The 140776-nt window shown below is 46.2% G+C and overlaps 4 protein-coding genes across 4 annotated transcripts; 3 read left to right on the forward strand and 1 right to left on the reverse strand.

Annotated features, from left to right (window-relative positions):
- Positions 1–23336: 23336 nt before the first annotated feature.
- Positions 23337–25364, reverse strand: LOC120836711 (the record flags this gene model as incomplete). The annotated part of the gene is made up of 1 exon (XM_040205741.1): positions 23337–25364. A coding segment is annotated over exon 1 (2028 nt), but the record flags the coding sequence as incomplete, so codon positions are not given.
- Positions 25365–46815: 21451 nt separating this feature from the next.
- On the forward strand, positions 46816–87792 carry LOC121832922 (aminopeptidase NAALADL1-like). Its single transcript, XM_042288587.1, has 15 exons — positions 46816–46929; positions 51824–51980; positions 56427–56552; positions 60593–60715; positions 62451–62631; positions 64101–64188; positions 71549–71647; positions 71924–72009; positions 72154–72359; positions 75229–75292; positions 77286–77350; positions 80499–80572; positions 82252–82342; positions 85618–85867; positions 87707–87792. Exons 1-15 carry the CDS (start codon positions 46838–46840, stop codon positions 87790–87792), a joined length of 1788 nt encoding a protein of 595 aa, XP_042144521.1. The 5' UTR covers positions 46816–46837.
- On the forward strand, positions 87713–102350 carry LOC8039265 (putative N-acetylated-alpha-linked acidic dipeptidase). The gene is made up of 3 exons (XM_040499229.2): positions 87713–87788; positions 88888–88980; positions 101828–102350. Exons 2-3 carry the CDS (start codon positions 88889–88891, stop codon positions 102033–102035), a joined length of 300 nt encoding a protein of 99 aa, XP_040355163.2. The 5' UTR covers positions 87713–87788; position 88888; the 3' UTR covers positions 102036–102350.
- Positions 102351–105926: 3576 nt separating this feature from the next.
- On the forward strand, positions 105927–109311 carry LOC120836712 (protein ALP1-like). Its single transcript, XM_040205743.3, has 3 exons — positions 105927–106406; positions 106485–106692; positions 108920–109311. Exons 1-3 carry the CDS (start codon positions 105939–105941, stop codon positions 109309–109311), a joined length of 1068 nt encoding a protein of 355 aa, XP_040061677.2. The 5' UTR covers positions 105927–105938.
- The last annotated feature ends 31465 nt before the right edge of the window (positions 109312–140776 follow it).

The following is a 140776-nucleotide window of genomic DNA, read 5'->3' on the forward strand; positions in this document are numbered from 1 at the left end:
ATCAAACCTCATGAGTGCTTCGAAGAAACAAAATTTTGAAAGATGATAAATCTCTAAGTTATTGGAATTGAGAGGTCAGCATCCCTGTATCCCCACCGAATGTGGCCTGGGATCTACAGACGAATCTCCGGGTACTCACGCGATCCCCGCCCTTTACACGCAGACAGTTTTCACGACGAAGGACCCGACCGAATTGTTGGGAGAACTCAGTGTCACTGAAAATGGGAGCAGGCGGATGATCTTCCCCAAAGGTGTAAGCCATTCGCAGGGGGTACCGCGATCTTCACCGCTGTCTTGGGGCTGCTCACCTACTCCGTTTCCTGTTGTAAGAAAGTAATGCGCATAGATATGAGGTTATGATGCAATATGGTAACAAACAAAACGGACAGGATGTCGCATCGGCTTCTTTGATATGCTCCCCAAACGTTAAACACGATGTGGTACTTTCACTGGTCTTGATGACAATTTGGTGGATCTCGCATCCCCAGTGCAAGCGCGGCCACAAGGAGTTCGGACTTCTGGTGGGGATTCAAAGTTTGGCCCGAGGGCGCGTTCCTCGGAAGGGTCTTGACTGCTCCATGCCAAGGCTCCGCCGAGGCCCGACCGCACAAGGGCAGGCCTGTCCAACAGCAAAACACCACCACCGCTTTCACCTTTCATCGGTGGTGGGATGAGCTATGGACAGTTTCAGGTAACGATGGTGGCCAAAGTCAGAGCCTGGACGCGTGATTTGTTGCCTCTAGAGAGCGAATTAAGGACTAATACATGTCAGTTCTCTTCGCCTGGCAGCGCGTCGTAGAGGACCGTTAAAATCTCCTGGAGATATGATAATCGTATGTTCAGGAGATGTGTCAGTGATTCTTTTACTGTGCACTGCGCGTGGCAGTTCAAGACGATATGTTGCCCATCTTCGATTGTGTCGTACTAATTGCAACGTGGTGACTTGAGTGTTCCGATAAGATGGTGTCGCTTGTTAGTAGAGTGGCTTTGACGCATCTGACGCTATTCGCAAGGAAAGCCGAAACTAAGAGTTTTAGGTTTATCACGCCTGCTACCTTATCTACTTAGTTGTTGTGCGAAGTCGGCACGTCACACGCCAGCTGAGCTATCTGCATGTGTGCGTTATCGGAACGGCCCCGTAAGGTCGTGAGATCACGTGGCGAGCGTGTGCTTAGTCGTTCGAAGCCACTTGCGCATGGGGACGGTCACCTTCTAGCGATTCCTGCTGAGCCATGGGGGACAAACCTCGCTTGTTACAATAGGTGAGCGGCGTTTGGCAACTTCCGGTTCCTTAGGAAATTTTGTTTAGCTGTTGACAAACGACGACGATGATCTGCAAACGTGTCTAAGCATGGTTTTTTGAAGCTACAGTCTGGAGGTTTCAGAATTTTGCTTGCACAAGCTTGCAGCTCATTGTCGTCATTTGTAAACAGTAAAATCAAATTTCCTAAGGAACCGGAAGCTGCCAAACGCCGCTCACCTATTCATTACGCCTGATTAAGGTTGGGAATAGGGAACTATTACTCAACGTGCCACCTCTTCCGATGCTTTTGCATTGCCTGTTTTGAATTAAATAAGCTTTGCATGGTCCAAGACTGCATGTAACACCTTTTCGTCGCACTCGAGCGTGACACGTTTCGCATGAAGTCCAGTCCCCAAAAGCATTCTGCTTTTAAACGAGCACACGTGTGCTGTTATTTTGGAGGCAGAAAAAATGGGCCATACTTTGACAAGTTTAACGGTGATTACTAAAGTTGCTGATAAGACAAGATGCCTATACAGCGACTCTTTCTGATGTCCACTCTACGGCACGAGCTGGCTGCCTTTCGTCGTGTTTTGACAGCGCCTGTAAGCTCTCAGCTCACAAAATGATGGATGGTGAGATGGTCGCAGCTCACAAGACGATGGTCGGAACGTAGCTTAGAAGTTGATGTATCAAAGAAAAACAAAGTACTCCTTACCAGTCTCCCTGGACTTCTCGGCTTCATCGTTCGACGCATATGGAGTTGCACCTTGATTTACTTCTGCAACGGTGGGAACCATAACAAGATTGAGAATTGCGGGTGAGAACTTTTTATAAAGTGAGTGGACATTTTCAATGTGTCAAGCATCTGCTTTGCTACAGTTGCAACACCGGGAACCGCCAGGCACGCACGAAGACCGGTCGGCCTCAGGGTATATGGTTTCTGCCTTGTATATCGCCTGTATCCCACGCACAAATATAACAGTGGATGCCACCATTCTGGCTGGTGACCTTCATGACACAGACGAAACGTTGCGTCGCTTAAGAAATCTACTGAAGAACCCTCTGTGGAAAACTGCAACAAAATTATTTTGCACATAACAACATACGAAGAAGTAACTTGCTACAATTACAAATCACCTAGGAAGAAATTATATTATATTGAAATTACTTTATCCCAGTAAAACGAAATTAACAAGTAATGTTTTATTGCTCCAGATTATTTTATTTACCTTATAATTGCTTTATGTTAACCACTCCAGGCCCAAAACTTCACGAAGCTTACCGCGAGGAAAGATGGGCGTGAATCCACGAAATGCAAATGGAATTCCAAGAATTGAGATGATTCGCCTGTTCACTGTGTCGGATGTTTTAGCGAGGCCAAAATGGATAAGCTTGCTTTCTTAAGACCAGTAGCTGCCCAGCCGCGTTGTTACTTAAAAAGTAAAAAAAAAAAAAGAGAACAAGGTGGTACGGAATTTTTTTTTGTTTTTTACAAAGGACGAGCAAAAGAAGTGCAGAGCGAGAGAGCGAGAAAAAAAAGAAAGAAAAGAACCTTTTACTGAAATAATTGATGACATGTCTGCTTGGAGGTTGCTCTAGCCTCAAATCCTTCGTTTGGAGTCGAGACCCCTGCATTTTACTGATCGTATTTTGAACTGTAGGTTCTCCCCTGTAGAGATAATGCCCAGCCTGCTGATCCTGGTCCGGAGACCAGCCTCATGAGAGAACCGTCCTATTTGCTTTGGGAATAAAGATCACCCCTCTAAATTCCGTTTTCCACCCGCATGTCTTTTAAATTTTTTTTTTACCAGTAATATTGTTTGTTGGAGTGATCGTCCTCTGACCCTTTCCGGCTTCTGACTACCTGCAGACCATCTATTGTTCGAGGTGTCCATGAGTCGCAAATTGCATTTATTTTCTTTTATCTTTTTCCTTTCCACACCAGTCTTTTCAGAGTATTGTTTTTCTTTTTGTAGCAACGAATCGCCCTTGGGTTTGGTGCAGGCACAAACATATTACCCGAAAGCAAAAAACTTAATTTAATACATTCATTACCGTCTCCTCTCTAGGGTAAATAATTACATTGCTGAATTACCAACACCAAAGGCAATGAATGACATCACCCATGACAGTAAAAAGTAATTTAATTACTGGAATTTCAATGAAGTAACTTATTTACTGCCGCGTCTGGTCTAGCTGTAGGTGTAAAAGGAAAACAGACGTGCGCTGCGCTATGAAGACTGCAAAATAGTTAATAGATTTGTAAAGAATGGGACTGTAATTACTAAGGTCACTGATAAGACAAGAAGAGTGCGGCGACTCTTTGGGATGCCCAGTCTGCAGCACCGACTTGTGACCTTTCGTCGTGCTTTCGCTTCGCCCGTACGCTTGCAGCTCACAAGACGATGGACGGAGGAAACATCTGCCTCTACAATCCTTGGGCGTCAGGGGCAGAGAGTAAAAAAGTACTCCTTACCAGCAATTCTTGGTCCTTCTCAGCTTCATAGAACGGCGCGCCATGTATAACTTCATCTAGTTCTCTTGGAGCTGAGGAAACAATAACAGGATTCTTAGAAATATCCAAAGGAACGGTTATTCTAGAGGTCTGACTCATCTGCGTTGCTACAACAGCGACACCAGAGACCGCCTATCCGCAAAGACCAGTACCTCATCGACAAGGTATCTGGTCTCCGCCATGTATGTGGTGTACAAGACGGGACGTCGTCATACTACCTCCAGGACGCATCAGGAGAATTCCGTGAATCAGAAAGCGACCGAAGAACGCTCCATGCGCGTGAACATTGATAATGACACCTATCGGGAGCTCCCTAGGTAGTTTTCAGAGCATGCTTAGCTGGCTATACGTATAAAGCGAACCTATTTGTATATGACGATAATAATCTCTGGAGAAGGGAAGAATTGACGAGCACAACCGTCTCAAACTATCGTCACTGAAAAAGAGAGAACGGCGGGGCATGTCTTTCGAGCGCGCGGCCTTCACCACGCGGTCCATGCCTTTCGTCATGCTTTGGCAGGCCGCGCTCTCGAGATGCACGACTCGGCGAAGCATTGCCGAAAATGGCGAAGCTCAAGGCGCTGGAGTCGCGATAGCTGATGCTCCTATCTGCCTTTCGCACCCTGTCAGTGAAGATAACAGTTAACTTCCTAATCAGTCATACATATATATTCGTAATATGAAAAGAGACAGCTTTGTTATGAAAGAAGAAAATCTGCAATGGAAGGTCAAGCATTTTCTTAACGATTCGAAAGCTTTGTAGAACTATTTCTTTATTTTGTTTACACTCTCTTGAGATAAAAAGGAAGCCAGCAAACCATTGCTTTTGCCCGCGATTAGATACCGACGTCATAAATTGAAAACAAAAATATTTGTGTTCACGATTGTTGTCTTAACACTTGTTCTTGAGAAGAAGGACAAAGCATTAAATAATCGACGACTACGTACCTCGGGGTATTCCTGGGCCGCATGTCACACCTTTGGAGAAGCAATCAAAGCGATAGTGTCATATCATACTTAAATTCCACTCCTAAACTGCACCACTTCTAGAGTATAAAAATGCCATTGCCTCTTAAGACTCTGGTCCTATAACGGCCATCTTGAATGGATACTGCACGGATTTTAGTTTATTAAAAGAAATCGAAAAATAATTACGCCCTGTAAATTTATGACTCTTTTAACACTATTATTAGAAGAAAAAAGCATAGGAGCACGTGACAATATTTAGTCGTCATGCATTCCATAAAATACCTAACCACTGACTATAATACATCGTCCTAATATCTCCAAGAAAACAAGTAATTTGTATTCAAGGCTGTTTTTAAACATGTACATTTACATAGTTTTCATGAAATAAAACTGTTTTGTACCCACTAAATTTTGCCGCCATGGGACCGGCGCCCGGCAAATCACACCGCGAGCCAGTCAATGCAATCAATGGAAAAACTAAAAAAGGCCATGCTAACAATTAAAAAAAGTTCAATACAGAACATGATTTGTGATAAGGCCAAAAGAGATGCGTTTACATGGTGCTTGATGCCCCAGTGCAGATGTCAGCCACGCTAAATTAAGATATTTGTTCTGCTTTTCTTATCTGCGAGTTAGTACTCAAAGATTGTTTTGATGGGCGGGAAAGCAGAATTAATCCTAGCACACCAGTAAGTTTCAACCGACAACCAGCTTTTTAATGAAGTCTTTGTTTTTATACAGCATATTATGAGCTTGTCAAAGCGATCTGCAAAACGGGTGACCTTTAAAGGTCACCCGTTTTGAGGTCGTCTCAATAGGGCTATAACTCACTCTGCTGTCTCTAAGCAACCTAGAAATCCCTAAATCATGACGATACGCGGCCAATTTTTCTATTAAAAAAAAAGCAATCAAAGATCGCAACACATCGATTCCATTTCCGGCGATGGGAGGAACATGTTCCGAAACCAAAGCCAGTGTCAGTCAATAGCGAACGAGGGATCCTCGTGTCTCCAACCGGTGGAACCGCGGAGTGATAACTGACGATCGGGCACATTACCGCCGCGAAAGACAAAAAAAGAACAACAACATATATTTGCTGTTCTTGAGACGATGATTGCAGTATTATGTTCCCTCTCCGCGAACAATTAACGTATTTTGACTTGCTTACTTGCTTCTCGCATCCACAAAAGCACGCACATTTCGTGATAACCACGTTTGCAATCTAAACGAAATGTTGCATTTTCACTGGTCACATGCCGTCCTGGCTGCCGGCACAATGTGCCTCCAATTGGCGGAGATAATTTTGATCTTTGATTGCTTTTTTAATAGGGAAGTCGGCCACCCATCGTTATGATTTATGAATTTCTAGGACGCTTAGAGCCCGCAGAGTGTGTTAAAGCCATATTTAGGCAATCTGAGAAACTTTCTCAGTGCACCTTTAAGGGAAGCTGCGATGCACTCACAACAATGCTCGTAGTAAGGCGAGTGGTGATGAATTAAACATAAAGCAGTACTGTGTCAGTTTAGCTCGTCTTGTCCATGTGTGTTTTGTCCTCTTCAATTTTTTTTTTCTCTTTTGAAAATTAACATCTTCTTTGACCATGCAGACGGACGTGCTGCAAAGACTGCACACAAACATCGCAAGTGCTCGAGGAAAGCACGAAAACTGTAATCTTTTCCGTTGTTACAGAGCAGCTCCGACGCCCTTTTTGAGGCTGACAAAACTTTCACAACCTTCATAATTCTCTCTCTCTCTCTCTCTTTCTCTCTCTTTAAGTTTCTTCGGTAGTTATTGAAAAGAAGAAAATCTAAATGGCAATCTTAGTTTTTAATTTGTCGTAGCTTAAGTTTAGCGAATCCTCAGTAGTTGCTGGAGTGCCACGTTTCCCTCGCTATACACAAACACCGTGTTTCGCAAAGACGCTCGCCTCGCCCAAATCAGGTGTGGGCACTGCGCTTGCGCAGGAACCAAAATTGGGAGGAGTGAAGCGCTTGCGCACGCGCAGTACCGACAGCAGCGCCACGTGAGTGGCGCAACGTCAGTGGGTTGAGTTGGTCTATATTCTCCGTTTTACTTTAAGTACGGCCGGAGCCGACGCTATACGATCTGAAAGAGTCAATCACGTGGTGCCAAATGCCCATCATCACGTCGCTCGTTGTCTGTTGGTTTCCAATCAATGGCTAAACCAATCACGCGCAGAATGAAAAACAACTTTCAGCCTTTCCACTCTGGCGAAGAAGGAAGACCAGCGGAGCTGTACAATGGAAAGTAATGGCCAGCCGCAAGCTGGCAAGCCAGAGTGGAAAGGCTGCCGCCATCTATGAGTCACGGCGGCAACCAGACACGTGGCTTGCCGCCGTCGCTCATAGATGGCAGTAGGTGTCCAGAGTTCGGTGTCTTCATTTTTTTGCGGGGGACACGATCGTGGGGAAACTAGCCCTTAACAGCTCCGCTGTAATAAAGTAGAGGATCGCGGCGTGTTCACAGAGCCTGATAGGTTTAGTCGGTGAACGAAAACGCACAAATGCGAGAAGCGCCGTGACAATGCACTTTTAGCACCGCTTGTTTGACTCGGTCGGATCGCCAGTGTACGCTGCGGTCGGACGAGGAGTTAAACGGACTGCAGCGTGCCTTCCCGCGCTTGGACCATGCAGGCGAACTAAAGTCCACGATTTTCGGGGAAAAGCGACACTTCTAAACTGATTATTCGAGCATCGTCGCTCGTTCGCAGATGCTCACTTTTTGGTCACTAATAGGTGGTTATAGAGCAAAAGGAAGGGTTCCGCCAAAATGTGCTTTTGGGGCGTTTCGATAAGGTTTCTCTCGGAAATTATTGCTCGTATAACCCTAAGGCAGTGCCGCGACTCGTCACCGAAAATAGGTAACCAAATGTAGCGTTACTGGTTACTACGTAAATAGGTAACGCGTTAATGAGAATCCTTACCGTCCTACGAAACAGTAACGCGGTACCCTGGGAGTTGCTTCTTGAATGTGTAGCTAATGTTACTTTCTTTGCGTTCGGTTTGCGTTAGCTTGTGTTTCCCTCTTATTATTTGGCAGCGTTGACAGCGTGTGAGGCGGGTTCCTTCCCCGAATGATGATCTTGTCACATTACTGGGTTACACAAGAACTGTCTTGCAGACATGTTGGGAGCTTGCACATGTGTGACGCTAGCATGCTTCGATCACGTTTGAGGTCTCCCCGCAGGTAACGCTGTCGTCATGTCTGTAGATAAACTCCGTCTCTTTTCGTATCACGTATGAACAGTGGGACTTCTGTTAATCCGTTATCAGCAACGTCGTTACTTGTAACGCGTTACCTCCATCACTCCTGTATGAGTGTGCTATGATACGAGTGCGATTCCAGATACTTACAGCTTGCAGCGAGAAGAACCAGGAGGCCGATTGCTAAGACATTCATGTTGTATCAAACTCTGGAAAGAGAAGGAAAATATGAGGTGTCTATTTATTCATTTCTCTAGAGGAAATTAAAAAAAAAGAAGGAGATTGCTCCAGATACGGCATCTTTATTGTTTATTATTATTTTTTTTTTAACGAGCCTCAATGTAAAATACTTTTCTACTTTATAGTTGTTAATTTAGCTTTCCTTCCGTCGCCCAAAAAATATTAAATGAGACTACAGAAATATATATAGATTATATAAAGTTTTTTTTCTAAAGTAATATATTAGGTTTTATATGAATGAACACCTGAATAAAAGTGACCATTCGAAATTAAAAAAAAAAAACTATGTTCAGTAATGTGCTACTCTAAACACAAGTATTTACCCTAAAGAAAGTTTAAAATATTACAACGATTAAAAAATGTATTTATTTGAAACAACGCGAGTTAGATAATACTTTGTATCTTAGATGGAGATATACGAAAGAAAAAAAACAGCTCTATAAAACCATTAGTTTTGTCGTTGATACATTTTGAAGAGTTGATAATCGTCAGTTTTCTATTTACACTAAAAGTCGGCAAGCTGTATGCGCAATTCGTAATCTGAAAACGTTTCTTCATTTATTACGATCTTTCCAGTTACGCTCTGACTGATAGGCAAAATGCATAAATATTACCGACAAAGCAACGAATTTTATTAACCAACTTTATTGCGCCAACGTTTGGTGAAACTAATATTTATCGCCACCCGATCATATCCTAGCATGGAACAAAAATAAGGCACTCGAGACGTTGAAAGTAAGCGAGAACAATCGTGTGACAGGTATGCATATTTACACTCAGACACGGAAGGAATGAATGAGAACATGCATTTATTGAATGAAAGGTTCTGGTCGCCCATGGGACGGTATAACAAAGATGTTACATAAAACCTCTGATGATCGCTTTTTATTGTTTTCTAAAAACGTTTGCAGTACTATCTGGAGATCAATTTTAATATTTTATGACTATTTCTACTCTGTCACTACGCATGACTAATGATGAGGAAACACGGTCTCATTATCGGCAATTGAATTCGAATGCGGTTTTACTGAGACCATGAGGCGGTGACAACATACATCAAATAAGTATTTAAAACATATATTTGTTCCACGGTAATTGGTCTCAGAGTGTGTTAAAAAGCTTGTGATATCTCAAATATTCTTACTATTGTTAACTTTAGCTTAGTTACGTATACAGCATAACCTGTATGGTTTAGTAACTTCACCAAAATCTCAACATTAGCATACACGTGGAATGGTATGAATATGCGCCTGCTGCTTTATCATTAATTTACCACAAACAAATATCTGAAGCTTCGATAATAAATATATATATATATATTTCATCAGTATAGCTTCTGAGGTGAATGTTGTGTATTGATATCACTAGTTTTAAAAGCATCTCGAGCCTTGAGTTTGACGAAAATAGTGCAACTCCGATTTCTTTCGTAAACAGGATCATCTATGTTGTACACAGTACATCGTCCGGTCGGCAAAAAAGCATCTATTGCAAGCACGTTATGCGACATTTTATGAGTAATCGGATCGTATCTTAGTTTATTTTCGTAAACAAGAGTAATTTTACATAAACTTGTTTGGAGCATAGAGTGCATTGTCCTAGTATAATTACAGTTCAGCACTAGTAATTGTAACGAAGGCGTTCTTCGAGGTAAAAGATTGCAACCCTGGGTTGCATAGACGTTTGCAAGCAGCCGCGCTTCGACATCTCGGCACGACACCGTGGATGGAAAACACTTTGTTTGGGCGCCAGTCTGGGAACATCGGGTACGTCCCAGCAATGCATTCTCTAACAGACGATATACACGCGTCAACAGCAAGATGGAGGCGCCCAGAGTCCGTACTTGCAAACTTCTATAGATATGCTATGTTTCCTTCTAAGTTCGACTGAAGCTTAACGCTACGACTCAATAAAGCCAATCAAGCAGAGACAGAAGTTTGTCGTCACGGCGTTCGTTGGTTGGCTTCATCGGACCATTTAGTAAACGCTGGAGTCGGATTTAGCGTGAAACAAGTTTATCAGCAGTATCTCTGCGAGCACAACTCACCCACAGTCAGCAACTTGAAGATGCCGGGAGGTGTAATTTTGGCGCTAAGTGACTCCTCCATTTATACACCCTCGTCAGGTACGAGACACGTCCCGATATCGCCGTGTGACGCAAGATCTGTGCGTGTCCTCACAGGTGGCGCGGTCCACGCAATGTCCAAATAAGGAATTTCGAAGCTTTGACAGTTCGCGTTGTAAAACTTTGTAACAGGAGGGCGGCGGCGGTTGCTGCAAGAAGGAATGGGATCACTCGGAAAAATAAAGACAGAAAATATTAACTGCGCAGAACGTTGAAACGCCACTAGCGTGTGAATTCAGAACAGCAAATTAGCGAGGGAGAGTTTTCGCGCAGCTTCCTTGTTGATTGCCGAAGCGGTGCAGTGCTTCACTTTGGGTTTTATTGTTGACTCAGTATTGGGGAATTATCGTCCGGGATGGAAGTGCGCCTATATTTTATGATCGTAGCAATTATATTTTGTGACGTAGGTTACAAGCTTGTACATGTTCATCATCTGCGTTGCCGCGTCAAACGTCTGTAGGCTTACACCAACGTTACTACATTAACTCGGTTCCGAAATGACTCAAAGACGTCGCTTCCTCAAGAAGTACCCCCCTCTCCCTTCAACATCCGCCTCCCTGAGTTCGACACGCCACCGTTTTGAGAACGGCTTTTATGGTAACTGCAGTGCACTCTATGGAAACATATACTTTGAAGCAGCGTCTCGATGACTCCTTATCGTTGTCAATGGAATACACATGTTGAAACATAGCCTCTATTTGGCATTTCAAACGACTGGTGGCGGACTTGAGTTGGAGGGGGTGTATGTACCGCCCTCTGCGGATGTGGTGGTACTGAGCTGACTCAGAATATGTTGGCTTACATTAGGCTTTACTTCAACTCACGAGTTTCTTAACATAGCCCTGATGGAGGAGTTAATTTACTTATTGATTGTAAAAAAGTGGTGTTTTATCAAGTGAATACCTTCGTTCAAACAGTATTGTATGGATTTGTACGAGAAGCCAATCGAAAACTAATGAAAATATTTTTTATTAAAAATAGATTAAATCTGCAGGCTCCGATCATATGATTTTTTTTTTTTAATATATCATCCTTCGCATGCATTATATTGTTTAGAATGTTTAGAAAAAGAAATAAAGGAAATACAAATTAATGTTTTTCGACATCAATTTTCGCGTTGCAGACGGGACTTCACAGTCTAAAGAAACTTATTGTGTGTGTGTGTGTGTGTTTTTTCGGTATTGAAAATATTTGAATTTACACGGCGATAAGGACGGGTCTGTACAAAGATTCTTATAGTGCATTACTTACTCCAAAGGTTAACGCAAAATTCAGTCACCCACCTCTGCCATATTTTCAAAGCTATCCGCCATGACGACACGTCTGAGGTGACTTCGCTCGCTGCGACAAAACGCTACGGGAATCGGTGGTCGAGCGTGCAAGCGCGCACCGCAGCTTGGGGCACATGGAGCGAAAGCTCGCACTGCAGAACAGAGAAATCATTGTTTCAAATCACCAACCCTGCTCAATCTGGATGAGCATCTCACCACCGTGGGATATTGTAATCACTACTGTGTGATGCACCTAAAAGACCCAAGCTACCAGTCGTACTGCACTGGGTAAGTTTCTTATTTCTTACGACGCCTCAAAGCTGACCAACCTTACGCTGTCCAAATACGAAGGTAACTTTGTTTCCCCCCTCCCCCCCTCCCCCCAATCTCGTTGTTGTTTCAACCCACTCAATCATTGAAACCAGCCTTCACGTGGACTGGCGCAAAGGCTACAAGGACGAGAAGATAGTTTGTCGAACCTTCTCAATGACTTCAGTTTTGTGTCTAAACACATATTTGGCCCCGTTATTCACCCAACACGTTCCCCTTGTATAAGTTTTTGATATGAAAGGAACGCACGTGAATGTTTAGAGTAGAACTATGCGAAAGATCTTGCAGAACGCATATGCGCCTTATCCACTTCAGGGGTTGGAAATCGTTTTCCCGCAGTCAATCTCAGGTTTTTCTTTTTTTTGCTTCTGACCGTTTACTATATCGCCATAATCCGTGACACATGGGCGTGTAACTCCAGTGTGGGTAAACCCTAAATTTTATAGAATGCGTAGTTTAGTTTTACAATCTGAACATTCCGATTCTCATTCGTGTCCCGTGACCTGTATTTTGCGTTCTTTAAAAAAATATTTTCATGGCAATTATACTTGCAGGTCTCCCACCTCAAGAGTTTTGACGGCTCAACACTTGGAAAGAAGGCTATCGGCATGATGAGTAGCCTTGTTCTCGTAAGAGTTAGCCACCACCTAGACCTACAAGATATCGACGGGCAAGCTTGTGTTCGAAGGGACGACAGCCGAGAAGGCCGTCCGCCTTAAAGGGGCGGTGCAACAATTTTCGGACTTCGGTCAAAGATTTCTGGAAGTTGCCCCCTGACACTTCTGAAGTAAAGAACAGAAAACCGATTTCGCCTGCGTGTCCTAGTTGTTGCGTAAAAAAAAAGATAAAGATTGGCATTTCGGGCACCCCTCAACTCACTCCCAGTCTTCAGGGTCACACCTGGTCGCACTCCCAGTGACGTCATTCGGAGTGCCGTGCAGCTTCCCGTGTGCTATCTCGGAGGACGATTCCCCTCCCTCTCCCTGCGTACATTAGCGGGCGCTATGCTGCAGCTTAGAGCCGAGCGAGGTCACGTAATTTTTCCGCCGTAGTTCCTTCGGCTGCTACTTGGGGCTGCAGGTGGGGGGAAAAAGCTCGACTTTTGCTTTGCGATTATGCAGCGGAATCGCGACATTTTTAATAAAAGAAGTGTTTTCTCTATCCTCTGGGATACGATAAACAACGTAAAAATGACGAGATGCAAATTGTTTTAATCATAAAACCGTTGCACCGCCCCTTTAAGTACTCCCACTGAGAACGCAATGAATGTTAATTTGGAGTTTGAAGGGTAGTCATGATTTATAATGCTCTTCACGTGTAAGAAATGTGACATGATTCAAAATGAGGAAAATCGTCAGATATATCTAGGGGAATAAAATTCAAGTTTCCTATTTTATCACAAGTTAATGTTAAAAAGGTAAACTCTTTGTTAAAGTTAAGTTGCTCTAAGCACCCAACCAAAAGAGGGAGACGAGAAAAAACGGCATTATCATTAAAGCATTTAAATTTAATAAACTCTTAAATTCAGAACCTTTATTTTTTCGGAAATGATAGTTGTCATGCTTTTTCTACTTAGTTGAGCATGCTTATATGGTTTTAATATTTTTGTGAAATGAATGAAATGTTGGCTTTACTTGTTTTAGCTCCAAAGCAAAACGTACTTACATTGCTAGCTATTCCCAAAACAAATCTTTATATAAAAATTCTAAATTAATATTATTGTAGAATTAACATTTCCGATAGTATTATCTTGCATAGCTTTAAAAGTAGACTTTAATTATAATGTCACAAAATCTGCTCACACATTTTGTTCCTAGGTTGCAACGCATACACACTCCTCGCTGGGCCAGGTTTTAAGGGTTTAGTAAAGGCAGCGCGTAAACCCAGCAGGGTGTTGTTTTTATTTTTAAAATTTAAGATACTTTTAGCAATATCAGGTAGAAGTAAAAGTGTGAGAGGACACGGATGTTAAAGTGGTCTTTTTTACACTCTTGTTTAGGCGCTGCAATGGAGAGCTTCCAAGAACTCGCGTCCAAGGAATTCGCGCTCCAACTCAGAAACCGGTTCCGCAACGCGCGCAACAACCTGAAAAAAAAAAAAAAAAAAAGAGAAAGGAGGACGCGCACCTAAAGAAAGCAATTTTCGGTCGAAAATTTTGCAGAATCTACCTTAGAATTTGATTAAGTCCAATCACCTACACCGTTGGCACCACAAGAGAAAAAAAAAACAAAAAAAAAACAAGCTTTGCGTGTAGTTTAACGCTGAATGAAACAATTACATTCAATTCACAATGTCTGGATTGAATTTTTCTAATACATTTATTATAAAAAAATAATAAACAAAGGTTTAGGCCTAGCTGATTCACACAGCCAATGTTTAGGCATCCCGTCGTTTGGAAACAACGGATTTTCCGTCATTTGAGAGAACTTTCGAATCTTTTATCGTCGGAACATGACGGCGGCGTGACATACCGGCGAGAAACCGTCCCGAGAATTCTTTCAAATGACGGGAAAGCCGTCGTTTACAAATGCCAAACGCCGGCTGTGTGAATGAGGCAGAATGCATTAAAAACATGGACATTTGAATAACCCAATTCAAGAAAAAGTACCTTAATTCGCTACATGAAGGAGTTATTATTTTTTGCTAGGAGCCGAAAAATTTTAACAGTTCTTTAGGTGTAAACGGGCTGTAGTCCATCCCTAGTTCATTGAATGTAATTAGGTGCATATAATAAAAGTCGCAATTTATAAAAACAAACAAAACTGCAGCAGCAGAAGAAGCTGTGTCTTCTTTATCATTACTCATAAAATACAAGCCTACATGGACGAGCCAACGTAGCTTGATGCACACGATGATGTGCCTCCATGTTTTATAGATGTGGGCTTTAGGAGTTGTTCATACCACCTGCGAAGTTACGACGGTATTTACGGTACTTGCCCAGAACTGCTATGTGGACATGAAATTACAGAAACAGGATTTCTTTGAAGTCCACTAGAGGCTTAATTTTCAGTTCTCCAATTAAGCCTTAAGAACATCTGCAAATTCGTAATTTCTTTTACAGGCAAGCACACTACCCGTGTTCAATTGATTGATTGCCCATATTGAATTAAGATTTTTGCATTTCAACTATTTTTTTGTTTGCTTTTTTAGGAGGATACTCAAAGAAGTGCGAGCGAGTGGAGGAACGGGGCCAGAAGTGGTCCAGGACCAAGCATGAGGGAGCAGTGTTAGACGTCGTCGGTTTATGAGCGGTGGGATTTGTGACGGTGAGCCTAATTTCTCGCTGGATAAAATGTTTTATATATTTTTTTAAAATATAAATAGCCTAGATTCCGCGGTAAGCACAAGGAAGGAGAGATGTTGCCAATGTAGCGGGAGTTGTGTCGTTTTGCAAATGGCGAGATTTTTGGCAATCTTTATCTCGTGTTAACGTAAATGCATGCGAAATCCAGGCTGACAAGCATCAGGCTGCGTAAATATTCCCAAACCAAGTAGCGTTATTTTTGAAGTGGTTATTATTTTTTACCGCCAAGTCAGACAGAGCTTAAGTCATTTTGCACAGCGTTAAATTTTGTATTGGTTTCAAGATTCGTGCTGCGATTTTTTTTATTTTTTGAGCGATCAACATTGATGCGGATCATCGCGGTGTGGTCACTAAGTGGAGTATATGATTGAAATAAGACATTAAGTATTAATAACTTGTTTTGTGTATGATCAATTTAGTGCTAAAACGATCGGACGATAAGGGAATGGAATACACTTTCTGAAAGCGTTGTTTAGTCCAAAACGGTTTTGGATTTTATAAAGTGTCTCTCATATAACTAATAGACCTCCTGTTAACATTTTCGCTGTACTTTCTGCTTTTGATATGGGTATTAGGCGTCGTATAGTCCTTCATTTTTTGTCATTGTGTTCTGCATGTGTATTACATTGTCTACTGTTTTTGTACTCACTCCTATCATAGTCCCCACTGGGGGACTGATAGTATTATGAAATAAATAAATAAATAAATACATATAATTACACATCAAAAATACCCCTTGCAAACGATCACAGCGTCCTCAGCCGGCGGTGAGAGGCATGATGGGACACGCTGTCGGAAACGACGGACGGATGGAGATTACTTGCTCTCTTGTGTCACGATGTACCCGAAGAAAAGAGGGAGCTGAGTCGAGGAAGCCCGTGGCCTTCTGGGTTTTTTTTTGCAAGCAGTCTATTCCGCAGCGCACCGCAACATATGGGAAACAATCTGAAAAAGAGTTCTGCAAACTGTGATGTGCATGTGGATAACTGTTGAGTAGAACATGTTTCAACAGTTGCACTACAGAGCTGTATTCAATGTTGCTAAAACACTCAGTTGGAAAACTCACCCTTGAAACCTGGGCCGCCGGCGTCCACCGAGACCTAACTAAATACAGTAACAGCTCCCCCTTTTAGCGACGAGTTGAAACATAAAAGTTGCTTCATATGGCTACTGCTAGTCACTGAATGTTCCCAGACTACCGAAACTCCCAGGCTTGAGGTGCAAAGATGGCGGCTCAATCTTTTTTCTTTACTGCGGTTACAGTTGCCTAGAGAGGAGTAGTTGGTCCACTCGGCCGCAAAACCCGCAAACGTAGAAAAAAAAAAAAAAAAAAAAAAACAGAGGATAGCGGTTGCGCTGCTGTTGACTTTCCATGAACAATTCTGGCAGTTCTCCGGTCGCTCCGAGTTCGCGACCTTTTATTTAATTTAAGGAAAATCCGCTTTTTGACGGTGTGAACATTTTGCGCATACACAATTATGAAACCTGATATGAGAAGTTAAAACAGAAACAGTCAAGGCAAACGCAGCTGGGGGTTTATTGATCAGAAAGTGCGAGTGGATACACATTCCGGCAATAGGTATAGAAAGAAAAATACTTGCCAAAGCCCAGAGCGTTTAGAGGCACTAGTTCGGCTGGTTAATCCCCTCTAAGGTTCACCACACCGCTTAGACGGAAAATGGGCTCGCAAAGGTCCAAAAAGGAAACATTCCCCAAGAGTAACAGAGCTAATCCTACTTTTGACTGAACCCCTGTAATTGTCTTCTTACTACAATCCGCTTAGCATCAAACCGGAAGTCAGGGTGATGAGGAGAAATATATAAACTTAAAATAAACTGTACCAACGAGTATGTCTCCCGTAAAGCGGGACGTACGCATATATTACACGGTTCAATATGTTTGGTGAGGCACTTTCGCCACGCAAACGTGTCTGTTTTGGTCTCTTTTCTAGAAGATCGGACCACTTTTTTTTTTATGAATCTTTAGACAGATTGAGTGATCTGAGGGATTCGTTTTTTTTTTCAGATAGAGAATGGAAATATCACATCGGTGTCATATTGTTGGAAGGAGAACCGAAGGACAAGTCCATGACCGTGCTCCAGACCGACTAAACTGGACGTTATTAGCGGTCCCAAAGGATGCGGAAACTATCTTTAATGGAAAAGCATTAAATTCTGTCTCAAAAAAGTTTAAAAAATATATATTCTGGTAGCAAAACGTTAATTCCCTAGGATTTTAGGCGACGGTGAAATAACTTCCACTTGAAAAAGGATACAGTTTATGGACATCGATAAAGGATTGTGCTTGTCTCATGGAAAGCATGCAAGGAAAATTTGATGTATGCATAGCGCCCACTCAGAGCTCGTCAAAGTGGTGTCTGTCATTCGTAGGCAATGCACTAAGACATACCTGTATTCATTGTGTCTGAGGTGCACATCGCAATCAAACGAGCGATTATAGTGTCAGTTTGCTACAGTTTGAAGTTCAATTACAAAAGCTCCTAACGTGTTTCAAAATGAAATATTGTGCTTCTGTGCTTCTCTGGTTTATGGCGTAGATAAAAAAAGGTTTTTTCTGCAAAATTATTTTTAAGTACTGCTTTTAAAACGGACTTCTGGATGACATAGATAACGCCGTTTTACATCGAAAATAAACAGGGATGTAACCAAAAATGTAAGGCTCCGTCACCGGACTGCGTTCCGGAGTTGTCTAAAAGATTACGTGTGGTCCCGACATGTTCATGTGTAATGACCGCCTCACGCAATAAACACGGGAATGGTAAACATTAGACTTTTAGTTTCGAACTTGCGGATCAAGGTAATTTACATTGCCCTCTTTGGGAAAAAAAACTCCAGCTTTCCGCGAGGCTTTTTTTATGTTTTTTTACAGTTATTGAAATGAATTTTGGGCTAAGATAAATGGGTTTACATTGTGAGCTTACTGTTCACATATTGTTTAATGGACAAAAAGAAAGAGGGTAGAAAGTCAAGGTCCAGCTTTTCGGCACGAACATTTCAAGATATAGGGGACTTTGTACCTCATTTCCTTTGAAAGCTTTCCGCCTTTTTACTGTCATACATCCGCTGTACTCAAAGCACGTCAACGGTACCCAAAGCACGTCAGCGGTACCCAAAATACGTCAGCCGACCCCAGCTCACGCATTGTACACGTGAACAGCGTCACTCGGACGTATGCGCTCGTCAACAAATATTTGGATTCGCGTTCGTGGTCAGTGGGTGCCCTGACGGAACTTATTTTCACTTGCGAATGACAAGTTATATGGTGCGCTTAAAAAGCACGGTGAAAGCTTCGAGTCATCACACCGGTGCCCACGACCACGTGATTTCTCAACCTGCATTTGAGTTGAGAATTAAAGATATGGAGGAATGAAAAATAATTTCATGGCTCCTTTAAGCGGATTACAATGAGAATAGAAATTCAAAGGGGGGTGGGTATTACGTGAATGGGCTGCTCCCTTAATCTTTGAGGATGGTCACCTTCAGCTGGGTCATTGGGGGGTAAATTCCTGTCTCAGCGGCACTGTAGCGTGAGTGCGCTTGTAACAGCGCGGAAGGTGATACCGCGCCACTTACCCCATTGGAGAACCACAAGCAGTAGTAAAGCACGGGAATGATAGGCTGTTTTATGATGCTTTTCAGGCGTATGGTTTCGGAACAATTCTTTCTAAAGAAATGTCATTAGAACGGCGGTCATTACACAGAGCTTCGCTTAAGTCAACAGAGCGGTGCCGGCGGGGCAGGCGAACTCCAGGGGACGGCGGCGGTGGCGCCCTTTACTAGCATCCAGCATCCACAAAAAGTGTAACCTCTCTGGCCAGCATCTGAACTCTGTTCACCATCAGCTTTTAGAAAGCATGTGTTTTCCTTGAAAACAAACAGAAAAAAAAAAAACTTTTTTTTATAGGAACTTTTATTGGATATTGGTACAAAATAGCAGGCACGTGATGTTTCCTCAAATATTTAGTTTACAAGGATTTGCGGGACAATTAATATTGTTTTTATACAACCATGGTCTCACCGGTGATGTCAGGTAGCGCGTACCGACCTGGGCGCGTGCTAACTTTGGTAATAATCCGCGGCGCGTCCGCTTCGGAGACGGGGGTCGGCATGCCTGATTCCACCGTATATCTTTTGGCGCCGGAATGGCCGATTAAAGCCAAAATAGAAGAGGAACAGTGAACGCTATCGAATGTGATACTCCAGAACTACTACAAGCAGCCGTGCAGTTTCCCGAGTGACCAAGGCGGGAAAAATGGTGGCATTACGATCGCCGTTAGTTCGGTTCTCGTGTACGGACCGGTGCCACTTTTTTTGGTGCAGGCTCCACGGCAGTTCTAGTAACGTTGGCTGTACTACTCTTCCGCGAATTGGTGCCAGCAATAGTTGCGAAAATGCTGCACAGCTGTTTTCAAATTGTTGCGAGACAAGTGAGAAAAACGCTCGCAAAACTATGCCAGGCAAATGTGGTATGACAGACTCGAGGAACAAAGAGAAGAAATTGTCGCCCCGATGATGGGGAAACTGTTGCGACGAGCGCTGCCTCGTCAAATGAGGAACACTCGTAAAGCTATGCCATGCAAATGTGGTATAACAAACTCTAGCAACAACAACCAAAAAAAAAAAAAGAAATTGTCTCCCCGATGATGGGGCAACTCTCGCGAGGAGCGCTGTCTCGTCATGTGAGGAACACTCGCAAAACTATGCCACGCAGCTGTGGTACGACAGACTCTAACAACAACAAAAAAAATTATAACCCCGATCATGGGGAAACTGTAGCGAGGAGCGCTGTCTCGTCATGCCATGCAAATGTTGAAAAGATGCATGCCGCAGCACTTGAAAAAAAAAAAAAAATGACGTACAACTGCAGTTTCGTTCTGGCGCCCAACTTCTGCCGAATAGGTTTAAGCAACAGTTAACAAGCAATTGTGCCCAGTGTTTCCGCAGCAATTCATCGAAAAATATATCTAACCTAGCGCAAAAAATGTTTTGTTGTACAGTTGGAACACTTTTGGAAAGCGATGTTTGGCGACTGCATTCTAGCAATATAAACCCAAACTGTTTCTGAATCTGCCATGGGAACAGTTTGCTGACTGTAATAACGGTCGTTTTGATGACTGTTTGAAACCTTTGTTTGCCGAAAGCAAAACAAAAGTTACGTTGCCGCGACGTTTAGGAATTAAAGGCTCGACGCTACCGTATTATTGGTCGAATAGTAGAAAAATAACAGTTCTGCACTCTCGCAAATGCAAACGTGACGTTGCTGGGATATACTGGCGGAGCTTCTGTTGCGTGATAATGTTTTCCCTGCAGCTGCGCTGGTCTTTCACAGAATGTTTGGAAACGTCAAGACAGCACACATTTTGCTAGATAAAAGCAATGCTTCGGCAACTGTTGCGATCATGAAACAGTCAACGGTTGACCGACACAGTTGCCTGCAGGGCTTTAGGAGCAAACACTTTTGCAGTGTTATGACTGCTGCTAAGACATTGTTGCGCGATTGCAATAAAACTGTTTTCATGTTGCGCGGCTTTGTTGCGCCGACCATCTCCAAACCATAAATTGTTGCCTGGGATGTGGCGCACGCTACCACCCCAACTGCAGCACCAGTCTTAGTTCATTTATGCATACAGGCGAACTTATAATGGTCTTCGAACGTCGTTGGGGCGATCTGCGTTGTTGCTTTTTATTGGCGAAGAAAAATAAATTGTACGAGAGAAACAGTACAGGAAAAACGGGAGACAAATGACGGGAAACAGTACAGTGTGCCGCCGCACTACATCTTCTCTGCTCCGCACGCCGCAGCACGCCGCCTCACATCTGCGCATCCAGGGCTCTCGCAGAAGCGAGGGCGCTTCCCTGCAATGCGGCCTTTGATCCAACATGGCCGCCCCTGTGAGCACCCTTCCCGCTCATTCACACTGGAAGCGGATCTGCGTTCGCAAAGCGGTTGCGAACGCGGATCCGCTTCCAGTGTGAATGAGCGGTTCCGGTATTCTGCTCCGCAAGCGGAGCATATAAAGTTACTCTATGACGTCCCAGAGAACTTCCTGTTGTGTACCCACCAAGGGAGTGCCGCTCTCAGAGCGACCCCCTGTTCGAGAGTAGTATGCGCGCAATGTGGTTTTTTTGTTGCTAAGTTTTTCCTGCTCCCGTCTTTTGCGCGGCTGCAACATTAAATCATTACTGGAAACATGCTCGCATACAAGTTCATTGCCCTGCTCAGCATCAAAGGAACGAGCAGGACACAACACTTCCGGTTCATAAAAATATTGAACAGAACCCTAACACCGCTGCTTGAAATGCCGATCAAAGGTTTAACCACCGATTCTCCAGTTCAACGCCAAAAGAACGAAGAAGCGCCAGACCCGTTCAACATTTTCAAATATTCTTGTTAGCCAATTTGCATCCTTGAAGGCGCTAAATTGTCCAACCGAGGGCCCTCGTTAAATCTCCAACTTTGATGTTGGTGTAACATTTATGCTTTTTAGCACTGGGGACATAAGCAACACATAGCGGTGAGCGCTATGTGCTTCGCATTACTATCAGGAGCGCCCTATCATCAATGATGTGGTTCGGATGCTTGTTTCGTTCTTGTTTTTCATTGAAACGAATGCTGTGCTGTAGGCTGTATGCGTGACATGCATTTTTTGCTCCAATCGCTGAAGGTTTTTTTTTCCCCGTGAGGACGACGACACGAAAAAATTCAAGAAATCCGACCTTCGCTGTTTACACCTTCGCTGTAAAATGACGGGCGCACTAGGCCTGCCTATGAATGAAAGGAAAAGAAAGGGGGTCACACGATTGGATTCAACAACTGCTCTATTCTTGGCACGAAAAGGAACTGGCGAAGACGGCTTTTTGTTGGAGTCCGGGTACATTCAGAACACCAAAAATAAATTCAACTGGTCAGCTGGGACACTTCCCAGCGCCTTCATGTCCGGTTTGCGGTTCGTCACGCGAGGCGCTGCGAATCATAAAACACGTGCAGAAACAACGGCCACTTTAAAGAAGCCAACAACACCGGGCAATTCGCAAGACGACGACAAGCACAAAAACAGTCACCCGTGAACAAGGGGCCGAACTGGCCTTAAAACGTCGGGCTTCGTCTTATTTTTTGGTTAGAGTTTTCCTTTGATTCATTGTCATCCCTAACCAGGTGGATGTGCACCGAAATGTTTACGTTAAATTCTAGGCACCAACGAGTAGACGGCGACAACCACTAATTGGCAGCGAATAATCAGAGAGCCACTATTACAGAGAATTTCCAACTGCTCGTTCAGGATCACGTGGTTTGTAAGCCGTGTTTGGAATGCGAGCTGCAGGGGACGAATGCGAAAAGGCAGCTCACTTGCACTCGCGACAAATCTCCGGTGGAGGCGTCCGCCATTAAACTGCAAACGCTCCCCATGGCTGGACTTGGACCCTCTCTACAAATCTAGGGTCTCTACGAACAATGGGCGACAGAGGCGACGCAGCCGGCGTGCCCCTTTCCTATTGTAAGACTGCCGAAGCCATGTTCACGCGCACTCTGCACGTGATTGCAGGCATGGGGCACCAGTCGGGCGCCATTGTGCTCGCTATTGTCTATACACCTTTTTTGTTACCTTTTTTGCAAGGGCGCAGCCATCTTGAATGTCGTCACATCTGGTGTGCGGTGAAACATCGTTTTGATTTCTCCACTCCTTTGGAAAGGGTTTTACGAAAAATGCGTGATTATCACACATTGTTGTTTTGTCTCACCTATATTTTCTCGCATATTTCAGGTTGAAATGTTTTATTACTGTACTAAGGTTGAAAGCTGGGCTAGTTGGTGATCGTTGTACATAATGGAATAAAACAGCGCGAAGATAGAAATAGGAAGAGACACACCAGACAGGACAGAGCGCTGACTCGCAACTACGGCTTCTTTACTCAACGAAAAAGAGAAAGACAAAGAGAAGGAAAAAAGATAAAAATATGCAGGAAAAGAAGAAGAAAAAGAATGAAGAAAAAAAGAAGAAAAAGACATTACTGTACGCAATCACACGCGCACCTTTCACCCATGGTAGCTGACTACGGCACGTGCTGGACCCTCATTGTCAACTTCAGGAACTCCAGCTCCTTGCCTGACAACGCCACTGATGCTGCGCTGATACACTTTTTTCCTCTACTCTGGATGTGGAAGGCCTCCAGCACCTCGCGTGTCACTTTGTCCCTGTGTCGTCCCAAGATGGTGGTGGCACTAAGAAACGGCTCGCACAGGCACTCTTTACAGTGAACCGATAGGTGTCCTCCCACTGTCGCTCCGAGGGAGTACCTGTGCTCGCGGAGCCTTTCATTCAGGCACCGTCCCGTTTGTCCCACGTAGGTGGAGCCGCACGAGAGGGGGAGGGGGAGGGGGATACTGTAGACTACTCCCGTGACACATGGGACGAACGGCCTGGCGTGCTTCTTGCTACACTTGTTTCTGGCGATTCCCTCTGCCTTCGCATGAACTCTGGGGCAGATCTGGCTCATTTTTTCTGGTGCGGAGAAAACCACTGGGATTCCATATCTTTTTCCAACATTTTTTAAATTGTGAGAGATCCTGTGTAAGTACGGGATAACTACAGGTCGCTTGCGTTCCACATCCCGTTGTGTAGACTGGCTACCCTTTACTTTCTTCAGCAGTTTGCTTGCGACGTCTGAAAGTAGTGTCGTCGGATAGCCAGCTTTCCTCAGTCTTTCTGTCTGTATCCTAAAGCTCTCCCCCAGAGTGTGGAGGCAAGATTTTTTGAGCGCTGAGGTCAGACAAGATGTAACGATGCCCCTCTTCACAACCTTCGAGTGGGCCGACCTCCAGTCGAGGATGCCTTTCTTGGATCGTGGACGATAGGTCCAGCAGACACGCGAGTCTCCTATGCGCAGGGAAAGGTCCAGGTACTGGAGTACCCCTTCTTTTGGGACCTCAAAGGTAAACCTAAGGCCTCCCCCACACTTCTCGAATACCGCCACCACTGTGTCAACCAACGCTTCCAATGTTCCAGATCTTCTGAAAAACACCAAAAAGTCATCCACGTAGCGAATTATCTTGATAACACTCGTACCGCCTAGCTCTCTTTCAATGCCACAGTCCACTTCACCGAGGTAAATGTCACTTAAGACGGGGGCTACGCAAGAGCCGATACACACACCCGACTTTTGCCGGTAGCACCCTTCCTGCCACCCGACTACCATTGACTGCAGATAGAATAACAACAACTCCAAAAAGCTTTCCAGGGATACTCCACTAGAACTCCTAAAAGCCAGTTCTCCATTGGCTTCGATGCACCCTTTGACTGCTTCCAGCAATCTGTCGTGCGGCAAGGAATAAAAAAGATCTTCCACGTCTATACTACAAGCGTGCCTCATCTCTGGACCCTCTGCTTGGAGGTACTCTACAAGCTCCAAAGAATTGAAAACCCTAAAAGGGTCCTTGATATTCAATGATGATAACTGTTTTTGTAGGTAGGAGGCCACCTGCCTTTGCCACAATCCCTTTTCCGTGACAATGGCTCGAAACGGGCACCCTTCTTTATGGGTTTTGGCGCTGAAAAACGCTTGCAGGTGTACATTCTCCGCTTTTCCTACTCTCACCGCCAGCTGGGTTAACGCCAGGCGATCACAAAGTCCTTTTGCCCTGTCTCGAAGTTTCTTCAGATCCACATTGACCGGTCTGAAATTTTTCTCAATGGCCGCGTTTGCCTTTTCATTGAACATGCCCTTTGGTAACACAACAAACTGACCCTCTTTGTCGGATAACATGACACGTAGGTCACTGTCTACCATGAAATCCACCAAAGTGGTAATTGGACAAACCTGTCCTCTTCTTCTTGGTGATTGAAGAACTTCCACACACTCGTGAATGCACCTTGGCCTGTCCCCTTCCATCGCCTTCTCTGCTACGTTCTTGGCCAGAGTCACCAACTCGGGAGGGCTTAGGACCGGCTCGAAGCAGAACTTGGGACCCAGCTCTAACGGCTTGCCAATTTCTGGAGGAATCTCGGCTTCACCCAATGTTGTGTATCCGCGGGTCGACGGAGTCATCAGGTCCTTCTTCTTTGGAAGTTGTGGCCGGATTCTCTGCCACAAGAACTCCGTGGCATCCCTTGCTCTCTTGTTCATCTCATGGTAGAACCTTCGTGAACTGGCAGGGTTTTCCTTTGCGGAGGCACAGGCTACTCTCAGGCAGTCTCGGAAGAATCTTTCCTGGCGCCAGTACTCGGATCTTAAAACACGACACACCCTTTTTGTGTGTCCTTCCGATGGAGCGAGGAGGCCGAAAATCCCTTTCAGTTCCACAGGACACGTACCACGTCGAATGTGCCAAGAAGAAACCCTTGCACTGCACACACACTGGGCTATTAGGTTAACGAGGACACAAGGATTAGAGAAAAAAACATTAGAATTGACAGGAGAAGGGCCCGATGCAAAAGAAATAAACTGTACTAAGGTTGAAAGCTGGGCTAGTTGGTGATCGTTGTACATAATGGAATAAAACAGCGCGAAGATAGAAATAGGAAGAGACACACCAGACAGGACAGAGCGCTGACTCGCAACTACGGCTTCTTTACTCAACGAAAAAGAGAAAGACAAAGAGAAGGAAAAAAGATAAAAATATGCAGGAAAAGAAGAAGAAAAAGAATGAAGAAAAAAAGAAGAAAAAGACATTACTGTACGCAATCACACGCGCACCTTTCACCCATGGTAGCTGACTACGGCACGTGCTGGACCCTCATTGTCAACTTCAGGAACTCCAGCTCCTTGCCTGACAACGCCACTGATGCTGCGCTGATACACTTTTTTCCTCTACTCTGGATGTGGAAGGCCTCCAGCACCTCGCGTGTCACTTTGTCCCTGTGTCGTCCCAAGATGGTGGTGGCACTAAGAAACGGCTCGCACAGGCACTCTTTACAGTGAACCGATAGGTGTCCTCCCACTGTCGCTCCGAGGGAGTACCTGTGCTCGCGGAGCCTTTCATTCAGGCACCGTCCCGTTTGTCCCACGTAGGTGGAGCCGCACGAGAGGGGGAGGGGGAGGGGGATACTGTAGACTACTCCCGTGACACATGGGACGAACGGCCTGGCGTGCTTCTTGCTACACTTGTTTCTGGCGATTCCCTCTGCCTTCGCATGAACTCTGGGGCAGATCTGGCTCATTTTTTCTGGTGCGGAGAAAACCACTGGGATTCCATATCTTTTTCCAACACTTTTTCCACTTTGTTGTGTTTCTAAGACCATGGAGTACTCGCAGCCGTTACGAATAAACCTTTAGTACATATAGAACAACTATTTACAATCAGGGTGATTCCGGTATCGGCAGACGGCAGCGTTCGGCTGGCTCGCTGGCTCGCGTCGGTCGCTCGAGCTCGCTTCTTCCTCGTCGTTCCGTGTGTCTACTTCTGGACACAACACTCCCTCAGACTAATCACAGTCCGTACCGAGACACCGGCTTGCGTGCTCTCGAGGGGTAGTCAGCTACCATGGGTGAAAGGTGCGCGTGTGATTGCGTACAGTAATGTCTTTTTCTTCTTTTTTTCTTCATTCTTTTTCTTCTTCTTTTCCTGCATATTTTTATCTTTTTTCCTTCTCTTTGTCTTTCTCTTTTTCGTTGAGTAAAGAAGCCGTAGTTGCGAGTCAGCGCTCTGTCCTGTCTGGTGTGTCTCTTCCTATTTCTATCTTCGCGCTGTTTTATTCCATTATGTTTTATTACTTTTTCCTCCCGCATGCCAGATACGGAACCCTTGCAACTGAGAACGAGAGGAAACAGAAAATGTCTATACGTCGTCTCACCTTAGCATGGACTATTGTTAGCCGCGCGTGCCAATTGCCCGAGCTAGTTGCTTTGGATGAAGCCTCGGCGGCTGCACGAGCGCTCGTGCAGCGAGTGCTCCAGTCAAGGCAGTCGAAGCTAGCCGCTCGCCCTTGCACAACCTTCGCAGTTAGTCAGTGCTAAGGTTAGATGAAGTATATAGACCTTTTCCTATGTTTACAAAATCACAGTCCAGCGTGCGATCTTCACAGCCCTGCACGTGCGTGATCGTCGCTTCGGAAATTGAGCAAAGCACGCGCCATACGCACGAACGCTCCAAATGGCACCGGTCAGACGCTCTTTTTTTTTAAAGGTCTATACTTGTGGAAATCTTTCTGTGGCGTTCCAGTAGAAGCAAACAGTGCGCGTGCACAGCTTTGATGGGCGCTCGAAACACGCGCGTGTGCCCATAACTTTTGTTGCATAACCAGAGAAAGTTGCCCGCGAGTGTAGGCCTAGCACAGATACCACGAGGGGTGGCTAAGAATCGGTATTTCTGATAACTAGCAGAAAGAATAGTGAATCGACATTTTAAATCGTTCTACGGTTAATTATTTACCCCTCCCTTGTTACTCTCGAACCTGAGAGGAACCTGTTTGTTATTTTCAAACGAACCAGTTACTCGTCTTCTTTTTTGTAATATCAGACAGAACGAGTGGACAACGTAGAGAAGGAAGAAAGAAGGCACGCGAAGCATCGTCATCACTCACAGCCTTCACTCCCAGTCAAGCAGCCTTAACGGAACGTCGGCGACACCCAAGATGGCAGCGGTGGGCGATGCAAGCAGCTCGGGGGAGAATCCACCTCAATCGTAAGACGCGTCACTCCTCCATCTGTTGGGCATCCCTCGTTGGGTTTCCCTCGCTGCTAAACACTACCTCGCATTCCGTCCAACAGCAGCAGCCAACGAATCAAGCACCGCTAAAAATGGATCGTCACGGCGCTCCTCTTTCTGCGTTGTTTATCACTGACTAAACCAGCCGTGCACTATGAATGCGCCTCGACACTGCGTTTTCGAAGCGAAATCCTTAACTGCCCCATAGAACGGAGCCGGTGTTATCTGGGGTGCTATGTTGCGCTTTTTGGACTCCCAGGAGACTTGGAAGAGGGAAGTGACGTCAACGACACAGCAAACGCAGATTGGATGTTGACAGAAGAAAACGAAATCAACACCCAATCTGCGCTTGCTGTGTCGTTGACGTCACTTCCCTCTCCCTAGTCTCCTGGGAGTCCAAAAAGCGCAACATAGCACCCCAGATGTCTGTAGCAGCGAAAGACGGCACCTAAATACTCCTTCGCTGAGCGAGGCGGCACCTAAATACCCATTGGCTGAGCGAAACGGTACCTAAATTCACATTTTGGCTGAGCGAAACGCCACGTGAATTCCCATTGGCTGAGCGAAACGGCACATCAATTCCGAATGGCTCTAAAGCGGACGTGCCTCAGGGGAATATGAAGCACAAAGAAGAGCGCAGCAATGTAGATGCATCGTCGCGGAAGCCGCGGAGCCGGCGGGGGTGCCGCGCATGCCCAGTGGGGAGTGTGGTGTCACCGATAGGGCGCCGTGTGAAAAAGGAAGACGTGGCGCGCTGCTTGTAGGAATGCGCTGCCACGTAAGCGAGCTTAAGTGTCTTCGTTTATTAATTTTTCTGTGCGTAATTGGTGTAGCCGGCGATATAAACCCCGCAGATATGACAGGCGCCGTGATGATGCACTTCTGGCGTTGTTTGGTTGCCTTCATCGGACCGTAGCATCGGATTCGGTCGCACTTAAAGTGAAATGGAGTAGCCTCAGAGAGTGACGCGGTTCAAAAACGCGCAGTCATTTACTGAATGTCATCGTCGCCCGCCGCAACCCGCACGACCCTCGCGCATCCTTCTCCGCCGGATTCTTGTCCACCGCAGAGTACCGCTCCCCTGGCCGACGGCACTTGGCCGCCTCGCTGTGGAGATGGCCACAGCTGATTTAACGTGCGGAGAACCTGGTCGACCGCTTTGCGCAGCCAGGGTTCCCACAGCCTACAGTATTCCGCAACATACTTGACATACAAGTCGGCACCTTCTGGTGCCGACTTGTGCCAGCACCAGAAGTCCTTTTTTTACTCTAAGAAATCAGGAGCTTTTGTACAGTCACTGACACCTTAAAAAACGCAGGACGTCATTTGTTATGCTTATGCTTCTTGCTTCTTGATGCCTTCTTCGGCGTCAATATAGGCTCATGGAACAAGCCCGTTGGCTGTGGAGACGTAAGAGGCTGTACTCACTGGCGTCAATAGCGGAGTCCGTGGCTCTGAGCACCAGCTGACGGCGAACTTCCGCATTACTTTGCAACATGCACTGACCAACATTAAGATTGCCGGTCTTAGGAGAATATGCGTGTGCGCTTGTTCTGAGCGTGCGCTGCGAACAGCGCGTTGGAATATGGCGTTCGTTGAATACCTTTTATATAAATAGGATACTCGGAGTTCACCTCAATTTTTTTTAAGCTGTCAGTGACAGCAGTTTTCTATAAACCACCACAGACCGCTTGGGATAGCCAGTCGTTGCGGGCTACGAAGGGAACTCGGCGAATGACGAGGCTTAAAATATGTGTAGGCCTTAGAAACAGCCGGCACTGTGGCACTGTACTTTACATGGACGAGTGGGGCGGGGAGCTGCAGCCTGAAAGGGTTGCTGACACCCCAAAGGTCGTATTTTTTTTATTGTCTAAAACGATGCAAGTTGTATTCATAGACACGGAAAAAAATACCGCATCGCAAAAAAAAAAAAAATTTATCCCACGCCCGCGCGCGCGCCTTTTTATTTTTTTTTTGCGTTTTTCTCTCTCGCTCTTCACCTCCTCGCTTTTTTTGATTCGTGACGTCAAAAATCATGAAATGTAGAAGCTTTGTAGGCGACATTTCTATAGCATTTAATAATGGCATTCGTAAAACATGTTTTTTTAACGTAATTGCGAACGCCCTACGGCCCTTCGTTTCGAAATACCAAAAATTGGCGTCCGGTGTGATGTCGTCTCCCAAATTTGTATCCTCCCTCGGAAAACATGGCGGCGCTCGAAGCACATAGCAGAGGATGATCGGTGAGTCGGGGAATCGGACGAAGTGTTCTTTTTTAGGAGCCCGAAGACCTCCCAGACTTCGAAAAGAAAATCGTCAAACGATCAAAACAAGTGGGTTTGGTGTCTGTATGGTAGTTTTGGTTGTGACTGCTCCGGGGCAGTCTTTCAGACGTCAAGCGTTGTCTGCTTGCTGCGATAGGCAGGCGACACGGGATTCGCGGAATAAAACCGGTTTTTCCCCAATCTCCTTGTTTTCCCCGGTCCGCCAGCGCACTTCTCTCCCGCTCCTCACCTCCTCGCTTCGGGTCGCGGTGGTAGCGGAGGCGGAGGCGTGAAAGAAAGTCGACTCTCAGGGCTCCGCAATATTGGACGTCACCGCATTGACGCGGATCGCGCGGGAACTTCAAATACGGCATTAGGAAATTTTTTTCTTACTTCACAAATACTGAATTTCCAAGTTCGGAATTTAGAGGGTAATGTCCCGGCATCATTGTCAATCGTTTCGGATAATAAAAAAAAAAAAAAAATTTTGATATGTCAGTGTCCCTTTAAAGGCGTTTCAAAGCCCAGCCGCTGCCATGCCACCTCCAGTGTTGTGACGACCAGCTTTGTTCTTTTATTTGAACTTCACATTGGAGTGTTAACTAAGTAGTTAGGGACGCATTGCTGACGTGCTACGAAAACGAAGGAAATTTAGTTTGATGGTGTTTGTAACTCTGCCATTTTAGAGGTGTTTGATTATGTTCCAAGAAAGCAGAATTATCATAACTTTATAAATGTGAAATTTATATGTGATTGTAGCGCGTTCGATGTTCAGGACTGAAGAGATGGCACGACCGGCATTAGGCAAACAAAACTTTCTGTTTGATTGCTAGTTCTGTCGGGCTCATGTCGTCGAGTATCTTAGTTGTCTTCGTCGGTGCCGACGCTAGACAAATCGACCGCCGCAGAACTGCCCCCAACACCCCTCCCCTTCACGCGCTTCTGAACACAAAATAAAAATAAACGTGTGAGACAAAATGGCGACAGGCCACCATCCTAAGCTCTACCTAAGCAAAGCGCACATGAAGGCACCCTAGACTGACCTCACGAGCCAGTTTGACTACGGCACCACTGCCGCAATATCGAGGAAACTTTAGTATTTCTGTACGTGCGACAACCTCGCTGGAGCTCTGCGCGTGTGAACACGAGACGGCACGATCCCTCTCGTACACTGCCCTGGCGCTGGCGTCAGGCATGCGCCGAAAGCTTGGTGAGATCGGTCTATTAAGAGTTGTGGACTCAGAACGTGGCAGTTGGCTAGTGCGGCGGAATGATGTGGCAGAGCGTGGTGAAGGCTGAGGCAAGCGCGCCGGAGTCGTGCAAGTATGGCTGGCGCTGAAGTCAGACAATAAAGCACCGGACAGCCGAAACATCTATCCAGCCGGGCTGTCGATTCGGCTTGATGACGGGTCGGGGCGTGCCGCCCTGCGTCCGAAGGGACATGGCGGACCACTGCGGGGCCGGTGCAATATCATCCCCGGAGCTGAGGATCCGAGCAAAAACTGACGTATGAGGCCCTGGTCAGCCAGCGACGTGAATGTTAAGAAGTGCGGTGCGTCGTGACCTGCCATACCCCAGCGTGGCGTGGAGCGGCTCGCCCACGCACATTGTGCCCGTCCACGACCATGCCAGGCCAGCACCACGCCACATAGGTTGACACGGCGGTCAGGGAAACATCAGGTACTGCGGCAATGATGGGGATGCCAACGAGTGTTTAGTTGCAGATCGGAGCAGGGCAGAGGCGGTGGCGGAGGTTTCGGATGCGGGGGCCATGGAAGATCTGCGTCCCGCATATTCGTTCAAAGGGCCGAGCCGTTGCCGCGTCCCGGGCCGCGGAGAACTTTCCCCTGGATGGGAGGTGCCTCGAAGTCAATCCTCGCGTTCGGGTCACCAATTTATAGCGCGTTGGATGTTGACGACTGAAGTGATGGTACGACCTACTCCGGGCTTAGGTAAAAATGTTTTCTATTCGCTCGTGCCCTCGGGCTCGTGACCACGATTAACTTCGCTGCCTCGTTCCGCGCCGACGCTCGACCGATGAACCACCACAATGGTTACGATCTTGGACTATGAGAAAAGCAACGAGGTAAACAAAGTTTAGTCTTTATAAGACGTTTAATATTATCTTAGCGGTTTTGTTTCAACATGCACGCAAATGCATTATTTTCAGGGCTACATATTAATATATATTTCTATTGCCTCTCCAAACATAGACAAATAAAACCAGCGACCTCCAAACCGCCTTAAAAGAACAGCTTTAACTGCTTTCAGAAACGGACGGCTGGGGGTCTAAGTTCCATATCGGTGAGTTTGTTGGCGAGTTTGCCCCCTGCCGTAATTTGTCATCGCCGCGCCTCAAGCGGCTGCAAATGCTATCAAGATTGTGACGATCTGCGTCATAGGGATGTGGCCGGTCTATTTACGACTTTCCCGAGCGTTCACTATCACCTTGGCGTGCACGGTGCTGACCAGTTGCAGCGGGCGGCAAACCCGCTCCGACCAACCAACGCCTCCTAGACCAACTCGCCGATGTCGAACGTAGCCCCCTTTGACTCTATACGCTAACCAAAATTTAAATCTGCCTGATAGCAGTCGTGTGGAACTTGTTATTCAGTTCTAAACACTTACAAACAGCTGCGTTGAAACGCGAAAACGAACAACATTTGCACATTTTGTTACAGCTGTAAAGAAGAAAGACGTTTTACGAGAAAAGCTTTATAGAGCCGCCTCGGTGGTGTTGTGGCACCCACGTAAGAAAGGCATACGGGATTGCCTTTCTTGGACACGGTCCGGTCCGCCGTTATAATACCGATATTAGGTTTACAACAAACCAATAAATCTCCGTCGTGCCGAGATTTTGAATTCCCCCGTAATTTTGCATAAGTCACCTCAAACTCACCCTACTTCCCTCTGTCCCCTAGACACAGACACTCGCTTTTTCACAAGTGGCACTAGTTTGGCTTCTTTGAGACTTGGATATTCGTACAACATTTTTGTTCGGGAAGGAGTCAATTTCGCTTCCTCTACAGCCTGCTCCCTTATAACTTAAACTACTGGAGAATCACGGCGTTTTATTTGTTAAGAAGTACCGAGAAGAACGCTGAGGATTTTGGAAAAGAAAAACTTGAAAATGCCACGGGTTGTAAATATTGCCGCTATATGCTACCTGCCCAGTGCGATCACATGCACTATCTGAAACGTCAAATTAAGAAAAAAAGAGTCACGCTACAGCCCCACGTGACTTCTAGCTGTCCCTGCTGCACTTCATTGAGTGTATCCACTGAGATACGGGCAGAATGCTCCGCAGTTCTGCCGTGACGTTGGTGTATTCATCGAAATCTGGACGTCCTCTGAAGTACCTGGTACCGCCTTCATTATTTGAATTGAAAGTACGCCACCAATTTTTCTTCTTCTTAAGTATCATGTCGTGCACGCGACCCGCGTGTACAAAGGGGCAGTAATGCGACAAAAAGGAACGTTTAGTGGCCGACAAATCAAAAGCGCTTTTATTGGCAACGCGAGCGTTCGACTACAACTTGTTCACCTGCGTGCTTGTTACTTTCCTGTTTAGATCGAAGCGTATACCATAGGAAGAAAACAGAAAGATAGGCCTAGTGTTGGAATGTGACCTTGTAGTTGGAAGCCCGTTGTGTAAGTATGCTTTTTACAACAAACGATCATACTAGAAGTTTCTGCTGCGAAGAGACGATGAGAAGCTGGTTTCATTGAATTCCAAGTAGGGTTAGGCATCATTGAACGAAGACGTACAGACTCCAGAACAGTCTCCATATAGTGTAATATGGTCTCGCTTGTTTTGGCCGAATTTTCAGTGACTCATTTCGGCGGCTAGTAGTCCGCAATCCTGCACCCGGTTATCCTACTGAATCGTGGTGAGACTACATGGAGTTGTAACCTTTGCCGTGGTCTTCCTCCGTTAGACAACTTGAGAAATATGGAGCCACGGCGTTTGTGAGAATTTTCTTTCCCTTATTTCACTTTTCCCGCGCTGGTGTCACGCTCAGCTCGTAACCAGTATGCATATCATAATAACTGAATGTTTAAATTTCTGGCTCATGTCACGTAAAACAATATGTACCATCCGAAAGCAAGAGTGACGTGGAGCTTTTTTTGTTTTTTCATTACTAAAACAAACAAAAAAACTCAATATTTAAAGACGATGACAATCACAAATTGACATAGATACACCTAATTTTGTCCATGTATGTGTGAATTTAGCCTCGTTGTTTAATGTTTAGCCTCAAGTACTATGCCGAAGGGCACGATGTTCTATGTTTTGTTTTGTTTTTTTAGTTCACAGCACCCGCTTGAACCGATTATTCAGATGAAGAGTTCTAAACCCTCTTCTTATCGCTGAATGTTCAAGAAAAAAAATATGCGGCCAGCAAAACACGGCATTTATCGCTTGTTGATAGGTTCCTCATTGCTCTTATTTGGTCTATGCTCCGATTCGACATGCTGCGTGATAATTAGCTGCTCCTTCGTAAGATATTAACATTTCAGCCCAACCGCGTGAAAGGGCTACTGTTTGTGGCCTGCAGTTACTGAGTCTAACGCCTTAAGTCTCGAAATGTGAACGCGTCACAAAGAGAAAGCTGGCAGTGGTTAAATGAACTATTGAACTCTCATTTTTACGCAAGTGAACTCTAATTTTTTTACTAAATGAACTCTTATTTTTACTCTAATTTAGTTAGGACATCACTAAAATATACGTGCGACGCATACAAATCTTAAGCGGCTATTCGGTGCAGCAGTCTGCGGTGTTTTATACTTAGCTACTCGTGAGGAGTTACTATCCGTGAGCTAAACTAAGTCGACTGTTCATTACTAAAAGATAATCCTACTGCTTGTTTCCGTAAAGAAATACTTCCTTACTTTGCACGGGGGGACGGGGGGGGGGGGGGGGGGGGGGGGTTGAATGCAAAAAGAAAGTTGTAGTCTCATAAATGCTGGTTCTCCCTCTCTCTGCATGATTGTTTACCCGCCGGATTTTAAAAGAGTGAGTATGACCAGTGTCAGATCATAAAATTTGTATTTTAGGGGCGAAGCTCCTTAGGGGCTAGCCATGTCCGTATGTCCGTCCGATGTCCGGCGTCGGGTGCTCCCGTGCTCGTGTAGGGAAAAAAAACAACAACAAAAAAAATAACCGCATCTCCACGTGGTGAATGATGTTGATTGGGGCGAAGCTCTGGTGGTGCTTGTCTGCGTAGACGCTGAGCCGCAGCATGCCGAGCCTTTCGTTCGTTTTCATCCATGTCAGAAAGAGAACGCCTGGTATGGAACGTGGTTATAAACGCGTTTGAGCATTTGACCGCAGCGTGACATGGATGAAAACGAACGAAAGGCTCGGCATGCTGCGGCTCAGCGTCTACACAGACAAGCACCACCAGAGTTTCGCCCCAATCAACATCATTCACCCCGTGGAGATGCGGTTTTTTTTTATGTGATAGCTTTTTTTTGGTCTTCGTCATTCCTATAGCTCTTCAAGTCGAACGCGTTAGTTTGATATCCGCGCACTGGGCAAGGAGGTAGGTCTATAAGCACAATTGTTTAGACGCGAGGTCGGTAAAGGCAATACAGTCATGTCTCGTGAATCTGCACCCGGCTAATATAGATATCTCGCCATATGAAAATAAAAAAAAAAAACTTTCGGGAGACGAATTGTATAAATACACGCGCCCGTGTCACGTTAATACGAATAGCTCACATTACGGAGGATCTTTTAGGGGACAACGATATTAGGCAAGAATGTTTCTCACTTTACGGAAGCTTACTGCAACTAGAGGGACCCAAACTCCAACTATCCTCGCACGCAACGTCACTGACCAAAACGGGTCTTCGTCATCGCGAAATTTCAAAGATAAAAACGGACGTTTTCTTTCCGTATCCCCTGCGTAAAGCTTGATAGCGAACGTTTGGGAATCGCGTTTTGGCGTTATCAACAACTCGATCCCCAGGATTTCGTCATGAAGCTTTGCGTTCCCCGGGATGACGATATTTAAATGTGGATCATACCGTGGACACCGAGAACTGCCTGAACATTCCATATGAGTTCATGAAAAGTAATGCCTCGGCCTGGCATTGGGGTTCACAACTCGCGCCCAATCACTGCGAGGACGGAAATAGCCGAATCTTAAAACTTTCCGGAACTGGAGCGCGTACCCTGTGCTTTGCCAACCCCAGCGCGTGGCAATATGATAAACATTGACGGCCTCTTAATTCACTCGAGATTCCGCGACTGCTTGCTCTATCTGCGCCTTGTAGAAATGAACGCTGGTCGTTTTTTTTTAAATTTTTTTCTTCCTTCTGCGAATGCCATTGCGCGGAGAAAAAATGCGAACGCATGTTTCATTGGTGTTCAACTTCAATGAATAATTCTAAGCGGCATTTACCGAAAGTGCAAAGACTGTTACATGGCCCCTTTTACGAGAAACGCGTGCATACATTGGAGCCACTTGGTTTCATCAACACCGTGATCGTCTTCTCCACCTTCCGCAGAGGAATATCAGGGACCAACCGCCCTCTCAGTCCATCGGGGTCTGAGGAGGGTTTCGTGATTTCCAAGATCCAGCTGATGATGATTGCGGCAACCATGGTCTTGATCGTTGTGACCGCCATCATCCTGGTTATATTCATATCGCGAAACGCCCGCGAGGGAGCAATAAAGCCTGCGGTAAGAATCTCCTTTCCCACTTTACTATACGTTGTGTTCGATTTTATTTCGAACAGATATTTTGTTTATTGAGGGTGATATTTACGGCGGGTTCTCTCTTTAATATGTATTTGTCAGGCTCGGAGGACATTGTACGAGAGAATAATTGTCACGGTAAGATGACTAGTTCACTAGAATTTGTTAATTAACATTTTATTAATTGGTTTTATTTGTCATGTCGGAATTGCAGTATTGGTTAGAGGGCAGACCAATCTAAGAAATTTGCGAAAAGAGTACTTCTTTTTTACATACTAATGGATCAAGTTTTGTAGGGTCTTTTTTCGTCAGATTTAAAATTGCGTTTAAAAAAAGCGCTGAGAGCCCTGGCAACAATGACGCTTAAAACCGTGAAATCGTCTTTTTTAATCATGTCGTCACTATCTCGGTAGCGCGTCCTTGGTGGGTGCGCCGACGGCACCAGTGACAACGTAAACTAAGACACTACGTTACTCTTACAACCGTCACTGTGGACAGGGTTTGATGGGTTTACTTTGCTCTTTTTGTTCGCAATCTTAAATCGGACAAAAAAAAACGCAAACATTTATCGCCTAATATCTAAAAAAAGGAAAAAAAAACATTCCGTTTTCGCGTGCTTTCTTTTTTTAAATTGATCTGGCCTCTACAGGGACTGCCTTAAATACTGCAATTTCAAAACCAATAAATAAAAAAAGTTAATTAAGAAATTTTCGTTCCTTAGTCATTTTACCGTGACGATTGTTTCCTCGTCCAATGACCTCAGAGCTCTATGAATGGTGAAGCCATAACTAGTACCATTCTCACACCCTATTTTGAAACATGTAATAGTAACCTGTTGAATTAAAATTGAGCCCGTACACTAAACTCACTGAAAGCTTGATTCGCGGTCACAGTGCATATATTTCATGCAAAAGCCAGTCCGCAGCCATGTCTGAGGTCTGGTACGGCTGTACCGTCACACTGGTAAAGAAAACAACCATGTGTAGTCATGTTCGAAGCCATGCATGAAAGCAAACATGCTCCCAGCATGATTTATTTATTTAAATTGACCTTCAAGACACCCTCAGGGAGGGTATCAGAGACGATTTTAACACCCTGGTTTGTAAAATTAACAAAGAAAACAAGAACAATAGGAATAAAATGACACAAGAAAGTATACATGGTTAAACTGAAATCAATCGAGAACAAAACTTTGTGGAGGCACTTTCGTTCCCTCTCCCTTCCCGTTTTTTTTTTTAACTGTGAGGCAGCGGTGAGCATGACTTCGCTCTATTTCTTTTTGAAATGAATAGGATAAGATATGGAAACGATGCTGTTTTGAAACGAGGCCGGTCCGCAGATTCATGTGTCGTCCTATGTCTGCCGCGAACACGGGCGTTTTAAAGCATTTCATGCTTTAAAACGCCCGAGCTTTCACTTTTCTGCGGGACCGGCAAAGAAGCGATCGATGAAGACAATGGAAGCGGACCACTGATTGACGAAGCTAAGAGCATGCCCATTAGAACTGAAAATTGTAATGGACGCATTGACACCGACGAGTGAAAAGGCATGCCTATACTTCGTTTAGGCTAAAGTCCAGACGCAGCCCGGGCTGCGTTCTAGGGGGAACAATCAAGCAACGTTAAAAGCCCAAGTCACTGTTACTTTTCGGTTTATGATTGGTTCAGCAATAACAGAACAGATACAGAAATATGACGAACACCAGGATGGTGCCATTTTGTCGATGTCAGATTGGTCCCATCAGCTCGCAGTGTCGGCTGCGTCTGTGCATATGGTGAAATCAAGCACAAGGTGTTTCCGCGAAAAGTGAACCGTGTCTTTTGGCGCGGGTACATAAACTATGCATCGCAGAAAGTTGAAATTTCGTGTGGATGTGACGCTGGTGTTTGGGATAGAACGCGAAAGTTTGGGAGCATGACGTTACCACGATCGAAATATAATTGAGAAAAATTAAATTTCTCTATGAGCCGACGTCTACCTACGCCTAATGACACTGTGGGAGCACGTAGCATCTATTTCAGTGGGAACAAAAACGACTTCTAAGCAAGAAATAGGGTATTGTTTTCTTTCTTGCCGTCAAGTTTTTTATCACTGAAATAGATACTACAGGCGCACAGAGTGTTATTTCTAGTTTTCGCAATATTATAAGCTAAGCCGGACGCCGGCTCATAGAGAAATTTCGTACTTCTCGATTATCTTCTGATGCAGGCGACGTCATGTTCTCAAACTTTCGCGTTCTATTCCAACCGCGGGTGTCACATTCTTACAATGTTCGAGCTTTCTGGGATGAAAAGTTTATTTACCCGAGCCAAAAAACACGGTTCTCGTTTCTCGGGAACACCCCGTATATATATGCTGTACGCTTCGGAATAACGCCACTTTAATCATTCTGCTGCATAAAGCCACTGTTGCCAGTTTTCTCAAGCGCAATCTGAAATCTCTAAAAAACAGGGTTTCCTCCTCCAGAAATGTTAAAACAGTCCACGATAGAGCGAAAAGGCATCGCACGAGCTTTCTGACACTCAGTATTGTACGGAACGTTGTTCCTTGGAACGCCATTCGAAGGAATAACGTTCCAGGAATGCGTTCATTTTAGGGAGCATGGTGGAACGCCGCAGTTTCATATTGCATTAATGGAAATGGAACAAGAACTCGTAAGGTTTTCGAGAAACGGCGAGAAGAACCTCCTTTCTTTTTTTTTTGTATATTTATTTGTTTCTTTTACCACATTTTATTAGGAATTTAGTCTTTTTTTTATTTTCGACTATTCCAAGCTCAAGCTTCGGAATAAAAAACTGCGCAAAAAAATTAAAAAAAAAGAATATAAAAAAGTGTTTCCGATTACTCGATACGTAGTTCGATGTGAACATTTTCTCTTGATCGGTTTATTTTATTTACGGCTTATCAAATACAATATCTTATTAAAATACGGAAAGGTAACGTTGATGTAACTACCCATTCCGAATTTAGAAACGTGACGGGAACCCGTTAGTGCCGTATCACTGGAGCTTGCAACAGAAACTTGTTTCAAGATTGAGGAGGAACCAGGAACGAGATTTTGTTCATGTTTTGGAGGAACATGCTCAACAGTGCTCATAACGTAACGTAAAAAATCGGTTATCGTCATCGGAGTCATCGGAACGATCTACTAAAACTTTCTACTGGCGAAGTTTAGCAGCGGACCCCGTGTGTGCTTGGTGACCTTACGTCGTGACCAGTTCAATTTTCGGGGGAATATTTATCCGCTAGATTTAGCGGGGAATCGCAGTGTCGTTATATTGTTACGTCGCGATGGCAGGTGACGACGTCGCGTCCCACGACGTAACAATTTTCTTCGCTAAATCTTGCTTAGAAAATGTTCCGCTAACTTTGGCGGCAGCTGATCTTGGCTAAATATAGCGGCGAAAAATACCCGAAAGATTTTTGCGTGAATTCAGTGCCTCGTGACGTCGAGTACCGCGTGAAGTCACAATGTCACCTGATGTCATGACGTCGCCTGACGTCACACTATTGCGTGAGCCCCGTCCGCTACATTCAGCGGCACGTAGGTTGGCCAAAATTTAAACACGGCAGTGTAACTGTAGGCAGCCTAGTGTACAGCTTCTTGGTTTTCGCCGCGGTTCATTTGTAGGACACGACAAAAGAAAACCGCAAGCATCTCTTTTTTAAACACAGAATATGTTTGTGTGCCTAATTCCACGAGAAAACTGTAACAAGGAAGCGTCACGACAAAACTTTCGTGTCAATTTTCCCGCTAAGTTTAGCGGAAAGCTTGTTTGCACGTGACAGTTTCCCCGCAAAATGTTGCGCGGCTGATGACGTCGGTTGACCGCGCCATGTGACCACGTAGAGCAACCAAGTCACGTGACGTCACGGGACCTCAAGCCGCCGCGTGACGTCAATTTCCCCACTAAATTTAGCCGACAAAATGTCACGTCACGTGATCACGTCAGGTTACCTCGGGTCACGCGACGTCCTCCACGAGGTGAAGTGGTAGTTCGCGCTCAGCACGTCCTGTGATCCCCGTTTGTTTAATCTAAATTAAGCGCCTGTTTTTCCTTTTTTTTAGTTTACTCTCACAACTTTTATTGTTTGAATGTTTCCGCGCACACTCTAATAAAAATGTTCGCTCCACCCTTTCTGTCGTTGTCGCCAGGTGACGCCTCAGGGTCCAAATGGGAATGTCTCCACGATTCAGGTGAGATGGAGGCTCTCTGCTTGAACTGCCATACTACATTTCGGAAAAAAAAAAAAAAATAAAAAAAAAAACCGGGGGTACGTAGTAATATCATAAAGTAATCGTAAGATTACTTCATGACACGACGCGTGATCGGTGCTTCTATGTTTGTGGCGTACTATATTGGTTCGGTAGAACGTCCTTGTATAATGGTATAAACGAACAGAGAACGAAGGTACAGGAGCGCCCTGGGGACTTCGGAGCATTGAGCTCTGGTCGGAATAATTAGTGGTGGACGCAAAGCTGGCTCCCTCTTGTCTATGCCCAGTACCCATCGTTCGAACGCCTAGAGGGGCTGTCCCTAACAGACACTTCAGAAATCGCGAGGCGACACAACTTTGTCGTATGTTGTCGAAGTTGAAGCCCGGCTGTCCGTTTTCGGTGTGAACACCATCAGGGCCGGTTTTCTCGAAGCGATGGTAAACCTATTTTGGTAAACCACGGTGCCTAGGAAGGGAAAAGTACCTAGGTACTGTATTGAACGGCTGGATATAGAACAACAATAATTATTTTTGATTGGGCAGTAGGATGCGCCATCTGTCGGTGAAACGAGCCAGTCATTTTGTTTATCCTCTTTTTCCGTCGGTTGTTATCGATCTTGTATGGTATTTTAAGTCAAAATATAGTAATGTTGTACTTGAAGACCAATTTATTTGCTTAAGATGGTACGAAGAAATTTTAGTTACTATGCTAGAGTTTGTCGAGGAATATTCGAAAATGTAAGAAACATTTCTTTCAACATGTTTCGCCACAAACAACGCATAACTTTCCCGTGTGCCTTCTAGTCTGGCAACGCCGATGCTGTAGTCTCGTTTTTGTTCCTTGCGACGCACGTTTCTGCGATTCCTGCTGATCTCAACTGTTTGCCCTCTCTTCCGTTTGCCAAACCGATCCACCGGTGACGAGAAGCTAGGCCACCGGGGATATGTAGAAACCTCGATGCTGCCGGCACACTCTCGGCGCACTGCGAACAAAAAAAAACAGTACAATGTCCCAGCTGTTCACCCGGAACGAAGACTTTATCGAGGATAACCCCCTTTCTCCGCAAAGTAATCGCTGCTCACGAGTTGGCGTGCATAGTGTAATAAATTAAACGTGTTAGTATAAATATATGCCAACACTCGTTCGCAAAACATTTTTTACTCACCATAAAAACACTTGCAAGGCTTATGTACCGTCATATGTCTTGGATTCCGGAATGCTGAAGAGTGATGCGTTCGCGGAATGCTGCCGCCGGTTAGTTTAGTAGTCCCTCTGAATAACCGCTTTGCTTGACGTGCTAATAGATGGCGCGTCATTAATATAACAGCCGAATCGAAATGGATGTTCAGCAGAACCAAGCAGAACTATTAGCCATCATTAAGCAACGTCGCGGCCATTTTGCTTGTAGGTACTGCCCCTCCCTCGTCGCCCCTGCTCTCCCAGTCACGTGACCTAGAATTCCCCTTTCTAGGGACAATAGCTAACTTTAACCCACGGTTCGCGTTCGAGAAAACGGGCCCAGGTAGACATCAGGACTCTCCTCCTCGCTTCCTGCGCTTTTCGGTGACCTCGGTGCTCGTCAGACTAGACGTCACGCGCCACCCGCCAAATGGTGTGCCTGTTGCCTGTCCATCTGTTCTTCCTGCCCTCGTATCCTTATCTTTCCCGCCTTCGGGGCTTCAACAGCAGCGGAGGCCTCGAGCGATTGACCGACAGCAAACAGCGTGTGAGGGGCTGCTCGGGCCCACGCGATGAGTATCATCAAGGCCCCCATGACGGATACAAGCGAACTTTGAAAAAAAAAAAATAATAAGAAACAAAGACAATTTTCGCCGGCAAAAAGAAAAAAAAAGGAAAGGAAAATACGGACGGAAGCGGAGCGCCGCATGACATATGACGGAATTGTGACGCCTCAAGATTTCTGAAGTTTCCTGTTTGGACAGGCCTTAAAGCCGAAAGCTGGCGTCGGGAGTTCGGATTCGAACAGTGGGTCGCAGCATACACTGTTGCGAATAAGGGCAGCTGGTTCTGTTGCGTTACGCACCCATGACGTCGGTCACTCACAACACTTCCCAAACATGTCGAAGCAACTGTTGTTTCTGTGCTTGGCTAGAGTTTACAAAACAAATACGTGTTTGTTCTTTTTCTAACGTTCCATGAGAATAGTGCAGGATAAGGCTTGGAGGATAACACAAAAACATGTATATTGTAGCGATGAAGAGAAGAACGAGACCGGAGGTCGCGCGATGCGAGCGCTCGGGCAAGCAGTTCGAAGAAAGCCAGCAAAGACACCGGACGTATTGTCCGGCTAATAAACGGGTGGCAAGCGGAACCCGTTTCAATATGATACTACAGTAGTACAGTGCATTTAGTTTTAATGCGAAAGCATTAACTGTCCTATGGAGCGAAGCGGCGTTATCAGAGAGTGAAGCCGGCATTATCGTTGTCTGTGGCAGCGATAAATGGCACCTAAATTCCCCTGAGCGAAACGGGACCCAAATTCCCATTGGCGGCGACGCGTCATGTAGCTCCATAGCAACGGCGTCATCGTTGCTACGAAGCCAGCCGAACTGCTGGCAGCGTAGCGGGAGGGGGGAGACGCGAGTATGTGCTGGCCTGACGTTAGGCATAACGTTAGGCCTATCGTTACGTTTTGAGGTCTGACGTCGTCAACCGGTACCCGCAGTTAGGGCGATGATAATTATGAGAGGACACATGATTTCAGCACGCACCGCGCCGGGCTTCGCAGTCCCGCCGTTGCCTTACCTAGCGGCGCAGCTGTCACCAGCGAGCCAGGGATGCTTTCGCATTCACAACTCATAAGAAGTAGTTAGGTGTCCTCGGAATTTTATTGTTTTTTTTTTATGTAGTACGTTAACATCATATTGTTTGTTTTTTTCTGTATAATTGTAGCTCTTCTTTTTAGATTGTGAGTCTTGATCCTGCTCTGTCAGAATTCCTTTACTTTAGGTCCTGCCATGTCGCTGTGCGGGGTTTTACCTTTTACCTTTATTATCTTCATGGGACTTTCTGTGAGCCTTCCGGCAGAAGCTCGTAAATTAGCAAAAAGAAACCAAGAAAGGTGGATGTTCTTCCTCTGACGGCTAAATAAAATGTCTACGAAATATAAAAGTTAAAGTATAAATAACCGTATACTCGCGTCATGGTTAACCCCTCATGCTTCTCAAAAACTGTTACTCCTAAGCTGATTTATTCTTTGCTACGCTTCGACAATAGCCATGGATGTGGGGGTCTATCCCGGATGTTAATCACCCACTCATAACATAAGAAAAGGTATGGAAGCTTTTTTTTTTTGTGATAGCCACCTTGTTAAAGATGTGGTTCCAAAATGGCCCTAGGGCGCGACCTCTCCTTTTGTGTACACTTAACCATGCACACTAAAACATCTGGAGCGCCTATTCCTCTGCGAATCCCATTTGGAGAGCCAATCACTGCAATCTACGCTCTAATTCGCCAGGCCTATAAGGACCGCAAGTTTGTCTGCTTTTTGCACTGGGGTTGCGATGATATCAGAACGCCGAGCTCTTATTGGCTGAATGAACAAAATAGTGGGATAGTGGGTAGACCTCAAGGCACCTAGCATTGAGGTAAAGCTATCCTTCTAATCAAAGCCAATCAGAGCACGGTAAAACTATCCTTCTAATCAAAGCCAATCAGAGCACGGAAAAGACTATATCCTTCTAATCACAGCCAATCAGAGCTCGACGTCGTTCTGACGTCACCGCAACTCCCGCGAAAGAAGCAGACGACTAGCTCTCCGCTTACGGAGAGAAATCTCGGCGGTTGTCGACCCTGACAATGCGTATAGACCTATGCACCAACAGGCGTCTCTGACGTCACGTCGCTATTGTGGCGCTGCTGTCGGAACGGCACGTGCGCGTCACCCCAAGCGGATCTTTTTTCTGCGCACGCGCAGTGCATAAAATACAGTTTGCGCTGTGGTACTGAGCACGGCAAAACAACGCGCTAAGTGTGAAACCTTTTTTTTTTTTTAGTTCTAAACATATTTTTAGGCGCATCATTCACCGAGCTTGCTCCGTAGATAGTAGATATTCGCTCTCCCAAGTGCCTTGTAAGAAAATGTTCAATTCGGATTTTTTTTTTTTAGAGCGCAGCTCTTAGGGGCCCGTTCCCGGCTTGAGCGGCGTCGCCGTCGCCGTCGGCGTAACCAAGGTCATCCCAAGGTCACTTGACCCCCAAGGTCACGTGACTCCCCAAGGTCACGTGACCCCTTCCCCAAGGTCACGTGACACCCAAAGTCACCTGGCTCCCCAAGTCACGTGACCCCCGGGGTCACGTGACCCCCGATGACGTCATCAGTGACGCCACTGATAACGTCACCGGCATCCGCATCGTCATCGTCATCATCACTGATGACGTCACCGGCATCCGCATCGTCATCGTCATCATCACTGATGACGCCACCGGCATCCGCATCGTCATCGTCGCTGATGACGTCATCGCAGTCCGCATCGTCATCGTCACTGATGTCATCAGTGACGTCACTGATGACATCATCGGCATCGTCGCGTGACCCCCAAGGTGACGTGACCCCCCCCCCCCCCAGGTCACTTCACCCCCCCAGTACCCTTCCCTCCTCCTCCTCCTCAAGAGCTGCGCTCTAATTCGGTGTTACAAGGAGTTGTAAACGGCTTTCACTTTTTTTTAGTGCGCTTTACGATATACAGGGTGCGGCCGTAAGGACTAACACATTCGGCGCGCCTCGCAATATTAGAATTCCAACCGTAGGTACTTAAAATCGGGCACGCGAACGTAGTTTCGCCAAACGTTTTATGTCTATCATTTTTTTCACAGCTCGAGTCGGAGATGGTGAAACATTAAATATAGAGCAAGAACTGCGGCCTTGCGTTTCCTATGCCCTATACCGGATGTTGATCGTCTGCACACTGGTTTGTGAGCTTGCTCCAACAGGTGGTCATTCTTCATATATTTCGTTAAAAGTATTAATTATGGCGATTATCTTGCTCATATATCCAACCTCTACCATTTTTTTTGTTCATTTTTTGCGTTTTTTTTTTGCGTTCAGCAAGCAGCCAGAGAGCGAGCTCATATACACCAATGTTCGCACAAAAAAAAAAAAAAAAAAAAACTAGTTAAAGGACGTAGAGAATACGCGGCCTCCGATGTCGATATATTCTTGTTTTTTGAACATCTCACGTTCTCGGAATTGAGCTCTACAAACAGCAGACATACAACTTGAGGCGAAACTACGTTCTCGCGCCCTGTTTCAAGTACGTAAGCTTGGAATTCGAACTTTGCGAGGCGTGCAAAATGTGTTAGCCCTTACGGCTGCACCCTGTATATAGTCGCTGCCAGCTCAAAGAACGCAAAGCATGGCATAATGCGAGCATCTTATTATCGCTCTGCAGCCAAACAGCTGGCGGCATGAGCCGATCATAACCTCGAAGAACCAATCACGGAGCAAGAAGCTCGAACATAATGAAAATAAATTTCGTCGTCTTTGAAACAAAAACTTCGAGATTGGGGAAAACAGAGAGAAGGGGGATACAGCACACAGTCTCAAACATAGCTTTGTGTGTGGTGTCCCTTTTCATTTTATTTCCTTAGTCTCAACGTTGTTGTTGTTGTTGTTGTTGTTTTAATATGAATTGTCGCCAGTTTGCCTGTTTGAATATTTCATCATTTTTCTCCCCCCTTTTTTGTGCCTTTTTGCCTCAGGGGACGCCCACTGCTACCCCGACGGCACAGCCCGAGCTGCCGATGATAGTGCCAGAGTTTGACCTCCTCAAAAGCAAGATCGTCAGAGAGGCTATGATGAGCCTTAGGCCGGAAAAATTGAAGGAGCATCTCGAGTACGTCAAGACCGTAAACTGGGGGTGTGCGAATAGTGGTTCGAATCAAATAGCGCAGCGTCATCTTTAGCTTCTGCACTGCTGAATATACCGGCCGTCTTGGGTTTCCTTTGCATTGTCAAGGCTATGAATGACGCAGCGCTACTCGATTGAAACCAGTATTCGCACAACGTAAACATCTGAAAAAATCTTCCTTCAGAAAGGGACGGTTTCTTTGTGGCGGTGTTGTACGCATATTAATTTTTTTTTATGAGGATTGTTGCAAAAAGGCTCTGCCTTCCTTTTTTGCATATTATGCACAGGTTACAGCCACTGTACTCGATTTTACCTCAAGGAAGAAAAAAAGTGTTTGCGCATCGTCTGTAAGTTGTGCGATGTGGTGGTTGTAAGCTTTGGTTATCGGAAAAAGCAGCGATAGTTTTGGCCATGATTGTAAACCTGAGACTGGGACAGAAAAGAGAACACAACAGAAGGTTTCCTCCTCTTTTACCTTCTGTTGTGTTCTCTTTTCTGCTCCAGTCTCAGGTTTACAATCATGTTCAACTTACACCAGCTCGCCTGCACTCTGACTATTTTTTCGTTAATTGTTTTGGCGTTTGCAACGCGTACGTCTTGATAAGATAATATATATCTAATCTAAGATGCATCTACATATGTCTTAATTCTCTACACGAAGAGGAAACTTAGCAAGGCTCCGCGAAGAGTCGGATTTCTATTACCCCGGTCCTTGAGGTGAAAACGAGTGTAGATAAGCCACGCTTAAGGCCTATTCACATACTTGCGTCCGCTTGGGATTGACTCTGTTATGACTCGAGATCGCACTGGCACGCTGGCGCCATCTTGCTTTGGAACTGCATTTTGCAAACGCCGAGGAACTTGGTGTATTTGCGAGATCGAATGTACGTACATGTATCTATGATAAATTGCCGTTTATAGCAGTGTAAAAAAAATATGTTTTTTGCAAGCTACAGCAACAAAATAAATATTGATGATCGAAAAAAAAAATAAAAGGATATATACGAAAACTGCGACTGTTCCACTTCTACCCGATAGATGGCGCCAGTCTGTTCCCTCGTCTTAAGAGATTCTTAAGAACGACTGGGTAATGCGTCGATTAACCTTCCGATTAATAAATTAATGATTTAAATGCAACCATTATTTCCTTTAACCGAGTAACCGCGTAGGTTTGGAGTTGGAAACAAATTATGGAGAAAGAGAAAGGCCTCATTGATTAGTTGGCATTCATATTCCAGCAAGAGATTAAGTTTCGCTAGTTGCTACATAACTATGAGAAGGTAAAACCGCGCTAAAATAGACGGACGAGCGAAGTTTTCATATTAGGGTGCATCTCCGTTGTCTTCCATGCTAAAACCTTAAAATGATTTTCCCGCGTTTCCTTTCCATGGCCGGTAGAGTATCAAGTTTCAAATAAGGCTGTAGTATATACTGCCATTAAAGACATGGTAAAGGATGGTCAAATGAAAAATATGCAGATTAGACGCTTTCTTTAGATATCATACCTAATGGTTACCACGACCAATTAATCGATCGATTTACCGATTAAAGAGTAGCAATTACTCGGGTCAAATTGCTTAATCGACGCTAAGCCCTAATTTTAAGGGATTTTAAGGCACCCGGTCGTGAGCCATCGTAAAAGAGTGAACAAGTCTTACCGGCCCTCCGCTCCCCGGTTTTATTCTGGGCGCCGCAATTTTGGTGCTTGTTTAGTGCGGGCCGAGTAGGTGGATGAATGGATAAATGGATAGCTGCAAACGGTGGTATCCTTTAAAATGAGCGGTAACTTGCGCCACCTAGCCCAGAAACTAAAGAAAACACAAGTATGACCCTTTTGAAAAGTGGGTGCCACCTAGTAGCTGCTGCGCCCATTAATCGAGTCTACCATTGTGTAGGCACGTACTCTGCGGAACTATTGGACGCAAGGGCTACGTCAGCTTTCGGCGTGAACTCGGCTCAGCTCGCACTGGACACGAGTATACATCCATCAGCGTCAAGAAGGCGCCGGATCCAATCGCACATTTCGTGCCCCAGAAATAAACGACTGTTGTTTTGCCCTGGTACGAGGACAGTTTTAACATTTCTCGAAGACGGTAAACCATATCCTGCAATTTGACATGGAGCTTCAGCTAGAAGGCAACAATTATTATAGGCGCCAAGGTGGCTGCACGGTATTTACTTTGAAGCGTAACTAATTTAGCGTATTTAGTTAACACAATCAAACGATTGAATTTTTCTTCGTTTCGTAGCTAGAAAGGTGTAATGTAAACTAAAGCTCCAGTGAAGCGTGTTTTTGTTGGTTGCCAAGGTCGACGCTAAACTTGGCTAATTGCCACTACACAATTTAACTAAAATGCGAGAAAAAAAGTTAACACGCCGATGCCGTCGCTCCAACGTTGTCGCGCAAAATCTCGTCTCACATGGGTCAGCGAGAGACAATCACTGATAGGGTCGTTATAGGAGCATCTGTTCTGGATTTTCGGAATGAACGCCATAGATCAGGGGTGGCCAAGCTGCGGCTCGCGAGCCGCATGCGGCTCTTCGCGTGTCAAACTGCGGCTCGCGGCTCCCTCCCTCCTTCCCTCCCTCCCTCCCTCCCTCCCTCCCTCCCCCCCCCTTCCCCGCTACCCTCCCAGTCACAAGAGCACTTCCGCTAAGAAAGAAATGGAGCGGTTTTAAATCGAATGACATGTTGCGGTTTGGTAGCCTTGTGCTACTGCTACCTTAAGTACCGTTGGACTGCTTTTGACTCAGCTAGATTGAAAGTAGTCCGAGTTTCGTTAATTGCTCTAGACAACCCCCCCCCCCCCCCCCCCCCCCCGGCTTTTGGAAGTCTCGAGGTTTTGTTTGCGGCTCTCAGGCCGGGTAAGCCTGGCCACCCCTGCCATAGATGGTGTCCTGAAACGAACATGTCTGGGAGCACGCGGCACCGAGGAACATTGCACGGGTATATACGGAGGTCAATTCTGTTTTTGTAACAAAAATAAGCCAGTCGTGCAACTAGTTTTGCACCTAAGAAGCAGATGTTTTGGAGACCGATATTTTGATGTTTTGACGCCACACCGACTGCAGGTTCCGGGACGTCTTTGTATTTTATTTGGCCATCTTCTTTTATCTCTAAAAAAATACAACAAATATCCCTTTTATAGTGACTGACAGGGTGAGAATGCCAGGGCTTCTCTTTTGGATGCCGGGCAGCCTTCGCCGGGCTTGGGCTGCGCATGCGCGCTGGAGGCAACTGGAAAGCCCTCCCTGACGTTCTAGTCCTTCCGGTGAGGAGGGCGTGCTGCGTAATCAGAATTCCAAGCTCTGATGTCATCGCACGCTCACATCCAATACCTCCTATAGTCGGTGACGTGTTGAGAGTAAAGGCCCGTTCACACTCTTACAACCGAGTACGACCGAGAGAGACCAGACCGGTTTTTAAGCCTCTTGCGATCTCTTAGGACCAGCTCCGCTACACCGCATCCCGTCCTAAGAAGTCGCAAGAGGCTTAAAAACCGGTCTGGTCTCTCTCAGTCGTACTCGGTTGCAAGAGTGTGAACGGACCTTAAGCTGGAACCTCCTCCCACCTCTCTCTTCTTTGGCAGAGTGAACTCTGGAGATGAGGAGACATTATCTCCAGCGTTTCCTCTGCCAAAGTGGAAAGGGTGGAAGGAGCTTCCACTTTTTACTCGACCTGTCACCAACCATGAAAGTCTGCAAGTATGGCCTCCATGCGCCGCCATCTTGCTGTTCGGGATGGGTCGGAGATCCACTAACAAATCCAAATTTCAAATTCAATTCTTTTTTTCTCCACTTGGAGAGGGGAAGCAGAGAAAAAGCAACACTCAGTGTTGCTTGACAAGCCCCCCCCCCACCCCCCCCCCCCCCCCAATCCAGCAGCTTAGGACTTACACAAATACGCGCACAATATACATAACATTACTAAGATAACTACCAACAAACAAAATATTATCAAAGGTTGCAAAGAGAAAATAAGCTAAATCGTACAATTCAAACAAAGGTTTTACGAAGGTTTCGTAAGACTATCGTATGGCATATTATACGAATCACTCTTTTTGGAGAGTATGTGTTTGTTTGATATTTGTAAAAGTAGTTTTCCCATACTAAAAAAATAGTTATAATGAGCGTAAAAAATAGAGTTGTAAACGAGTATCAGCGTATCTGGGAATCATGTGACAATATCTGTTTATCGTACCCACAGCCTTTGAGAGTTTATTACGCGTATATTGCACCATTTTGTTCAAAACCATGTTCTGGTTAAACTTGAAACTTTCACACTCTCAGCTATATTAGTAGTGTCTGAACCAAGAGAAAGGATGGACGTATAACTGAAATTTGTATTTCGGGATCTAAAAAGGACGGCCTTCGTTTGGCCTACCTTTATTTGCAGGGAATTCGATAGTGTCCAAGCATGTTGTTGATTAAGAGAATGTTTAGCCTTACTAATTATTTGATCAGTGTTAACCCCTGAAGAAAAATAAGTTCGTATGTAGATAACGTAATAAGGCTGACGAGCTGATTACAGTTAAACATTTCTAAAACCCAAGACGGACGTTACAAGAGACGTCTTGTGTTTGTACCCTCTTTGTAGCCTCCGTCTTGTGTATTAGAAACATTAACATCGTAGCTGCATAAATAATGTAGTTCACACTGTCGTCAATGATTACTAGATCATTAATATACAAGTTGATGGCGACGATGACCTCACGTGCAGGCCTTGTCTCCTCCTCTCCTTCAGTTTCTGTCCGCATACAGACGCGAGGTATGTTTTCCCGCTGAAAACATTGAGTGGCTTCGCGTGGTGCTGGTGCTATTCCTTGTGATCAAAACCTTACTGTTTTTGTCTTGTTTTTGTCACTTTTTTGCTCGCAAGGTTCCTGAGCTCTAAGCCTCACCTGTCCGGCACACACCGAAGCGAGGTCGATGTGGTCAACTACATCCTGCGCGAATTCGGTCAGAACCTGGATCAAGCCTTCAAGGTTCCCTACACCATTCTACACCAGTACCCCGATCCAAATAACCCAAATAAGGTAGGAACCCCGGTACCACAATGCTATGGGCCACCAATTTTTTTTTTTTATTGTCTGGAAATATATGTTTTGAAAAGACCGAAAAGGGCAAGGTATAGATTCAAACCCTACCTTCTTTGTCCTCAGTCTGCGTATCTTGGCCCTAAATCGCCAACCAAGTGCCAAATAAGGGCTTCATTCCCTGGTAGTTTGGCTGTCATATTTCACCTCTGTGCCTAATATTTCACCTCTGTGCCTAAATCGCCAGACAAATGCCAATGTGAGGCTTCATTACCTGGTAGTTTGGCTGTCATCTGGAACCTTTGTGCCTAAATCGCCAGAGAAGTGCCAAAGTGAGGCTTCATTACCTGGTAGTTTGGCTGTCATCTAGCAGCTTTGAGGCTAAATCGTCACAAGAGTGCTAAACTACCAGTTTGGCACTCATCTGGCACCTTCGTGGCTAAATCGTCAAACAAGTGCTAAAGAGAGCCTTCAATACATTGTAGTTTGACTGTTATCTTGCACCTTTGTGGCTAAATCGTCAAACAAGTGACAAAGTGAGCCTTCATTACCAGGTAGTTTGACTATCATCTGGCACCTTCGTGGCTAAATCACCAGACAAATGTCTAAGTGCGGCTTCGCTGCATGGTATTTTGGCTGTCACCTGGTATCTTTGTGGTTAAACCGCCCGAAAAGTGCCAAAGTGAGCCTTAATTGCCTTGTAGTTTGGCTGTCAAATGGCACCTATGTACCTAAGTCGCCAGACAAGTGCTCAAGTGAGCCTTCTTTGCCTGGTAGTTTGGCTGTCATCTGGCAGCATTGCGGCTAAATCGCCAGACAAGTGCCGAAGTGAGGCTTCATTTCCTGGTAGCTTGGCTGTCATCTGGCAGCTTTGCGGCTAAATCGCCAGACAAGGGCCGAAGTGAGGCTTTATTTCCTGATAGTTTGGCTGTCATCTGGCACCTCTGTGGCTAAATCGACAAACAAACGACAAAGTGAGCCTTCATTGCATGGCATTTTTGCTGTCATCTGGCGCCTTTGTGCCTAAATCGTCAACCAAGCGCCAAAGTGCCGTTCATTGCCTGGTAGTTTGTCTGTCATTTGCAATTATAGGGCGAACCAAAGAAAAACCACAGAAAAGCACAAACAGTACTTTGGCACAAACTAACGCCTTGGAACAAAATCGTATTAGGCCCATATTTGTCCCCTGTACTCCGTTTCGCTAAGCGTTAGCGTAGCAGAAGCTACAAGAGCGAGCTCAGGGCTTTCAACGTCCCTGCCAAGCACGCGCACTCATGCAGTGCATGCACTGTTCAGGACCACATGCTCGTGCTTGTAAAATCTGCTGCGTATGGACTTAAGCAGAAACGAAGTATAGTATTATAAAATGTGCGCCCAGTTAGGCGTTTCTCTGTCATGGTCCTGGAGAACACTCCGCTTGAACTATTTTGTTTGTAACCTAAACGGGTCTTGCTACTGGGCGATGATTATGGCAATGGTTATGGCGTGAAAATCCATTGGAAGCCTTGGTCAGGTGCCCCCACAGCTGCCTGAAGGGTGCCGCAACAAAGCGTCTGTCGCCCAAGATGGTAGAGCTTTTGAAGCTAGACCACTTAAATACGTGTATATTATACTCAGGCCGTAGATTATGCGGTGTTTATTTATAAGGAAAAAATACAAATGTTTTTCAATGTTTATTTTTTAAAGATTTCGATGTATTTTGGCGTTCAGTATCGGATAAGCACAAAAACTGTGATTATCGGTAATAAAAAAGAAAACGATGAAACCTCTACCCTGCATGGTTTTTAACTCAAAAACCCTACTGAAAAAAATCCGGCTCCTCGCGGAGCGTTACTAATTTATCCGTTAATGTGGAGAATTAAGATATATATAGGTGCATTTCAGATTAGATATATGTTTCCTTGACAAGACGCACTCGCCTCAAACGCCAAAAGCATCGCTTTTTTCTCCGACAACCAAATATTGTAAGAACTACTTCAAGCGGCGTAAGAGCAATGAGAAAAACTAGCTTTTTTTTTTTTTTTGAGGTGAAAACGAGCAGAGTCTGGTCTAAGAGGGGAGGGTTTCGAGAAAAACAGTCCTAGTTGGAGCAAAAATGTCAAGAACTTAATTCCACGTTGTTTGAATGGAACCGATTTGCATTTTTGACATCGACGGATGTCTATCGGTTTTTTTTTGTTTTTTTACCTTTTAGCCGATTTTGCATTTTTGACACCGACGGACGTTTATCGGTGTTTTTTCATGTCCAAACACGAACGTCTACGGCCTAAAGTTTATGTGCAATCGATGAGCTGATGGGCGCGGTGGAAGTTTAGGAGCTCGATGAACCAGTCATCTGTCGATCTTGTACCAAATAATCCCGCTATCTACGCACGCTACCGTCTGGAAAGCGGGACCAGCCGGCAAAAGGCTGGCGATCGATTGGTCCTGTGAGAGCGAATCTTCCCCGCCCTGCAAGCCTAGCAGTCAGCGTTGTATGAACCCTATCACAATCGTAATTACATTTTTTTCTGTTGTATATGTTCAAAGGGGTGGTGCAACGATATTCATTTGATATGTTTTGGAATTTACACGAATTTACTGGCACTAGTGGAACCCAATGACTTGCTCGCAACGGCATTGATCAAGAAACAACCTTGTTGCGGTGTAATTGTATGGACAAAAGCTAGCGTCTTCTTTCAATCTCTCATTCGCAAAACTCGATAACGTAGTCTGGTGGACGCAGCATTGGCGTGCTCCCCCAGCGACGATATTTGAATGCGGCCCATTGATTGGACTCGAGCATTGCGTGAGCAGTCGATTTTGGCTCGCGATAATCAATGGCTCGACAATCATTCGGGTAGTGGCTCGTAGCCAATCGCGGCAGTGACGACAATAGCCGAACCCCAACAATGTTTGGAACTCAGCGCGTCTCCTGTGCTTGGCCAAACTCAAAGCGTGGCTATGATCAACATTGGCGGCATATAATCGACTCCAGATCACGTGGCCGCTTATTCCGGCGGCAAGTTGATGGGGAGAACGCTGCTCGTTTCTCTTCAATTTTTGTCTGCGACTTTTATTGCGTGGAAAGAAAAACGAACGCGGGTTTCATTGGGCATAAACGTCAGGAATTTGTTCTTATGGGTATTCGCGCAATGTACGAAAATCGTTGCACCATCCCTTTAAGCAGCGGGAGGTTAATTGGGTTCAACGGGCGTCTAGTGTCTGCAATATAGATGAAAAATTTAGCAAGTGCAGTGCTTTTCTGGGGCCTTTAATGTTTTGAATGCCGTGTTTTCTTTTCACCGGTGCGCTCCGTATAGGCCCCGTCTTCTCCCTGCGTGTCGAATAAAAATGTCAGTCCCAGTAAAGCAGTAGCTTGGCTTGCGAAATACATTTGCTTATCAGAGACACATTTATGTGTAGGCACAATGTTAATTACTTCCGGCGTGCCTACTACCTAGGACATTTTTTTTTTGTTCGTTCTCTACCTTTCGAGGCACGACACTCTGCAAAAGGGTGCATCGACCTTTAAACTTGAATGCACTCTTTTTGTAACACTTAACTCGTTTTTTTTTGTTTTTGTTTTTTATTTGGAACTGCAGTTTTTTTTTTTTTTCAGAGTCGTTGGAGTAAGAGTTTATTAATAACTTGTGGATCTGCGTGTTTGCCGAAGCGCGAGGTTGATTTCAAAGACAAACCACTCTCGTACAACAAAAGAGCATACTGAAACAGAAGTCATCCACACAAAACTTATTCACTTGCCAAGAACAGGTAACACCCTAAAGCAAGAAATTAAACCGCATAACGAGTTTACTCTGGCGTTGCACTAAAACGGTTTAATGCGCATCACGCAGTAGGCCTACATACGACAGCACGCTGGTATGATGTTTATCCAGATCGAAATGTACAGATCGGACCCAGGATCTACGGGCTCGGCAGCGCGAGCATTCGCTGCACGTGCTCCGAGTTAAGCGCCGTTCACACATATGCGACCGAGTAAGACCGAGAAAGACCAGACCGGTTTTTAAGCCTCTTGCGACGTCTAGGGACCGGATGCGCTGCAGCGGAGCTGGTCCTAAGACGTCGCAAGAGGCTTAAAAACCGGTCTGGTCTTCCTTGGTCTTAAGGCCCGTTCACACATATGCAACCGAGTAAGACCGAGAGAGACCAGACCGGTTTTTAAGCCTCTTGCGAGGCCTTAGGACCCGATGCGCTGCGGCAAAGATGGTCCTAAGACGTAGCAAGAGGCTTTAAAAAAACCGGTCTTGTCTCTCTCGGTCTTACTCGGTTGCATTTGTGTGAACGGCGCTTTACGGTGCACTTACACGCTCGGTTAAGAGCAACAGACGTCTTGAAAAAACCCGCTCGGTGTTTACTTCTTTAGTTTTTTTTGGCGACGTTGCCGCTTTATGAGGTAGAGATAGCCGCTCAGTTTTGGGAGACGTGGACATTCCTTTGTTGCAGCTACAAGTGATCGACGCGAAAGGAGACGTTGTAATGGATGCCGGGATGCATGAGGCAGCCATTCCAGGCATCGATACCGATTCTGTTCCGGGGTACCTCGCCTACTCTCCTACGGGAACCGTCGAGGTAAGCCCGGAACGTTTTTGCAGCCCTGCGAGCAAACATCGCGCGAATTTAGACCCTCGTCCACCTCATTGGGTCGCCTGTAACGGAAGTCTAAATTAAGACAATAGGGGCGGTGTCACAATTCCATTCTTACGCTGCTCCTATTGGTTCATCTAGTGCGATGGGAGTTAAACCACGAGGTAACTTTGTTTACGGGCAAAATCAAATTTTAATTCTACGGTCGGTAACGGCATGAGCACGCAATACAAGTGCCGCCTCCAACAACTGCTCGTTGCCTTCCCAAAAGCAACTACTACAACAGACAAGAAAAAGTTGAAGACTGGAGAGCACAAGAGCTACTTTCAACTGACGTTTTATTAAAAAGATAGAGAAAAAAAAGGAAAACGTTAAAAATTAAAACTCAAAAACGACTGAAAATCGGAAAGGTCCTAATATAGCTGGACGTTTTATAAATAGTTTGCTCAATATAATAATTATTAAAAAATAAAGAATACTAGTGAACTTATAAAATGATTGTATACGAACAAAGACAAAAAAGAAGTCTAGGAAAGGATTTCAGGTACAGTAGTTCCTTTGATGATAATGTTACTGACGAAACACTAATGCCAGCATCGCCTCTTATAACAATGGCCCGAGCTTCGTAAATTTCTGTATTTTATTATCGTGATGCCGTATTAGGATCCTTGTGTTGTCAAACAGCGGGTTTGTGCACGCGAAGAGGACTGTGGGTGCACCCTGTTGTTTCAACACTTTTTTAAAACACGTCTACCTTACTCTTTTAAATGCGATCGCATTGAATTTGTAGATTGGAAGATTGGTAAAAAAAAGTCTAGAGAAGGCGTGGTGATACACAAAATTAATGAGGGGGTAGAATATTTAACGAGAGAGATAATTTATAGGAAACTTTAAAGGGTGTAAATATTTTCATGTAGGATGGATGCCACAAGCTACCGCTCGATGGAGGAACAGTCCGTACCATCTGTGCTGTGATAGAAGATATACGCTCGCTGGAAGTGTCGAGATCGTCTTCAAAATACCCCTCAAAAAAAAAAAAAAGGTCGTTTTAAAATGCAGCTTTTAGGCGGCAGTTTTTCGGGTTGAGCAGCGTCGGCGTCGGCGTAACCGCGCTAAATTTAGCGGGAAAATTGACTCCACGTGACCTCAACACCAATTTGATTCCCTGCTAAACTTAGGAGAGAAAATGACGTCACATGACTTGGTGTCACGTCACCTGTCAAAAAATTCAGTTCCTCCGCTAGATTTAGCGGGACAATTGACGTCACGTTACCTCACCAATTCAGTTTCCACGCTAAATTTAGAGTGGAAAATGACGTCGCATGAATTGGTGTCACTCACCTATGAACAAATTCAGTTTCTCCGCTAGATGTAGCGGGAAAATTGACGTCACGGCAGTGTAACACCAATTCAGTTTTGATGCTAAATATAGGGGGAAATCGACGTTACATGACTGGGTGTCACGTCACCTATGAACAAATTCGGTTTCACCACTATACTCTGTTTCACCTTATGATGTACCGCAGGAAAGGCTACAAGCGCGAACTCCTTGCTCTGGTGCACATCTCGGCGGCACAAGCTCTCGTGCGTTAAGGGCAGCTCCCAACGCTATGAGCTCGCGCTTCTAGCCTTCTCTGCGGTACACCATAAAGTAAAACGGAGTATAGATTTAGCGGGAAAATTGACGTCACGTTACCTCACCAATTCAGTTTCCACGCTAAATTTAGAGTGGAAAATGACGTCGCATGAATTGGTGTCACTCACCTATGAACAAATTCAGTTTCTCCGCTAGATGTAGCGGGAAAATTGACGTCACGGCAGTGTAACACCAATTCAGTTTTGATGCTAAATATAGGGGGAAATCGACGTTACATGACTGGGTGTCACGTCACCTATGAACAAATGCGGTTTCACCGCTATACTCCGTTTCACCTTATGATGTACCGCAGGAAAGGCTACAAGCGCGAACTCCTTGCTCTGGTGCACATCTCGGCGGCACAAGCTCTCGTGCGTTAAGGGCAGCTCCCAACGCTATGAGCTCGCGCTTCTAGCCTTCTCTGCGGTACACCATAAAGTAAAACGGAGTATAGATTTAGCGGGAAAATTGACATCACGTGCGGAGGTGAAGCCGGGAAGGTGCGGAGGAGGACGAGGAAAGGAGGAGGAAAGCTTGGGAGAAGAGCGTGTTGGTTTAAGTCATGAATGAAGAAAGAATAAAACAATTAAAACAGGGACAACACAACCAGATTGTTTTATTCTTTCTTCATCCATGAGGAGGAAAGGGGGAGAGGGGGAGTAGGAGAGGAGAGGAGGAGGGTACAAGGAGGAGGAGCAAGAAAGGAGGAGGAGGGTACAAGGAGGAGAGGAGGAGCAGGAAAAGAGGAGGAGTATGAGAGATGAGGAGGATGGAAGGAGGAGGGGAGAGGAGGAGGAGGGGAGGAGAAGCATGAAAGGAGGAGAGTGGGAGGACGGGAGGAGGGGAGGTTAGGGAAGAGGGGCATATCCTCCCCTCTGTGCCCTCCCCTCCTCCTCCTCAAGAGCTGCGCTCTAATTTTGCGTTACAGCGATTTGTAAACATCTTTAAAGGGGCGGTGCAACAATTTGCGGACTTTGGCTAATTAATTGCGGGAATTGATCCCGGCCACATATAAAACGAAGGACCGAAAACTATTCTTTCCTGCTTGCCCTAGTTTTCATTAAAAAAATAAAAGAAATTGGTATTTCTGGCACCCCTCAACTCAACATTGAAGCGGCACCAGCTTCGCCTGTGACGTCATTCGGAGTGGCGTTGGTTTCCGGTTGGGTTCTTCTGGCTTCCGTTTCCCCAGCGCTCGCCGCTCTCCCGCTTTCCCGCCGATTCCCGACCAACATGGTGGCATGGCGGATGGCCTGAGCGACGTCGAGCACAAGATGCTTGCGACGCGGCGGGCAGTCGAAGTCGAGGTCGAGACACCAGTAACAATAACGATACCACGATACTACGGACCATGACCAACGCACTCCGTCGAGCGAGGGAAAGACAAAACGTCCGGGTTGCTCGTGTAGCCGCCGTAGGCGCCTCGGGCGTCGACGGATGACGGCGACGGCAGGTTTTGTTGACTTGCGGTAGATGGCGCCACAAATAATTCATACCCTTTTAGCGGCAATATTAGGCTTCTGAAGCGTTTCTGCATGCCTAAACAACAAGATTTTTTAAACTTAACCTTAAATCAAGCTTACAATTGCCTAACACTATCACTTACAAAAACCACTCCGAATGACGTCACACCACAGGTTCCATTTGCGGCCACCATGTGGCCGCAGGTTGGGAAAAAAAGCGTTTTTTATTTTACGATTACGCAGCGAAATAGAGGTATTTTGGGGTATGGTGGCACTTTTTCTCTTACTCATGCCGAAGTAAACAATATAAAAAATACAAGCTGCACATTCGTTCAGTGTTAAAATCATTGCACCGCCCCTTTAAATTTTTCGAACGCTTTGCAAGAGAACAGCGTTTGGCTGGGGACAGAGGGGCAAGGTGGGTTCGTCCTGCTACCACCAAAGGCTAATTTAGGGCACGAGGTTCGTCTCAAATAAATCAGCAGAATTTGGTTCAGAGGAGAAACGTCAAAACGCTGTTATTGCATTTCGACGTAGAGTCTGTGCAGCGAAGCACCACAGAAGCAACCCCGCTTTTACAAAGGGTGTAATCAGGCCCTGGGATTAAGCAATATCACCTAGAAGGGCAGGCGCCCATGACGTCATGGTCAGTAGACCCCCGACCTGCCCCAAGCGGCAAAAACGTGGAAGCTCAACGAAAAGCGTCGCAAGCGAGTCCAGGCTTCGTTGCGTGCGAGTGTCGTGCTCTTGTGAGACGCTGCACCCCTTGCTGGCAACATTGCTGACGCAAGCTATGCGGCGGCGCGTGGATTTACAAGTGATGACGTAGAGAGAAAGGGGGACGAAGGGGGAGGGGCGCTAGCCTTGTTTTCTAGGTTGTACGGTTACAGATAGGAAAACAGGGTGGTCGTCACTTCTCTCCTCAGGGCGACATCATATTCGTTAATTATGGCACCTACCCGGACTTCGACAAGCTCGAGAAAAACAACATCTCCGTCAAGGGCTTCATCTGCTTGGCCAGGTATGGCGGAGGCCACCGTGGAGAGAAGGTAAGGTGGCTCCGGAGAGAGCAGTCGACTTTCATGATTCGTTTCTGTGGGTCCGTTCAAACAGAATTATCGTGCTTACCCACCAAAAAAAAATAAATAAATAAATGACATGCATGCGTTGTTTTGCAAATTAAAACGAATTCCGTCTCTAGCCAGTGGTGACCACGGAGAGCTTTGTGGTGCTGTCAAACAAAGTCCATCAATATAACATTTAAGCTTATATACAATACAATATAAGAGCATGCAGAGCAGGAAAAAGTAATAATATTTTATAAGTATCTTTCCTAATCAGGTTATTTTTTCTGGGCTCATTGACTCTGTATCGTTACTGGAAGGTTTCTATAAAGAAGCTAAAGATTTAAGTGGCCTAAACGTTGTATAAAGTCTTCTCGCCTCTACGAGCTCATTTTTATTTATAAGGTTCTAAGATATTGCCTTATCTCCGTTTTTTTTTTTGTTTTGAGTACAGGTCCAAGACACAAATCTTTAACATACAAATGTTAAACTGTATATACCCGCCAGAGTGGAATATTCCAGTTCCTTCTGGGGTGTTTTCTATTCCATTCTCTTGCACCGCGGAAGCGATGAAGCTAACAATGCATACTCAGCACAGCTTCTCAGCCGTTATGGGAGCGTGGTGGAGACGTCACACCGGTACTTCCGCAGCAATCTCGTCAAGAATTAGCATTTTTATTAAAATATGTGATAAGCTGTTCAATCATATGTTCATCTATTTCCTTGTCAACGGCTCTGCCCGCTCACGAAACGTGGTAAAATCAGAAGGTTCTAGTCTCCGACGGTCCACCGGACTCTTCCTGTTCGAGAAATGGCTTGAATTGCCATCACATCGGCAGTCATTGCGGCGGCTTTCTTTCTGAGTGCACTTCAGTGGCAGGCATTTTGTACCATCTATTTTGTTTTTCTTGGCAAAATCCAGTCGGAATGACCACCAGCACGGCGCAATGACGACACGTCAGTCAAAAGTCACACTCTGTTCCTTTATGTGCCAAACCAAAAAAAAAAAAAAAAGAGTAACTGGCACGCCCAAGTGGAGGACTCAGGATTCATTGCAACCATCTGGGAACCTTTCATGTGCCACGGCGTCTTCTCCGCAATGAGCCTCCGTCAGATTGCGGGCACCTCGCCGGGCTTCGGGTCCTCACCTATTGGGGATCCATAGGCCGGCGCTTTGCCATGATGTACTAGAGTACTGTTGTTATATTAGTGTATGTAGTAAAATACTATGGTGTATGAGAATTTGGTGAATGCTGCAGCAATTTTACGGACGATACTTGTCTGCTGCGCGAAATGGAATAACAAATCTTCGCAACTTGAGTTATCGTTCACGTACTGTGGCATACTTCTCGAGGATCCTCTAGGGAACAAACCATTTTCTAAGTACTGTATTTAAAAGAAATAAAACCCAGAGAGGCACCACCACCACTAGCTAACTAAATAATTACACCGTAACGACAAACGCCATGGGCATCCGGCCAAGCTGTCTCGTCGTCTGCTCCCGTCTCAAGCAGCACACCGGCGACAAACAGTGTTGCGCCAGCCGCCATGGCCATCGCTTGAACAATCGCGCTTCGCCGGTGCACAGAACAGCGTCCAGTATTTTGGTAAACCATAACTCTCCTCGGAACCACTCAGGCGTCTTTATGGCGCCACGTGCAAGCCATGTACTTGAGAGGACTGGCTGAGGCATTTCTGAAAGCGCCGCACCCACACTCAGGTTCGAAACTGCCACGAGCGAGGCGGCATCGCCACCATTATCTTCTCGGACCCTAAAGCCGTCTCGCCCCTGGGTCTGGACAAAGTATACCCGAACTCCCAGTTCGTGGACGGCACAGCGCTCCAGAGGGGGGCGCTCTACACCTACGGAGATCCGGAAACCCCCGGATATCCGTCCATAAGTGAGTAGTAATTCACCTCTGTCGGAATAACTCGTGCCCTCTGTCGGACACTTGGTTGGAAGATCTACTGGTAGAAAACTTCAGGAAATAAAAAAAAAAAATCCGCCAATGCACTTAGTTTCGTTCCACTTACGTTCCAGATAAAACCAAAACTTATTTGACAAAAATAAATTCCGCTTAACCAGGAGTAACCGTGTTCCGCATAAATCGTAGTTTATAGAGAGTAGTGTTGCAGATAACTGTAAATAACTCATAGTTTTTTTTTAAAAAAACAGTGTTACGGATAATTAATACCGGTAAACAATAAATCTTTAAAATTTTCCAGGTAAACCTTTTTTGAAATTTTAACTGAAAAAGATTGATGTTTAAGTGTAACGAAATAAGTGGAACGCCATGTAAGTGGAACGACAATCCACGTGGCGCCTACGTGTTCAAGATTCCTTGCCTTCGACCTTATGCGCCACGGTAGCATATGCATTAACTTGCCGATAGTGGGTTAACTCCAAGTCCCTCGAGCTTCCCATTTCGACAGTAGGTTCGCGGCGTACAGGTTATTCCAAGTCGGGAATACTGGTCGTTGGTACGGGCAAAGAACATCGTGAAAAAACTAGGCTTGTTTCAATACCTTAAATTTTGTCTTTCTTAAGAACTGCAGCTGGTGGTGGGCCGTCACAAGAGGCTTAAAGACCGGTATAGTCTAAGTCGATGAGTACGGGCCTTTGGAACAAAGTTATTTCGCTGAAACAGGAGTCGAGAGCTCTCATGGCTCTCTTTCTGAAAGCTTCCGCTGTTGCCAACAAAAACTATGTGTGTTTGGCGGATGCAATCTGAGCAGTTGTGCTCTGTTTAAAATTGGATTACTTGAGCCGCGGAGGATACAAATTCAGAATGTTGTGCGAAAGATGCTTTTCAAAGCAATGACAACATAATTTAATTGTTTTCTTCAAGACGAAATTTTTCTGTACAATGCTCGGCCAGTGACCCTCCCTTTAAATGACCATACCTAACGCCTTCCTAGAGAGCAAAATACCGTAGTGCTGGAGTTCTTTACGTCAGCTTCCGGGGGTCAGCGCGGGGCACGTGATTAGACGAGTGTTGCGTCACCATTCGGATCGTGCTCGGCCAGTGAGAACATGAATCCCAAATGATCGCTCACGCAGCACTCCTGTGCGATCTGTGCCCCGTGCCGGCTCGTGGCAGATGAGTAAGGTGTGATTGGATGAAAGTTCAGCAACATAGCCTCCAGCGTCCACGGGCAGTCAGAGCACGGCGGAAGTCAGCGAGAGCACGCTGGGTGCCGACTATTCCCTGCCGTTCTCGTCCATTCAGCGACTGTTTTTACTGAAAGTAATTTGCGCCAGTTTGAGAAAGTCAAGACGCGCTTTCTTTTTAAGCACAAAAGGTTGGGGAGAATTATGTGGAGCCTTGCATGCATAAGTTGATCTTATTGGCGTTATGTTTAACCACAGAGGAGGCCCTACGATATCCCAACACATCGGACATGCCACAGATACCGGGACTGGTAATAGGCTACGACGACGCCAGACTTCTCTTCGGGTGAGTAGGGCCTTTCTTCTGCATCGTTCGATATGCGATGAAAACAGAGTAAATACAGAGATGCGTGCAGAAAATGGCAGCTATAGCGCACTTTGTTGTCTGCTATCTACATTTGGCGTACAGTGTCCAAATACAAGAGCGTTTGATTAAAAAAAACAATCATACACTCTTAAAAAAATCTAGTAGTATTTACTAGGTTAAAGCTAGTAACAGCTTGTCACATATGTTTTTAGGTACCTAGTAACCGTAGGTAGTAACGGTCAAGCTACTAGCGGTTACTAGATCAAAAAACTAGTAACGGTTACTAATTAACCTTGTATAGTTTACTACCTTCAGTAACTGGCACTAACTGTCGCAAGACCCAGATGGGGCTAGTCAACGTCAAATTCAAAATTGGCAAAAATGTATTGTCGCTGTGATAGATTTCTTTTCAACACTGCATACCTTCACATTTGCACACGGATTATAAACCAACACGCGGCTCTTACGTCACGCCTCTGCGGTGGCGCCGTTGTCACTACGGCGCATGCGCAGAAGCTTCAACTCACGCGAATCTGTTTTCTGCGCTCGCGCAGTGCCCTCACCTGGTGTGGGCAAACGCGAGCTTGTCTGTAAACAGCGTGTCGGTCTATACATTTAGCACCGACGAGCAATTTGAACACAGAAGACTCCAAAACATACACGCAACGACACGCTAACCTAGTTGCTGCCCCCAATGGCTACCCACGCGTCTTTTATACTGATCACATGAATGAAGTCGGTTGGTCAGTGACCACCTCGTTCGTAAATATGGTGCTCCTTTCGCACCAATTTTGTTCTCCAATAGTTCTGCTAAACATTCCAATGGATGTATCTCTTACTAAGAAGTAACGGTACACACAGTAATTTCTTGCGACAATCAATAAAACAGCGTCCACATAGGTTCCCAGCGGCCATGTTCTTGCTTCCACCCATAGACTGCCCCTTTTTGCGCATGCATCGTCTCTACACTGCGATTCCGCTTCCAAGTTGGGACTTTCCAGCTCCATGAGAATCATCCAAGCCCCGAGCAGACATCAACCGTGAAAAAGACATTTTCAGTGTCAAGGAGCGAAGCAGCGAAGCTTCTTGAACGGCGAAACCCATGCCACTAAACCGACCGAAATATCGCCGTCGAGCGGCAGATCCGGTGACCAGCGGACGCTCGTCACCGGCTTGTTAGGACCATCCTCGGAGCAGTTCACGACCGTACACACACTCACCCAGTCGAGCTCATGAACGCTAAATATGCACACCGACACGGGAACACTAGAGCAGCACACGACACACGGCAAATACGGCAAGTACAGATCGCAAAAATGAGTGTCTCGCAAACTCCGACTGGCCCCAACGTGTTATCGCACAAGGTTGCCAGGCGTCGCTGGTGAAAAATAAGCATAATTTAAAGAACAAAACAATACAAAAAACTAAAACAGAATTAACCTTTCTTCTGTTTGGAAATGATTTTAACACGTGCTACGCGACTATTTTCATCCCAGTTAAAATCAGAGTTAAAATATAAACGCCTCCAAACAAATGCAAACGGGAAGGAAGGTCAGAAGCCGTATGGCCATTGCATCAACGATAGCTGCGCTCGCGACAGCGCTGGGTTCCACGACATGCTGGAACAGAGGCTGTGATCATTATAAAGTCAGCTCCAACCCTCAAACATGCCCCCTCTTACAATATTTGATGCTAAGATTGTGTGTGTGCATACCCCCCCACACACACACCTTGCATTTCCAAGCAGTAAAGCCTGGTTCAGACAGTTGCGTTTGACTGCGTTTGACTGCGTTGCGGCAGCGAGAAACCAGGACATCCCTGCTGCTTATATCGTGTGCCAAGATGATTCCTTGGATTGGATTCCACGCTTCATACGAAGCACAGATGTGCCGGTGACTAGCTTTCCGCACTCGACGCAACGCAGTCAAACGCACTCAAACGCAAGTGTCTGAACCGGCCTTAAGTGTGCCACTAACGCTGGCCATCGGCGACGCAGTCGACGCCGCCATGTTGTCCGCGACTTCGGGGTAGTAAGTAAATAGCTACTAAAAAGGTAATGGCGGTCGGGAAAAGGTAGTAACTGCTGCATTTACTAACGTCTTACTAACTGTCGTGCGTTTGAGGTAGTAAAAAGTAAGTGAAAGGTATTAACGGTCAGAAAAAGGTAGTAACTGCTGCAGTTGCTAGCTTTTTACTGGCGTTTCTTTAAGAGTACAATATACTCGTGCAGACGGAGAGCAACATGTCGTAAAGCAGTCGTCGCCAAGAGGTCGAACAAAGACACGACGTAATTGGCGACTGAAACTTTTTGGACACCCAAAGTGGATGGTGGACAGATGGCAAACAAAAGCTTCTGTTCAGCGATGTCCTCTCATGTCGGTCTTTTTCTCTCTCGAGGCATCGTGAAGAAAACCGGAACACTTTCAGCGAGCTTCTCACTTTTATCATTGAGTGGAGCGAACTGCGACACGTGGTTATCCTCCGAGACAACCATACGTATCCTGCTACCCCTTCGTGCTATGAACCACACGCAGAGCTACACTCTTAGAAAAAAGGGTATGGATAGTCCTCCCTTAGGGGAGGAACGTTCTTGTAACCTATGTTCCTTTAGAGAGGGAGAAACGTTCGTCCCTGAAGCAGGGGAGCACAGTTCCTCCGTCGCTTGCATCTCAATATGGCGGCCCTGAATCGAGCAAATCGAGCCCAAAAAGGCTTGACGAGGACGCTACGTCTCTTGTACAAGGCGAGAGCAGCAGCAAATAAAAGCGTAACACGAGCTTTCCGCAAACTGTGTTTATTTCCGAAGCCAGATTCTCCCCATAGGTACAGAAACTTGCGTTTCGAAAGCAGTTACTCACTCTTCTCGTCGACAGCACTGCGATGTTAAACGGAGACAACCGATACCCAGTTACTTCGCGCACTTTGCGTCTTACCTTTGGTGTTCCTCGAGTCACAATTCCTTCGTCAACCGCACATCACGGACAAGGGCAAACTCAATCCGCGGTACCAAAAGCCGCTCTCGAAAGAACAAACTCGAAGCCGCTGTTTATCGCGTAACGTGAAAGGTTAATTCGCTAGCCACCAGATGGCGGGGTCAAGCAGAGTAATTGCAAGTAGCTAGGCTAGGTGGCGCTAGGTACCGTCCAATTCATGTTCTACAAAAAATATTTAGCTCTTTTCAGGCCACTACTGCACTTGGGGATCCTCTACTATACACACATTACGCTTATTACTAACATGAGGTGAACATACATTGAGCACATACACGGCACACACAAATATAAATACAACAGAAACACCACACTAACCCGAACACTACAAACGTGCTCTGCGTTTCCGTCTTTTATACTGGTCGTTTTGAACGTACGGAACTTTTCGGTGACTCCCTCAGCAATAAAAAATATTCCCAGCATGTTGAATTTTTCCCAGCAATGTCATACCTCTGAGAGTATTTTGAAGGGCTCAGGGGATTAATCTCTTATTAAAAAGTAAACGCTCCATCATGCCGTAATTATTTGAAAGCCAATAAATCAAGCCGCTCCAATGCGGTTCGAAGCCATGAGTTTGTTTCCCCACACGGCATGTCGTAGCCTGTATTTCTATTGGTTTTTCTATTTGTGCTGTTCGCGCAAAGCTGCAATTGTCGTCTTGAATTAATCTCTGTAGAGCGGGTATTCACTCAGCTTGAAGTGATGCTTCACGGGCTGAGAAATCGCTTTTCGATCAACTTGAATGCAGTCAAAGCCGCGACTTGCGGCAGGTGTTAAGTGTACGGAGCTACGCCGTGGCGAGCCCGAAAACTTCTAGCGCTCATCCCAGCGCGCCACTTGTAGGGCAGTTTCTCTAGGAACCGTAGTATATTTAAACAGCAAAATAAAGGGTAGCTTTTTTATTTTTTTATTTTACCTATTGTTTTATAATGCCGAAATTCCATACTGTAAATATACGTACTTTCCGTCACGATTTCATACTGTTCAGTCCTTGCCCCAGAGCTCAATCGCTCTCGGGGACAAGACGATTCCGACAGTCACGTTGGCCACTGTACGATAGCGATAGGAGATTCTACTGTTCAGACCAGCGTTCCAACATGACTATCCGCACGCCGATCGATTGCACCTAATCCCTCAAGTGGTATTAAACTTTTTAATGTAAAGCGGAATGTCAACCTGCGACACCAAGCCCCCTCCGATCACGGCCCGACCAACGGCATCAATGCCCGACAGTTTACGATTTTATCTTGTTGTTACACCACTGATACGCGAACACACGGTCACATCGGCGATAACTGCAGTCTTCTGTTCACAACCCACAACACTGCCATCACGATGTTGCAGCTATGTTGCTGATACGCACAAATGCAGAACCACGTTGAACGCCGGTTGCACTCGGCATCGGAAAACAGAACCGAACTCGGGACGGAAGGCACCCAGGCTGCCGGCAGCAAAACCTGCCTGTCTTGGACGTAGTTCCTGCGGTTTCCATAACGTCGAAAACGTCGACACAAGTCCGCGTGGTTTCGCTACTGTAGTGACTGTAGTTCCATGCCGCGCGAGTCCCGCAATCCGGAGACGGCCATCCCCCAGTGTACGTGGCGCTGCTGGCACTGCTCCGGAACTTCGCTGTTTCTAGCGGCTTCGTTTGCTCGTTTGATAAAATCAGTGATAAAAACGTCAATGCAACCGAAATGTTCTGCGCGTTTATACTAGAAGACGGAATTACAGGCGGCCTTCGCTGCCGCTGAAGCTCAATCAACTCAACAGCTATTTATTAAACAACGTGCACGACCTGCTCGAAAAACGAAGCCGAAAGAAGATGGGTCGGGAGGGCGAAAGCTTTCTCCTGTCTGCCTGGCAGGGAGTAAAGGTGGGTGAGGAGGAGTGGCAAATCCCGTGCGCCGACATCCTGGGTCCCGAGTGAACGAACGCAAAAGAGAGCGACAGAACACGAGAGAAAGAAAGCAACGTTGCCATGGTAACGCGAAGAGTGAAAACTCTTAGCAATATAAACAGTGATAATTTAACGTTGTAAACTAAATTATGAGCTATTCTAACGCTTATAAAAAGCAATAAACTCATTACGCTGCATTAACTTCCCTTCTGTCGAAATCTCGGAAATCTGGTGGTTGCGCAGTTTCGTATTCCTCAACCGCGCCCAGCCGCGCCCCACTGGCGAAGCCGGGTATATGGTTTAGTTTAGCGTTAACGCGAGGCCGTACATCTGCGCGCTTTTCAAAAAGAAAGCTTCGAAAGGAACGTGAATATCTTTCCACCGGTAAGTTCGTGAATTGTTGAAGTTCACGAAACTGCTCTGATGATGTAACCGTGTTTGGGACCCAGAAGGTCTGCCTGCATGATCCGCCGCTTGCGGCAGCCAGAATGTATGGGAAAATGGCGGACCTTTTCCTCTAGAGTTAGTATGTATGATCTCTATGCTGCCTGGAGAAGGAGAAAAATGTTTCGTTCCTCCCTGTTTCTCGTGTCCGCTTGGGGGCGCGTCAGTAGAAGAGAGGAAGACGCGCCGTTGCTACTTTTAGAGCGCAGCTCTTAGGGGCCCGTTCCCGGCTTTTTTCCTCCATTTTTTCTTAGAGTGTATAGCTCTGTGTGTGCGTTGTGGATTGTGCGTATTCCCTTAACCAACGCTTTCGCGCGATTAGGAGAGGACAGGACGAGTTTAAGCGCGATGGAGGAAAAGAAAGTATAAGGAGAAGAGGACCAATCACTTTCTGTTTCTGATAAGTATTTCCCGGGAAAGTGGGAGGCTGCTGAGGGACCTAAAATGATGGACACACTAATGGCGAATTTCACGGGTCAGTTTGGAACGCACTGAGATCAGTAGACCAGATCCGCGATGGAGCATGCAATTCGAACGGAGAATTGATCCGCCTCCGGATCCCCAATAGAATGTGACCACTCCTACGGGATCGGCGGATGCTTTCCCGTCATTCAGCTTCTCGGGAATCTCCTTCCCGCGGTCCCGGTACTCGAAGAACATGTTTCTGCGATCGCGGCGCTAACAACACAGGCTCAACACACGCATGATGTGGAAGATGCGTGTTGATAAGCGATGAGCATTAGCGTAGCCCACTTGCTTCTTCCTCGGAATACCTGTGAACAGTATTCAAGTACGTCTGGATTTTTGACCTCTTGTGCGGAGGTCCGAAAATGCAGTCGAATTCATACTGGACATACAAGCAATCCTCGTCGTCGCTGCCATCAACTAGTAGCAGAGGCACTTCGCGAGCGGCCATTATGAATTCTCCCGAGGTTAGATGCCCGGCGAGAAAGGAAGTCACGTGAACACCTGGAAGGCTGGCGAGCCTGGCTTCCGGTGGAATCCACCAAATTCGGCGGAGCGACTTTTCTCGAATCTGGATCGAGATCTGGGGTGAAAGCTGATCCAAAATGACGAGTGGAACACGCCCGTCTCGATCGGGATCGCCCAGTGAAATGGCCGTGCTCCTAAAAAGTCGATCCCGCGTCGCTGTCCAAAACGACCAGTTCTTTTCACCATAAGCCGAAGCCGCGTGACTGTGATCATAACTCGTCAACCAGAAGCGGCGAATAATTTTTGTATAGAGGAAGTGGTAAGTAGAAACGTGAATCCTTGTTTGGTCTCTATTTTAACGTCGCTAAAGCCGGAGGTCTTGGCGCGACGCGAAACTTTCCGTGACGGGCGCAATGGTAGGATAAAAAGAGCGCGGCTTGCGCCCACCAACCCCACATGCCGGTAGAGTTTCTCTACAAAGAGCCATAAACATCGATTAAGAACCGCAGGAGGTGGCGAGTGCTGAGCATCTAATCGCTTCGCATGCAGGGATAAGATTTGGGCACTAGCCGATGAGGAAACCGATGAAGGTATTACGAAGCCAGGTTTCAGTGACTATAAAATAACTTGTTTTTTCCCCGACGAGATGAGAGAGGAGGAGACCAGAAATCGCAGCTACGCCAAAGAGCCTATAGTTCCGCCTGGAATGATTAGGGAGTAGAGACAAAGCTATAGCTGTCTTTGTACTTACTCACAGCTCGAACGCCAACGCCGAACGTCAGACGCTGGCTTTCTGCGTTCGAACGCGTTCCAAGAGTGATTACAAACAAAGGTGGCTAGCCTTACGTCTAGCCACTAATTATTCTTACGAAAGCTTGGTGTCCTGACGTCCCCCCCCCCCCCCCCCCCCCTGTGCGCTCACGTCTTCTTTTCTTCCTCAGCGTCTACAGTCTTCTTAGACCCTATATTTGCTTTTGCTTGCGGAGACGAATGATCTAACATTTCGTTTAGATTTCCATTGCCCTCGGCCTGTCCGGTTCGGACGGGTGTCGGACGCAGATTTGTTCCGTTCCAGGTACATGGGAGGCGATGTGGTGGAGACCACTCCGGAGTTAACAGCCAAGTGGAACATGACCTACCGCCGAGGGCCTCTGAAACCCGAGCACGCCGGAATGTGAGTTTCTACTGCAACGGAACCCCAGCTCCATCGTTTGACCCAAAAAGCGAACGAGATTAGCCTTATGTCTTACCTGTTTCTTAGCTCTAACCTTCCGATGCTTGAGTGCGAGTATGCTCACTTGCATGTTAAGAAACGTACAGTATTTTCTAAGTTGTTCCTGACCATAAACAGCATAAATTCCGTAATTAAAAAATCTCACAGATTAAGTGATCTCTCAGAAAAAGAAAGGGGGCATGCGAGAAAATTGACCGGATTGTTTCATCGTTTCAGGAAGGTCCGCTTGACCGTGAACAACCAATGGAAGCGAGTGGAAGTCTTCAACGTCATCGGCGTGCTCAAAGGATCCCACGAGCCAGGTGCGAAAGCAAAAACTGTTCTTAGTTGTTTCGCAGCTTATGAACATCATGAAAAATTCTTAGTCGTATTGACCGAACGTACAAAAAGTGTCTGACCGTCCTTCGAGTAAATTCCCTCGTCGCCTGACACAACCCCTGGTCCAGATCGGTACAGCATGCTGGGCAACCACCACGATGCCTGGGCCAGGGGCACCATCGACCCCTCCTCCGCAACGGCGCCCATGTTGGAGCAGGCCTACGTGCTCGGGCAGCTGGTCAAGAAGGGCATCTGGCGGCCCCGGCGCTCCATCATCTTTGGCGTCTGGGCAGCTGAGGAGATCGCCATCGCCGGCTCTGGGGAGTGGGTCGAGGCACGTGGCTTCCATCTTGGATGTAGCCTCCATCTGGGATATATAGATTGGCTACAGTGAAACTCACGCCGTAAAACCAGCCGGAAAAGTCGGAGCATGCATAGAATGCTCGAGCTTTCGGCGAAGGTGTTAAGATAGTCGGTGGGACCTTGCCAAATTTCAAGGAGTAGTTCTGGTTCCTTAAAAAAGAAAGTAGACCTCCAAACGGTTTTGGGTAGTCATGGGTTACAAGTAACGCCTTGTTGTAACTTCGTTACTTGTTTGGTAATTTTTAACTGTAACGCGTAACATTTTTCAAATGTAACTTGTAACTGTTGTTCAATTTCTCTTCCTGAAGAAACGACGACCGTGACTACGTTACTTTTATCGTTACTTTTCGCAGTTACATCAGCATTAAGACATCACTGAACGAGTTCAATCAGGCCATTCCTTGCACTTTATTTTTTTTACTTTTTCATACTGGTAATTTTTTTCAAGGCAAGCAGTTGTGGTACGACATATATTCGAGATATAATGCTCAGCTACATAAAAAATCGACTGCGTCGGCAGTACCTCACAGCAATGCAGCACAGAAGATACGCGTCAAATCCCACCATATACATTTTCAAATCACCGTGTTCCGACACTTTGAGTTTCATATGTTCGTCTTGCGCTAACTCGCGCCAGCTTTACTTGCACTTTCATCAATAAACATGGGGAAAGGGGCGCTTCCTTCTTAAAAAGAGATGTGCAGTCTTATAAAAAGATGAATTTAAAAGTAACGCCGGTTCATTTTTTTAAATAATTAACTGTAACGAATATCTTTTTGTTGCGGTAACTGTAACCGTAACTTCGCTACTTTTTTCTGAAAGACTAACTCTAACGAATTACTTTGTGAACTCAAGAATGCCAAAAAATTTGTCAGGGTCAACGGCGGACGTGTTCATCGTAGACGACCGAGTTAGCAATGAAAGTAAAAGCTAGTTAACACGTTCGCGAAACTACCTCTTGCATCGCTTGCCACATTGTGTACGGCGAACCCAAGTCGTAGTGACTTTGTCGTCGCTGCCCTTTCGGTTGTGGTGAACGAAACCGACACAAATGTGTGTACCAGCCCTAACTTGTGGCGCGAACTCTCTAAAGGCACAGCGAGCAGACAACGCTGTCTGTTGTCTTCTCGCTGTGCCTAATATCACTCGATCTTGGGAAAGTAGCGACAAGCTGCCCGTATGACCACGTTTTTGGTTCATAAAACGAGCAGTTTCTCCTCGACCTCTCCATTCTCGATAAGTCTATTTAGGTAGGCTTGTGACGGGTAGCTTTATAGTTATGTTTCCTGTATACCGAGATGTTGCTATCCACACGCCGGCGAAACAAGAGTACATCTTTGTACAGCCACCACACGCGGCACCGGTACTTGAGGACATTGGAAATTATTTTTCTGTCTTGAAATACTCAAGCACAACAATATAATTGTAAGAAATTTGTTGAGATGAGTATGAGTGATAAGTTTATTGCATGCACAGTGCCGAAGTCGCTTATATCGCCGAGGAACGCTTTTAGTATCATGATCCTCCATAGCGATCTTGGCGCGACTGGTTCAGAAGGACCCTTTCGAAGCTTCGAAGATTTTCATGAACCGATATGGTGATAGCCAAGGCGACTGAGAGCGATCAGCCAATTTCCTTGCGAGGTTTGGTCGTCTGTATATTAGTTTTGTGTCCGGCTGGCAGGCAAAGAAGGCAATGGCGCTACTTTCACAGGATCCAGTGACTTTAGATGCGCCTATTGTCTGCTCTCTCTCTATCCGATCACAGCTCTGTACACTCAGAGCAGTGTATGGAGAGAGTTTGTTCAACTGGATGTGCGAGCAGAGCCAGGGCGTGCAATAGACGCAGAAAGTGTGCTTGGCGAGCTCTTTTGGCCAACCAGAAGCCGAAAACTCTCCCGTAGTAGCCAGCGAGAAAGTTTTAGTCATGGTTATATGGTTTTAATAAGCGCGTAAGAGTTAAATGTAGTAACCCCTTGTGGTTTTAAAATAGGGTGCACGGGATGTTTCGATTATGTTCATGCATAAAAATGTCAGAAATGAATGTGCCGCTCGAACTCTGGTTTTATTGGACAGAGTGTGACCTATCGGACGGCAGATTCATGGCCCTCGGCGCCTGGCGTACGGAATATGTCGATCGTTCCGCTTGCCGCGCTCTTCCACGTTGAACTTGGACGGCCGTGATTGGAACTTCACATGCTCCATATTTTCAGGCGCCAAGAATTACTCCGACGCACATATGAATTTTTGTTTCTCGCCACCGCCGCCAGTGTATTATTTCCGGCCCCTGGTTGGCCACATTCTAATTTGTGAAGACGCCCTGGAACAAGCCGAGCCCGCGCTCGGCCAATTATCCCTCCTCATTTGTCTTATATTTTTTAACTAAAAGGCGATCGTATGTTAACAGATCATTCCTGAAAGTTCCTGAAGGCATCTCGACATTGCACCACGCGGCGCGGGGATTTGTGAGGCCGTTCTGATGCATGCACGGGCCAGCGCGCATGCTCCGTATATCTTGAAAGTGGCTAAATTCCTTCTCTGTTGCTACTGTGAGTTTGAAACACAAAGAACGGAAAGCGAACATATCACGATGCCAATGCGTGCCCTGTTTTGTCATCGTCCTGCTTTTTCTTGCTTTCTGATATCGCAGACTGCGAAGCAAACATGGTCCTGTCCTTCTATTTATGGGTATTCCTTCACGTGTCGTCCATCGGACTGCCATAGTGCGTCAGAGTGGCAATGGGAGGCGCTGCGTATTTCTGAAATGTTCTATCGTAGTTGACACGACCTGTGGCGTTCGTGTAGTGATACTATGCAAACAGCACACTTTAACTCTTCTAGGACAAGTTCCTGCTGCTCAACCATGGAGCGGTAGGCTACGTGAACGTGGACAACTGTCCGTCCGGTAAGACATCAGTGGCTTAGTTAGGAAAAATAAATCGCCTAAATATAATTTTCATCTTGTATCTCGAGGTACTCGAACACGAGATGGAAGTAAAAAAAGAAGTGAGACAAACGTTTCAAACACAAGTACTAAGTTTTATTCACCACACTTCTCATATCCTCCCAAGTAACCCTCACCTGTTTGCACACGTTACGCATCGACGTAAAGTTTTGGTTCCGTCTCGGGTTTTAGTATGTGGGTTAACAACCATCTCGCCTGCTTAATAACGCGTTCTTTTACCCTAATTGCACTCGCGCTCTCAACTGTCATTAAGCCACCGATCGTTTGCATCTCCCCACTGTCATTGAACTGTCATGCGTGTCAACTGTCATGACACGCAATGTCATTGACATTGCGTGTCATGGGACACAGTTGTAACCGAAACAAAACCAAAATTGATGTCACAATACTTTTGCTTTTAAGTGATGCGAATGAATTTTACGCATATTTTTTCATCCAATGTAAACGCTGAAAAGAAAATATAATGAACTTTTTTTTTTAGTAAAGAAACGATACTCGGAACGTTTCACGCGAATACAAGCATGAGAAACATAACGAAAGTCTTATCGACACCAACATCACAATGGCCTCCCTCGCCGAACTTTGGCTTCCGCGACGTGCCGTGATCGTTCTAGCAGCAGCTGTGGCCCCGAATCATACCTCTTTCGACAATATTTGCTGCTGTACGATACTTTCTAGATACGTCCCCCAATCTTCCGAAAAAGTAAGTGCTTCATTGGCGCTGGCCATGGGAACTGAGGTCAGCCCAGTTGAACTCAATGATCGTTGCGGCTTAATGACAGTTGGCGCCGCCGTGTAACTCCGACCAATCGCGATTGAGTTAACTATCGTTGGCTTAATCACAGTTACGAGCGCTACTGTACCTTAGTTATCAAATCAAATTATATATATATATATATATTTCTGCTTGTGGTTTCGGCGCAACTGTCCCTAACCTGTAAAAGAAATTTCTGTAAGCAGTTTTTTAAAGATTTCAATTTATTTGTAAACATCGCCTTCAATTTTTAATTATAAGTTTTGCCCGGTTTCGCTAACATTTTCCTTTTAATTTTTCAGGCTTTAGAAACACCTTTGCGTATAATTTAGGTTACTAAATGTTCAAAAACAAAAATGCAGGTCAAGGGACAGGGTTCCTCACTCCCGGGATGTTAGCATACGACCGGCGTTTTTTGTGCACTTCAAATACGAATTGAAGTGATCGGAAGTTGAATGAACCTAGCTCAAGCGGAGGGCTCGTGGTGTCGAAAAGAGAGAAGAAAAAAATTACAGGAGGACGCTTAAGACTGATGAAGTGTAGGAATGCGAAAGCATTCGTATACGTAGTGTATTCATATATAAGCTGAGCGCCCCGGTATCATCTGCAGAGGCCGGGCTCTGAGGAGCGGCGGGTCTGCGCTGCTGCGGCGGCGCGCGGGAGCAGCGCCAGAAGTGGCGTTCCGTGGAACTATCCGGCGAGCGGGCCGCGTCGAAGACATTTTAAATCCCGCATCGCGGAGGGAATTTTCTCTGCCGTTTTCGCGGTTACAGACAACGCTGGCTCCTCTTCATGGGACAGCTAATGCTTTCTTATTAAAACCAGAAAAAACATTACATCAACTTGATGAACAGAACAGCGCACACAAAGGCAAGGACAGAGAAAAGGAACATGCAGGACACACAAGCGCTTGTGCATGTTCCTTTTCTCTGTCCTTGTCTTTGTGTGCGCTGTCCTGTTCATCATGTCATCATACCAACTCGCCCAACTTACTACACTTCTGCAATTACATCAACTGTTGCCAGGAGAACATGGTAATTAGAGCGCGTGACCTCACGCCATTTTAATTAGTTTAGCTGGTCACAGAATGATTATTGATTGCTGCGACGAGTACATTGCCGGCTAGGTGCAGAATGACGCTTCGAAAAGTGTTTAAATAAGCTTATTTTTTCTGCGCAGGTCCGTCGTTTGTACCCTACGCATCTCCGTCCTTGAAGAACACTTTCTACACGGCAGCTCAATTGGTACGCACTCGATCGCCCGTTGGAAAGGGACTTTCCTACGCGCTTTAGCTTTTCACTTTACTTTTTTTCTTGTACTACAGAGGTAGTGTGAATTAGCTTTGTGCGATTTATTTATGACTTTCCCTTAAGCTCGGGCCTCTTCATTTTCTTACATCTGTGAAAGTATATGAATTGTATCTCTCACAATCTCTAGCTTGTGCTACCACGTAAAAACAGCAATGTTGTTCAGGGGTACGAAGAAAAAAAAATTATTACTATGCCTGTTTGCCTTACACGTGCCAAACAAAAGTGTAAATGACACCAAAGATGTTTTATAAACGAGTGTAAGCCTGAAAGCGAAGTATCTTCATAGTTGCTCTTCCATACCCACGTTGGCCGCCTCTATGGCGTTATATCACAAAATGCCAGTTTAAACTGCATACGTTCGCAAGCAGACAGGCTTGGAGTGCTAGTCCGGCCACTACGGGTGGAAAGCTCTTTGTTTGGGCAGCATCCTCGCAACAGCGGGCATGCCTTAGCAAGACAATAGTACCAAATGATTTAAACATAGCAGCAGCAGCAGCAAGATGGCCATACCCATATGCTGCATTTGCAAACGTGTACGACGAAAATCCGCCATTTTGATGTCTGTTGTCAGTGCAATAAGGCATTGCGTATTTGGCAGAGTCAAACGAACACTGGGAATGCCATCCTTGTTTACGCGCGAGACAGTTCATAACAATAAAAATATGTACTGAATTTTCAGTTCAAACTATCTTTCTTCCTTAGCGGTGACGCCATTAGAACTAACCAAGTGAAAATCAGAGCGGCAGATCTACGTGGAGTCGCGTGTCACGTAGCTGAAGCTGCAGGCAACACTGACAAACTTCTAATAAAAAACGGATGACTTTTAGCAGAGTCTTTTAATACGCCGCTGGACACAAGACCTTGATGAAAAATGGTATAGGGTCAACGAATGCCACCAGGGGCACCGCTGTTTTGGAGGGGGCATTTTCGTTTGGCCCACCTCACAATCATTCTTCATACACACTGGCGGTAGAACCGCATCGGCGAGGTGTTTGCGAATGCGGCTGCTTAATGATCCCCAGCAAATTCACGCGCGTTTGATCATAAAACAAGTGTTTCTGCTTTGCTGTTTCTATTTGAATGCAGTGAACCACCCGAAATTCTCAATTACAAATGGTTTTCCAAACAAAATTTCTGGAGCACCGATATGAGTTTACGCCTGTGATTGATAACTTTATACAAGCACTAATTATTTTTTTATTGATCTCTAACAAAACAAAAAAAAAAGAAACTTAGAAATAAGCTCTCTTGTTTTCTTCGTTTTCAAACAAACCGGTGTTTTTGCGAACAAAAAAGAGTTCGACAATGGTGCGTACAGGTTCACACTGCCTCTACTTGAAACTACGCCGCGGCGATGAGGTTTGACGGCGATAGCAGTGCTGAGGATTCATTTTGAGGCAATAATTAAAATGAAAACTTTTATTATCTCGGTGAATGTTGTAAAAAAGAAAGTTTGATCAGTTGATTGAGGGTACAAAGCTGAAGACGCTTGCTCGCTTACAGATCGGAAGATGCCCACGTTCAAAGTGTATATCATTATTTAGACGTCTCAAATTTAAAACAGTTGGACAGCTTTAAAGCTTCGGAGTCCGGACAAAAAAGTAATCAAACACGGTGGTCAAAAAAAAAAAAAAGATCAGCTTGCTTGTAGGCAGCATCGCTGTTCAACGCGCATTTTTCGCAAAAAAAAAAAAAAAAATTTGGGGACTTGAATGCGTTTTTACGACATTTTAAATAAGAAAGAATGAAAACATAAAATGATTCTCGAAGTACGTACGCTATCAGGCTGCATATGTAATGTTTACTTTGGGGTGTTAGACATTAGAAAATATGCTACCGCTACTTTTCATGATTTATTTCACGTGTTTTAATAGACCAAAGAACTGAATCTCATTTCATAAAATTTGCAGTTGATTGTACGACATTTGCTGACAGACAATTCGTGTATATCGTACAACTGCAGCGCACACTGCATGATCATGTTTTAGTAAAACATATAATATAGCGCAAAAAAGACAAGGATAAGAAGTATACAGGAGAGGCGCTAATGTTTTGTTCGGTGCATCAAAACCTTCGTTTTTCGTTCGCACTAATCAGGAAACATCAAGGAGGCAATGTTTCAATTCACAACTTTTTGTTTAACAATCCCATCGTTTGGTAGTTAACCAACTCGTTATACACGAACCAAAAAGAACACCTATAAGAAGACGCAGTCGCACGGTAGTTTACGCATAGAGGAACAAAAACCTTGCCAAACTCTCATTGTTACGTAGTGTAAGCACTGACATTTGTTATGTGCAGGTAAGATAGAGGAATATATCCAGCTCACTTTTGGTGGAGATTCAATATTTTAAGTGTGACGCGTGCCGAAATGACGTGCAAGAGCTCAGAACATTGCCGCGCCTGGCGTGTCACTTCCGAAAGTATCAAGTGTCGAGACTTTCGAGTACACTCACCCACGGAGTAAGAACATAAGAATAAGAACTGGAACATTTCCAGTGCCAAGTAGGACCGAAACTACTAAGGCATGCGACACAGCGACACATGACTCTGACAAAATAACAGCGACACCGTCAGAAACTAGACAGAACAAACGGCTGTCACTACAACAAGCTACTGCGACGGCTGCATTGGCGAGGGGCGTCGAAATAATAATATCGCTATTTTGACGTTTTATGGAAATGACGTGAAAGACGCCAAACTATTTCTGCAACTATTTTGAAGCTGGACGTGGAAATAGTCACTGGCTAAAGAATGCCTAACTTGCGGAATCGTGTATTACCCTAATACGTCCTAACTCATCTATAACGGAACCTACGAGACACTAAGAAATTGTGCACCTTTAAGGGTGTAAAAACGCTGTTCCAGGGACCTATGGCTAAACCGTTTTCTAGATATTAATGGTTTCGCGGTAACACCCCTGAGGGTTAGACCTAGGGCAACCTAATTTACAATCCTAAGGGAGTAGAAGTTTGAGTGCTCATAGGTCATATAAAATAATACATTGTTGTTTTCTTATTGCCTTTTTCACGTTCCTAGACATACGTATAGCTTTAGTTTCCTCTAATATTGCTTCTTTAAGGTACCTCACGGGAACCAGACCCTTTTGGAGTTTTGGCGCGAATTCGAGAACGTCATCGCCCCGGCTTTACCAGAGTAAGTAGATTTTTAAGATAATTTCCACCTGGTAAGGTTTACTTACACGCTTAGATTATACGGCACACTATTTCCTGGTTTTCTTGTGAGCGCTGCCATTTTGGAGCTCTGTGCAGAACGGGATCGATCCACCGTTTTAGAAATAACTGGTGCCACCAGGGGGAAAATGGGGTTCGAGGATTTCAAGGATGAAAACAATGCACGGATTAGAAAGGGGAGGGAAGAAGCGTCTTAGAACACAGTTTGGAGCAAGGAGATTAGCCACAATTTGCACGAAATAAAGCTCAATCTATAGGCTAAGATACTTTGAAAGCTGGTAGAACACATGATAAGGGTAAAATGAAAACGGCCCGACTCAACAACACTAAGGGTTTAATTAAACGTTTCGCCTCCCATGCGGGAGGCTCCTTCAGTAAAGCAAAGACCAACAAATGGTCACACATCGTGCGCTTATCTAGGCATAAAGTTTCAGTACACGTCCGGTAGGGGACTGCAGCTTAATGAATCTAGCAGAGTCCAAACTCACACGCTCCTGAAGAAGTAGTGCCAAGCTCTCCGTATGGTCGCCATTGTAGTTCATGGAATGAGGGGTTTCTTTTTGACCTTTCCATTCTTGGGGAGCCGATCTAAAATTCGATGGTTACTTGTAGCTTTAGAGAGAAGTTTCTTGATTACCGAGATTTCGTTATCCCCATACCGGGGAACAAGCGCACAACTTCCCACCGCCATTACATGCGGCGTCGGTGCTCGGCGGCATTGAAAATAAATTTTTTATCTTCGAATACGCAAAAACAACAATACCCTTCCGTGGTGATAATCATGACTGATATTTTGATTGCATGCACAGTGCCAAAAACGCTTATATTGGGGAGGAACGCTTTCAGATACGATGATGCTCCATGGCGATCTTGGCGCGACTGGACCAGAACAATCCCTTAGAAAGCTTCAAAGATTTGATGGACCAAAATTGCGGTTGTCATGGCAACTGAGACTGATCAGCCAATCAGCTTGCAAAGCTCGGTCGTCTGTAGTGTAGTATCTGTTCACGTCCGTCTAGAAGGCAGGAAACGCAATGGCGATACTTTCCCAGAATACCGTTACTTCAGCAGGATTTTGCTTCCTTGGTCGAGGCGACGCCCGCGCTCACCTGAGCACGTGCTCACGTATTTTTCAACAAGAACTTCCCGAACCCAGGATTTCCGGAAATGGTCCGTCGGCGATAGTTACAATTCAAAAACCCGACTTTATGAGTTCGAGATGTCGTGTCAGAAAGCTCGAGCGATGTCGCTATGTTCTGTCATGGGCCGTTTAAACATTTAGGGATAACAGAAAGCTGCTTCCTGTGATTTCAGCAGACATTATTCTAGACACCGGGCAACAGGGGTTTTAAGCATCCTCAAGATGGCTGAAGCGTAACTTGCTTAGTGTCTCGTTTAAGAACCAGGCAAAACAAAGCTATGGCCGCCAGAGAGGTTCACCAACATAGCTCAACATGGCGTTACGAAAATGGAGTGTGGATTCGTGAAGCCGACGAAGGGCGTAGATCACTTTGGAAGATACTAACCAGAACATTTATTGCATTCACAAATCTGACGTCTAATGACAGACCGTCACATGACGCCGCGTTTCCAAGGTCAATGATGACGATTCGATGTTTGCCGCCTTCACTTACCTTACAGCGTCCGCCTGACACACGGAGGAGCGGACAACAATGCTTTCAACTTTTACGCGGGAATACCGGCAGTGGCACTGACATTCCGACCGGACCCGGTAAGTTTAAAAAAACCAAAAAAAAAAAACACTTTTTTAATTATATATTCTCAAAGACAATGAATCTAAAGCAAGTTAAGTAAATAGCAAAACACAGCTGTTCATATTACGCTACTGTAATGTACACCGAACTTCATGCTACAAGGCGAAATAGCTCAGTAAAAATATTTAAAAAAAAACTTGCATCACTGAGAAGGTTGCAATAAAACAAAAACAAGAAGTCCTGGGCGGAATACGGAGTAAGTTCTTTTAACGCCATAAATTAACTAGCTCGTGTAGCAGAAAAGCCTGCGTCGGTGGCGTGACGGGAAAATCCTGATTGGTGGATTCGGTCATGACGTCAGAGCCACATGACCTCGAGCGAAAATTTCAAACAACTCACCACGCTCATGTGAAACGTGACGTCACGCGTGGAATAAAGGTGAATAAAACATGACATGTCGTGCAAATTAAAGGTCGCCGCCAAATGATTTTACTTTATAAAGTCATACATATGCCTTAAAGAAAAACATGAAGAATTTGAGGCGGGATTCGAACTCACGGCCCTTGAGTAGCGAGCCAGTCACGCTACTGACTAAGCCACGAAGGCAATTTTGCATGGTGAATGACAAAGCGATGCGAATGGGACCCGATAACGCTATCGCGTTCAGCTATTAAAGCGTCCTCCAAGTTTTTCAACAAAAGATTAAAAAAAAAGTTCTTATGTGGCATTATGGCGCTTCAATTAACATAAACAAAAAAAAACATTTTTTTTTTCAGTAATTGACTTTTTTTTTGTGCACTGAAGCGCCCAAACGACCCGCAGGAATATTTCTTTTTTCTTTTTTTACTTCGTACTGCCTATTGGAAAGCTTGTTTTAGCTTTGAGGGTAAAGTTGACATATACATTAGGCGTAATTGCTTTCAAAATATATATACATATATTGAGAAACTAGAATACATTGTTCGCCAAGGTACATAATTAAAATATATAAATGAAAATCAGAATTCACCGTATTTCTTACATAACGAGAGGTATTATTGAAGAAAACCCATTTTCTGTGCAGAGGTTTGAGACATATCAAGTATAAAATATCACCAAAAAACTATTTGTATTTATCTGAAATGTGCTCAAGGTTTTGTTTTGGATCACATTAAAAAAAAAAAAAAAACGATATTATAGGCGCGAATACAAGTCTATCTGCGATGGCTCAATTTACTCAAATGTTTAGGCGGGCTACTGACGCACGCACCTTGATTAAGATCTACCGTTTTGACAGCAGCGGTAAGTCCGCTCAAACAGAACGTGTATGATCGGGAACCATGCACATGTTAGATTTCTGACACATTCCGACACGTGGCAGTGCCACACTGTGTAATAAAAGTTTGTATTTTAATTCAGCCCCGCTCAAAACACGCGCGAATAGTAGAGCGATGACAATTAACGTTAACGTCCCCGCTCCCGTTTTGTTTTTAGAGCGCAGCTCTTAGGCGCCCGTTTCCGGCTTGGGCGGCGTCGGCGTCGGTGCAACCGCGCGTTGCATTACGGGACGTTTCCCATAATGACGTCACACGTGACGCCACGTGCGACGTCACGAGGGTCACTCGTGACGTCACCGCGCGTTGCATCATGGGTAAATTTCCCCCTAAATTCAATGGAAAAATTTCCCCGCTAAATTTAGCGGAAACAATTTTTCCGCTAATTTTAGCGGGAAATTTAGCGAACATTTCCCGCTAAATGGAAGAGGAGCAGGAGAGGAGGGTACGGATGAGGAGGAGGGGCGTACCCTGCTCTTCGTTCCTTCCCCTCCTCCTCCTCAAGAGCTGCGCTCTAATTCGGCGTTTCAGGGAATTGTAAAAGTTTTTTTTCTTTTTTGACGGCTTGTTTTTTTGTTTGGTCCTGGCAGTGCAGGTCTCGTCGTCGACAGATTTCACATAAAGTCAAACAGCCACGGTGTGCTCACAGTAGCCAGTAAATCCAGCATTGGAAGATATTTTGCTGGAGTTGAGAACGCGTGTGCGACTCCACAGCTGTCCGTGAAAACACAATTTAAAAGCTTGGGGGACGCAATTAAGCCTCGCCTTTAATAGTGGAAAGCGATAGCGTTATCGGGTCCGGTTCGGAGAGCCTGCTCATAAACTTCTGCTCGTTGCTAAGCCGTGCAAGCATATGTGCGTGTGTGCCTGACCATTTCCTTCAAAGCACGAGAGTACATCGTGTGATTTGGCGGAAAATAAGTATTCAAAATAATAACACATATTTCAACGCTAACAAACACTATGAGCGTAACCAAAGAAGCGCACATTGTCCCGGAAAATGTCCCGAGGTTGTGGCATTTCTTGTCCTTATTTTGTCCCAATTTCAGGACACATTTTGTTACGAAAATTCCAGCTCTATACTCTGTTTCATACTTAGCGTGCAACGCTGTCAAAGCTACTGGTGCGAGCGCGTGGCTTCATCTATGGTTTTGTTTGCGCGAGAACACGTGCAAATGATCAACGAGATCAAGCCCCATGCTCGCGCCTGTAGCATTGGCAGCGTTACACACTAAGTATGAAACTGAGTATAGTCATGAGCATTATCCCAGTCTCTATTTGTTTTTGGGAAACAATATCTACGTCCAGTTCTTTTCTTCTTTTTTATTGAATAATTTAGCTTTCTTTTTAAGTCTCCTCTATGTTTATGTTTTATAAGATGGTAGATTCAGGGTCTCTTCGCCTGTTTATTATAAGCACACCAATCTTTACACTCCTCATCTCCGTTTGTGCGCACGGAAAAACTAGTCCCACCTCGTCGTCCTTAAATCAAAGACCGACGCGCACTTCGCGCTTTCGAGTATTCCCTACTCCCTCTTTTCCCACGTCATTTTATCTTTCAACACTGCCCCGGCACGGCTCTCCTCGCAGTTTCGGAGGGGAGGGCGCTCAGAGGATTGTCTTCCCTGCTGAAGACCGTGATTGTGGTTCGGACTTTAGGCTTTAGGACTTTAGGCATCCAACAGTCCAAGCTCATCTTGAATAATCAAAGCATTAGATGTTGGAGTTAACAAAGGGACATCTATACAACACGCCGATTGGACAGAAGTTCGTCAGTCCAGTCAACGCGTTGAAGGACGTTCCGCATCCGGTTCGATTCCGATTGTTAAGTTGGCGCTACTCGATTGTGATGGGGTTCACAGGAGGAAAAGGAGGGTTTTCGCAGACCTTGGTTAATGTAGGCGGTGTTGAACAGTGGTGTATCCGACGGTCTTTTCGAACCGCGGACGACCGCGCACTCCTCGCCGTCGTCCTCGCAGAAAAAGTACAGCGCGACGTATGCGTCGTACCACACGGCCTACGAGACTGTTGACCTGTACGAGAGGTTCATCGACAAGGACTACAGCGGGATGAAGAGGTGCGCCCAGACGCAGCTGGTGCTTACGTTGTACCTGTCCGAGGCCGAGCTGCTCCCGTACAACATGATGGACCTGGGAGACGCTCTGAGCACGGCATACGGCAAGCTGGAGCCAAAGTTCACGCCGTACAAGGACCACACAATAGACATCGGTGAGAAAATGCTCCTTCCCTTTCTTGTTGGTGGTCTCACGCACCACTGAATCGGGTTGGTGGCTCTTTCTGGGGCACCACGAGACATGTACAAGTTTCTCCAAAAACGTAGTTCAGCTACTGAGTATCGGTGTCAAAAGTAGTTTGAGTAGAGTAGACATCACTAAACTCCGAAGTAGTTGAGTCGATGACTGTTGTGAAAAAAAAAAAGCTAATTATTTGCATAGCTACTTTTTCTACGTTATAGCAAACAAGGACAGCAGTTTCATTCGTTAACAAAGATCTTTAACTTAATAAGAATCACCTTCTACGAAGTCTCTGCTTCTGCTTGCCTTTGCATTTTTTCATTTTTCTTTTTTTTAACTTATGCAGAAGTTTTTATTTTGAAGGCGAGCATTGCGGGTGCATACCTTGTCTACTTTGAGATTTTGCTCTTTAAGAGCTTGGTCTTGCAAACTTATTTTTATTTTTATTATTCCAAGCTTTGACGTTTTGTAAATCCTGATTTCTGCTAGGCAAGGTCAACCCGAAGTGACCATCTGGCTTTCCCGCGTGGCTTCCGACTTGTTTCCTTCGGTTTCCCTCCTCTTCCCGCCACCACCCAAATAAAAGTTTTTTTTGTTTTTTTTTTAGCTTTTTGTATCAGTCTTGGGTAGTAACGCTTTATTAGTAACGCGTTACTGTAACTTTGTTACTTTTTTGGTAACTTGTAACTGTAACGAGTTACTTTTTAAAAATGTAACTTGTAACTGTAGTTCTATTACTTTTTTCTAAGGTAACAATGAAAGTAACGACGTTAATTTTGTCGTTACTTTCCAGTGTTTTATGAATAATATATAACTGAACGGAGGTGCTATTTAGCCATTTCTTGCACACTCCAAATGGTCTATTCCGAAATTTCGAGTATCAAGTTGGCCTTGCACAAAGTTGTGAATACGTTCTTTCTCGCGAGTCACGACCCGAATATAGCCACGTGTAGATTTTATGAAAAAATATCTAGTTATCTTTACGTACGCGCTTGTACTTTTTGACTGAACACTTACATCTTTGTGTCTTGAAGCACTATCTATGTTGTGGTTTTTCTTTTTTCTGTGCAAACGCTTTTTAATTGGCTGAATCAACCGTGAAAGAACAATACACGTGGAGGGCACTGCGCATGTCTCGTATTTTTATTAGCGCTACTACTTCACACTGCGCATGTTTCGCATTTTGATTTGCGCCACTACTATGGCGTGGGAACTTTCAAACACTAACTTCGAGAAGCAACTGCTGCTAAGTTACAATATGAAGTAAAAAGCGTACATTTTTTAATTTTATGCAATAAAAGGTTTTGAGGGGCGCTTTCTAGTTTTTTTTTTTTAATTTTTGTGTGTTATAGAAAAGTAACTGAAAAGTAACGTAGTTACTTTTTAAAAGTAACTGTAACTGTAACGAGTTACTCTTCTGCTGCGGTAACTGTAACGGTAACTTTACGGCTTTTTTCTGACAGTAACTAACTGTAACAAATTATTTTTTGAAAAGTAACTTACCCAAGACTGATTCGTATTACCAGGTTACTTCTTGCTCTCTGGCAGATTGAGTAGACGTACTGGGATTTACGTAATGGCGGCTTTTTCTTTTTTTACCCGAGCATGGAGGAGACCATATACTTAATTTCGAGGTCTTGTGGAAAATAAAACGTAGCGCCGACTGTGGCCTCAGACGTTTTGTAACTAAGGTCGGCTGCTACACTGGACGTCTGCGCGAAATGCTTCCTCTAGGAGCCGCACCGTGGCGCCACTGTCTTGCCGCCGCAAGCTTCCAGTAGTATGAATGTTTCTTTCTTTTTCTTTTTTTCAGGTTGGCTTAAGAAGGAAATTACCTTGTTCAAAACGGCGGCTTCCGAGTGGCACAAGTGGCTTTCAAAACAAAAAACCTTCGAGTGAGTTTCCAGAATCATACACTTCAGAGGACAACACAAAAATTACAATATTGCAGTGGTTTGTTCACGTCGTGCTTAGGGTCACTGAGTGTCCGTAAGGTCCACGTTCTATAACCCGCCCGCGCTTCAACTTGTCACTCGAGCCGACTAAGCTTTTAAATTGATCTGTACCGATCACAGCATTTTTTTTAATACAGAAAAAAAATTAGAGAATATCTAGTAGCTATCAAAATATATATATATATATATATATATATATATATATATATATATATATATATATATATATATATATATATATATATATATATATATATATATATAGAGAGAGAGAGAGAGAGAGAGAGATAGAGAAAGAGAGAGAGAGAGATCTTTTTTTCAAAAGTTAGTGTTCCGTGGTACATGCTGCTCCAATCATCCCATTCCGCCATTATTTGGGCACCCAATGAGCCTGTATTGGACACGAAAGTTACGTCAGCGTTCGGCGAAGACTCGGATCCAATCACGCGTCGCGCCCGAACAGATGGCGACTGACAGTGTTTGCCGGCTGAACTTTTCGAAGGAGAGAATTACAACCAATCGGACGACGATTTACATGTTGGGTTTCGATGTTCTATATCACAATGATCCCGTTATTTATACTAACTGACTGCTAAAGACACGCAGGGTGCCAGGACAAGACACCGTGACTCCAGATCACGTTACTACGTCCGGCGACGTCATGTCATGTGACGTCAATCTTCCTACTTACCTTACTTACTTACCATCGAATTTGTTCTCCTCGGTATGCCTTGCCGAAAAGAACGAATTCGAAGATGCCAAATATTTGCTGCAAAGGGTACAGGCAAAAGAACATGGTAGGTTGCATGGCGGCTGGTAGGGTGCCCTATGACCGTGCAAGGCATGTATTCTTCTTCACATACCAAGACAACTGCTGAAAGTCATTGTAACAAATGTAAGCGATGGCGTTATAAAACTTTGAGAAAAAATGACGCGTGTAACATTTTGTTTATGTTTGCGCATTTTTCTCTGTGGTGAATAACTCGGAGAGTTCAGTACCCCCGTACAATGAAGTGACTGAGGTTTAATCCATGCGCAGTATGGGCACGCTGCGGATGGTCAACGACCGAATGATGCTGGTCGAGCGGGCCTTCATCAAGCCGGAGGGCTTGATGGGAAGACCCACAATCAGGTGAGTCAAACGTTTTAACGCGAAAGTGTTAAGGAGCTCGTGGTGCGCCGGCCTCGGTGACCTCCCAGAAAAGCCGGCGTGACGCCCGTGCCAGAAAAGCTGCCGTGACGGGAAAATCCTGATTGGTCGATAGGGTCATGACGTAACAGCCACATGACCTAGCCTTCTCCGCTTGAAGTAGCATACAGCTTTTGTAAAAATATGTTGATGATATCATTAACTAGGGTTTCGTATTTTTAAAGAATTCTGAGAAACTCAGCAAAACACTCGCCGCTAAAATTTTCGTCAATAGACCGATCTCACCAAGTGTTCGGTGAATATGTCACGCCGTCATAACTTTAGTTCTCAGTTGGCAGACGGCAGTCCATGGAAAAGCACGTGCCGTTTTGTGATATACACGAGCAGATCTCTTGCGAGGTTGTCGCACATGCAAAAATATTAAAGTTCCCTCGATCCCTCGATGCATTGCGGCAGCGGTGGCTATAGTCAAACTGGCTGTTGAGATCGGTGTATTTGAATTTATTCGAACAACTTCAAAATTTTGAAATCGCGGTGTAAAAAAAAAAAAGAAGTATTTGAAAATAAGATTTTTCTCAGAGCACGTGGACATTGCGCTAAAAAATACCACACCAGTTGTTGTTTTTTTTTGTTGTTTTTTAATCATTGCTAAAAGAGTGTGTACCGCTTAGCTCTACGACGTTGGGTCAGGACAACGGGTCATTCTGCTTCCGGGTCACGAAGAGTCACTGCTCGAAATTTCCCGGTTGAACCACAGTATTTTTGCTTCTTAGGTAAAAGAGGGGTTGTGCTGTTAGTACCGTGGAAGTTATGAACCTCTAGATTTTATTGGAGTAGGTGATGGGCAGGTGAAACTTCAACTCCCTTCGGGCCTTCCCCAGGTCTATGCAACCACGGGGTAGGGTGGAGGAATGGTACCGGAAGGAAAGAGGTATCCAAACTCCCACTGGTTTGCAAGTTTGGTCGAGGGCCGGTTAGTATTAAGAATATCAAGGGCACTATATACCAAATCAAAGCCGAAGAAATATCATTTGATACTGGACAGTTCTCATGAATCTAGAGCAGTATTTCTCAAAAATTAAAAATAAAGCGAAGCTAAACTCTGAAATACGCAAAAATAAAATCTGACAAAAAAAAATCCATAACCTGAAATGTTTTGTCAATAAATAAACTCCGAAAAGTAGCCTTCGAATTTCACAAGATATAAGCTCCGAAAACACGGTACCTATACATGGCCAAGAATCCGAGACATTCGGTTTAATTCCATTCCGTGACGACATGTGGCGCCTAAGCCCCGAGCGAAATCACTTTTCCAATTTCCAATGTGCCCTCTGTTTCCGCCTGCACCGCCAATCTTATCTTCGAATCCGGAGAGGAGACATCGTAATGCAGTAAGGGCATAGCACTGATAACACGTTCAAGACAGCTCCGAACCTCGGAACCTCTCAAGGTCACAGCTGGGCGCGCCTAGCGCAGACGTGCAATGTGTAATTGCTTCTCCCGCAGCCAATGTGCATTTTAAAGTGATAAGCTAACGCTCAAGATTATTGCTCCATCGCTAAAAGGCCAAATTTAAACCGAGCAAAGTTAAAGCTATACTTCGTCTCACCTTAGCATGGACTGGCCCCGGAGGCTGCTCCAGCGCGAGACGGTAGCCTTCATTGGCGTTCGCGCCACACGAGCCCTCGTGCAGCCGCCGAGGTGTCGTCGAAAGCAAATAGCTCGCGCTTTTAGCACGCGACCAACAATAGCCCATGCTAAGGTTAAACGAAGTATTGAAGCGCGAGCCGAATCCGCTGCGTTTTCCTGCCTCGCACCGGCGGTAGTGCATCGGGCATAAGGCAAAACGATGCTAAAAGTGCTCTGTTTCAGGCTGGGCTTTCTCTTATCACTGGAGCCTGTTAGAGAGGGTCTTCTGGCTTAGGGCGCCTTGGCTCAGGCTAAACTTTGTCTCACCTCAGCATGGACTATTGTTAGCCATGCATGCTAAAGGCGCGAGCCGTTTCCTTTGAATCACCCCTCGGTGGCTGAGCGAGCGCTCGGGCAGAGAGTACTCCAGTCGAGTTTATCAAGGCTAGCCGCTCGCGCTTGCACAACCTCTTCAGTAGTACTTCGCAGTCTCACGCTAACATGGACTAACCACGGAGGCTGCGCTGGCGTGAGATGGCAGCCCTGACTGCGTAGGTTTGCATCCTCGCAGCACGAGTGCTCGCGCAGCTGCCGAGGCGTCACCCAAAGCGATTACCCCGGGCTTTTATTGCGCGTGGTTGCTAAAAAGATACAATTATAGCTTTGGCCGTGATACGGTGGAATATGGACGTCAGCTATTTATTTGTCTGTTTGTAAACAAGCTCACTATGGTGGGTGACAGCTCAAGAGTGCAGTGGAACCTCCGCCTTCAGCGCGCGCTCCTTGCTTTCCGCCGCGCTTTGGCTGCGCGTGCACACTTGTGCTATCAAGGCCACAAAGCTCGTGCTGGAAGCGGAGCTTCCACTGCACTCTTGAGCTGTCACAGGCTATTGGCGACGTGCGCGACCGAAAACGTCGCTGTGGTCGGCCTTCCACGATTGGCCCAAAAGCTGACTATGACGTCGGAAAGGGTATACCATCGACGGAAATACGAGGAATGAAAGAACTTTAATTTCGACGGTGTTGGCAGTGTTGCTTCGAGAGCGCAATGATTTCAGGCTTCCATCATGCTATTTACAAACACCATCGAACTTGTTTTTCGCAAGGTAATGACGTCACAAGGGGGAACCATAGGAGGGCGCCACCAAAACATCTCGCCGCTAATGGAGTCCACTATTGGCGAACCCCTGCGCGCTTCCGGATTCGAACTTCTCTCCGTTTTGTTCCACGTAATTTTGCTTCCTGTACAGCTCGCAAGTACAAGGGTCGTTTGATAAGTTTGGTAAATTTATACGATGAACAATTCAATGGATGATGCCATGGCTGGCAAGTGTCATTCTTCAAAATAGCCCAGGCTAGCTTCCAGACAGGAGCGAAGCCCTGTTCATGTTTGACAGACGGCTGAAGCAAACACTGTAGCGCTTGCCACAACACTGAAAAAAAAACAAAAAACCAGCCCTGTGCAATGATCAAGCACGTTTGTTTTAAAAATGTTAACGTCCACGCATCACAACCGAGTTGCATTAAGTTCATGGGGACCCTTATTCAACGTTCAAGGCTGTTTAGCTCTGGGTTTATTGGATTAAACGTGGCAGAACGTTCCCTGAAGATGAAGCGCGCTCCGGACGCCGAGTTGAGTTCACCACGACGGATATTGTTGAATAAATTCATAGTATATTAATTGGAGGACAGTCGAGTGAATGTGCACAAGACTGCTGAGACCATAGGCATCTCAAAATAACGTGTGCATAAAACCCTCTACAAAAAGCTATGTGCGCGATGGGTACCAGCACCACCTCCAAGATAACAAGGCCATAATGCTGATAATTTTTGGCCACAAAAGAAGGCCGATCGCGGGCCGTGATTGGACGCGAGGGCTGCGTCAGCGTCTCGTGTCTAATCAGAGAGACGGACGCAGCGCTCGTATCCAATCACCGCCCGCGATCGGCCTTCTTCTGTGACGAAAAATTATCAGCACTACGGCCTTGTGATCTAGGAGGTGTTAGTACCAGACTGTTCATTCACCAAGACAACGCGCTCTTCCACGAAATGACCGTGACAATGACAAAATTGGAAGAATTGTACTTCGAGTTGATTCTTCCTCCACCCCATTCTTCTGATATGGCGTCGTGTGTTTTATCAGTGTTCGCGAACTTGAGAAATCTGACTCTGTCGGAAAAAGTTCTCATCAAATGAGAATGTCATTACTTTTGTCAGTTCATATTTTCTAGCCTTCAAGAAAACCTCATTTTCTGAGAGAAAGAAAATTTAGGAACTCGCTGGACCAAGTGGATAGTCCTCAATGGGGACTATGTTGAGAAACGACATCAATTTTTTCTTCTAACAAAGCGTTTAACCAGTTTTTTTACCAAACTCATCAAACGACCCTTGTATGCACGTTCATATAAAGGTATAACTCGGAACACAAAGCACGCTTTGCATTAGAGATGGACAAATAAGCGCTTTACCAGAAGTCTACTGGGGCACGAACCACCCTGGCGCCCTTGTAATATCAACTCACGCCGAGCGCGATGTGGTACAGATAGAGACGGTACCTACGAATGGTTGGACCACACCGAGAAGGTCAGCTGGAGAAGCTCCGTCTCCACCTCGCGCTTGTCATTCTTCGTAAGTTGAAGCGTTACCAAACTTAGAGAGCTCGAGCCGGAGTTGGAGCTTCCCCTGCTGACCATATATTGCAACAAACTGTATAATATGCAAGTTTTTGCAAGTCGTGTTTCCAGGTTCAGCAAAAACTCTGCAAGCAGCCTTGAAATTGTGGTAACCCACATGATTTTAAGCCCGTGTCGAAATTTGACTAAGTTGTCTGATAGTCACAGAAACATCTGTAAGCTCTGCAGTTGGTAATATTGTGCAAGGGAGAGAAAGAGAGATACTATATGGTGCAAATAAATAAATAATTATATGCTAGTTCGCCCATATATTTTATACCTTCAGCGATGGCGAGGGACCCGCAACATTTCCTGTTTGAGTCCTGGTTTTCTGAGAGTCCCTAACCGAGTGTGCTAGCGCCTGGTAGCTCGGGGCATGTGGAGAGCAGAAAGATCAGGCTACAAAAACCCGGAAATCCTGGGTTCGTCCCCACCAATCAGGATGAGCATCGTACCGGCACGTGTTTGGGTTGCACAGGCTGAATTTCTCAAGTACAGCGTGAGCCAGTACCACCACCTCTCAAACGGCACGCACATAAAAGTTTTATACCCTTATTTGTGTAAATGGCCTGTCCTATAGGGAGCACCCTTATTCGTGTAAGAAAACACCTTAGAAAAAGGGTGTAATGTCGCACACCCTCAAATAAGGGTGTTTGGACAAGTATGCGAGTAGCGAAAGCGGCCGATCAAATGCGCGGTTGCGGGCGTCAGTGACAGCATACGACGCATTAGCGTGTGGGCTTCATGTTCTTATCATACAAAAACGGACTGATGAAAAAAAAAAAAAAGCTTCCGTTAGGTGGAGTTGAACTGACAACCCCTCGATAACGGCTCAAGCGTTCATCCCACTACATCACCCTCAAGATGTAGATTTTGTGTTTTACTCTTGCTACTTAAGTCTTCCTAGCACATTTAGACTTCAAGTGTTTTTTTAATTTTCGTTAATTTAAAATTTTCACGATCATCCCTAGGACTACTCATACGCCCCTTTTGAAGTATACGCGATCGCGGCTCGATCACGTGCACTTTCCAACCCCTACATCCGGCTTTCGCGCGTGACGGCGCTTTTCTATTTGGCTGTATCGTCCTACACTCGAATTGACATTTCCACGTTTGGTCGCATCAACGTACCGAAATTGAATCGGTCGGACCACCCCGTGCAGTTCATTAGGACTTTCAAACTATACCTGATTGTGACGATCAGTCGAGATGCCTTTATCGCCATTGTTTGTCGTAACAAAGTTCGATTAACTGATGCCTTGGGTTAATCCGAAATTTCACCGACACACCCCTCTCACACCCTGTAGATATGGGTGTAAAGAGAAAGACGAACACTCTTTTAACACAAATTACGAACGATATGTACCTGTGAAAAGACGGTGAGAGTGCAGGCGAGCTGGTGGTAGCTAATCATGTCGTATTACACCTGAGACTGCGGTGGAAGAAATCGGAAGAACTTTCAGTAGAAGGAACAGACACAGAGAACGTCTCAAACTCAGCTCAAACTCAGCAGAGCTGAGTTTGAGACGTTCTCTGTGTCTGTTCCTTCTACTGAAAGTTCTTCCGATTTCTTCCACCGCAGTCTCAGGTGTAATACGACATGATATGTACATGTAGGGTGTGTGAACGGTGTAGGATGGGTGTGAATTGTCCGTACACCCTTGTTACACCCATCAATAATTGAAAATCGTGTAAAAATGGTGTAAGATGGGTGTGTTTTGTAACTCACACCATTCTTACACCCTGTTCACACAGTTATGGGTGTTAAAAGTTTTACTGTGCCGATCTAGCTCATGCGGAAACGCTCACGACGAATGTAGTTGCCTGGTTTAATCTTTTGGAAAGCTGCGAGGCCACATATTTGGTAAACAGGGCTCTTTTGAAGTATGTAGTTAAAAGAAACGCAATTGGCGACAGCGGGCGATGTTCTATGATTAAACAATTCTACAGGGTCTCCTGTTTTCCATCCACCTTGATATGGTGGGCTGTCTTGTGTGCACTTCTAGATAGTATTTTGAAGTTTATCTTTTACTTATTATTTTCCTTTTGGTTCAGCACTCTGCTTTCTCAAAGTTAAACAAGCTCGAACGGACTCTTGTGTCCATCAAACGCCATAAACAACGTGCTTTTCTGAGAGATTCTAGAAGCACCACGATTCTATGAGAGAGAAACAAACAAATGTTTATCGAGCGTTTAGCGAGCATGATTTCAGTTTGTTGTTGTGTGGCGATGTTGTGGACGCTGTAAATGAGAAATTTGCCAAGTGGAATATGACCGCTAGCCTGGGGTTTTTAACGTGCACCACGCAGTGGTAATAGACGGACGCGCCCCGGTACAATGTCCATCCACATCGGAACGGACAGGGGTGGGGATTGAACCCTTGAATCCATAGGCTCTGCGGTGCGACCATTCGATCCTTTATTTATGAAAACAAAGCAGGCAAGATGTTGGGCCGACTTGGTAGAACCAGGAAGACCAGAAAAGGAGGACAACACGGTGACACGGCGGTCCCAGACAGGGTGGTTCCCGAGAACAGCGCCTGCGCGCCTTCAGATCATTTTATGATTATGTCCACTTGTATCCTAAATACTTTAACATAAAATGTGCTGGACCCGAGCTTTTCTTGCAAACATTCGGTAAGGAAGGTATATACGTCATGCAGGAGTCCGAAAAAACAAAGAGTACTGGAGAAAGTGGCATGGTACAGGAACCGCAAAATCTCTTATTGGTCCATAACTGCTATCGTCATTTATGGCGCTAAAATGAATTCATTTGTCCTTCGAAAAGAAGGATCTTGCTACCATGGTGCAATCATCAGAAATATATATTTCCTTCTTTAAAATAGTAAAGATTTGCGAAATATTTTGGGCGTGAGATCTCTGCTGACCCAACCATGTTTTAACGCTAATGCCAGCCCTCGGTTATTAGAGAGATTTAGATGTAGATAACTCAAAATTGAGCGTGAATTTCAAAATGCTCTCCTGGAATCAATTAAAGCTAAGATTAATAAAGCGATCGCATTTGACCTCAAGCTCCTGTGGCGACAAGCTTTTCTTCCTGGGAGCTGAATGTCATGGCCTCGTTTTCAATGGGAGTCTATGGGATTCGGTTTGTTGATTCGGGAAGGAAATGTAATGGTCGTGAGGCACTGAAATTCTTCAAATAAGCGGGCTATTAGGTCAATATTATGGCTCCCCGAGTGCAATTAAATTTGTGGAGTTTTAACTGAATTACAAAAATGAAACTTTTTTGCCCATTGAGTTACGCTGGGGCGCTGACGTGACTGCCGAGAGATGGCGTAAGTTGCGAGCGGCGGCATGTCCCGGATTCTTGGGGTTGCATACAACTATGCGGAGCGCAAGCTCGTCTACTTCTATTGCAAAGGTTGTGGTGATGTAAGAAAGACGTCGAGCTCTGATCGGCTGTCATGGAGAGATAGTGGGTAAACCTCGAACCAAGCTGCCTCGAAGTCTACCCACTATCCTTCAAACAGAGCCAATCAGCTATCGGCGTTTTGACGACACCACAACATCTGCTAAAGAACCGGACGAACTTGCGCTTCGCATTGTGTTCTGCGTTTTCGGGTAAAGCGCGAGACACATGCGCGTAAAAATCCATCCGATCCGACGTCCGATCAGACAATACGACTGCCTGATCCGAAAAGTTTGGTCGCTTCAGACGTCGGATCGTTTCCCCGCTAAATTTAGCGGGGACATTTCTCCGCTAAAATTATCTAAAAAAATCTCCCGCTAGGTTTCCCCCTGAACTTTAGCGGGTAAACGTCTCATAACGCAACGCGCGGACGCAGACGCCGACGCCGCTCAACCAGAAAACGGGTGCCTAATGCGCGATCCAAACCAACGCGTTTTTGAGCGCGCGTAGGCCGTGAGCTTCCGGGAAAATGCGTATTTCGTAATGTCGCGCTGATTCCTTGCGCCTTCCGGGCGCGCATAAGAAAGTTGGATGATCCCAACTTTTTCTGAACGCGCACAAAAACGCGCTGGCGCTCCTCTCCCGGCCTATCGGCGGAGGGCACCAGTTCTGGCTCCGCGTTTCTTCGCCGTCTGGCGCAGATGCTCTCCTTTCGCCCGAAGGCGCACGTCCCAACCAACGCGCATTGTTGTGACTCAGAAAGCGCACTGGGCACAGCAAAAACTTCACGAAACGCGGAATTTCCGGGAAACTCACGACCCACGCGCGCACAAAAGGCCTCATACACACAGCCGTTTTTTGCCCGTCCCGGCGAGAGCGCTGAGCGGAGTTCCCGCCGGGGAAGAGAGTTTTCGGACCGGGTTGGAAATCAAATCAAGCCGCCGGACCCGAAGTGCGCCGAAAGACGATGTTCTACGTTTCCGGGGCTGACGGGCGACGGGGCGCGCCGGAGTCCCGCTCAAACGGGGCAAGACCAATCCAAAAATAGGAAGCGTTCGCACACTCTGGCGGATTCTCAAAAGTTGGGTGACCATGGGCAGGGCCGTGGGAGGGGGAATTGACCGTACTGTGCCCTAACGTCCTAATGACGAAGCCAACAAAGCTCTTTTCGGGAAGGAGCGAGACGACGGGCGCATTGTGTGATGTTTACGGCTCTTGAACGACGGGCATACAGAGATTTGGATTTAACACTGAGCTGCTGCTCGAAATGGTGAGACCGCGTCGGTTCCTTTGCGATAGACGTAAATGTGATTTTAAGGAAGAACAGTCAAAGAAAGAAAACACGGTGGTCGATCATTGGGGAGAAAATGTAGCGTAAGGAGTGATGGATGTGAAATGTGGTCGCAGTGGGTCTTGTCGTGTTTGTTTCAAAACGTAGAGGCAGAGCCGTTTATACTGAGAGAGTTCGGCCTTCTTAAGGAGATTTTGACAGTCTGACAACCACAGCAGCGTAGTCTGACAACCGGGGGATGACTACTTCCGTCCGCCATATTGTGGCTCTGACTCATAGGAACTCTACGCGATTTCTCAGGAATGAACAAGACAAAGAAGTAACGCCATATTGTGTTATCGCGAAATCCGCTTGTTCTAGCGGCCAACAAGCTCCGCCCATCGGCCAAACTCTCTCAGTATAAACGGCTCTGCGTAGAGGCAAATAAAATGTTTTCAAACATGCAAGATGGCTATCGCCGTCCCAAACGCAAGCTACAGGGAACGAAACAGTTGTGGCGGTGCCCATCGACGCCGATCGTCCGTCGCACTTGGTGATCGACCCCGCTACCAAGAAATAACTTTGTTAGTCACAAAGAGGGGGTTACAAGATTGGGGTTAGACATCAAGGGTACTGTGAAATTGCGGACGAAATTAATAGGTTGTACCGGTAAAGGGCCACCCACACTAGCGAGAAAACGCGCGTGGCACGCCGATCGCGGCAAGTAACAAAATGTCGCCGAAGCACAGTCAGCGCCACGAGCGCGTGCAGAGACACGCCCTTTATCTTGCCGCTTAACCGATTTATCGGCGCGCCGGGCGCGTTTTCTCGCTAGTGTGGGTGGCCCTTAAAGGGCCGCCCACACTAGCGAGAAAACGCGCGTGGCACGCCGATCGCGGCAAGTAACAAAATGTCGCCGAAGCACAGTCGGCGCCACGAGCGCGTGCAGAGACGCGCCCTTTATCTTGCCGCTTAACCGATTTATCGGCGCGCCGGGCGCGTTTTCTCGCTAGTGTGGGTGGCCCTTTACACAGTCTTGAAGGACACGAAAGTTACACGCAGAATTTGAATGGTGCAGAAAGGTTTCTAGACTTAGTGGCGCAAGCTACCGCCCAATATGGAGGGCACAGCCGCCAGCACACGTCCATTAACGTAGCCACCGCAGTCAGCTCTGTCGCCGCTGGCTCGAACACTCCACCGTCCCCGCACCGTCCCGATTTCGGTTCGGCGCTTACGGCACTTGCGCCGGGACGGGGCGAGAAGCCGGCTGTGTGAATGTGGTCTAAGAGCTGCGCTCCAAAATGAAAGGCGTTTACAAATCACTGTACTGCGAAACTAGAACGCAGCTCTTGAGGAGTAGGAGGGGAGGGTACGGAAAGGGGGTTAGGCCCTTCCCCTCCTCCTCTCCTTCCCCTCCCCTTCTACTCTTCCTCTTCCTCTCCTTGTCCCCGCTTCCTTCTTTTCCCTCCTCCTTCTTCCCTCCCCCTCTCCTCCTTCCCTCCTCTTCCTCTTTTCCTGCTCCTCTCCTCATGCAGCTGAACTACTTCATGGTTGACGTTACACGAAGTCGCGACATCATTTTCTCCGCTAAATTTAATAGGGGGGGGGGGGGGGAATTGAATTTGTGTTGAGGTCCCGTGACGTCGATTTCCCCGATAAACTTAGGGGGCAAACTTAACCCGCTAAATTCAGCGGAGAAATTTTCCCGCTGAAGTTAGCGGGGAAATTTTCCCACATTATTGTATCGGAAAAATTTGTCCACTAAAGTTAGTTGGAAAAATTTTCCGCTAAATTCAGCGGAAAAAGTATCCGGATAAGTTTAGCGAGGAAACGTCCCATAATGCAACGCGCGCGGTTACGCCGACGCCGACGGCGACGCCGACGCAGCTCACTTTGGAAACTGGAACCGACGAGCTGCGTTCTAATATAAATATTGTCCGGGCAAAATTTTACAACAAATTCATAGAAACAATAACCGGTATCCTAAGATATTTCTGCTGCTGTATTTGACATTGGCGCCCTTGCGATTGGTATTACTACTAACAGTCCAACGACATGTCTTGCAAACAAGTGTTACCTTAATAAACCTGGGTACTTAGAAATAGCGAAACTCCTGGACTTTGTCGTTGGGAGGTTTAAAAGCCTCCGTTGCCCTTTACCTACCATGAAATCCACAGGTTCACATCTTTCACGGTTATAAAAAAAAAAAAAAAGCCCTTCTTCCTTTTAAGAAGCCAAAATGGATGGTGAAAATAGGAAGCCGGAGCACTGTTTTTTTAGTTGTCCCAAAAGCGCTGAACGAACCCTGACGACATAAACGGGAAACTCCCCCACGTCAAAGAGCCCGATCAAAAGAAATGTTCAAAAACTGAAGTGGACTCTCCTCAGGATCACCAACCTTGCGCTCTTATAAACTTAATTCGTAAAATACCGTTTTTCTTGTTGTTTATTGCATTTTATTTTGTTTTCATAATCTCAAAATTCGTAGTTTTTCGAATAAATCCCAATTGACAAAGATTTTACCGGCAAGCGTTTTTCTCAGTTTTTTGTTTTTCCAAGTTTATTCAAACACGGGACTTCACTTATGATATAGGTCTGTTTCTGTAGATATCTTGTAAACTTCCAAAACATAGTTGCTGTTTTTTTTTGTTTTTTTTTTCTTTTTTGCTTACCCGTTGGACGTGTGATCAAGCTACATCTCGAGGTTCGCATTTCCTGCGCTATGTGACAAAGGCGAAAATGGGGTTGCAAGCCGTCAGATACAACGAACTCTGCAGTATCAACGGGTACTCATAGATGTTCATGTTAAATGGGATCAACTCAAGCTCTTTTATCCAACTGACCACATAAAAGCATAGAAACCAACACGACTAGCAGTGATCTTGTTCGCAATACCTAGTTTATCTAAAAAGTAACACTTTGTTTCCAAGAGATCGTTGAATTACTTCCGCTGATAAACTAACCTATATTCAAATCCTAAACATTTCGTCAGGAAGTAAATGCAAGAAGCTGTCTGTTTATCTGGCAGGCGGCTGGCACATTGGGGAGTCCGGATATTTTCCGCCAATCTGCACATAACAAAGGCGCGCCAACCATCGTGTACGTACTAGGATGTAAGATCGCACGCTAGACTGTGATCTTGTAAACATTAGGATGGCGTACAGACCACGCCAGAAACGGGCTTCTGACCGTTCGTGCTTATGGCATATGCTTTGCCCGTTTTCCCAAGCGACAAACGTAGGCACGCAGAATTGTGAATTTCGCAACACGCGGGGCTTTGATTTCATAAATACTGAAACGGTGTCTGTACAAAAAAAGCGTATCTTCGCGCGTAAAAGGGAGAGCCGGCATTGAAGAGCAGGAGCAGAGGCACGGTGAAGAAGAGTAATCATGTGCGCGAGGAAGCTCCGCCTCCGCAACAGTTTCCTCATCGCTCGGGGGCAGACATCCCGGTTTCTCGGCCGTGGGTCTTTGTTCCTTGGAACACGTCTGGTCGTAGTCGGTGGACGAAAACAACGCGCCCATCGAGGATTTTCCTCTCCCCTTTTTCAAAGGCTAAGCCCTATCTCCGTAAAGAGCCGATAACTTTCCGAGAAAGGTAGAAAAGGGTGAGACAGTCCTTGCACAGCTAGCAGACGACGCCGGCGTTCGGCGTTCAAACGGGCCGCCATCGCTTCCTCCGCGGGAGGAGCAGACAATTATTTTGCTGGCTCTGATCGGAGATGTACAGCGGGTAGATATATAAGTGCTCTAACCTTTGCATTAACTACTATTCTTCCAGTCGAGCTCGGCGTTCTGACGTCACCGCATTCTCTGCGCTCGAAGAGAACGAACTCGCTCGCCGCATAAAAACGAAAGCGAAATCCCTTCCATCCCTTCTGCACAGGCATCTGGCTTTTGCGCCCCAGCTGGCCAACGCGTACGCCGGCGCTGGCTTTCCCACCGTCCACGACCAGCTCTACTACCTGGCCCGGATGAAGCCCAACACGCCGGAAGTAAAACAGGCCTGGGACGACATCCGGAGGAACGTTAACGACGCGGCCCTCGCCATACGAGCCGCAAGGCTTCTTCTCGACCCTCACATGATCATCTGATGACCTCCGCCGCCATCCCAGAAGTGTCGAGGGAATAAGTTGAACACACGAGCAGAAAGTGGGCGATCTCGCCGACTTTCTCGACGAGTGTTCAACTTAGAACCCCAGTACTTCTTCCACAAGGTGGCCCTTCCTGGGCTTGGCGGCAACTCCCGTCCCCATCTCTGGACGTGCCCCTGTATCAAGACGGCACGTCTGAAGATATATCCATTGCTAGGTCCTGTTATCATCGTCTGCAGATTACTTTACCCCTCACACCTCCCACTTCATTGCTTGGCAGCATCTTACCCCCGTCAAGTGCTTAACCTTTGAAGACAAAAAATATGATCATCTCTGATATCTGCATCCGAGTTCAGCATGCCTCTCTTGTAGTGTTTACTTGTGTTCATGACTGCTGGGGGTCTGTGACGGGGCTTTCTGCCAATGCTCGTAGTCAGAACGCCTTCCTTTTAATACGTGTATCATTAGGAGCACGAATTATGTAGTCATTGATGGTCGTCTTGGTATTGTACCATACACCTTTGACGAAACGTTTGTATGAGCGTAGCAATTTTTCCCAGGGGGGCGTCATTAGATAGCTGTCGTTTCGGACCACGATGGTTTCTTTTATGAGATGTTTTTGATGACGTACTGGTTAATAAATGCCATTCTCTTTCATTTTATTTTAACGACGCCCTTCACGATTACCTCGTTTTGGTTGTCGACGCACCGAAGAAGTACTGCTTTGATCATTCTTGATATAAATATTTTTCCAGCTTCAAGGAAAAGAATACCAACACTTAATTATTTTGCACTTTTAATAATTTTAATTATTTTGTAGAATATGCTTCTTCTAAGTCTTTTTTAGATTGGTAATATCTTGTGTTCCTATACTCTGTTTCATACTTAGTGTGCAACGCTGTCAAAGCTACTTGCACGAGCACGAAACTTGATCTCGTTGATAATTTGCACGCGCTTCCACGCAAACAAAACCACAGATGAAGCCACGCGCTCGCGCCAGTAGCTTTGACAGCGTTGCACGCTAAGTATGAAACAGACTATCGATGCTATTTTGTCGGATTATGTTGCTTGGATGGTTGCATTTCTGTCTATAAAGCTCTGATTTCACAGAGGGAATTGGTTTTCAACGTCTTAATCTTAGTCTTCCTAACGTGTCAATTCTGTTAGACATTGTTCTCTTTTTAAACGTATGTATAAATAAAATCCCATATATAACAAACACAAAATTATCAAAAAATACAATGCTTTCGCGATGAAGTGTTATTTAAACAATGGGCGTAGAACGTTATTATGAAAGAATGAACACTTTATAAAAAAAAAAATTAAACACCTTTATGTCCTAATGGGGCCATATTTACACGACATCCACGTAAGACTTAACATTTACTCTGGCAGAATAACGACCACGAAAATGGTAATTTTTAGTCAGCAGCTTAGCCCAGCTAAACTTGTGGAACAAAACATTATCTGCTTTCTGACGTAGCGGGAGGAGTGACCGAAAGAACGCCGCAAAGTTCCCTCCTCCCTGCGCGCGCTCAACTTCGCAACTTTTGACCTTGGAAAGACGAAAAATCCCCCGCAATGGCCCTAGGCGGTCCACGAGAGCACGAGACAGCGCGGGGAGGAGAGCGTTCACGCCGCTCGCTGTGCGTTGTCTTTGGGCTCTGTAGCGCCGTTGCGCCAAAATTATGCTGCCTGGAGCGCGTCTCCGACTGGTATGTTTAGCGTCCTAACCCGCCCATACATCAAAAATGGTCCCGAATTGGCAACAAATGACGTCACAGAAGCCGGAGTGTCACGCTGTAGCCTGTCGCGATCCTGGCGGTTGGTCGTAGAAATGCTGGCGAAAAGAACGAGCGAACTGAAGTGTCACTGTCGTCACGGCGTCCCAGGCGTCCCAACTTCCGGCTGCTCCAGCTTCCGTGGCCTGTCACAGTGGAGAGCGACCAGACGCTGAACAGGCGTCTGCTACATCCACCACAGCTGCGGGGACACCGCCAGGGTCGCGACCGGCGACAACATGACACTTCTATGACGTCATAAGGCGGAAATCGAGGGACCTCTTTTTTGGTCACATAAAAAAAAAAAAAAAACAGTCGGAGACGCGTTTTAATTACGATGGCCAAAATGCAATCCCATCATGCCTCACTCAGACGAGGAGCAAGAGCAGACGACGGGAGCTCGTCTGCTACGATGAAGCATTCGCACAGAGGAACCGAAAAAAAAAGGTAGATTTTCAGCTCTAAATCGCGTCCCGAAGGTTACAAACTGAAACGCGAGCTTGAATTGTAAGCGTCTGATATTTCACGAAGGGAGGAATCGACGACCCGTATTTTATTTGCAAAATTTGGAGTCGCTATGTTGCCGTACAGACGCTGACACCTACCAGTGTGCAATGAAAGGCTCAGGACAAACACAGAGGCCGCGAGATCTCACATCATTCGTGTGCGAGTGAAAAGTGTAACATTTGTTGACAAAGCTCCCACAGCAAAAACCTGTGACGCATTCACTCAGCGTCCGGGAAAGCTGAGCATGGAGACGTTGCCCGAGGCTTGAGCAAAATCATATTTGAACGTCAGCTATCCTGCCCCGTCGATTCTTGTTTGAGAAAGCTCTCGTTCTCAACGCCCTCACCAGGGAAATAAAACGTCTCATGAAACGTATTGCTAGATGTTCCAACGAACTAGATTTAAGCCGTATCCTTTCAGTGGGTCACTCATAAATACCATGCTTAAAACGAAGCAAGCGCTTGCGCGTACAGTGCCATCAGTTTTTTCTAGAGTATGCTGTTTTGTAGTCAGCTGGTTTCGGAAACCTAAGCCGTCTGTAAATATCTCTGATAGCCAAGTTGATTAATTGGAAGTCATTGCAAATATAAGTTACACGTTGCAGCAACCAACGTGTATAGATAAACGATGCCAGCGACTGCACTCTCGCATTCCCATCCATCACGTCGAACAAAAAGGCGCTAGTTTCGGTTTGAGGTCGGTACTTTCCTACCACCTCTGCACTCGGTGCATTTGGCAAGTTCTTTCGGGGCCGGCTCTCCGTGCAGCACTCCGCGAGTGCAATGCATTAGAACTCTCACAGTGCAAGACTGGATCGCGGATCGTGAGTCCGTCGCTGGCATCACCGGCGGCCATTGCTTGACAATAGGCAATACACGCAAGTCTAAGGGAGAAACACGAAAAAGTAGGAAGCTTGTGCGCGGTGCTTGGGGGCGAGCATTTTATGACGTGGTGCGATCATTATATCAGGAATAATGTGGCGATGCAGGCGAGTTGGTTATGCATGTTGAAAGTAGTGAAAGCGCACAATAAAGACGAATACGAAGACCGAGAGGCAAACAGGATGAGCGCTGATCCTGTTTGCCTCTCGGTCTTCGTATTCGTCTTTATTAGAGAGTTTTAGTAGATCGTTCCGATACCCCCGATAGCCCCGATACCGATACTAGAGAGTTTTAGTAGATCGTTCCTATAACGATACCCTATAACGATACGATAACCATACGATACCGATACACAGAACAGGAATGAGCGTTTAGTAGACCGTTTTGAAGACGATACGACGATACATCCGATACGGTCACTTAAGGCGCTGGGGCAGTCCCTAGTGGAAACGATTTGCAATTTCCAAAACGAAAAATAACGAAATAAAAGAAAGATGTTTCACTGAAGGAAAAATAACAGTTCTTACCTTTAATAGAATTAAAAAAAAACATCAATTAAGTTTTATAAGTTGCAGAAATTAGAGAAATGCAGCAGCAAGCTACATCTAGCCAACTAAAGACAAGCCAATTTAGCCCCCCCCCCCCCCCCCCCCCCCCGTGGCTTGTCACGGGAAGCCATAGAAAGCACGGGTGGCACGGGCGTGAGCGAGTCGAGCGAGTGACCAACCTGAGCCATGGCGACGTGTGTTTTCGAGGATCCCTTGGCCTTAGCTGTTTTGAGGTGGGACGAAATTGAAGAACTCTCCTTTCTGGATATGGAGTACCCCGTTCCGCGGAGGTTTAGGTCCGGGCGAGGCTACTTGGATGTGCTCAACATAGATAGTGAAGCTTTCCGCCATCAGTTTCGTTTTGAGCAGATGGACTTAATGGAGCTGTGTAGCGCGCTGCGAGTCCCTCATACAATTAGGACGGCCCAGAACGTCGCCATCCCCGGGCAGGAAGCTCTGTGCATTCTTCTGCGGAGACCCTCCTACCCCAACCGCCTCTGCGACCTGGAAGGCATGTTTGGCCGCCACTCTTCGACACTTTCGAGTGCGACGACCGTGGTGCTAAACCATTTGACGTCCACGTTCGGGCAGCTGACCGCGGATCTGTCAGCTCACATGTGGTTGAACCGTGCAAGCTTGGACGAGTTCTCCGAGGTAAGCATATTGTAAAGTTAAATTAAAAACACAAAAAAAGAAAAAAATGCAAGTGCGTTGTTGATTTTGCTTTTGCAGGCGGTCCGCGCGAAGGGGGCACCTCTTCAGAATTGCTGGGGTTTCGTTGATGGAACGGCCCGCCCCATCTGCCGACCCACGGAGGACCAGCGGCTTTATTTCTCTGGCCACAAGCGTGTGCACGCCATCAAGTATCAGGGCATCATGTGTGCCAACGGCATCATCGTGGAGATGAATGGCCCTTACCCGGGACACCGACACGACGCCGGTAAGTCAATAGCAAAAACTCGGAAATCGTAACCTACAGGTTCTTGGAAGAAGCGCTCATAAATAGAGGAACAGCCTCTATCACAGCCAAAATAAGTTGAAACGCCACAGGCAAGACCCGTGCTGCTATCAAGGCAGCCTGTGGAATTGTTATGCAAACTGTGATGGGCGCCGTGGCCAACACAGAGTTCCGTCTACACTGGCGGCTCACCTCCATATTTCCGTGTCGTCTGCTATTGAGCAAATGGTTGCGACATTTCTTCCTTTCGCCAAACCTCAAAACCCACGCACGATGCAGAATAAATCTTTGTTGCAGACCTTGTCGAAAGACTGTGCTTATGATAACACAATAATTGGTAAACGATTTAGTGCCCGAAACACATAGATCGCACCTAGAGGAATGTGGTTCGACCTCAGGGTACACCACGTAAAGGGCGTTTTCGTGTTTCAAGGGACAGGGACCGCCAGCTTGCCAGAGCTGCATCGGTGAATAGACCTTTTTCAAAGTACGATGCCGCTGTCCACAGCACCGGGGAGGCGACAGCAAAGTAAGGCGAGCAACTGTGCTATACCTCTTGCTCTCTTCAGTGTCAGGGGGGGCAGGCAATGAGGGATTTTTGCAAAAAGCCTATTCTTTCCAATTGGAGTGGGAGCTTCAAGATGACCCGACCATCGAGGCATCCACTTGAACGGAACTGCTGTTTCATAGGCAGAGAACACAGAAATTCAGGGTGGCACAACGAGCGCAGAAAGGGGCATGTCTTGGCCTCATCGTGCATCACAGTTTGCAGAACAGTGCGGCAGGCGGCTTGGAAAGTACTGCCTGCCTCACATCCTGGCTTTTCAGCTCATCTTGGCCGCAATAGTAGAGAAGAAATACTATTTCATGCTTAAATGCTGAAAGTCAAGCTGGTGTTCTTCGGACAGGGAGTTAAACTCTTAAACTGGGGTGGAAAAATAATGTGACAGTACGAAGGGAGGCAAACACTTGTCCCATTGCTTTTTTGTTAAAGGGCGTTGTTGTATAAGCTTGGGACTGTGGAATAAAAGAAGACAAAGCTGAGAATAGATCAGGAATGGCAGTCCTTTACTCCTATCCTAACATGTCAGTTATGACTACTGCAGTAGACCTATTGCCACTGAATGCAGCACTTACCCTTGCGTGGTTACTTGTTTCATTAGGCTGCTTGCCAGAGTTGCGGATAGTTTTCCAGCGTGTTCGATCGTGCAGACGAGAGCCTGCATGCGAGCTGCCAGCTTGGCAGCTCACAAGATCATCGGGCATTCCAGTAAACCAATGTTTCAGTAACCATTAGCCCAGTTATTGAACACATGATGGCAGCAGTCACAGTCGCTGACGCAGTGCAAGACACTGGCCGAACAAGGGCAGCAAGCTAAAACGATGTCAAACTGGTAACCTGAGACTGTGCCTAACTGCCGTGGTGGGAATGATTTGTCCACAGAAGTAAAAGTTGAGGGCTTTATGTGCCAAAGTAACGACGGGCGACTGGCACGCACCAGTGGAGGATTAATTTATACCTCCTGGGTATCTCGATGTGCAACAAAAAGCTCGGTTACGACGGCACCTTCTCTGTAATAAGCCTCCATCAGAGTGCTAGCCGCCTCGGTGGCTCCGAGGCGAGAGCGCTGTCCTACGTATCCCCATGTCGCGGGTTCGAATCCCGGCCGAGGTGCCCGCAATCTGACGGAGGCTTATTGCAGAGGAGGCGCCGTGTAACCGAGCTTTCGGTTGCACGTCAAAAGATCCCCAGGTGGTCCAAATAAATCCTTAGTCCTCCGCTGGGGCGTGCCAGATACCCGTCGTTGGTTTGGCACGTAAAACCCCCAAATTTGACTGTTCCATCAGAGTGCTGGCACCTCGGCGGGGATTCGAACCCGCCACCTGGGGATCCGTAGGCCGACGCTTTGCCTCGACCGAGGCGGCTGATGCGTCCACAGCTCTGATGTAAATCCCTTCGCGTTTGAAATGCCAACAAATTTGGATGTTTTCAAACTGGAACATTAAACAAGGTGGCTGTGGCAGTGGCAACAGTACCCTCTGACCTCTAAATTGGCAAAGCCAAACAAGGTCACACAAATCAATGTTTTGCTCTATGCAGTGAGGCAAGGGCGTGTCGATCTTTGTGGCTTATCGACGTGCAGGTGGTGATTGTCACTATATGCTACTCAGTGTTTTATCGTTGTGTCTCGTCTGACTCCTTTTTCAGGTATCCTGCGGCTGAGCGGCCTTTATGAAAGGCTTGAGGACCTCGTGCAGGGCAGCGTATACACGATCTACGGTGACCCTGCCTATCCTTTGCGGCCTTTGTTGCAGAAACCATTCATGGGTGCTAGCTTGACTGCCGCAGAGCAGAACTTTAACAAAAAAATGAGCAGCGTGAGGCAAGCAGTAGAATGGGGCTTTGGGAAAGTGTCAACTCTCTTCGCTTTTGTAGATTTAAAAAAAAATCAGAAGCACAGGCAGCAGCGCGTGAGCGATATGTATCAGGCTGCAACACTGTTAACAAACTGCCACACGTGCCTGTATGGCAGCCAAACCTCCACGTTTTTTCAGCTGTCTCCGCCGACGCTGGATGAATATCTTTCACCTCGTTATTGACTTCGTATAATTTGAATTCTTTTTGTGCAATCTTTTTTTTGTCCGAGTGCCTATAGTCTGTTGCATGTTGCAACTCGAGAGGGTAGGGCGAGGGAAAGGGAGGCCAGGGAGGAGGAAGTAGACGGAACCCTGGAGAGGAGTGGGGGAAACCTCGTCCTCTAGCGTTTCATCTGCTTCCTCTCCTTTGTCTTTCTTTTTCTCGCCCTACCTTCTTAGTTGCAACAGACCATAGCATCTTTTATGACTATTTATTCCACGGGGTGACTTTTGTGCAATTGTCTGGTTGCTTACCTGCTGCATTTCTTTTATCTGCCTCTTGTGTTCTTTTCAAAGCAGCAACCGTGTTCCCATATTGTTTTAGTTTTGTGAACGATACAGGTTTATATGTTAAGTATATGCTATTTCTGTTATTCGTCAAGCGCCTTCGGCTTGACATAAAGTTTATCAGCGTGGTAATTTTCAAGTGTCTCATGTTATTGCTTTGCCAGTCATTGCCAACATAGCATTTGCTGTCTGTTCAATATTACACTCAAAATATGTCTTTGTATAGTAAATCGAACGGGCCTACCCCTGCCGTTTTTTTTTCAACTACATTGTTTAATGAAATGAAAGATTTATTGCATTATGTATTATGATGTCATACCACTTGCTCACACTTAACTTTACTTGTTAATTTGACCATTCACTACTTTAAGGTAATGTTCTTGCAGTTGGAGACGAAGCCTCCTCTCCTCTGCTCCAGCCTCCTGTAGCACATAAAATTTTTCTCTTTCAAACGCTAAGCAATTTTCGCTTAAGGTCACCTGGCGCTCTTCAATGGCCAGGCGCCTCTCCATCTGGCGCTCCTCCATGGCGAGACGCCTTTCCTCAAGAGCGATCTCTAGTTTTTTTTATGCTGCGGTCCTCTTCTGCTCTTTTCTCCTGCGATGCAAGGTGCTCCCTGTACCGCTTCAGCCTGGTTGCTGGAAAAATACAACAAAGGAAACAATGCACACAGCATCAAATAAACAACTTTTTTAAAATTTTTCTTAGTGTGTAGGTTGACAATTGATTGACTGTTTATTTTATTGGACCTGGCCATTCAATGAAGGTACTGCACAAACAATACTGGGTAATTCATGTGTGTTCAAACAGTGACTGAGATATGTCTGTCTAGTAAGCAAAAAATAACAAACGTAAATGACAGCCCAAAACTTCTAGAGCAGATTTGGAGAATTTATACAAATGGGGTTATGTGTATCCTCTTTCAAAAGTTTAACGTATGCTTGAAGCATCTACTGAAAGATGGCAGTGCTTACCCTGTCCGCCCCAAGTCCTAGGTCGTGCGACAGAAGTAACCGGCACACGAGCCTGGACTGGTGGCAAGGGGGGTTGGACCAGCGGCACAGGGGTCGGAACCGGCGGTACAGGAGCTGGGGCCAGATCCACAACTTGGTCTGTGTTGCCTGGTTGCCAGGCGTCGGCGTCCTCCACGCCGTTCATTATGTCAGCAAAGATAGACTGGCAGTTCTCAGAACCTGTAAATAGAGTATTGCATAAATATTTGTGGTGTATCATGACACACGCTGTGGAGCTGGGCATTGAAAATGTATGAAAAATACAACGCAGGTATGATGGAGTCAGATCTTCAAAAGACCATTCCAAAATATGTAGTGCCTCTTATCGTTTCCTCGACACATCACGACACTCCGATGTGCGGCGCGTGAAGGAAAATGTTCCATGAATAGAAGAAGCGGTTCATGCCGGCTTAGCATTCTGCATTTTCTGAATGCCTGAAACATTAATGTATGTTTAGAACATACATTAATGTATGTTTAGAACATACCTAATCAGAACTCGGCAGTTTACTCAAAGCTGTGCTCTGGGAACTAGAGATGTACCCAAGTAAATTACACTTTTACTTGAGAGCAGCAGACCATGTAAGTCGTCCTCAGTAGGCTATTCGATGGGAACTCGCGAGTAGCCTAATATCAGTCGTAGACAAACGCGATTGATGGAGCGTCATGACGACCTGACTTTCCTAACCAGGTGGGGTTCATGACGCACGTGTCATACTTACTAGACTGCCCTGCCACTGCATTATGATTGACCGGTCTGTACTCGGCTGCAGCCGCAACAACTCGCGCTGTAGTGGCAGCATCGCGAGCAGCCCGATTTGTCGCCGGCCTGGTTGTGGTGGCTGTGGCACGTTCCCGCGGTTCCAGCGCAGCGGTGGAGGTGGTGGTGGCACCTTCCTCGGTGGCTGTCGCCTTCCTGAGCACTGGCTTAACCTTGTAACAAAATTCACAGGCCAGGTCAGCAACATCCTGCAGCAGCTGCTCTTTTTCGGTGTACTGCTCTTCCGTTCCGGATCTAAGGGTTTCAGGGGGAGAGCGGTATCAACAAGTGCGCCTGTCTTCCTCAAGCGTAGATCTGTTATTTCAGTCAACGAACATGAGTACATCTCCGTGTCGCGAAAGCTGCAACGCGAACTCGGTAGTTTGAAAACGCGCTTTCCTACGCGAAATGTCTAGCGCAGGCATGTGCGTTTCCAAACAACAGGCTCGCGCTAGCCCGCAGTTGCGCCAGCTGTTGGACAGGGTATGGCAGTATGCTAAAACTAGAGTGCCTCAATGTCCTTCTGTTTAGGGTGATGCCATCGTTGGTAGTACCCGATGCCGACAGCACGCGCTCACAGGGAAAATACAAAGAAATCGCAGGAAACAAAATGTCGCCGTAGCACAGTCAGCACCACGAGCGCGTGCAGGGACATGCACTTTCACGCGCTTCAGAACAAAAAAAATAAAAATAAGCGTTCGAAACAAAATGACCAGATGTCATCACGCCAAGCAAAGCGCACATGAAGGCACCCCAGCTAAAACGCTTCTGAACTTTCAAACGGGACTCAAAAACGACTTACTTTCTCAAGTTTGTGCGGTCGTCTCGCTTGAACAGACCGAGCAGCAGGTCGCAGCGGTCTCTCACTCCGCGAACACTGAAGTTCCTCCCCAGTGCTTCATTTAGGTTCGCGGCCACTGTATCCCACCGTGAAGAATTCACAAACGGATTTACCGCAAGCACTTCCCTTAAAAGGAGGATATCCTCGATGATCGTGAATCGTTTTCGACCCGCTTGGGCAGAAAGAGGCTCGAGTGGAGCGGCCATGATCGTTCAGCTTTTGCCGGATCTCGTCAACTCTCGCGATGCACGAGAGTGCGCGCGATATTTCCCGATATTCCCGATACCTGCGCCCGAAACACCCGATACTCTAGCGCATGCGTGATGGCTCCGGCGCAGTTTCGGGTATCGTTATCGGAGTGAGAAACGATCTACTAAAACTCTCTACTATACATGCGCAAGGGAGGCGGTGGCGAAGTATCGGGATATCGTTATCGGAGTCATGGGAACCATCTACTAAAACTCTCTATTGTGCGGTTTCACTACTTTCAACATTATATCGGGTGCGTGGAGATCAAATAAACATTCGTCAAGCGTTCGAACGTCGATTTAAAAAAACAAAAATGGGCCGTAGTACCACCGACTCTTCCGACGTCGCTTGCTTCGGTTGCTAAATAAATGACACGTTCAGCGACTGAACGGCACGCTCCGAGTTTCAGTTTGACGCAGCAGTCAAAAAAAAAAGAAAAAAAAGCTTTCAACAGGAGTACTATGTACAAGCGGTTAAAACGATGCAAATGTCTCCAGTAAAGGCCTTCGAACTTGTCGTTTGCTGAGCTCTGATGACTCCGAGATCACGAATGACTCCACAATAACTCTCGGTAACCCTCGTCTCATTAAACACATCACAGGTAACGCCCAACAAAGCCGCCCTCGACCCTCAACGACACAACATTTATTTAAAAGGATTGGTATTCTAACGCGTTTAATATTCTTGCCCACAATATTACCTGTTATTTGCGGAAAACACGATATAAGTTTCACGGCCGAGCAAGTAATAGCTCGTGTCAAGCGATGACTGCCGGTGGTGCCGCTCGACCCCAGCAATACAGGCCTCTATCCGCGATCCAGCCTACTAAGAGATCAGTGGTGCCAGTGCTATTAGACATAAATCGTTTTTTAGCATTCAATGTTCGCGATGACAACGTAAACAGCACCACACTGCCAAATCTCGAGCAATGTCTGTCATTTGCTGCGTCTGCAGCATCACTCGGAAGTACCAAAGCGCCACCATGCGGGACAGGTTCGATGAGAGTTTCAGTGGTTTCAGTTTCGTTTTCGAGTTCACCGCCTTGGTGGCGCAGGCATGTAAACTTTCTTCAGACAATATTTTCAGTAGAATTTGAGTGGAAAACGCTACATGAGTCCCATCCACGCGCCCAACGACGCCGGCAAGCATGCCGTCGGCTCGGGCGAAGCCCTCTTGGTGGCGGCCTTGCTTTCCGCATGGAAGTTAATCCAACGGCTGCCGAGGCACTCAACGATGGCAGCCGCAAAAACTCTGACAGCCCGGCTCACAGTCATCTGGGAGACTGACAGGTGCTCGTCAGTAGCAACCATCCCTTGAAAGCAGACATGTACGTAGTTCAACTACTCTACTCAACTTACTGTAGTTTAACTACTTTTCTTAGCAGTTTAGTAACTTTAAATTACATTTTTATTTCGGTAACTAGTAGTTTAATTACTTTTTTTGAGTAACTTCTACCTAAATTACAAATTACTTTCGAATGTTATTGGTTTCGTTGCCTATCAACAAACATTCCTGCACAAAAGAGATAAGATGTTGAAAGATCAGTTCATATCTGTAAAGAGGGTTAGCATGTGGCGTAGGAAGGGGGGGGGGAAGCGAGAAAATGGTTTGGAGAGTCCGAAACTCGCCAAGATTTTCACGAGCCCCCACTGCAACAACACTCCTGCGGGGAGCGAATTCAGACATGACGCAAGAGGCCGAGTAACTGAGCGAGTAGCACCGAAGACTGGCGTTTCTTTGTGTCCAGAAGCTCAAGGAGACTGGACCCGTTTGAAGAAAGGGCTGGTCCCTGCTTCTCCCCAACGTAGAAACTCTTGCCCGCTACAGGTGGTGCACTCACTGCATACTCGCCCAAAGGAGGTAACAAAATGCAGCACTTGGTCTGAACCTCATCTGGTGCTTCCGCAGTTTGTTTTGTACTCGAAGAATCGCGTGTTAAATGGCAATGCATAGGGAACCTTTTTGAGTTGCCTTTCCTCGCAAAACTCAGAATATGCAGATATTCAAAGATTCGAAGATCGTTGGAGAAACATAAGCGGTTCCGCCACCGTCTTTTTATAACAAAATAATAAACCGGCAGTGTTGGGAAATACTCTAAGCACATGGTACTTAAACTACAACTGTTTAGAACACCTGTACTTTACTTGAAGTACATTCTCTGAGCATATACTTGTAATTTACGAGGAAAGTAAAACTCCCGACTTCAATGTACACTCCCCGAATTCGAAAACAAAAAATGGCGTATCGTCGTGTGAAAACGCGCTCTTTCGAGACGTCATCTGGTTATTTCTCTAAGTGAAGTAAAGGCGGCTTTAAGACCGACACAGATAAGTGGCTTATAAGTTGATTTTGTCAAATAGCTCGTCAGCGAGAGTAAAAAAACTACTCTGTGGCGACTTCACTTTATACAATATTTGCTGCCATTTCCGCAAAAAATCTAACCTCCGATTACCCCTAAAAAAGCAATGCATGCCAGTAAACAAACAACACTGTATAGGGAATGAAAGGACATCATGAAAGATTGTGTTAAAAGTATTTGTACGTTCCCTTGAAATATATTCTATTTGTAGCAGTGTTGTGCCCGTTACCGAAAAAAAGTAACCAAATAGCGTTACTCGTTAGTTTATAAAAAGTAACGCGTTATCGAGCTACGTTACTCTTTTACAAACGTAACGATATACCGTTACCGTTACTTTTCAAAATGACGAACGTTACTTTTACGTTACTTTTCTGTTCGAGTACATATGTTTGGCAGAAATGTATGCTAAGCCTCCTTAACAAGCTTGGATAAAGAAAATTTACAGAGTGGTTTCATAATGTTTTGATGCGCGAAGCAGCTTAATTTTCGGCATGCATATTAGGCATTGAAACTGTAAATTACCTGATTCGGTCTCCTTTAGTTGATACATCTCATTCAGACCTGCTGGCCATGGCGACGGACTTTCGTTATTCATGCCCATCTCACGCGCAGAATAAGTCGGAGATGTTAGTCAATAGGCTTTTATAAATTACAGCATGCGAACGAGGACTGCAGGAACACAACCAGCCAACCAACACCCCTCATCTGTTCGGCGGTTTTAGTAACAGTCCGGTTTATACTATACCAGAGACTGATTTACTTCACTATCGGGAACAGGACACCGGCTGCCAGCACACTGGGTGTAATCACTTGCTGCCTCTTACCAGCAGTAGCACTTTGTTTTTCTGTGAAAAAAAAAAAAAAAAAGGTTTCGTGTTTGTAAGTTTTTTTTCCAGGTTTAAAACTTTTTTTAAATTTTTTTTATCACGACCTTACGGAATTAAAGACTAATCAAGCGAAAGATTCTTCGGTGTACAAAAGTGGGTCAGGAACTTTCAGGCAGCGAGGGGGAGAGCGAGGGTAAAAATATTCCACCAAGGATGTTTCTTTTTTTTTTTTTTGAAACTAGAGAAATGAGCAAATCGCTTCGCCACTAATTGTCCACTGTTGTAAACGGATGTCTCTCCACGGCTCCCCCCCCCCCCCCCTTCCCCCCCCCCCCCCCCCCTTCCGGCTGTCCACTTCTGCTGCACAAAGCAGGAGGGAGGGGAGGAGGCTGTAACGCAGTCGTTCGTTCAAGCCTTGTGGGTGGTGACACTATGAAAAAAAAAAAGAAAAAGGAGGATGAACGGAGTTAGCTGGTAGCCGAAGGTTTTTTTCGCCTTCGAGAAGTGAGTTTTTTTTTTTTTAACTTTACTGTGAGGGATGCTGGTTCCGTGCAGCGATAAGCTGGTGCAGGATTTTGAGATAAGCTCGTGTAGGATTTCACCAGTTTTTGGTTAAAAGTAACGAGTAACGAGTAACGAAATTTGACAGCCGATACCGTAAAAAAGTCACGGAAATACTTTACTCGTTAGTCATTCAGAATACTAACAAGTACGTTACTGCGTTAGCGAAAAATGTAATGCGTTACCAGTAACGTCGTTACTAGTAACGCGTTACCTCCAACACTGATTTGTAACACGTTACTTCAAGTACATTGCAGCCGGTGTACTTGCTAATTTATTTGAGGTATATAACCTCTCATTTGCTTTGTACTTCAAGTATTTTTTAGATATACCTTTTTAGATTTTAGATACTTTCTAAATACACTTTGTAAAAAATCCAGCTCAGGCAGTGCTAAACCTCAGAGTAGAAATTATACATTCGCAGTACATCATTGACCAAACAAACCAGAAAGTACAAAACAATTAGGCACGCAGAGGCGAAACCAGCTTTTAAAGCGTTTCTGTGAAAAAACAAGCTGATTCATATTTGGTTAGCATAATTTCGCTAACGCATCAAAACCTATGTAGTTTCTTTTTAACATAAAAAACAATAAAAGTAACTTCCAAAAGTAATTCGCTACTCTTTACGGAAATTAGTACTTTTCTCAATTACCTTCAATTTGAGTAATTCCTACCCTACTCAAATTACTTTTGAGGTCAATACCCAGTAACTTAACTTAATCACTTTTTTTTAGTAACTCGTACATGTCTGCATGAACTTACCGGTTCCGAAGAACCGGAGCGCGCAGAGAACTATCCGTTACAAGGTCATGGTAGACGAGACTGTCCGCCGCCACCGGAGTCCGGGCGCCGAACAAAGCTCTTCGCACAGCTAACGCACAACGGCCGTCGATAGCCGGTACTGTTGTCGCATAGCGTACAGCACCGCCATGTTGACAAAGTTTAATTTCGCCTCGATTCGAAGCGAATATTTCGGGCTCAAACTGCAGCTCTCGCACAGTTCTGAAACGTGAAGTTAACGTCAGCGACCGCTTTGACAAAGGAGGTTTCGAATTTCTTCTTTTTTTACACAAACTTTGGATGACTGATATGTTTATTGATCTCTATTGTAGTAGGTTGGACAGTGGACCGCGGCCTCGCCAGCTGGAGCCGAGTGTCGCTACCGGCGGCCATTGATTGACACCCCCAAATGCATGGTACTCTATGGGAAAAACGAGAAAAAGTACTGTTTCCCCCGTTTCTAAGCTGTTGTCGGCACTGAAACTTTTTGGCTGCTTTTCGATAAGTTCGTGAAATAGCTTGCGTACAAACATTAAAACTGACAGCCCTCGCAGTTCTTATAAATAAATATGTTATGGTCGAGAGTGACTCCGCTGTAGTGCAGCTCAATGAGGCCAGAGTTACCTAGAGTTACCGCGGAGTCGGTGGCGGTTTCGTTGAGTTGGATTTAGCAAACCACAAGCTCGAAGGCTTTGCTACGCGAAATTCGCTCACTCCCGGAAAGCCGCTGTCGAGATGGAACTTCTTTGTCATTCACCAACTTCTGGGCTTGGCCGAGGACAGTCTCATTGGCGGTGAGTTCCTTTGTTTACTCCACTACGAGAGCAAGGCTGCTAGCTCAGCCGTAGGTGCTCCTGTACGTTTGATTTTTTTAATCAGTGCTCGAACCTTTAACAAATACCGATTCGATCTCCAAACACCAGACAAAAGGACTGCAGCACACCATAAAATACTCGCCTCCGAGCAAAGCGTACATGCTTCGATATTCTTACTTTTGTGCGTTTCTCCCATAGACTTGCGTGTATTGCCTGGTGTCAAGCAATGGCCGCCGGTGGCGATACTGACGGGCTCCCGATCCGCGATCCTGCCTACTATACAATAGAGATATGTGGAGCTGTCACCTCTCAAGCAAAAGCGCGTGTGTGTACGAAGGCACACTAGACCTATATAGACCGTTTTACTGAAAGAGGGCGAGAGAGAAAAGGGGAAAGGGCTACCGGCGCTTTCCCCCTTTCTGATTGTGTAGAAAGAGTGAAAGTCCCGGATGAGAGGCTTGGATGGTGTTGGGTGTCTGCTGTGCCCCAACTTCGTTCGCGCTTTCTTTTCTGTTTTGAACTCGCAAACTTAGTTAGAGCCACGGGCTTTGATGGCAACGGTCCCCCGGTCATCGGGAGACCATTGCTCGGTCATAGGGTGCACGAATAACGACAGAAAGCGTCGAATACTGTCCGAGGATCTATGTAGCTTGCAATGGATCCGGCAAGGCGAGAGCGGCTGCAATGTCTTTAAGCTCCATCGCTTCCCACATGACCCCGGTCTTGGCGGCAGTGGATTGCGTCCAAAAACCGAAAAGACATTTCCTCAACACCATCTTCTCGACTGTGCTCGGAACAGCTTGTGAATGGAGCGCGCACCGAACGCTGTACCGCCGATGTACATGGGGTACGCTCGCAAGGTGTGTGCCAGTTTTCTCGTGATAATTGCTGTTTCAGCTTGTAAAATTTTGTAACTGAATTTATCTTAATATTGATAGTTTGCAGTGGTGACTGACTCGATTTCATTATTTACAACACTTAGTTGAAGGCTTATTTCCGCCGCCGGGTGAGGCTAGAAATTGTTGAAAAGGTAGTTCTATCGGTTTTCCTGAATAGCGATCCCCTGTGCGATACCAGAGAGCCGGCAAAAGCGCTCCTTGGAGTGCCGCTGGTGGGTTGTTTCGGTTGTTTCCGTTGATTGGACGCTTTGAAGCGCTGGATAGTCGCTCCATGGTACGACTCGTGTGTTGCGATCTGCGTCTTCGAGCCCAGTGTGTACGTTTCTTTGTTCGAGTCAGGGCATCCGCCAGTGCGGCAACGGGGGGAACAGCGGCAGCGAACGTGTCAGTGATAGAAATTGGAGGTTAGTTCTCAAAATATTGTATCAAATGGTATAATAATTCGTGGCTGCTTTGACGCTTTCTGCGGTTTGATATAAGCACATCTAGAACGTCTTCGTCGTTCATCCACAATGAAATATGAGAACACCGACACGCAATATAAAAGCAGCGTAGCAAAACGATCTGTAGCAGCTCCGGGTGTTTACAAAAGTTAATTGAGGTTCCCGTTTCGTGCATCGCTAGTTCATTACTAAAAACGGCTGCGTTGAAAGGGGCCTATTGCAAGCAAATATTTATGAATAGTTCATCATTTCCAGTCACGCGCGGAAAGCGGCGGAGCTTCAAAACATTGCAGCCGCACGTGCCTTGCCGAATTCCATGCAAGCTACGAGGTCCTTGGGCGGTATTCGACGCTTTCTGTCGTTTTTCGTGCACCCTATGACCGAGCAATGGTGTCCCGATGACCGGCGGACTGTTGCCATCGAAGCCCGTGGCTCTAATTAAGTTTGCGAGTCTAAAACAGAAAAGAAAGCGCGAAAGAAGTTGGGGCACAGCAGACACCCAACACCGGCCAAGCCTCTCATCCGGGACTTTCACTCTTTCTACACAATCAGAAAGAAGGAAAGCGCCGGTAGCCCTTTCCCCTTTTCTCTCTCGCCCTCAAAATGGCGCTACCCACGATAAAACGGTCTATATACCTATTCTACTGGCTATCGTGGTTTGGTTTTTATCTGCGCTCAAACTGTGACTCATCGGGAGCCCCCAAAAACCGCGCCCCAGAATTCTATCGGCATGGGTTGGCAATACCAAGAGTATTATAAATTCAAGGGAATAACATATTCGGAAGTGCACGCAAGCGCTGTGTTTGGTTGTGACTGGATGTCGCGAAGTGAGATTGTAAAACAGAAACTGCGACTTATAATACTTGCGTGGTACTGTATACGTCGCTAGGATCGCTTCGATTTTGCAAAGGGTCTATGGACTGTTTTGGAATTTCACGGGCTTGCTCACACCAGCAATGGCATGACGGTGTTCAGATGGCCTACCTCACTATATATAACCGCGGACGACATTATGTGGCTATGCGTGGAAGCAGTGGGAACACAGGCACTCTAACCCCTTGAGCTCCGACCAAATCTGTACATGCGCAATCCGCTTCTTAAGTGCCACAAAAAGTCCCCGAGTATAGCCTACATAAACTTGCCAACGCTACACTCAACTCCATCTGGTTGTTAGGGCTCTTTTGTGTTCGTTGCGTTCGTAAAAGCTAAAAAGACGGCAATTAAAATATCAACGGGACAAGTGTTCGCCGTACTCAACTTGGCAATCGATGCAGGAGATGATTTCGCAAAGCAGTCATGATTCGTTTTAGTTGCTGTGAACGCGAATATGTGAACCGACTTTACACTTTTAAGCACTTTAGGTCACATAACCTCTCAGCACTTTTCAGTTTGCAACATCGATAAATAAGCACAGTTCAATGTTAACTAAGCTTGAACTGCAGTGTACCTTTAAAATTAGCTGTAGGACGAGCCATCTATATGTCTACGTTGTGGGTAGCCACGGGGAAAAAGGAAAAAATAAATCCAATGACACTTTTATTAATGTTAACGACGTTAGAATTCCAAAAGTACAAAACTAAATACATTTTATTTTGCAACGTGCAGCAAAGAAATTCAGGGTGCACGCGCTTGTTTCTTTAGGGGGGTTTGGCCGAGCAGTGTCACGAGCGTCACGAGCGCGCCATCCTTTTGGCTCAAGGGCAGCAGAAGAAAAAGTGAAAGCAACCGAGGCGGTGATGTGGAAGCGAATCCGTAAGCCAATAGAATGTTGTATATATCCTTGAGTTCAACGCTCGAAATTGAACAATAATACGATTCATTTAGTGCTCAACCCACTGATCATTGTGCGGAAGTATGTTAAGTGCGATTTATGTACTTTCCTAGTGAAACAACCGTAGAAGTGTTTGGTGGGAGCCGGGCACGTAGCCAGGATTTTGTTTCGAGGGGGGGGGGGGGGGGCGCTTATCACAAAATGTGGTATAAGGGGGAGGGGGGAGAGGAGGCCCCAGCAAATGGGAAGATTTCGGGGGGGGGGGGGGCGGGCTCGGGCCCCATGGGCCCCCCCCCCCCCCTTGGCTACGTGCCTGGCGGTAGCACCATTAAGCGTGATACAACGTTTTATCTGCAAGCGAGAAAAATTTTAGAGCAACCCTAATATTTAAGTCATCACTGTTACGGAAATCAAACAGGCTAAATTCTACATATGCAATTCTATTTTATGATGGGGGGTATTAAGCCAGCAAGTTTCAATCAGGAGATATTTCAAAACCACGGGGTTTTTACTTGCCTCCTGATTGAACGTTTTCGCCCAAAACTCGTTTCGCATTCAACCCAAGGTCCGACTAAGTAAAGTGCATCATTGATGGCATATAAACTGGCCCAAATTTGCTCTCTACGGCCACTATTCTATCTGAGAATAGAAGAGCCGCTCCTCCGACTTTGTCGACGGTTTTTCGCTTCGAGTGCTGACTGCGGTGCACCAATGCAACTGCACCACTGACGCGTTACCCAACTGAGGCAACTAATATTCATTTTGAATGAGACAGCCACACAGGTCTTAATCGTCCCGGTCTGCGGAGTTTATTACCAGAATTAGGATGGCACAACGATGAAACATGTTAAAATCGATAACAGGCTGAAGTTGAGCTAGTTGGTACGTAACGCAAAAGTAAACGGTCAGCTGGAACGATAGGTACAAAACACAGACAGGGAGAAACAGAGACATACACGCTGCTGACAATCAACTGAGACTTTAAACTTTTTCAGCACTTTAGCCCAAAGATTCACACCTAAAGTAATGCCAAAAAAATCACCATAAATCCATTCATTACACTACCCAATTAAAATAAATAAAATTAAATAATTAAATTTGGTCACTAACACCTCTCTGACCCAACCCACAAACCACCGCCGACACATATCCCTCTTATTCCCTTTCACGGGGCAGTGCCGCATTGTGAAAACTACCTTTCTTTCTTGCTGACCGTGATGAAGGGCATGGCATGCTCACGCAGTCATCGGCGCTTTCCTCAATGACCAATGCCTCGACAATCTCGCGCGCAAAGACATTTCTGTTTTTTTTTTTTTTTTGAATATTGGAAACGCTGCTAAAACTTGGCCTGCACCCACACGTGCGGCAACGGGCTGCAAGGTACCCAGCTCCCGTGCCCTGCACCGACGCCGCGTGCTCCCTGACTCTGTCATTAATGCAGCATCCCGTGGAAACGCTGCTAAAACTTGGCCTGCACCCACACGTGCGGCAACGGGCTGCAAGGTACCCAGCTCCCGTGCCCTGCACCGACGCCGCGTGCTCCCTGACTCTGTCATTAATGCAGCATCCCGTCTTCCCAATGTAGCAGCTCCCGCATAACATTGGAATCTTGTACACAACACCGGTCTGGCAGATGGCATACTTAGTCCTGTGCGGCGCAGTGTTGCAGGTTCGCTGGTGGTTCTTGGCCTGATTTACCCTGCGGCACATAGAGTTCCCTCTGTTGGGTGCTGAGCTCACAACCCTGACACTCTGTCGTGCAGCGATCTTTTTGAGTCGGTGGTGGACACCGTGGATGTAGGGGACTACCGCGAACTTCTCACGTGGAGTCTGTCTATCTCGCTCGGTACTGGGTGATCCTCTTGGAATTTTTCGGCATATCGTCTCACATACGGCTCCAGGGAGGACATCTGGATACCCAGAGTCACGAAGCCAAGCCATCTGTTTCTGAAAGCTAGCTTTAACTTGATGGTGGCATGACTTGCACAGCGCTGATACGAGTGCCGTGTTGGCAACAATTGATTTGACGGTCTTCGAATGGCAAATTGCAAACGGAAGAAAACATCTACTTGAACTAGGTTCCTACCTCCAGCACACTTGTCCATCCCTAAACTCAAGTGTGAGGTCCAGGAGCTTAATAAACTTGCCCACGGGCAATTCGTGAGTGAAGACCAGGTCGGGGAAACATTCTTGGAAGGTTCCCATGATCGTGCTCCTGTATCCGTTTTCCTCACTCTCGATGTCTGTGCTACACAGGATCAGGAAATCGTCCACATATCTAAAGATGCCTTTGACTCTGGCATCGTTCAGTATAGATTGGATGTACCTACCACACGCCGCCAAGAACAGATCGCATAAATGTGGCGCCGGACTAGAACCAATGCAGATCCCACTTTTTTGGACCTAGTCTAGACCTCCATGCGAGATCACGGTCGCCGTTAAATATACCCCGAGCAGTTCCAAGAAGGCGTCTTATGCTAATCCCCGCTGCGGTTTGAAAAGGCGTTACGCCGTGTTCCTCGATGATGTGTCGTAATATATGGTCCTCCAGCACATGCTACCGCAGCGCCGCTGCGTACATCCGTGACCTTCTCACGCACGCCGTTTTAGAGCAATGCGTGGCGTGCGTCGGAGCCTGATCTCACTACCCCTCCCCTAGTTCACTGTATCCGAGGGCAACTCAATTTCAGTGCAGTGCCGCCATTTGCTTCCAAGGGCTGCACGTGGCATGCGTATACATAGCATGCGCGTCGTGCACTGGTGGGCCTCTTCTGCCTCTCCTATTTCACTTTGGGCCTCTGGAGTTCCTGTAAAGGCACCCTACGGGAGCCAGAGTTGCGCGTCCGCTTTTCACGTGCTGTCTCTCCGCTATTCGCCGGGATGCGATCATGCCAGGAGCAAAGTCCAACTGCCGTGCAGGAAAGCAATCGATACGGCCACTTCGCCGACGTTGCACTAGGCCCGGCGTATGTTCCCCTGCTTTTGCTTTCTCCTCCTTTCGTGTTTTCCGGGAAAAGAGGAGAAGGAGCGCGCCGCGCGGCGGCGCCATTCGCCAAATTAAAGCTCGTGACGACCAGAATCCCGGCTGTGCAAGCAAGCCGGCTCTACAGGGATGAACGCGCAACTCTGGCTCCCGTAGGGAACCTATACAGGAATTTTATGGGCCTCTTAGTCGGAGCGCCCTCCAGGTCGGCGTGGACAGGACAAGTCCTGGTTTGTGGATAGATCCAAACTCAACGTGTCCTCACCTTCTCCCCTGCGAAAGCGGCCAGTGGCATCGCCTGAGTGTGCTCGATACTAATAATCTTCGTCGTGACGTCATGGAAACAAGCCTTAAGAGGGCGCCACCGAAACATCTCGTCGCCATGGTTTGGACGAACCCGTGAAGGGGCTTTATACCCAATTCAAAGGGAAAATTTCCAGGCTGCGCGCGTCCAACCGTCCCGACTACGCAAAAGCTGTCAGTATCAAGGCCATTGAATTTTCGCAGAGTATATCCCAGTAAAAGGTTTGGCATAGCGATAGCGGTTTCTCTTTTTTTTATGTAACTTTGCCACCTTTTTCTCTCTTTCTATCTTTCTCTCTTTCTCGGGCGTAGGTTTTCTTTTTTGTAGTCTCTTCCTCGTTTTCTTTAAAAAGGATATTTGTGCCAACTTCTCATATCTAATCTACGTGGCCACGATCAATTGCGGTCTGTTCCCCAGCCACCGATTTTTTCTTTGATTATTTTACGGCGGTTGTTGAAATCAAGATCCTACTTAACGTAGCGCAAAATGTTTTACCTTCAGAAAATATAGCTCAACTGTTTGCCATGCATTAACATCGACTGAAGGGGGCAACCTGAGTGCATAAAAAAAAATGAATGCGTTCTTTTCTAGCGTTTTTTATTACTTCTATGCCATTTCACATAGTTTTCGTCGTCTATTATTTGACCAGTAGACCCTTTTCAAGACTTCATCCCGCAACATTGGCGGTGTCTATTTCAAAAGTCATCCTGGTAATATTCCACACCGCTAGTTCTGTATAGTTCCGAAATTGCAGAGGGTAGGCAAATCGGAGAAGGAGAGAAATCATAATTTTGGTTCCTAATTTCTAGGCTAGGTGGCACAAGCTACCGCCCGTTATAAAGTTATAAAACCCTTTAGCATCCATCTACCCATCCATGGGCCCGAGGCGTGGGGTTGGGTCCGAGTCTTCGCCGAACGCTGACGGAACCCTCGTGTCCAATACATGCTCAGGGTGCGTGTCCGAACAATGGTGGATTTGGTAATGGGCGCGGCATCTACCAGTGGGCACGTATACTTGAAATCGAAGGAACAAAACATGGAGGACAAGCACAGGGTAACCACGTTTTCTCAAACCACCTGAAAGAACATGTATGTCCTGTGCTTGTCCTCCGTGTTTTATTCTTTCGATTTTAAGTATTCATGTTCAACACGCTCGCTTTTACCAGTACCAATAGATGGCACGCCCTTTTGAAAATGGTTTGTTGACACTGTCTAACCCTGTATTAAGTATTCACTGTATGCGCGGCGGCATACGATAGCAAACAAAAATGATTACCTATTCATTCAATCAACACAGGTGACAGCTTACCTGGTCGCGAAAATTCGAAACACCGAGCAGCAGCGAAGCCGTTCACTGGGTGAGTACTTCATCTCCTGCTCACGGGTGAAATAACCCACAAATATATATAAAAAAAAAAGCTAAAATACTTCTTTAAAAAAAAGTTAGGTGAATTTTGGCGTATTTTTATCCCGTAAATTTGAAGATAACGTTCGCTCTCCCCGAAGATGTAACTGAACGCGAGAAAACACGAAAAACCTCCAACAGTCGTGGCGTCATGCTAGGATATTTGGGACGCCAAGCGCGCGTCGCTCGAGTGGGCTGCGCTCGGAATAGAGCAAGCGCTAAATTTCCCTAGCCATCAAGGAGAATACCGGGATTGGCGTTCCAAGCGCCACACGTGCTGGCCTCAGCAGTAGTAACTTTTCTAAAGCAAATGCCTAAAACAAATTGTATCTTGCCCGTGAGTTTATCAACGCTTTATTTTGGTTATTTCCTTCGAATCTTTCATAGGGGGAAGGAGTGCGCGTGTGGCGCGTGGAACACCAATCCCTGCATTCTCCTTGATGCTTGGGTAATTTAGCAATAGATCTGTTGCAAGCTTGCTAGGTATATTTTCTCGCACTAACCATCGTGATGTCTTTTTCTGACGTTTCTGCAAATAGCAAGAGCGCGCGTGCATAGCTTCGTCAGGCGCTGCAGATGAGCGAGAACAGATATTCCGAGTACTCCTAATATAACGTCACGCCCCGGAAAATTGTGTGGCTACGGCGGTGCTTTGAAAATTTCTTTCTGTAGGCTCCGTTCACCAAATTGAAAAATCATCTCGATATTCACGATCCTTAAGGCAAAATGAAGATGATTGAGGTGTTTTTCTTCAAATACAAAACAGTTTCAGTTTCACTGTAATGTGTTGGCATTAGAACTCTCGTTGTGACGGAAACCCGGTAATGTCCTCCTTCTCCCTCCGAATTCGCTACGGGGAAGGAGGCAGAAGCAGGGGGAGAGGGTGACGCGTACGACGTCCCCATTGGTCCGAAGGACTGACGTCAGCATACGTCAACCTCTCCCCCTCCTTCTCCCTCTCTTCCCGACGCTGACAAACTGATAGACACCACCGGGTTTTCATCGAAACGAGCCCTTTGCTTTTCGTCAAAGTCAGCCGCACAGCTGGCGCGGAGCCAGATAGGAAGAGGCGCCACGCAACACCCCCTACATAACAAAGCCGTAGTGCCGAATGATGGGCCGTTATCAGAAAAGGGCAACACTGGACACGAATTGGAAACGAGTTCCACTTCAGCGCACGGCTTCGAGTCAAGTTTGAACTTTGAGCGGAACGTTGACGTAATCCTAGTGTCTAATCTGGGCCCAGCGTTGGCCTTCTCTGATGACGCCATCTCATTGAGCACTACGGCTTTGTCATTTAGGAGGTGTTGCGCCGAGGCGCGGTGGAATGCAGGCGCAGTGCCGTAACTAGGGTCAGCGGCACACGGGGCGGTGCCGCTGACCTTAGTGAAGGACATTTGAGGAGTTGCGTGTGAAGCGTACTGAGCTTCAACTAATTTATTTACACTATTTACATTAGGTTAAATCTGAGACGTGACGAGCCGATCTTGCGGGTGCCGTTGTTCCTCGATGTCTGTGCCGTCTCGAGCACCGAGAGAGGCCGTGATCGCGCGGACACTTCTTTCTCTTCTTTCGCGCTTCGCTGGGAGCCGCTACATGGTTCCCCCCCTAGCGAGGTTGTGTGTAATGCGAGCGATGTGTGCGATGTGCTTGTGAACGAAGTTGCATCAATTTCTTGTAGCTCATTGTTTGTGAGATGTGCAGGCTTAATGCGGTCAATTGAAATTACTTCTGCTCGGCCGTTGACTGAAAGCGTGAATGTTTTGTCAGTTCGTTGCAGCACTGCATAGGGTCCGTCATAGGGACACTGTAGTGGACGTCGCACCGTGTCGTTTCGCACGAACACGTGACTGCAGTGGTGAAGGTCGGGACTTATGAAGACCTTGCGTGACTGAGTCCTGGTTTGGATTGGTTGGATGTTTTGGAGAACCGAGCGTAATCGGCTGGCGTAGTTCTCGCAGTCAATGTTACTGCTCTTTTCAGTTGTATGAAAAAATTCACCGAGTAGTCGGAGGGTAGTGCCGTAGACCATTTCGGCGGAGGAGCACTTAAGTTCGTCTCGCAAGGCAGTGCGGATGCCCAGCAGCACCATTGGTAGGACTTTGGTCCATGGGTTTATTGACGTGTGCGCTCTGAGTGCCGCTTTCATCTGTCGGTGGAACCTTTCCACGAGCCCGTTGGAGGAGGGATGGTATGCTGTTGTTCGGATGTGGTGGGCACCGAGAAGAGTTGACAGTTTATGGAAGAGAAGACTTTCGAACTGTCTGCCTCTATCGGTTGTTATTGTCGCCGGCACACCAAAACGGCTGGTCCACATAGTAATAAATGTGTGGGCGACAGTCTCCGCGGTCATGTCTTTCACAGGCATTGCCTCTGGCCAGCGATTGAACCTGTCCACGCACGTCAGCAGGTAACGATAGTCGTGAGACGGTGGCAGCGGTCCCACGATATCTAGGTGTACGTTGTTGAATCGGGCACCGGGAATTTGGAATGTGCCTACCGGTGTCACTGTGTGGCTACGGATTTTGGCTCGCTGGCACTGTTGGCATGCCCGTGCGAAGTTTCTAATGTCTGACTTCATCCTTGGCCAAACGAATCGAGCTGAGATGAGGCTTTGTGACGCCCGTATCCCTGGGTGGGAGAGTGAGTGAAGGGTGTCAAAGACGACTCGTCGAAACGGTGTCGGCACGTAAGGTCGAGGATGGCCAGTAGAAGTGTCGCAGAGAAGTGTTTTGTTGCATTCAGGAATTGCAATGTCTTCGAGGACCAGCGCTGTTGACGAAGAGCGAAGGTGCTGAAGTTCTTCGTCGAGCTGTTGCGCGGCGGCCAATTCCTGGAAATTGATAGCTGTCTGTTCAGTTGTAAAGGTGTTGACACCGATCCGGGATAGCGCGTCTGCGACGGTGTTTTCTTTGCCGTTGATGAAACGAATGTCGCTAGTGTATTCCGAGATGTAAGCCGTCTGTCGGACTTCCCTTGCTGTGTAAGAGGAGCTGTTTGATGTTAGGGCATATGTTAGGGGTTTGTGATCTGTCAGGATAACAAATTGACGTCCTTCCAGAAAATGGCGGAAGTGTTTAACGCCCAGGTAGATTGCTAGAAGTTCACGCCCGAATGTACTATACCGGGTTTCGGTGGGTGTCATTTGCTTTGAGAAAAAGGAAAGTGGTTGCCACCCGGAGTCGGTAAACTGTTGGAGTACGGCACCAACTGCTCCATCGGAGGCGTCGGTCACAAGGGAGAGTGGTGCGTTAGGTTTCTGATGGGCCAATGTTGTGACTTCGGAAAGTTGTTTCTTGATTGTCTCGAAGGCGTTGAGTGCAGGTTCGTTCCACTCGAGTGGGATGGATTGCTTGGGATCTCCAGTGAGAAAACGGTTGAGTGGCTGGAGAGTTCTAGAGCAGTTTGGAAGGAATCGTCGATAAAAGTTTATGAGCCCTAAAAACTCACGTAGTTTCTTTGTTGTTTGTGGTTGGGGAAACTGTTGAATGATGTTCACCTTCTCCAGCAGGGGACGGATGCCGTGCTTGTCCACATGATGTCCCAAGAAATCCAATTCGGCGACGCCAAAGTTGCATTTGGCCGCATTGAGGACGACACCGTAGTTGTGGAGGCGAGAGAAGAGCTGTCGGAGGTGGTCCTCATGTTCTTCACGTGTTTTGCTGAAGACGAGGACGTCATCGACGTAGGCGAAACAGAAGTTTAATCCACGAAGAACTTGATCCATGAACTGTTGGAAGGTTTGTGCTGCATTCCTGAGACCAAATGGCATCCGAATGTACTCAAACATGCCAAATGGTGTCGTGATTGCAGTTTTGTGGATGTCAGATGGTTCGACCGGTATTTGATGATATGCCTTTACAAGGTCTATTTTTGTGAAGATAGTCGATCCGTGTAGTGCCCCAGCAAAATCTTGGATGTGGGGAATTGGGTACCGATCCGGCACCGTGTTTTTGTTGAGGGCTCTATAATCCCCGCATGGTCGCCAGTCACCAGATTTTTTTGGTGCCATGTGCAGGGCGCTAGACCACACGCTGGACGATGGACGAATGAATCCGAGTTCCAGCATGTGTTCGAATTCATTTTTAGCGATTTTTAGCCGGTCCGGGGCGAGGCGGCGTGGCTTGGCGAAGACTGGAGAGCCTTTGGTGTCGATGCAATGTGTGATGTTGTGTTTGACTGATGCCTCAGTGTTGCATGGCTGCGTTAGCGTTGGGAATTCCTCTAAAAGGTTTTTCCATGGAGCAGCCATTTTGAGGGGTTGTAAAGTAGAATTTAACGATAGTGCCTTTGATAGTACGCCTTGGATACTGAGGTGTGTTGTAGAGTCAAGGAGAAGACGGCGCTTGACATCCACGATGAGGGCAAAATTTCGGAGGAAGTCTGCCCCAATGATTGCGAAACGCACGTCTGCCACCAAACATATCCAGCGGAACACGCGCCGGAGTCCCAGATCGAGGGTTAGGGATCTCTGTCCATACGTTTTTATCGCCGATCCATTTACCGCCTGGAGAGGTTGGGTTTGTTGTCGGTGCCGACGATCCTCCAGCGTAGGAGGAATGATACTGACTTCAGCGCCGGTGTCCACCAGGTATTGGATCTTTGTCTGGCGATCAGTCACGTGGAACAAACGGCTGATTGTGCTTCCCGCTACACTGGCCGTCTTCAGTGAGTGGGCGAGGTGTTTTCCGGAAATGCGCATGGTTGGGTGCATTTCCGGGCGTCGTCTCCAAATAATCGGTGGTACCAGCACCACCTGTTGGTATCATCGCGGGTTGCGCTGGGTCGACGTCCCCGAGATGTGTGTGGAGAGGATGGTCGTGAAGGACGGGCACGTAGGTCTCGCAAATTCTTCGCTAGCTGGTCAACTTGCTCTGAGAGTCTCTTGTTTGATTGGAGGAGTTGAGAAAACTTCTCCTCCAAGGAGTGAGCTCCTGATGACTGGCCAGCTGCTGGTGGTTTTTGGCTAACTACGGAGATCCCGAGAGCGGAAACATCCATGATTTTATCTGACATCTGGGCGAGTGTTTCCGAAGGCTCCGATAATATGGACAGGATCATGCGAACTTGTTGGGGAAGTCGCTGAAGGAATAGTTCCTTGAAGATAGATGCGTCGAGTGATTCGGCGCGGTCTCCCAGAAGTTGATGCATTCTGCGGAGGAGATCGGAAGGTTTTCTGTCGCCTAGCTCCTCTGTGGTGAGGAGCTGCTGGATGCGGCGTTGCTCAGATTCTGTAGTCCTCCGAGTTAACTCCATTTTCAATTTTTCGTATGGATTGTCTGCTGGAGGCGCTCGGAGTACGTCCCGGACGATGCTAGCGATGGACTGCGGGAGGGCAGCAACAACGTAGTCGTATTTTGACAGTTGCGTTGTGATACGTTTTTTTCGGAAGATGGACTCGATAGTGATGAACCAGAGTTCCGAGTCCGTGGTCCAAAACTCAGGTAGCTTGACCGTGGCAATGCTTGGAGGGGAAATCTGGTCGCCGGTGGATGTGGATTCGGTAGCTGGCGGAGACATACCGTTGTTGCTGAGGGCCGGGTCAGGGCTGAGGTCGCTGTTGCTGAGGTTTCGGGTCACCAATTTGAAGCGTACTGAGCTTCAACTAATTTATTTACACTATTTACATTAGGTTAAATCTGAGACGTGACGAGCCGATCTTGCGGGTGCCGTTGTTCCTCGATGTCTGTGCTGTCTCGAGCACCGAGAGAGGCCGTGATCGCGCGGGCACTTCTTTCTCTTCTTTCGCGCTTCGCTGGGAGCCGCTACACGTGTATCTCGTTTGGGAGCATAGGTCCTTTCTTCCAAAAAGGGATTCGAGGTGGCTCCGTCTGACAACAAATAGGATTGTCAAACCACACTCCGTTTCACCTCGAGCCCGACCGCAGACTACGACGACGATCCGGTGGGGCAAATCGAGGAACACCAAAAGTGCAGAGTCACGGCGCTCGTCGTCTTTGTACGTCTGCTATAACCGGGCTAAACCAGTCCCTCGTGAGACAAGAAAACTAACAAAACAAGGCGCACAATCGTGGCGCGATTACTGTGCGTGATTAGGTTTAGCCGCCGTGAAAACAAAAACAGGCCAACAGGACGACCGCCGTGATGGTGTACCTTTGGCCTCGTTCAATGGACCCCATCGAATCGGGGCGTTGGCTGCAGTCGTATAGACCTTTGCATCGCTTATCACCCAGGCGAAAAATAATGAGTCACTGAACAGTGGGCGCATGCGCAGCGTCTGATATACCGCGCAGATGAGCAACCGCGCATGCTCAGAAGGCGTTCCACAGCACAGAAGACAAAGATGGCAGCGCGCAGAAGGCGATTCTGCCAAGAAACGCTCGACACCAGGGACAACACACCATTTTCTAACCCAGTCACTGGGTTTGAGGCTAAATTCTCACCGGCGTCCCTGCTAACCCTAACCGAGTGGACTGTGATTTTGAAAGGCGCAGTTTCAAAACACTACTGGCGGCGAAATTCTCGTCTTTTTCCCCTGATTTTGTGTTTCATGATGTATGCATTTTCCCGAGGACATTGAGAAAGCATTGCACCACATATAAAAAAAAAACAAAAAAAGCAACAAAAAAACCGTAAACTATTTTTGCTGGGTACTCGCGCGACAGAACTAAGGCAACTGGAATGTTACTCGTTTTTTTTTAACGATAAGTTTTGACGGCGCCGCCCGATTAGCCGCGTGTCAAACGACAAAGCGCTTACCTGTTGAAAATAATTTACAACAGGAGATAGTCGAAAGACATACATTTTTCACGCTCACAAATAACGTGTTTAACGATGGACATGACACGAACATACAATTTAGCGAGTGCTAGCTAACATTCAAACAATTTATTTATTGTACGTACCCCACGATGCAGCGTTACCCGAAAATAATTTATTTGAGAAAGATATCACATAGCACAGTCACAGTCGACGAGTCACATCTTGACAACCGGATGGAATCAAAGGTAACTTTATTTTTGGGCACGTTTTGGGGAGAGCTTCCTTTTTTCACACCAGCACCAAGGCAAAGGAACGGGCGCGATTGACTCCAACTCGAATAACTATTTTTGGCTATGACTGAGACTCTAAACAGATTATTTCTCGAACGGGGGAGGACAGTTGTCATTGTTCGCAAAATCGCATCGACGGTCGTTCGACGTCCTTCCGCTTCTTTTTTTCCCGTGGATTTCGAGCAGAAACGCTTATACGGCAGGCAATTACCGGCCCTATTTCTCACAGTGGAAGATAACTCAGAAAGGGTACGCAGCATGCATAAGAAATATTAAGTTGAAACTTTCAAGAGGGGCCAGAAAACGTCGAATGCAAAACCGCAAAACATAGTTGAGAATCGCGCTGAGCGGGTTTCCACAGTTCAAGAGAGTGACGGAAAATGTATAGCTGATAGAGGGCGCGAGAGTCGCACCAGCCACAGCAGCATCAGCAACATGGCGGCGGCCTAGGAGCGTTTTTTTTTTTTTGAAAGGCGTATACCGGCTAGGGCTGTTTCAGTGGAGACTGACAAAACTTTCTAAAATTAGTGTATTCGAGACGTAGAAGGGTAATTTTCTCGGGGATGCGTCACACTAATGGAAGCGGACGCCAAAAGATGCACGATACTTGCTAATTAGTTTGCTACTTATTTTGAAAGATGACGAATTATTTTTTTAGATTAGTGAAAATGGACGTGTGGTTCATATTAGAAACTTGCTGACCACCATTGAAAACCACTAGATCAGTAATTTTTATGGAGACTTTGAGCGCATGAGAAGCGCAGTAGTGCTCTAAAGTTACGGCTCGTGGAGCAGGTACAAGGCTAGCGGTGGGCGAGGCGCCCTCTCGATTTTTGCGTTCCTTATCAAAGCCCCAGCCTTGTACCTGCCACACGAGTGGTAACCTTAGCGCAATACTACGCTTCCCACGTGCACAAAGTATTTATGAAAATTACTGATTTAGTGGTTTTTGATTACGCTCAGGAAGTTTCTAATTGGAACAATATATCATCATCACATCATCAAATCAGTTTATTTTCTGCCACAAAAATACCTTAGTGACAAGGGCGCTGGAAAAAAAGCTGCACGTTTCCAGCTTTACGAGTCCGAGCGCCCTAATACAAGGCTGCCGCGGTGCTGACATAGAAATAAAAAAGAAGCAATCACAAAAAAAAAAGTATATATATATATATATATATATATACCTAAGTACATATATTTAGAGCTATCATAAACCTAAATAATAATTTTGTGTTACAAAATTTCTTGTATTGTACGATGTTTTAAAGAGCATATATCAATGTCGGGAGAAAATAGCAGGTTTAACAAGAGCGGTAATTGGTAGCGGTATCTTCGAGCGCCGAAATTTGTTCTAAATGCAGGAACACGCCTGGGGTGCTATTCTGGTCACAAACGGTCACGTTCGTGTTTCTCGAAAACTCCTCCCCCCTACGAACCGCGCGCTCCTATTGGCCACAGCCCGCGTGATAATTCCACGCGGTTCCCATGGTAACGTTCGCGAAACACGAAAGCAACTGTTTGCCGTAACTGTCACTCTTCGAGCTCGGACCGTGACGACAAAGTGACGTATGACCACGTCCGACCTACGTAGCACATAGCGGAAGTCGCGTAACTAGATTAACTGCGGTATTACTCGACACACCCTACTCTCTGTTTCACTATGAGTGCGAGCTAGTGCGGGTGTAGGAGCTACAAGAACGTGCTCCGGGCTTTCAACGTCCCTGTCGAGCAGGCGCGCTTGCGCAGTGCAAACCAACGTTCGTGCAAGCATCGTTTGGGGTGATGTGCTCGTGCTTTTAACTTCTGTTTCTATTGCACGAAGGGGAACAAGCTTTGGGCAGGATTCTAGAGCGTAGAAAATGGCGGCGATGCTTGTTGCGCAACGATGGCTCGATTAACGCGTACAATGACGGGTTTTCCGCGAGCACCCGGTAGCCTTCGCGATGCACGAAGACTGTTTCTGACGACAATACCGCTTGTCGAAAAGCACCGTGTGATCGCAGTGTGACCAGCTGCGCGACGAGAGACGGTGACGATGAGAGATGATGATCGTCGAGCAGCACCAGACTAATTGAATCGCACTGAGATTTTTCGCAGCGGGGAACTACAAGAGCGCGGTTGCCACCGATGATCACATAGCTAATGCCCAGTGGACGGTGATCAGAGCCGTGACGGCCGTCGCGAGTGTCGCTGTCAACCGGCTGGGAAGAGTCGGCTGAGTTGACGAAACCCCGAACCGAGGCAGCTGAGGCATGTCCGAAAGAAGGCTTTTGTCGCCACCACGACAAGCACACCGACGTCGTGGGGTGCGTTGACGGAACCTAGAATCTAACAGAACCCTCGTCACCATCATCATCGGTCTGAAGGAGATCGTCACCGTTCTGAAGGACTCCAACATTTTTCCGCAAACACCACTTTGTCATTAACAACTTGATGGTAAGTTTACGTTAAAATTTCAGGGTTTCTACCGCTTCGAAGTTAGTGCACGCTTAGTACCTATGTCTTCAGTTGACCATTTGTTGCGGTTTGTAGCTACTGTCAATCGTGCAATAAAATCTGGGTGGGTTGCTGATGGCATTTTATTGTATCAACTAGATATTTTACCTTTTCACGCCAAGCTTCTGGAATTGCATGTCAGTCATCGGACAGTCATAAGAAACACTTTTCGATGCCCTGCAATGAACTACGAACAGTGTGTCCTAAAATTAATCGTTAGTTGTTTAGACAGCAGGAGTTTAGTCTGACGGAGCATGGTAACATTGCTACCCACTGTAGGCGAGAAATTTGGCCAGTGCAATCTTGTGGATGGTCGTCATCTCCGTGACCAAGAAAAATAATAAAGATACAATTGTCCTCCATTCAACACCCGTGTGTTTAATGTAAAGGTTATCATACAGATTAAAAAGATTGTCGTTTCAAAAGTGACAGTAACTCGTTGAAATTATAGAGTAGTGTGAGCTGAATTTTTTTAAAAAAATTTGCCTGTAATGCAGAGCAAATACGCATTGTTGAAGCAGAGTAGATGTGTGAAGGAAAAACGAGCATATGTACTAAAGAAAGAACCACTACGTAACGTGAAAAATGTCAGCAACTATCTTGCCATTTTGGTACGAGTTCAGTGGCTCTGCACATGCTTATGGCAGCCTGTGAATGTAGGATGCTCCCCTTATGGTATCATCCAGTGGCAAAGCCAGGGGGGGGGGGGGGGGGCTTATCTTCGCCCCCCCCCCTCCCCAAATCCGGCGGGCCCTAGAATATACACACAAATTTCGACACCCCCCCCCCCTCCCCCCCGCTCCCCAAGTCATAAACATCCCAGCCACTCTCACCCCCTTAAAAGTTCCTGGCTACGCCACTGCTATCAACAGCACTCAATTAATAGTCAACATAATCAAGATAAGCGAAATTTTCTTTATTTTATGCAGCATATAGGTGGTGTTTCTGTCTTTATATGCGTGCAGGCAAAGCCCACACTGTAGAAAACACCTCTGTGAAGCCTGCGTCCACAATGCAGTCCCCGTCAAACGTTCAAGGCGTTAACGAATTCCACAAATTAAATTTTCAACGAAACGCATTAGTTTTGCAAAACGCTGGCAAACTTACGTTGCGTTTTACATCATTCACCTTTTTCGTCCGATGAATCAGCAGTCAGCAATACACAAACCTCAATGAACTTGTGGTTTGTTTTCTTGCCGTTGGGGCGATCTTTGGCGGTCGTGGCGGAGGCACAATTCTTTCTCAGACCCTTGGCTGCTTCCTCCGTGCTCGCGGAAACGTGGTTTCCTTTGTGCAAAAGAGAGGTTTTGAATCTTGATGCATGGCAACGCTGAATGAAGGTTTATTACTGTCTTCATAATCTCAGCAAGGCTACCGTACGAGCCACAACACCGCCACCACTTTCAAGCTTCATAACACCGGCACAAATAGGAGCCAAGTCTTGCATCTCGCCAAGTGTTATATCGGAGACGTTAAACGCCAGCTCACTGTGCTCTTCGACCCGGTCCTGCCGCCGAATGGGTTCATCCAACAGCACGAAAGCATTCGTGTGCGCGTTGACCGAGTGACAGATCGCATGTCAAACCCCAGCCGCGGTCGATCCGACGAGCATCGCGGCCATGTTCTTTCGAGTTTAACTCGCCAAGGGTACGGTTGTCGAGTTAAAACAATGCAAATAGTCCCGTGCATTCTTGTTCTTACGTCATTTTGTCGTCACAACCCGAACTCGAAAAATGACTGTTAGCGGCAAACAGAGGCTTTCTAGTTTCACGAACGTTTCCATGGCAAAGAGCGTTGAATCGTCACGCGCAATGAAGCCAATGGGATAGCGAGGTACCTATGTAGGGACGTGTAAAAACGTGGAAGCCGTTTTCTTTTCTTTTTTTTTTATTTTTTTCTGCACGAGCTTTTCTGCAAATATAAAAATAAGTAAAAAAGACTGCCCGAGATTATGCGGTCGCGTCCATTTCTTCAGCGCCGAAAGAGAAGAGCATGGTTTATGGGGACTACCGTCGTAATCACTGCGGTGAGCAAAGCGAGCAAAGCGAGCAAAGCATTATTAAAACTGCACGAAGAAACTTTCCTGCATCATCCACAGCATGTTCACAACCGGTGCACTCTGCGTCGATCTCATGACTAGTCAATATTACCACAAAGTCGTCGTCAGCTCTGTATCCATTTGGAGTCTTCTTCACAGGCGAACAGGAAATTTCATTTGCAGCTTATGTTCACGGCGGTTCCACAAAGGATGGTCGGTGTCGCAGCGTACCTTCACATAATATTTTCTTCTCGTAATGCCATCCGTATCGTGCAGAAACAGGGAAAGCAACCACGCAAGCGAGACACAAACACCACAAGGTCGTTACCGCGGTTTTCGCCATGTTTTTTTTTTCAAAGACCGTAGTGAAACACTTCGAGAAAAAAAGCTGAGATATGTTAGCTAAATTTGCTTTACGTCATAATTATTGAAATAATCTTTCGTATTTTATAAAAGGATAATATTATTTTTCTCTGTTTCCTTCCATTTTCCGGAAGGTAGCCTTTTCTCTGTTATTCGCTCGTTCTAAGTCCCGGAGGAAAGGAAGAAGATAACAAAAAGAACAGGGGGAAATACAGGGATTTCTTCGCCCCAACTGGGTGGACACGTCACCGCGACGTAGGGCATCGTCAGATTCTAGCTGACCGCGTGCGTGAACCCGAACGTTGGGGCGGAGCCTCAAACAAGAATCATTCTAGTTTGAGGCTCCGCCCCTTCTTTCTCGAGACGTCACAACTCGAAAGGTACCCGTTTGCGACCAGAATAGCACCCCAGGACGCCTATGACGCGATGAGTAAATGGACTCTTTTTTCTCTAGTTTATAGCGAGGTCCAAGATTATGTTAATATTTTTTCTGACACACTGTTGGCAATTTAAAATCAATCTAGAGGAATGCATATAACATATATAGATGATTTTATTTTTTTTTTCGAAAATAGGAAGAGAGTGATAATCACGAGATACATTTTCAACTATTCTAACAGCCTTTTTCTGTAAAAGACTCAATTTGTCTAAATTTCTCTTAGTAGTTGTTCCCCATACTAAATGGGAATAGCAGATTACGGAATGAAAAGGAGAATAGTAAATTAATATTTTGATGTTGTGGGATTTCCCTTGCTGCCACCCGTCTCGGGGAATGACACAGCACACCGGTTCAACAACACGTAAACGTTTAGTGAGCGCTATCGCCTGCGCCGCGATCCCAACAGCCCCCGCGCATCCTCTGCGACGGCCTTTTATCAGCGGCGGAGCGCCGCTCGCGTGGCCAGTTGCCCTTGGCCCCCTCGTGGGCAAGGGTCGTGGGCCTTATGATTGTCGGAGGGGGCAGCCTGGGCCAACCGCTTGGAATCGCCAGGTTGCCCACAATGTTTACTGGGAGTAATGCCTGTATTTATTCATAATCCCGACAGCACTACAAAGTTGTTCGGGATTATGTCTATTTTCAATTATTAAAAAGTTAATTATTCATGTTTATTTAATTAAAATCAAATTATTAGGTATAACGCATTTTCCGACGTCCGCAACTACGAGTAATGCGGTCCTGAGAAAATATATTTTATGCTGGAATACGCAAAACTTAGACATTTTTATCAGCCTTCGCTGAAACACCCGAAATACTTCGAGTGAGACGGAGAATAAAATATCACCACTGTCATAATTTATATTATCATCATCATGACCAGCGTCGTTATAGTCATCATCACAATGATAGATATTTCACATACGTTCTCTAGTATATGTGTCTTGCACAAAGAAGCAGACAGATCAAGCGTTTATGGGGCTAACACCTTCTTTTGTATTGCATTGCATCAGCCCCTCATCACAATAAAGCAATGTTTTCTTCCAGCTGGCACTCTCAATCGGCCATGATACTTGAAACTACACCATTCGAACCCAGGTAAGTACATGTCAAATGCTCAATTCTTAGACCGACAGTAATGCTCCCTGCGTTTGGGGGGCCCTTCGCGCTGAGTGAGTAGCGGAGTCTGGGTCTGACGTTCAGACACCAAACGCCAGCGTCGTCTGCTATGATGATAATGCAATTAATTCAAAGGTGCAAGCGAGCTGGACAAGAATAACCACAATAATCCCTGGAGAAGAGGAACATGGGGGAAAAGGACAAACACAAATCTCCAAACACAGCTGGGTGACTGGGATTATTATCGTCGTCTGCTATACATTGTTTCAGCTTAAAGAGATGCTGAACCGAATTTTAGAGCTAACAAACAAGGCTCAGGCGATAGGCGGGACCCTGCAAAACCCAAACACGTCACTCATACATCGATATTAATAACGGTTGCCGGTATTTCTGGAAAAGAAGTGCGCGATTGAACACGGCCGACGAGGCCGACGTCACGAGCCTCCTATTCCCTTTCATCTTCGCTTCTTCCCCTCGAGCAGGTGAATAAAAGCAAGGCCGCTTTCCCTCCATCTCAACTGTTCCAGGAGGATCGTGACGTCACAATCCTAGCTTGATCGGGTCCTTCTTTTCGAAAATACGGCCATCCGTTTGAGATATCTATGTATGAATGATGTTTTGGAGTTGGTAGGCTATCGGTTCAGCGCTTCTGCGGCCTCATTTTCCGAAATCCGTATTTCAATTCAGCATTGCTTTTAGCCCAGACGCAGCCGTTGCTACAAGCGCGAGCTCCGGGCTTTCAGTGTCCCTGCCAAGCACGCGCGCTTGTGCAGTGCAAGCACTGTTCTGGGCCACATGCTCGCGCTTTTAGCATCGGCTGCGTCCAGACTTAAATCGAAGTAAAGTCTCGTAGCATTCGTTATAAGACCCTCTACGTTGCCTAGGGGGCGCTCCAAAAGTGGACTGGTTGGAACTGGTTATTGGGTAGTGCTAACTTGAGCGTCTCAAACGGTCACCCATGTAGGAGCGTCCCTGCTCTGGTGCGAAACGCGATAACAAGGAAAAGACAAAGAAACAACAAATTTTAACGCCTTCGAAGCACAGTTCAAAGCTAAGACGCGTAGAAGGTGTTACAAAATGCGCCGTATCACGCGTTTCTCACGACACCTTATCTCCTTCTCTCCTTCATTTGCGCGCAATATAGACCTTTTACGTTTACCCTCCTACGCAGCCACATAAATTATAAATCCTGCATGCGTGATGAAAAAAATGAAAGCCGTTTACAACTCCCTGTATCGCCGAATTAGAACGCAGCTCTTGAGGAGGATGCAAGGGTACTGAGGGGAAAGTATACCCCTCCTTCCTCCTCCTCACCTCGTGATCCTGCCTGCTACTCCGCCACAGGTGCCACGGGGCCCCCGTGAGGTCACGTGACCCCCCCCCCCCCCGATGTCACGTGACCCCCGTTTCCGACGTTTCGGACGGTTTCCTCCGGCGACGCCCGTTTCCGGCTTTAGCGGCATCGGCGTCGGCGTCAGCGTAACCATGAGGTCACGTGACACCCCGCTGAGGTCACGTGACCCCCCGTTTCCGGCTTGAGCGGGTCGCCGTCACCGTCGAAGTAACCGTGAGGTCATGTTACCCCCCTGAGGTCACGTGACCTTATACTCCGACGCCGACGGCGACGCCGCTCAAGCCGGAAACGGGCGCCTAAGAGCTGCGCTTT

The sequence above is a fragment of the Ixodes scapularis genome, unplaced genomic scaffold, assembly GCF_016920785.2.
Source record: "Ixodes scapularis isolate PalLabHiFi unplaced genomic scaffold, ASM1692078v2 PGA_scaffold10__122_contigs__length_95168666, whole genome shotgun sequence".
NCBI lineage: Eukaryota > Metazoa > Arthropoda > Arachnida > Ixodida > Ixodidae > Ixodes > Ixodes scapularis.

Excerpts from the sequence above, each read along its gene's own strand:
- LOC121832922 (XM_042288587.1), top strand. The coding sequence starts at position 46,838 with ATGATAGTGCCAGAGTTTGACCTCCTCAAAAGCAAGATCGTCAGAGAG. Across the intron at positions 51,981-56,426 it reads ATCCAAATAACCCAAATAAG|CTACAAGTGATCGACGCGAA; the intron begins GTAGGAACCCCG and ends CCTTTGTTGCAG. Across the intron at positions 72,360-75,228 it reads GCTCTGGGGAGTGGGTCGAG|GACAAGTTCCTGCTGCTCAA; the intron begins GCACGTGGCTTC and ends TAACTCTTCTAG.
- LOC8039265 (XM_040499229.2), top strand. The coding sequence starts at position 88,889 with ATGGGCACGCTGCGGATGGTCAACGACCGAATGATGCTGGTCGAGCGG. Across the intron at positions 88,981-101,827 it reads ATGGGAAGACCCACAATCAG|GCATCTGGCTTTTGCGCCCC; the intron begins GTGAGTCAAACG and ends CCTTCTGCACAG.
- LOC120836712 (XM_040205743.3), top strand. The coding sequence starts at position 105,939 with ATGGCGACGTGTGTTTTCGAGGATCCCTTGGCCTTAGCTGTTTTGAGG. Across the intron at positions 106,407-106,484 it reads GCTTGGACGAGTTCTCCGAG|GCGGTCCGCGCGAAGGGGGC; the intron begins GTAAGCATATTG and ends TTGCTTTTGCAG. Across the intron at positions 106,693-108,919 it reads GGGACACCGACACGACGCCG|GTATCCTGCGGCTGAGCGGC; the intron begins GTAAGTCAATAG and ends CTCCTTTTTCAG.